Source organism: Brugia malayi (assembly GCF_000002995.4).
Source record: "Brugia malayi strain FR3 genome assembly, contig: Bm_v4_Chr3_scaffold_001, whole genome shotgun sequence".
NCBI lineage: Eukaryota > Metazoa > Nematoda > Chromadorea > Rhabditida > Onchocercidae > Brugia > Brugia malayi.
This window is the reverse complement of record NW_025062477.1, coordinates 10622101-10745327: the sequence shown is the minus strand read 5'-3', so window position 1 is coordinate 10745327 and position 123227 is coordinate 10622101. Positions and strand designations below refer to the sequence as shown.

Here is a 123227-nt window from a genome sequence, read left to right as displayed (position 1 = left end):
TTTCACATGACATTTTTCAATTTCACATGACATTCCCTCTCTCTCTCTCTCTCTTTTTTTTTTATCATCATTGTTTTCCAAACATACATACATAAATCATTATTACCAATCAGATGATGGATAAATAAAGTGATATATGAGAAAATTTTTTTTTAAAAAAGCAGATGAAATTTTAAATGATAACCGGAAATTAGTTAATTATTGCTATTTATAACAAAAAAAAAAATTTTCAATACTCAATCAATTAAGAACAAAAAGAAAAAGCGAAAATTTTTGTTTACATTCTTTAACTTTCGATAAATCGATTCAATGTTATTAAAAAAAACAAAATTTTTGTTGTTCCAAAAATGATTGTAATGGCATGAATGCACTGATAAGAAAAACAATGAAAACGAATAAACATTGAATCACACGTGACGTTTAATTTTCAAACGTATCTTGAATAATTTTATTTTATATGTATGTAGTGTTTTACTATTATAATAATACATTAAAATGAATTATAATTATTGTTATTAATAATAATAATAATATTATTATTATTATTACTGTCTTCATTTTTATTTTTATTTTAGTATTATTAATTATTATTTCTAAGTTTAATGCCATAAAACTCAAAAGGAAATATTTCTTTCTTGAAATTATTAAATTTCATTAAATGTAAATTACTAAAAACATTTATCGATCATACATATAAAGGCGAATTTGATGATAAAATTCAAAAATAGAAGCTATTTAGCAATTATTATGAATCAATTTTTCCTTTTTTCCTTTTTTTTTTTCATATACATTTTGAAAGAGAAAAAAGAAATTGCAGAAAAAGTATTAAAAGAGATAATCTAGGATTTGAATTTTTCAAAAAAAAAAAAAATTCATTTCTTCTCTAATCATTATGTACAAATTAATTATTATGGCTTACATTAGTTAGGTTTAGGCCTAATTTAACTGATTTACTGGAAAAAAAAACAAATAAATTTTAGTACAATTCATTGCTATAATTTTAATTTAACTTGTTATTATTACTATTATTTCTTTCATTGTAAAATCTAAATTAAAATGTATATTTTAATTTAAATGTATATTATGTATTTCAATTCAGATATGTTAATTTATAAAAATAAATTTATCTATTTGTTCCAAATGCATGCAAAAAAATAAGAAGAATAGAAGACATTAAGATGAAAATATGAAAAATTATTGTAATAAATCTATTTTTACATATTATCATAATTAATTATCGATTACATAGAATTCATAATCAGTGCATTTAGTGATAACAATTAATGATATATTTAATCTTAATTAATTAATAATATATATACGATCAAAAAAAAAAAAAAAAAAGAACACATATTATTATCTTATCAAACGCATACAATAATAAATTTTAAATTAACTTTTTGCTTAAATATTATGCATAAAGGATAAAAAAAAATTTTGAAAAAAAATAAAAAAAAAAAACTTATAACTTAAATGTTAATTAAATGATTGAATTGACAAATGACAAAGAGTAAAATGAAATTATAAGACGAATTAAAGTTAAGACCGCCTGCTGCTTAAAATTTTCATTTCTTTTGTCTCTCTCCCTCTCTCTCTCTCTCTTTTCCCCTCCTTTGTTTTCTTTTTTTTTTTTTTTTTTGCTTTTGCTTTTGTTTTTTGTTTTTTAAATCTTTTACTTCTTACTGTAAGCTATTTTCCTTATCAAATAACTTTTTATTTATTGATATATATTTTTATACATGTGTATGCATTACTAATGATAATAATTAATTTTGAAATACAAATATGTTTATGAATATTTGTATGTGTGTGTATGTTGTATGTGTATTTGTGAATGTCGTATGTATGTATGTGTGTTTATATGTACGCATAAATCATAGGTTATCGAACTTTTAATCAGCCAAGATAACAAGAATTCCAATCGAACTATTTTATTTATTTCAAATTCCACACTGATAACAATAACATTCACTAAGCAAATAAACGTAAACAATTTAGCAATGATAATAATAATAATTAATAATGATAATAATAATAATAAATAATATTTGTTAAGGAAATAAAATATACAATTCTGTAATGGTAATAACAACGATAATAATAGCATTTACCCAACAAATAAACATGCACAATTGAATATTTTACTATTGTTATGCTAATAATATTTGCCAGACAAATAAGCATTGCTAATAAAATGAATTAAATACAATTTCAACTGATACTATGTGCCCTTTTTTTTTTTCAATCTTTTTCTGAGTACTTTTCATTGAAACAATTATAAAATCCTTTCTTCTTCAATTGTTACTTTTAAATCAAATATTTTGCTCGCATTTGATAATATTATAATTTAGCTTAAAATTTAATAATTTTGAAAGATTTCAAATAATCCTATGTGAATATTTAACAATGTCATTTAAATTTTCACTTTTTTTTGTTAAAAAAGTTTATCAAAAAATAAACAAAAAATAGCAATTAATTATTATATTTTAATTAATATATAAATAAGTAAATTATTCAATTATACAATATATCTTTTATTAATAATATTCAAAAAAAGGAAATTGTCAAGAAGTAAAATATTATTATATAATTTAGTAATATTACAATTAAACATTTTCCCTTTCCCTTATTTTTCCCCATAAATATTTCAAAATTTATTAAATTTATGTTTATCTAAAAGTATTAATCATTCATTTATATGTATATATCACATATCATTACACTCTATTTGTCATAGTACAAAGTGAGCAATGAATCATACACAAATGTAAGTATTATCTCTATGCAATTTCAGATGAACCCAATGACCATTGTCCAACGGTCATTGCCATATTCATATATTAATGATGACCATTATTATTATTATTATTATCATTGTCATTATTATTATCACTATTTTTATTATTTACTCTTATTATTATCATTATTTTTATTTACTATTACTGTTATTATTATTATTATTATTTATCATTATTATTTACTATTATTATTATTTATTATTATTATTACTTATTATAATTATTTACTATTATTATTATTATTACTTATTATTATTTATTATTATATTTACTATTATTATTATTTTTTATTATTATTGTTATTATTATCAATTATTATTATTACTTACTATTATTATTATTTTATTATTATTAATTATTATTATTATTATTATTACTACTATTTATTATTATTACGGCAAATATTATTATTTATTATTATTATAATTATTATTATTGTGATTATTATGATGATGACGAATGATACTATCACATAACAGTCAGAAGGAATGCATTAAATGATAGCTATCAGTTTTATCGATTAATTTAATGTCATTTATAACATTTTTCTCCTCTCTTTCTTATCACTCTCGAAAAATATTATCAATAAACATTTTGATTACGGTATTACAGGTATATAAATACATACCTGTAAATTATCTAACAGTTTATCTATGTACATCAATCAATTCATCTCATTGATTGCATCACCTAATATTGCATTAATAATTAATTTAAATACTAAAATATTGTTCGATCTATTTCAGATCAATCAATACTGTTCATATATATATCTTAGATTATCACTTATCTATTAAATCTCTCCGTCTTTTCACCTCCCTTCACATCCTAATTATCTATCATCCTTTCTTTATTTCTTTTTCCCTCCCTCTCTCTTCCTCTCCCTCTTTCATGTTGTAACGTATGTGTATGTGTGTGTGTGTATGCATGTATGTGTGTATGTGTATGTGTATGTGTGTCGGTAACTCTGTATGTTTGTACATTAATAATTCTTTCCTTCCCTTCCCTATTCCCTATCTTATACGTTTTTTTTCTTTTTTTTTTCACAATCATCAAACATTTTATGCATTCCTGGTGTTCCTTTATAGCTTGCTTTTAAATATTAGACGTGACATGACGTGACTTACGTGACCTGTATGTAGATATGTATATATGTATTTTTCTACAAAAAAAAAAAAAAGTCTAATTGTTGTGATACAATAATTTTTTCATACGTTTTGCGCGCGGTAAAAATGAAAATAAATAAACCAAAAATTAAATTAGCTTTTAAAATTGATGAAAAATTTTCAAATAATTTTTCTATTTGCTTTTTTTTTTTAAAAAAAAAATTTTTAAAAACTTTAACTGTTTTTTTTTCCTTTTGATACTATAAAAGAATAATAAATATTCATAATCTATTTTTTATAAGTTATCAATTAAAAATTATTGCATTAGCTAATTTATAGAAATATTTGCTCCGATTGAATTGATAATGCAATTTAATTTAATTTCATCAATCTTTTTCTTTTCTTCTTTATCATTATTCTTTCTATATACTTTCTCATTTCTTCTTTTTTTTCTTCTTTTATCATTTACACATTTATCAATTTTCCCTCTCTCTCTCTCTCTCTCCTTCTCTCTCCCTCTCTCTCTTTTTTTATTCATTTTATTTGCTCAATATATCTGTCATGTGTTTGATTTATTTCACTAATATATAAATATATAAAAAAAAAAAAGGTGCGATACGATTTTATGATAATATTAAATGTTATTTAAAGCTTAACGAAATCTTTTCAAAAAATTATGCTTACTTCTTCTTTTTTTCTTTTTCTTTCTCTCTCCCTCTCTCTCTCTCTCTCTCTCCCCTAACTCTTTCTATATTTAGAAATATATTTAAATATATTTGTATAATAATAATAAGGAAAGATTTTTTCTTTTTTCTTCATTATTACTATTTATTTTAATAATAATTATTAAAATAATACATTTATTAAATTTGAAACGAAATTATTTTAATTCAATAATTTGAAATGAAATTATTTTAATTCAATATATAATATTAATTATGGAAAATGAAATGAAAGAATAATTTTGTATATGAAATGATTTTATTATTGTTATCATTTCCGGTAATCAAATAAGATATAAAGAAAGAGAGAGAGAGTGAAAAAAAAAAAGAAAGGGAATATGACATTATTTTTGTTACTTCCCTTTTTTTTTTTTTGGTAAATGAATGTATTTCATGGAATACGTAATGTATATGCATTGAACACGTGTATACACGTACGTCATTTTCCTGTTAGTTTAATAATAGAAGGGAAAAAAAAAGAAAACTATATATTTTAACCAATTTATTTAACTATTTTCTATAGTGTGATGCTATCATTTTGGCAATTTATAATTATTGCTATGCTTTTTACTCTACAATCCTCTCTCTCTCTCTCTCTCTCTCTCTCTTTTTATTTGTTATAAAACGGAAAAAAAAAAAAAAAAAAGGATTGAATGCTGAATTTTTAAAAGATTTTTTTTTTTCCTTCCATTTATAAAGAACTAATGATGTCACAGCAATTTTATAGAGGTATGAATAAGATCTTAACGAGAATCAAAAAAAAAAAAGAAAGTATTTTTAGACAAAAATAAAACGATAAAGATTTAATATAATTGAAGAGATTAATTGTTGAATGAAATATGAATTGGATTTAAAAGATGAAAAATGATAGAAATTGATTGAATTCTAGATGAATTTTTCATTTTTCAATTATTAACAATGAAATGAGAATGTGAGAATTAGAAAATCATATGGAAAGAATTTTTAGTATTTCAGAAAAAAAATTTTTTTTTTGATGTAAAATCTCCACTCTTTTATCAGTGATTGTAATAATAGGGGTTGATAATAATAATAATAATAATAATAATAATAATAATAATAATAATAATAATAATAATAATAATAATAATAATAACAGTAATAAACTAATAATTAATAACAATACTAATTATAATAGAACGATAATTAATTTATAATTGGTAACAGTAATGATAATTAACAACTAATAATGATAAAGAAATAAAATGAATGATTTAAATAGAAACGAATCGATCATTATTTGAATAATTTCAATAAAAAGTAATTTTAAAAAAAAATGGTAATTTCAAAAGAAAAAAGAAAAATAAAATGAATGATTCAAAAGAAAAAAATATGATATTAATAAATATGGTAGAAAAATTTATCAATCAGTTTATATTATTATTTTTTTTTTTTTATTTAATTTTTATTTTTTTAATAAATAAAAATGAAAAAATAATATTATTTCTTCAATCCTTTATTCTTTTCATTACTCTAATGAACCACAAAAATGCATGTATGCAATGATTATATTGTATCATGTTTATATTCTTATTTATTGTATCATGTTTATTATTACTATTAGTAGGATCAATTATCATTCCCAAATGCAATATGATATTATATTTACAACATATTGCATGCATGCACGCACCCATACTTACATGCATGCAGTATGTCAATATGAACATGCAATCATCGTCACATAACGAGATGCATTTATTGCATTTGTGTCCCATTATGCTACACCAAGAGTTTAGCAAAAAGAAAAATGAACGAACGGTTGGCATTTCTCCCAGGCGGCGTAGAAGCAAATTTTCTGCAATGCGTCATACATTCAGCAATGCATTAGTGCACGAGTTTTCATCCATTCCCGTTTTATGATTGCGTTGCGTTGCGTTGCGCTGCGTGTTGGGTCTCTGCCAACACTCTCACGTCCCCCACTCTTACACGCTTCTCCACTCTCTCTCTCTGCCCGTCTCTCTCTCTTTATCATCAGCCTTCTTCACTTTCTTCTCACGTACATACACACATACACACACACACACACATACATACATACACACACATACATACATACACACACATACACACACACACACATACATACAGATATATACGGATGTGATGATAGAACGCGGGTATGATGCATATGCGAACATTTAAAGTGTTATGCTACTACTTACTGAATCTGATTTGGTCACTTTATTGCTCTATGTTGTATGTATGTATGTAATGCATGTATGTACCTGAATGCATATACTGTGAGTGTATGTGTGTGTGTGTATGTTAGGCGGGTAGAAATGAGGGTAAAGTTCAAATGATATCTCATGATGAGTCTTATGGCTAAATGCGGAAGTGTTATAGTAACTGGATTTATTGTCGGAATATTGGTGATAGCCGGTATAAGTCGAATGCGATGAATAGCTATTATTATTAGTTATTATTATCCATTATTATTATTTATTATTATCATTATTATTATTTACTAATATTATTATCATTATTATTGTTTTTCTTTATTATTGCTAATTCTTATTTTAACTTTTATCATTATTAATTTCATTTATATTTTTACAGTTGTACCTTCTGTTTACTGTTTCGTTGCCGGAATTTTATCGTACAGATGTTTAAGGATTAATTGGTTGAATTTATTAGCCACAACGCTGTAGGCTTTTTTTTTATGGTAAATAAAAAATAAGAAAAAAAAAGCAAAGAAAGTGATAAAGAATTTTATCAAAAAAATGATAACGATAAGTGTTTTTTATCATTAGAAAAAAAAAAGGGAAGAAATGAAAATAAGTATATTATATTAGATGTAAATAAATAAATAAATAAGTATATATATGTAATTTTTTTGATTAATATTTTCAAGTTAATTGAACGAAATATATATTGATAATATGTATAAATATATCAGCTGATATGATATAAATTATAGATTAATTGAAATTAACCATTAAGTGCGAAAAAAAAAAAAAGAAAGAGAAAAAGAAGTGCTAAATTGCGATGAAACTATAGATATGGCAGCTTTTCAAGGACAACTTTTGATACCTTTTCTCTTTTCTCTTTCCTCCCTCTCTCTCTCTCTTTTTTTTTTTTAGAAAAATGAATTTAATTGTATGGAAGAGAAAATGACGTTATAACAACATCATTCATTCGTTCATACGTTGAATTATAAATGTAATAATACATTTCAACACTTCCAATAAATACTTGGTGAAGTGAAAATTATTGAACAAAAAAAAAAAAGTAAAATAAAAAATGAAAAAGTGGTAATATGTTATTCGTCTTTTTTTAACTCTTTCTCTCTCTCTCTCTTTTCCTCTTTCTATTTCGTTTTACAAATGATAGAAAATTAAATTTTTAGTTTATTTCATATTGATATATAAATATATTTCTCCATTAGTTAAACTATAATTGAATAAATTGTTAATATCAATAATCGATCATTTTTTTTTTTCTTTCATTTTGTGTAGGCGAAATTTAATTATAGTTTCTTGCAATTTATCAAGTTGATACTATCATAAATTCATTTATTTGAAAATTAAAATTACTTTTCTATTTTGATGAATTTATTCGTGTGAAATATTTAGCCATGAGATTAATATTGCAAAGGTTTTTTCCCTCTCTCTCTCTCTCTCCCTCTCTCCTATGTATCATTTCTTTCTTTAAATTTCAGCATTATTGAATCTAATTTCATTTTCTTTCTCTCTCTCTCTCTCTTCTTTTCCTCTTCATTTTCCATCTACTACTGTTTTCAATGAGTTTGAAATGTTCCCCTCAATAAAAAAAAAAAAATGAATGCTTTTCTCGGCGTATTGTTAATTCGATAAAAGCAATTTTTTTTTTTTTTTTTCTTCATCAAATTTAAGAAAAGTGCAAGAAGTTTTGAAAAATTTGTATGTTTATTTCAAATTTTACGTGAAAAAAAAAAGAAAAACACCGGTAATTAAGCAATTTTTTCTTTTTTTTTGAAATACTTTAATCTTTTTTTTTTTTTTTTTTTTTGACATGGCCTTCATTTCTGTATTGTTTTCCTTTCTTTTTTTTTCTCTCTCTCTCTTTCCTCCTTTTTATCTCATCAAATTTGAGATTGTAAGAAATGAAAACGAAACAAATGGATTCTGAACTCTTTTTAAATTAAACTATAGTTTTAATTTTAAATTTTGTGATAATTTAAAGTTTAAAATTAAAATGTAACATGTATTTCTGTCAAATTCGCAACAATTTAAAGCGACAATTTAAAGAATAAAAATTTGGAAATCACTTTTAAACTACTTATTAATTTTGAATGTCTATATTTTAAAATATGAGGCTTTTTTTTCTTCTCATTTGTAACCCTGGTTAATTTTTTAAATTGGTTAATTTGTAAAAATTTCTGTCAAGTTTGTATATTAGTATACAGTGTTAAATATTAAGAAATGGTTCATTATGCATTTTATTTGTTTGATTATAGACTAAATTATAATTATAATTGGATATCATCCTTAGAAGTCATTGAAATTTATTTTAATTCTTCACCCTTTTCTTTTTTTATCCTTCTAAACATTAACACTTACAATTAATTTAAGATATATTTGTTCAACTATTTCAAATTTTATAATATCATATGTCATATTTCATTTTATCAATTTCTATTATTAACATTCATAAATTATATCATTTTTCTAGCATTTGCATATTTTTTGTTTTAATTAGATACTTGTTAATCAATTAATAGATTAATAGACTAAATAAAAAGTAAACATTCCTTTTTTTTTTTTTTTTTTTTTGTTTATTTTAAATTGTATAATGATTTTTTTTTGTAATCAACATTTACAAATGTTTAGTATGTAATTTTTCAGCTGAGCTAAAATTTTTATAATATACATCTCTCTCTCTCTCCCTCTTTCTCTCTCTCATTTCATTTTATTTATTTCTATTAATAATTCTTATAATTATAAACATAATTATTTTTGTTAGTGAAATGACAGAATGTGTTCAATAGCAAAATACTGGTAGCATTGAATAGAAATCGACTATAATCGAATATTTAAACTTGAATTAATCTCTTTCTTTCTTTTCTGTCTCTCTCTCTCTCTCTTTCTCTCTTTTTTTTTCTTTGAAATTAACAATGGAAAAAAATCACACTATCGATGAATGAATGAGTCATCATCATTTTGTATTCGAATGCTTTTGTATATAAATATTCATTACTTATATATGAATTAGTCATTTCTCATTGTATTCGATAGTTATTAATATTATTATCAATGTTATTGTTATTATTGTTACTGTTATTATTGTTCTCATTATTAGTTCGATAATTATTATTATTATTGTCTCTAATAGTTATTATTATTATTGTTATTATCATTATTATTATTATTATCTCCAATAGTTATTATTATTTTATTATCATTATTATTATTGTCTGTAATAGTTATTATTATTATTGTTATTATCATTATTATTATTATTATTATCTCCAATAGTTATTATTATTTTATTATCATTATTATTATTGTCTGTAATAGTTATTATTATTATTGTTATTATCATTATTATTATTATTATCTCCAATAGTTATTATTATTTTATTATCATTATTATTATTGTCTGTAATAGTTATTATTATTATTGTTATTATCATTATTATTATTATTATCTCCAATAGTTATTATTATTTTATTATCATTATTATTATTGTCTGTAATAGTTATTATTATTATTGTTATTATCATTATTATTATTATTGTCTCTAATAGTTATTATTATTGTTATTATCATTATGATCATGATATACTTCATATATCTTTTCATTCTTATTAAATCTCAAAACTGGAAATATAAGTAATGTTGTAGGACAAAAAAAAAAAAAAAGAAGAGAAATAGAGAAAGATAAAGGCTATGAATTTGATTTTTATAATTGCTGATAGATCGAATAATATTATGCTAACAGAAAAGAAAAGAAAATTTAGTTTTAATTACATTCTTTTTTTTTTTTTTGTTATTTGTTTATTACTATTAGGTACTATTATTAATTAGTTCTACTGAAGAAATTGATAAAAATTTTGAAGTTTTTTAATGATACTTTTTATTGTCTTTCTTTTTTATTTAAATATATTTCATGTATAAAATTATAATCTGTAAATCAGTTTTTTAGTAGCATATATCTCATATAGATAATTGGCAACTGATACCTGTACCTATATTTATTATATATGTTTTAGTAATATTTACAGTAATAATTTATAATTATTCATATATGAATATTATACTTGTAGAATATTATATTAATTTAATGTATAATATAAAGACTATAAATTATATACGATATGTTTAGAAAAAAAAAAGAAAAGAAAAAGAATGTATGAAAAAAAAAATACAATATGAAAATAATGTTTATTTAAATTTTCTTTTTTCCTTTTTTTTTTCTCCCTTTCTCCCTCTCTCTCTCCCTCACCTTCCTTTTCCCTCTCTCTCTCCCTCTCTTTTACTCTCGTTTACATTATGTTATTATATTATTTTCCTATTAAGATTAGTAGGAAAGAACGGAAGAAAAAGTGTAAATTGTGAGTATATTTTTATGTGATTAGTTGAATTTGCTTGCCTAGTAGTGTTGGCCGTTTCTTTCATCCTTTTTTTTTTTCTTTTTCTCCTTCCTTTCTCTCTCTCTCTCTCTTTCTCTCCTTCTTTTTTGTTACTCATTATTAATTTTCAAATAGCTTTTTCTTTGAGTCATAATCTTTCGATTTTATTTTAGTTTCAATTTTTAACAACGGTAGTTGAGTGCAAAATGCGCCATGTTCAACATGGCATCATCATCATCGTCCATTTACTACTCACAACAATCTATGTTATAGTATGCATATGTATATATTATATATATGTTTTGTGTATCTATTTGTATGTGTGTGTATGTGTGTGTGTGTATGTGTGTGTGTGTGTGTGTGTGTGTGTATGTGTATGTATGTATGTGTCATTGGACTGTCCTCTTCACTTATATTTCATCAGGGTTTAGTGGTGGTTGTATTGACAGGGGTATACATATATACATAATGTACAACATGCCTACAAATTTTTTCGTCCTTTTCTCGAAAAACGATGCCACTCATCGATTTAATCTATCAGCAATCAGTCTTAACCATTGAAGCCAATGACAGTCGGTATACTACTACAAAATGTGTCTGTCCTTGTCACCAATCTTCTTGCATTCCTCTAATCATTTCACATTTTAATTCTTTTCTGATTAAATTTTAGTATCTTTTTAGAATAGTACATTTTTTTTTTTTTTTCTTTTCTGTAAATACTTATATATTGTTGCTGTTTGTTGTTGATGGTGATGATATTGTTTGGTGAATGGTGGTGATGGTGGTAGTGCTGGTAATGATAATGACAGTAGTGATGATGATGATTGTGAAGATGACGATAATGATAATGGTGTTGATGGTGGTCATGTGATGATAGCGATAGTAACAAATCAGATGATGATGACGATAATGTTAATTGTAATGATGTTATCGGTAGTAACAGACCAATAATGGTGATGATGATGATGATGATAATGATGACGATATTGTTAATGATAATGATGTTATCGAATAATGATGCTGCTGATGATGATGACGATACTGTTAACAATAATGATGCTATCGATAGTAATAGATCAGTGATGATGATGATGTGTTAGTTGGCTGTTTGGTGTTAGTTATGCTACTTGGATGGATAAGAATTGACAGCTGTAGAGGATGTGACATTATGTCCTATCATTGTCACCTTACACACACATACACACACACACACACATCATTCATTCTTTCAACATTTGTTTGCACATGTTTCGGAAAACTCGGGAAATGTTGCAGATGAAAGAAAGGATGAGACATTACGATAAAATGATTATAAAATGAATGACAATAGTAAAAGAAGAAGTAAGTAAATAAGAGAGAGAGAGAAAAAAAAAAGGAGGAAAAGAGAAGAATAAAAGTTGTAGGAAATGGATGTGAAATCGAGAGATGATTTAGGAAAAAGTGAGGTATTACAAACTGTATGGTTAGTTATAGGATTTGTTTGTCAAAGCTTGTAACAAATCATTGACATACCTTTGTCATTGTCACTGCTGCAAACATTTCTTTTCTTTTCTTTTTTGACTATTGTTTATTGATAATGATGACGAAATAATTAACATAATGATAATAATAATGATAATGACAATAATAATAACAGTGATAATAATAAAGACAGTTATGATAATGTTGACTTATTGGTGAATATTTATTTGATGAATATGGATGATAAGATGATGATAATAATTTTTGTTTTCTCTTTTACATTTTTATCATTCATCATTATTATTTTAGTTATGTATAACAAATATTTTGTTTACCCAATAATCTTTCATAAATGAGTAATATTTACCTAAGTTTTTTATTATTCCTATTATTTACTTAAATTTTTTTTTCCTATTCCAAGAAAAAAAAAAAAACAACGATCATTTCCTCAAGTTTATAAAAAAAGAAAGTTATACTAACAGCATTTATTCATCAGTCTTCATATTTTAATGATTTCTAATCCAATATTGCTAGTGTATTAATGAGATAGTTTGATAAGAATTGATAATAATTATAAAAAGGAGATTTTTCTTTTTTTTTTTTTTTGATAAGAATTGATAATCATTGTAGTAGGGAGAAAAAGAAATTTTTTTTTTTCTTTGCTTTTTATATTTCACATTGTTTTAGGTGTAATTTTTATTGTGATTATCATAGATAACTCAAATACATCTGATCACTTATGAGATACAAAATGATTTAGTTTTAATTTAACAATTTACAAAAAAGGGAAAATTAGAATAGAATATATTATTATCGTATTCATAAGTACATTTTACGAATGATACATTCAAGTTTTTATCGTACATACGTCATTTTCAATTGTATGCAATAAATTTATGTTAGAAATTTAGGTCAGTTATTTGTTTCATTCCATCAAGATGTTTTAAAGTTTTTTTTTTTCCCGGGATAATTCTTTCTTTTTTGTCTTATTTAAAAGATACGATAATATTTCTTGCATATTATTCCTTGAATATATTTTTCTGATTTTAAAATTGTCTAAATACTTATTTTAGAATATGATCAAGAATTCATTATTGTTTCATATTCAACTAAATAAAATTTTATCGAAAATTTTTAGCCGTAAAAGTTAAAACAACTAATTCGTTTTTTTTTTTTTTTTTTTTTTGAATTTGATAATATATTACAAATAGTTCAGAATAATATTAACAATCTATGCATACGACATACATATTTGCTTTACATACTTGACTTTCTTCTTTTTGAATTTTCTTTTTTTCTTTTTTTTTGTTTTTTGTTGTTAACGTTTATTGATCAGTTTTTTTCTTATATAATAAAAGAATAATTGATTTTTTTTTTTTTTTTTTTTTTTTTTTTTGCTGCTGATTGATTGCATTTTTGTGCGAAATGTTTAAGAAATTTTTAGGAATGTACAAAAATTTGAGGGAACATTTCGAAATGATTAAGATAGACAATAATAAATAATAATAATAAATAAATAAAGCAATTTATAGAAAATAACTCTGCTAACTAGAGAGTGTAAATTCATTGCAAAAATATTTACTTAAATTTCAGTTGTAATAATTAACACAAATGAGCATTCGTTTGCTCCAAAAAATTTTTGGTTTGAAAAATTTCGGAAACTTTATGAATTAGTAATGTGTTAGATATTTCACTTTTAATGTATGTAATATTTTCAAATAAACATGAGAAAAAGAAATTGTCCATATTTACCGTTCAAATATCACTAACCGATTAGTTTGATCAAAGACTGTAAAAGTGTAAAAATGAATTAACAAAAAAAGAAAAAAATGTTTTAGGAATATCTGTTATTTACATCTGGTACTCTATTACTAAATGATGCAAATAATAGGACAGTTTTAATTCGATTTATAATTTTTTTTTGTCCTTTTTTTTTTGTTGGAATATTTGATATTATTGAAGATAAATTGTTAACTCATTCTATTATTTTATGATATTATCTAATTGGAATGATAAATTTCAGACCAAGAATTAAATTATAGAGGAAAACGAATATACAAAGTGAACGTAACAAAGAGGCGTGTAAACAGTCGGGGCATCTTATTTATTATTTACATCAAAAGCTGAATAAATCTACTGTGTTGTTTGTCAAAAAGAAGAAAGACAAGTCTCATTTTGAGGCTTCTAGGTTTGTCATTGTTTTTTTTTTTTTTCATTTTATTATTAGGATTTTTAGGATAGCTAATTAGTATTAAGTGTTATGATTTTATTAAAATTATTTGATGATCAATTAAGAATTTAATATGCTCTTACTGAAAATTTTGTTATCTGTAAAACTATTGAAAACAAAAAAAAAAAAAAAAAAGAAAGAAAAGAAAACAGAATAGGTTATGTTAATAATTTACCTAAATGATAAATATTACTAGCAAGTAAGTACATATGTACCAATTTACATCGAAAATAAAATTATTGATTGCACTTGTAGTCACAATGTTTAGATTATTTTTCATTAAGAGAAATCAAAGTCTAATATTTATTTTGTGTCAAGTTAGTTTCTACCTAATTCTCATTTATGATTGAGTCTCGTAAACTATGAATTATAATTCTATGAAAAAATGAAAAATAAACTATGAAAAAAAATAAAAAAAAAAAAAAAAAAAACTATGAAACTATAAGGTGTGAAAATAATATAAATTTTAAACAAATGAAATAAAAAGTTTCGTAGCTAAATTAAAATTTTCAAACATTGAAAATATTTGGGTAGCTGACAGGATTATGAGCTGATTTGCATAAACCAGTATTTATGATAATCTATTTTAGTGGGTCGCTGCTTCTCAATGTTGATGATGTATGGAAGCCACAAATATCGATGGTCCCTTTTAACAACGAACCATCCTTACCTTATTCAGCAGCTGGTATGGATGTTACAAATTTTGAAAGGTTTTTTTTTTTTTTTTTTTAATATGATTTGAAATTTATTTTGTGATAATTAATAAATAAAATTTACCATTGGTTACCTCTCAGTGTTGTTATAATAATACTTAATATAAAGATAGTCATAAAGAATTTGAATAATTCAATTGATCAATTATTTCTCAGCTGTAAACCAGTTGTTCTTTACATGTTTACATTTTTATCATTTTCAAAGTTTGTACAAAAAAAAAAAAAAAAATGGGACTGGTTCCCTCTAAATATCATCTCAGGTTATGTTCTTTTTTTTTTTTCCCCCATTGGAAATCAGCATTTAATTGTAATATAATTGCAATTGAACTTAGCAATTATTCGTTTTTTTTTTTTTCAAAATCATAATTAATGAAGGAAAAAAATTTTAGAGAAGAATTGGTTCAACAGTATATTCCAAAGTCAAAATTGTCAAAGTGTGAACATGGCTACTCGTTCTCTTTTATAATATTTGCCATTCTTTTGCAACTCGAAATTATATTTATACCCCTTGAAGCAACATTCTTAGATAAAGGTAAGTTATAAATCATTTCTAGTATAATTATAACTTCTCATTTTATTAATGATTATTTGTTAGTTCAAAATTCAGAGAAAATACATGGATGATGAGATTCCCTTTTTGGAAAAAATTTTTCATCTTTTTTTATTTTAACTTAATTTGTTTATCTTATTACACTTGTAAGCTTATATGCTAAGTTTCATTTGTTTAACAAATTGATTAATATTCGATATTTATTGTAGGTAAAATTGGTTATTCACCAAAAGTTGATAATATTCAACATTATATGTGGAAGAAAAGCAATGATGTGTTAATTAGGACCAAGCAAAAGAGAAGCAGCGACTACAGAAGTAACAGTAATAGTATAGCTAGTATCAGTATTTTAAATACTACATTATTAGGAAATGAAATCATATTCGATAAGTGGAAAAACACAGAGAGGTATATTTATCTCTTTTTTTTGTTTTGTTTTAAGTTTTACTATAAATATTATTTAATATTTAGAAATCATCTCTTAATTTTATATTTTTTAATGATGGCAATTGCTCTGATTTGAACTATTTGAAAAAGAATTATAGTAGAATTTATCATTCACTTCTTCTATTCAACCATTAAATTGATTGGTCTATATGTCGGGCTTTTTTTTTTCAACTACACTTAAAATTTAATTACTCCTCTTTCTTCTTACTACTATTAATTTTACTTTTGCTTAATTAATGATTTAAAAAATCATTTAATAGAAAATAAGTTTAGTTTGTGTGAGGAATAGTTTATTTTTCGGATGAGAAAAGTGAATATTTCATTTTTGTAAAAGTCAGATAGATTCTTTTGAAAAGATGGATGGTTTATTAAGGAGAGATTATGTATGGAATTTTTATTTGTCCTCAATGATTATTTGTCCTTAATCTTCTGCTTAGTTTCCATTAAATGATATTTTAAATCATTGGTGCACTTTTGGAATTCAGTTCTTCTTCTTATTATTATTATAAGTTACTTATCATTTCGAGGTATTCAGAATCTATATTGATTCGAAAAAGTCGAATATTTCATTGTGATATGAACTTTTTTTTTTCCTTTTATATTTCAGTATAGAAAAGTAGTTCTTTTCAAATAAATTCGGAAATTCATTCGTTTGCAGATTAGTTTCAAATTATAAATTTAATAATTTTAGAATTATTGATGAATTCACTATTTTTTATCATTTTATGTTATCATTATCTCTGCAAAATGTTAAAACATTTCTGTTAAAAAAAAAAAAAAAAAAAAAAAAAAAAGAATTTAAAACATTTCCATACAATTAAGATAGCAACTTAATTCTAAAAAAAAATTTTTAATTTATGAATGAATTAATTTTTGTAGCACATCAAACGATCAACCTCAACAATACTATAGCGGACAATTTGTACTCTTTACATTTATTATTATTCATAACAGTGTGACCAAATTATTTACGACAGAATCGGCTCAAATATATGTAATCGAATTACAACCACAAGACGAATTAACTGTAACATGTCGAGCTAGTTTACTTGGATTAGGTGAAGATATGGATGTGATATGGTGGAAAGATAACGAATTTATCACTACAACTAATTCATCGGTTTTAATATTGAATAGCCAAAATTTAGTGAGTAGCAGTTTCTTGAATTTAGTAGCATTATTATGTGTATTCTCATTTCTTTAATATAAAACAAAGTTTAAATTTGTTTTTTCTGTTTTTAGCAATAAATGGTAAAATTTTAGATAAAAGAACATTCGTTGAAAAAAATTCATTCATACTTTCTACTATATAAAAACAAACTACAAAGCTTTTTGTAAAACGATATCGTTTTGCAGAAATTTTTCACTGCTTATTTATATTAAATTTTTTTTTTTTTTAAGTATATGTATATATAATTTTCATTTTTTGCAGGGATTATATCGATGTGTAGCTGATGTTGCAATAGTATCAACTGATCTTCTAGATAGTTATCTTTTAAATAATCGAATAAAACGTTCAGCTGAAATGCCTCCAGGGAAGGTGCTAAGTAATGCGCTCATTGTGAAGCGTGCCATACCAATTCATTTTACTCTTCATCCAAAAAAGTAATTTTTTTTTTGATTGCGTTATTAACTTTTTTTTTTTTTTTTTTTAGAAAAAGTATTTATTTATCAGTATTTATTTGAAAATTACGAAAATTACATATTTATTTGGAAAAAAAGTATTATCAGTATTTATTTGAAAATTATGATGAATTTTGTTTATTTAACATAATTATCTTTATCAGAATAAAGTATAACGTATAATTAATTGAATATTGTGATTATATTTCCTTAATGATAATGTGTTAATTTTCGTCAAAAGATGCAAACTTTTTACCTGTTGACAATAGATTAATAATAATAACAATAGTGTTAATATTCTGTGAACAGTAAAATATAGATGGAAATAGAGAATTGGCTACTGTCAATTTTAATCATTTAATTTGCTTATGAAATTAATAATATTATTATTTAGTGCTAAAACGATGATAATCGAATTCACTTTAACTTCTTTTTTTAGCTTAACAGTATCAAATGGTTCGGTTTTCCGATTGGAATGTGCAACAAGTGGTTCATTTCCTGAACAAATTATTTGGTATCAAAATGATACGCAAATTTTAGTTGAGGCAAATAAAGATAATAATATTCATATGTGAGTAATTGATGTATTCTTTTTTTTTTTTTTTTTTGATGAATTTAAAACTACCTTTTCATCAATTTTATTAGCTTTATTTATTAGTCTTATCATCCGTTTTTTGATACATTATGTTAATTTAGCTCGAAAACATACCAAGAATGAATTTTAAACAGTGAAACAGTGAAATTCTTTGCGGCTGTTAATCTTCAATGTTTGAATTTAATTTCTTTTATGTCTTCTTTAGAGTATTTTATTCATTTCAAAATTGATTTTTATAGATATACCACTGATCATCAATCCGTATTGCATTCAATAGGAGTAGATCTGAATGATAGCGGCCAATATCGTTGTCGTAGTGGAAGTATATTTAGTGATAGAGCAGTCATAACTGTTATTTTTGGCGACGGTTTGTATCACTCTGTTTATTCATTTCTGATTGATAATCATTTTTACTCTAATCGTAATAAGTTGTTGTAGAATGATAAATTAGTTTTGCTTGCATTTGTCCTTGATAAATTTTTTAACTTTTTTTTTCCTAATTTTATAAAGAAGAAGAGGTAAGGAGGAAAAGGAAGAGGAAGAATACGAGGACAATGATTGATCGGACTTTCCTTGATTTTCTGATTTTAAATTTTTTTAGAAAATTTACTAATTTACTAGAAATTTACTAGAAAAACTAAAATTTACTAGAAAATTTACTATTAAAGGGAGTGACGTTTCATAATAGTGGAATAGACATATAGAAAAAATTTTATTCTAAATATTCAAGTATCTTTTATATTATAAGTCTAAAAAATGCGACACTCAAATACTTTCGATTCTTTCAGATAAGCATGCAACTGAAAGTTCAGTGATGTTAACCGACCTTCCGTCAGAATTGTTAGTTCCTATTGGTGAAAGTGTTATATTGGAATGTCTTTTGGATGATCCACATTCAACTTCATCGTGGCATGTTGTAAATGAATATGGACAACCTATTCGAAGTATGTTCTCTATTTGATTTTCACTATATTTGAAGAACTAAAAATTAATAGTAAAAATTTTATGAAATGGTTAGTTTAGTCGAAGCTAACTTTTTAGTAAGAAACGAGAAAATCGATGTTTGATTCTTATTAAGTTCATTCTAAGCAAGTCCAATAAGTGAAATATGCTATTCATTAAAATATTATTGCATCAATTTGGTGGATAATCTTTGTTGCGCTAATAGTGCAATGTTATTGTTTGCAATAATAATAGTTCTGTTTAAAAAGTTCCACGAGAATTTAAAGAATTTCTCTTTTTTTTTTTTATTTAAAGAATTTTTTTTTTTTTAATTCTGTTTGTATGTATGTATAAAGCCGTTAAAATAATTCAAATTTTTGTATCATAGATGCTAAATATTTTGAATTTCATTTTTGTTTAACTGAATCATTGAAAAAGGACGTTTTATTTAAATTTCAATGTTGAAAAGAGTAAAAAAAAGGGATGAAAAGGGGGTAATGTAACATTTGTAGATTTGGGAATGTCTCATGATTGGCATATTTATTTATAGTTTCTTTTTTTTTTTTCATTTTGTTGATTTTATTGCAGAATATCAAAAGGATGATGTGAAAACACGTAGTGCAATGGTAATTCATTCAGCCAATACTCAAGATAATGGCAGGTATACTTGTGTTACCGTTGGGAAAACAGTTCGACAAACAATTTCAACATTTATCACAGTTCAAGGTTATTTGATAAATGCGCATAAATTTTTTCATCATTAAAACAACTAAAATGAACGCGTTATATCTTTACTCTATACAAATACACAAATGTACAAAATATAACATAGACAACATTATCATTATAATATATTAAATTATAATAAATTCAGAATAAATTATTTATATAGCAATCAAACATTTCAATCATAACTGTAAAATAAATCGATGACCTAATTTGAAATTTAATTTTGTGCTGTAGTTTTTTATAAAAAAAAGAAAAAAAAAGAAAATTGTTTTTGTTGGAATGTAGAATTGGATGTTAATTGCATAAAATTTAGTGGCACCAATTTTGATGACCAAACGTACGGTGCAAAGGATCACAGGTATGCTTGGGATGACAGTTCGACTTCGTTGTTCGGGATCTGTTGAACCACATGATACATCATTTCAAATAAATTGGTACAAAGATGGCAAAAAAGTAGTACCATTTGGAAGAGCAAAGGTTATTTTTGAATTTTTCAAGTGCATTTTATGGCCGTTTGATATGATATGATTTTTTGAATGATTAACTGAGTAAATTATATGCTATTTTAAAAGTTGCTAAGCATAAAATAATTCCATTGTAATTACGATAAAAAAACATTTTATTCTTCGTTCTTTATTCTTCACTGTTTTTCATATTTTAACGATGTTAGAATATTTGTATATTTCTGCAGTATTCATTTAAAAATGAAATTGCAAAATTTTTTTTTTTTTTAAATAAAGCAAAAATTAGTAAATTGAGATAATACAATATGGATACTGTTTCTTGTTTGTAAAATTTACTGACGAAATTTGGAATTCATTGTCAGAAAAATTGCTGCAAACTTATTGGAATCAATTACTGCATTAGATAATTATATTAAATTTTATTATATTTTTAGTGTTAGTTGATAATTATTGAGAAAAGAAATGAAAGAAAAATTACAAAATTATCAATTTTCATAAATGATGAAGTTATTTTGAGCTTTTTTTTTTTTCTTATCGATAATGTCAACTTTTCCTCATAATTCACCACAATTTACAATTACTACCTCTTGTGAAGTTTTACCATCTTCTGAGCCAACAGCTTCAATCTTCTTTACTACCTCCATTCCTTCGATTACTTTCCCAAATACTACATGTTTACCATCTAACCAATCTGTTTTATTGGTACAGAGAAAAAATTGTGAACCGTTTGTATTTGGACCTGCATTTGCCATTGATAGAATTCCTGGTCCAGTATGCTTCTCAATGAAATTTTCATCTGGAAATGTTTCACCATATATTGATTCACCACCAGTTCCATCACCATTCGTAAAATCACCTCCTTGACACATGAATTCTGGAATAACTCGATGAAATTTGCAATTTTTATAATGAAGTGGCTTTCCAAGTTTACCCATTCCTTTTTCACCTGTACATAAGCATCGAAAATTTTCAGCTGTTTTTGGTACTATATCATCAAATAGTTCCATTATAATACGTCCTGATGCATTTCCATTAATGATAATATCAAAGAAAACATGTGATCGTCCTTCATGTTTTTTCATTTTTTTATTTTCATCTTTTTCTATTTGCTTTGCAACTTTAATATTATCATTTTCTGCAGCTTTCATTGATCTCTTCTCATTATTATCAGCTCTCTTATCTAATTCTTTATCCTTTTCTGCATGAATTACTTTCTTCTGCATACACATTCTTTTTTTCAATTCTTGAGGAACAGATGTAATAATTTTACACAATTGGTAATTGTGTAAAATTGAAACGATAGAAGTAATTGAGTAGTTGCTATTTGATTAACAAATGATAGCATTATAAATGAGAGCATCTTTTTTATACTTTTTGATTAAATTTATGTAAATTAAATAAAGGCTTCTTTATACCTTTTATGTAAATAATCAAATTTGATTTAATTTTATAATTTATTAAAAGTAATCTTATACATCACATACAATTTATAAATGAAAAAAAAAAAAAAACGGCCATCTTATATGAACTGATTTAGTTTTCCTATCAATAACTCTGTTATAGCCTGTATCAATTTTCACATTGTTGAATAAATCTTTTTCAACTATACTATCTTATCATATCAGTAGATAATCTAAAAGATAAATAGAAAAAAAGATTCGTGGGAGCAACAAATAAAAAAACAGGTTATATTCTATTTGTCTAAGTTATTTATTTCAATACTATAATGAGATATTTAGAAAAAAAATAGTATTCAGCCTTATGTCTTTCTTATGAAAACTCTGAAATTTAGAAAAGATATAAAGATGCTTCAAGAAGAATTATATGTCATATATTTCAATTATCATTTGTATGTAGTAATCATTTATAATGGAATATTATTTTACTTTAATTACAGTAGAAGAAAAGTCATGAATATTTCCTATATATTCAGGAAAAAGTCATGAATTAAAGAGATGAAAATTAATCATATCGTCATTAAATTAATTAATGTTTATTCAGTTACTACCTGTGGAAGGTTTCGTATCAGAAATTGCTGTCAATGAAATGGGTATAAGTATGGTTAGATTTACCAAAGATTTGCTCTTTTCAAGTGTGCAGCAAACTGATCAGGTAATTTTATTTAATTCATTACTTCTATCTGATTGGCATTGTTTTTATCATTTATCATTTATTATTACTCCATATTTCTTATAAGGAAATAATTTTAGGGATTATATCAGTGCATTGCAAGTAATGCTATTGGTGAACGAAGTACATTCATCGGTTTGATAGTTGAAGCTGAAATTGATTCAGTGATAACAAATCTTGAAGTTACCGTTGATCATACGAAGTAGAATTTTTGTTATTGCTATTTTTTCTTATTCAATGTTTTTATTATCATTTTTACACATATTTATATTTCATTTTTAATCATCAAAGTTGTCTTCCAAGCAGATATTCGATTAAAAACAGATAAAATATACAGCAAGATTTAGCGGACATAAGCAAAACACTGCGATCAATTAATTATAATCATTTAGTTTAAAAAAACAGATAATTCAATATTCGCAATCAATCAATAAGCGATAATAATGATGCTTTGTTTGATATATGTGATAATAAATGGTGTTTTAATAAGATTTTATGTTATTGTTTTAGATTAAGATTTTTATTGATTGCAACATAATAGTTAATCGTTTATTTCAACAAGAAATTTGTTATTTTAGTGCACAATTTAACTTAAAATGGCATTTGCCACAAACAATGGATTATCTGGAAGCTGATCATACGATATTTCTATTGAATTATTATTTATCAGATGGTGAGTTTTTTTTTTTTTTTAATTTGAAAAAATCTCATATAAAAGATGCATTAATAAGTTAATCTTTTGTTTGGTAGTTATTCTGAAAATATTCCTGTATTTTGATGTCTAATAAGATTTCAACTGTTTATCATCTTGCATTTATTTCAATTCATCAGTATCATATATTATCACATTTTAGAATAAATGTAATGTTTAACTTTAGGAGTTACCGTTCATATAGATAATAAATTTTCATAAATTGAATGAAATTATTAATTTTTAAGGTGGTAGTGCAAATAATGTACCATTGCGTAATGTCCATTGTACACCTGATAATTGGTGTATTGCTAAATGTTGTTCATCGAATTACATATTTTTACCTCGACAGAATTACACTTTTCAAATGTCACTTTTTAAAACAAATGCAGTTGGAAAAATTACACCGCTTTCAGAACATGTGACAGCTTTATCATGGGATGGAGGTGCATTTTATTAAAATTAAAGAAATTTTTTTTTTGTGAATTTTCTTTAGACATTTTCAATTAAAAATATTTGAGATGTTTTTTTTTTTTTTTTTTTATACAAAATAGAGAAAGATCATCAGTGTACTAATAATTTTTTCATTTAATCATCCATATTTATGTAATGTTTAAAAGCAAGCACTAATAGAGTATTGAGAAGTTGAAGGCTTAGTCATAATAATCTTTCTCTATTTTATAAAAAAAAAAAAAAAAATATTTCAAATATTTTTAATTGAAAATATTCAAAGATAATTCACAATTATGCCTGTTTTCAAACTATTTATGATGATTTTCCAATTACTTTTAAAATTGACTGTGCATAATTGCAAAAATTATAGAATTTTCATGAAGAATCTATGAGATAAGATTATTTATATTAAATCTATAATATAAACAGTTTACTTTTAGTATCAAAGAAGGCTATGGAGCTTACATTTAGTAGATTAAGTGAAGAGACATTGGAAATTTCATGGCAGCATCCATCGATTGATATAACAAATGGCTTTATACAAAAGTAACTAATACACTTTCGTTGAATTTAAAAATTCCATAATATTTTTTTTTTTTTTCTTTTTAATTATTGTTGAAAAAATTTTTTAACATTCATAAAAGTTTCTTTTTGAGATTGGAAATTCATAAAGCATATAATAGCATCATTTAATGAAGGTAATCACATATGAGCTTTATGGTAGAAGTTGTAGATTTATATACTTTCGATAGATATGTATAAATTTTAGATATGTGGTCGAATATTACAAAGATTCTGAAGCACTGCATGAAGTAAAAAGGAAGAATATTTTGCCCAACTCAACAGTTTGCCTTTTAAATGGTATTTGATTTTGAATGTCAATTTTGTGTGTCTTTAAGATTTTTAACATTTTGCATTAATAAGAAATGAATGAATTTGATAAGCTTTAGACGAATGTCGAGATGAAAGCCGAAATTACCTTACTATGATACAAATTCTCAGTTGATCTATCTGAAGCCAACCAGAGTCAGAGTTAGAGTTAGACAGAAAAAAATCCAATTGAGAAATAGAATATTAATTTATCTTTCAAAATTCAGCAATTTCTTCTGCTCAAATTAACATCTTAATATTAAGATAATACCTGTCTATACTAAAAAATGATAATAGTTTTATCATAAATTCAATTAAGAATTTACATTTATGATATTTAATATGTTAATTCATAAATAAGAGAAAAATGTCATTTGAATTCTTTCATTTTAAACGAAGAATAAAGAAGAATTTATTATAGGTATAAAATCAGAAATGGTATATCGTTTTCGAGTTATTCCAGTAACGCGCCGTGGTCTACCATCTGATGTGTACTTAAAATCAAATTCAAATTTCACTTTTATTGGCCATATGGTGGAGCCTGTAAACAAAAATTTTCATTCCGATATTGAGTCTTTACCTATTGATATCGAACAGGTTATAACCGTATTTATATTCTCATCTGGCTAATTCGATTCAATTTTGACTTATATTCGAGATTTTTTTTTCCAAATTTAAGAAAAATAAAAAAGTATCTCTTTTATGTGATGATATTCTATTCTTTTTTAAAAACTTTCTTGTACCCTAAATTAGTGGAGACGATCTCGCATTCTTTTTTCTCATCTTTTTTTTTTTTTTAAATCAATTATTTCTTTCTCATTATTATCTTTTTTTTTTTTTTTTCAGGTTGACACATCAATCGTCATTCACTGGGATGTAGCACATAAAATTTCAAATTTCACTTCACAAGATACAAAAAATCAAGCAGTTCTTATCCGTTATGCTCGTTCTGATGTAATACCGTTAAGAGAAAAAGCAGAAGAAGGATTATTCATCAATGGCGCTATGAATTTAACTGAAAATTTTGATACAGTAAACATTTTCATCTTTCTCCTTCCTTTTTTCCTTTCCTACTTATTGTGCAAATTACTGCTTAATTAAAATTCTTTTCAGTAAAGTTTAACTCGAGAGTGAAAAAAGAAATGTGCATGTATAGAAATAGCATAGTAAATACTCAGTGATGGATTTTTATTATGATGAATGATTGCCCTGAGAAACGAATAGCTAATAGAAATTAGGAAATTCTTTTTAATAGCAATAGAAAATAAAATTCTTTTTTGTTCTTCAAAGGTATTAATTTTTGGGCAAAACTATATAAAATTAAGAGCTATATATTTTCTAGTGCAATGCTTTAATTACATTTTGCAGTTTAATTAATATTACAGTGGATTTCATTTGATTGCATTAAAATTGCTTTCCCAGATACTCTATGCTATTTGTAATGTTTTTTTTTGAATTCATAGTTAAATTTTTAAATAATACCAATGAATTGTTAACAGTTTCAGTCACGAACATATCAATTTTGTAGTCGTCTATATGATGGTCTTTTTTATGGTCCTGATTTTTGTCGCATATATCGTTTATCATCAACAGTGTTTGTTGATATATTTAATAGTCGTTCGGGTACTAGTGGTCTACCGAGAGCAGTATTATGCCATCATCGTAAGTTTAATGATAATGTTGATAACGGTAGAGTTATTTACTACATAATCTTCAATGCAAAATTATGCTAATATCTTAAGTAATATAATATATTAATAAATTTATTGTTTGAAGCATATCCAATTCCTGAATGATATATACACTTCAAAATATGAATTTAATTAAAATAATGTTAATTTTCAAAAGAAGGAAAAGAAAGATGCCGTTGTGAGCCATCATACGAATTCGGTGATGCAATGCGTGTAACATGGGATTGGCCAGTAGACGATCATAGTGCTGATGAATTCGTTGTGCATTATACGTTGAGTGATAGTATTTTATCTGAAGATGACAGATTAGTTATTACGTAAGTTCATTCTTATTTTTTTATTCAAATAAGTAAAAACTAGACGATAAAATTTATATTATGATTTTATTGATAAAAGCATAATAGAGATAGTTTTATAGATTCAAAGCTGCTTTAAATTGCATTTATAATTTTAAAAGTTATTTGATGATTAGTAAGAAATGTTTGTTTAATGAAACATAATAAAAAAAAAAAGTTTACAATATTACAGGGATGAAGCGTTCGCAGATTTACCAAGTCTTCGATCGAATACAACATATCGAATAATGATAGAACCTAGGAATAAAATGGGTGGTGTTGAAGGTTCTTGGTTCAACTGTACTACTCCTATTCGTAAGTTATTTTGATATCAATTTAAATTAGTCATAAAGATTAATGATAAATTAAAAGATTTTAAAAAAAATTTTTTTTTTTTTTTTTTTTTTTTTGGGCAAAGTATTTGCTATTCATAGCATATTGCAGTAGGACAAATTCCTGCACCATCAGGATTATTGTATGAGGAATTGAATGCAACAGCTGTCCGAGTATCTTGGAATCCAATTCATCCAAATCCACGTTGGAGTACACCTGTGGGTTACGTGATACAGGTCCAGTCATCATCAACTTCTGTGGCATCTGTAAAAGATATCATTGGTATCTATTTGTTTCTTTTTCTAACTTTATCATGTACTGATATTATTATTGTATTGATTTTGTGATTGCATGAAATATATGTCTTAATTATTATATAAGTTAGATGAGTGAACGGGTAGATATAGTAGGTAATGCTAAATTTTTTTTTTTTTTTATTAATAAACATTTTCAGTTGATGGAATCAGTACAACAAGCTGTATTATAACACTACAACCTAATATGTTGTACACATTTCAAGTGGCAGCACGTTCAAGTACCGGTGATTTGGGGCAACGTTCCTCTCCGTATTTGTTTGCACCATCGCAGATCAGTAAACCTGGTAGAATAGATGTTAAAAGACCAAAGATATTGCCAAAATCAAGTCGAGAAGGGATTTTAATTTTGATTGTTTTAATAGTGGGTTTGCTGACATTGTGTTTCGGTGGTATCTGCGCTCATCTAAGGTTTTTTTTTTTTTCTTCTTTAGAGGTTTTTGAAAAAATGAGAAGTACTTTCCTTTAAAATTTTCGCAATACTTAAGTTATTCAATCAGAGTAGGAATTTCCCGACTCACTTATGTCTACATTTCATCGCGTAGTGGAAGTTTTCTTAGTTTAATTTAAGAAACGAAGTTTAAAATAATTAAAACATTGATAATTTTCTGTATTTGTATTAAAATTTGAATCTAATACATACAGTAGAGTAGGTTGTGTTAAGAAATTTTACGATGATTTGAGGAATGTGATAATATACGTAAGATATGTCATCCCTTATGTTAAATGATCCTATATATTTGTAGATTAAAACGGCGCAAACTTGAAATGAATATCAGTACAAATACAGCTAATAGAGGAACAAATACATCACGCACTAATATTACAAATGTAAGGCATTTTTTTTTTCTTTTTTTTATATATGTTAAAGTATTATTATTCCATTATTCCCAGCAAAAAAAAAAAAAAAAAAAATTTTTTCCGGAATTATTCTTAATTTAAGTCAATTTAAGGTTATTATATCATAGTTTAAAATTTGTTTAGTTACATTCTATCAAATGTTTATTTCGTTCTTGTTTAATGTTATTATCGTTACCGTAGCTACCAGAAAAAGTTGTGCATTTTTGACATAATGAATAAAAAATGCCAAAAGACATTTTTAAAAAAGACAATGAAAATATTAATTTGTTCCATATCAAAAATAAAAGGATCCTAAAATATCAAAGTTGATGAAGGAAGAAAACAAGTGCTCATTTATTTGATATATTATAATTGGATTGTTTTATTTCTTGCAGTATGAAATGGAATCATTGATTACACGACGACGAAGTGATTTAGTTGGTAACTCAGCAAGGAGTACCCTGAATGATCCGTTGATGCATAATCAGTTGAATGCGCGAAATAATCTATTAAATGAAGCAGAAGCAGTTTATTTGGATACAAAAGGTGGTGAACAAGGTGCTTTGCCAAGTGGTCAAGATAAATATCTGAAGTAAGGCATTTGGTGGTTTATATGAGAATTTGACATCAAAATTCTGACCTTTTTTCTGGTGAGCATTGCTTTTTTTTTTTATTGGAAATTTGATCTCAGGATCACTGAAAATTTGATGATATTTTGTCATAAACATTAATTTAGTGATAATGCCGCTTATCAAAATTCATATTATAGATCACCAGCTGATAAATTTATTTCTATGATTTTTTTTTTTTTTTTTTGCAATTTGATAGGCTTTTTAACGTCTCTTCTTTTTTGTTCATAAAAAAACTTATTCTTAGATTGTTAAATGATAAGAAGCAGTTGCATCGATTCAAGGAGTGCTTCTTGTTTAATGGTTTATCAGATGAATCAACCGTTAAGGTTTGCCTTCAAATATATTTTTCATGCATGTATTTGCATGCAAATATTATAATTAAATTAATATGCACGCTTCATTAGATGTTGCTAATGAATTTGTGTTTTATTGCCATTCGCCTGTCACCAGAGTTGCGGGGTCAGTCGTTTCTGCAGGTCACGTGGTAGCATTGAAGCATTGTTTACTCTGGAATCTCTTGGATGAAGCTAAACGGTGCACCTTATTATTCTTTACTCCATCTGTGGATTGAAGTTCGGTTGATTAAGGGGTACAGTACTTCCTCGACATCATGAGGACAAGGTTTGCTTAAAGCTAAGTCACGTCATGCTTACTTATTGCTGTTGCTTGATAAAATCAATTGCCGTAGGTTGGTATCTTAGGATAATATAAATGCCATTAAAAAAAAAAAAAAAAGGAGAGAGCCACAAAACAGGTATTATCAACATTGCATGTGTGTTTTTATTTATTTATTTATTTTTTTTTTTTTCAGAGCCAAATATCTTGCAGAAAAAAGGCGAGAAATATAAGCCAACGAAATGAGCCACTTGCAACAATAGTAAAAAGATCAAATTACAAATTGTTAAATTCGAAATGGATGCAAACAGCTTGTGATACTGCTGATCAATGGACTGGAAGTTTACCATCTAAAAAACGAATGTAAGAAAATAGTTATTTCTCTGGTTGTACAATTCATTCCATATTCATCATTCTCTCCTATCATTTTCTTTTTTTAATAGATTCATAGTTTATTTTTATGATCCATGGTCGATTTATTTACTTGTTTTTATTTTTCCAGATTAGGACTAAATTCTGCATCAACAAAGACATGCTACCTAATGGCAGGTCGTATGTCAGTGAGTAATTTTGAGATTGGCATTATGATGCCACGTTTTTTGTCGAAATTAGCTGTTTTATCAGATATTACACGAAGAAGTACAACAAGTAATATGGAATCATTGAATGAAGCAACTTCTTATAGCAGTATTATTTGTCCACGGTCAACTTCGGTACAGTCACTTTATCAGGTATTATTTGCTAAGTTTATCACTTTTTTTTTTTGTTTAGTATTTTATGCAAAAGCATTTCTGATAATCTTTCTGTTAAGTCAACTAAGTTGGTCCATATCTCTATCGAATATAAAAAGTTGTGATCATTAGATGTTGAATTTATTTGAATTATAGAAAGCTTTGTTAGTTATAAAGAATGACGAGTAGATTGATATGCATTTTTCGGACATGTTCTTGAACTTTTATTATTGAATGTTCATTTTCACAGTTTGTTTGAAACTTTAGCAGAATGGTTTTATCAAACGAAAAAATGATAGTGTAAAGACAAGTGTTCCTGTCACAACTAATAATTGTATGAATTATCCATGCAATACTCCTTCCAGTCAATCATTGTAAGCATAAATTTTTCAATTTTCAAATAAATGGATATATTAGCATCTTTATAATGAGTCTAAATTATGAATATCGTAAATAATTTTTTACTAGCAGAAGTTATTGTTTAAAACTAATTTTATTTATCATCCAGATTTTATGCCAATTATATAATTCTAGTAAGTGTAGGTAAATGAGAAGAAATGAATGGGATTTTTTACGTTTATTTACTTTTAATTCATTTTATGTATTATTTTTGCGTATAAAAAATTTTTCAGAACTTGGTACGATGCTGGATCAGTTGAAAATGATGGCATTATACGGCTACCTCCTCGTGATGCACCTAAACTATACGGTAATAGCAACAAGGAAACAATGATGTTTTGTTGTTCGATGCCGAATCTAACCGATTCCGGAATTGTTTATGATGAAATGCATTTTCCTCGTCCACCTCCTCATTCACCTCCACCGTTGGATAATAAGCATTTGGAAAGATAATCAATGAATCAGTCAATCAATCAATCAATCAATTATCACTCTATCTATACAACACCTCCTCCTGTATTATTATTTATCCTCAGGAATATAATCCCTTAAGCATACTACTTTTCAGGTATCATCAAATTACTGTTTCATTCCTGTAACATTCATTTTATTTATTTATTTTTTGTTTAAATATCATTTTATATTGATATTTATTAATTAGAAACTCAATTTACTATCCAAATAGATGTTTTGATAAGAGAAGATTGAAAAAGGGATCTATCTCTGTGGAATTATTAGGGATTTTTTTTTTTTTTTTTCTATGTCTCTTTTTTTGCTGATGTGAATTTATCCGCTTACTCTGTTGCTCTACCTCAGTGATAGTTTTCATGAAGATTTCAAGTGTCATCAAAAGGTCATACTGCCAATTTATTCCATCAGAGTTTATATTGATACATTCATGTATCAATATATATATATATATATATATATATATATGTATGTGTATGTATGTCTGTCCCTCTGTCAATTTCTTTGTTTTTCTGTCTATATACATATGCAGAACTGTATAATTATGTAATTATATTTGTGTAGTTAGATTTGCTTGATCATGATGATATGATAAAGTAGAGACGATTTGGAAAGCTTTAAAATTTTTGGATAATTTAAAAAAAAAAAAAGAGGACAAATTATACGAATTAAGAAATTAAGATCTCTTTTTCCCTCTCTCTCTCCCTCCCTCACTCCCTCCCTTTCTCTCTTACAAGAAAGAAAAAAGCGAAAGAAAGAGAAAGAGAAAAGAGCAGATCATAATAAAAGAAATATAAATATAAATATTGATGAGAGGAAATTTCAAATAAATGATAAAAGAAATTATTGTGCTAAAATTATATGCTATTAGTTTTATTAGTTCAAAAAATTTTTTATAATTTTAAATTTATTCCTTCTTTTTTTTTTCGAATAATTTAATTTGTGCATGCATAGTTGTTAATCATAGCTTCCTCATTATTTGATTTCATTACATGCACTGTATTATCATTAATAGCTATTGCAAATTGTTAGATTATTTTAAAAAAAAGAATTTTTTTTTTTTTTTAAATCTTTTCAATCTGCCTCATTTACTGAATCTGATCCTTTTATTCCTTTATGTATATTTCTGGCCATCACTCAGCAACAAAACTTTTTTCTAGCTCTCTCAAGCAAACACTTTCATTTTTATTTTTAATATTTTTTCTTTTCAATTTTATTTCTATCTTTATGATAACTACTACTTTGGATATATTTTAAATGTATAGCATGATATTTCATTATCATACATGTATATCTAATTTTAAATTTAAATTCATGATAATCTTTTATCACAATCATCATGTTGTATATATGTATAATGTATATTTTCATTCTATCTCCTTGCTAAATCTGATCCTTTTATTCCTTCTTTTATTTTTATCTAACAAAATTAATGTTCCTTTTTTTTTTTGCCATTATTTTATCCAACAAATTAATCATTAATTACAGATCACTTTGAAATGAAAAAAAAAAAAAAAAAAAGCATTACTAAAGGGCATTTCTTGATCTGATCAGATGAAATGCTAAAGGTTTGGCTTTTTTTTTTTTCTTGTCAAGAAGTTAATTTTAAATTTCAGTAGTTTGTTTAATGATAAAGGTTGGATTTTTTCAAAAAATAAGTGAACTATTATACTTAATTTTTATGTTATTACTGTTAAAATTTGATTTGTCTCTTTCTGTATTATACGCTTTCTTATTGATCATCCACTTAACTAAATATATATATATTTGTTATACATTTAACATTTTGAAGATTTAAAATTAGGAAATAATGTGATAGGATAATAATGTATGCATCGTTTTCTAAGCAAGTAAGAAAGTTGAGGAGAGCATAGGAAATTTTTATTTCACTTTTTTGTTTCTTGTTTTACAACTCCGTTTTTTTTTTTTCTCTGTAATTTAAAAGTTTTAAATTGTTATAAATGTTCCATAAAAATTTTGCATACTTAAATTAAATTGATTTGACGTTTGTTATTTTAGAGACTTTCAAGCGATGTATTTGTTATTTCCGATTTAAGATTTTTAAGTTATTTCCTATGATACCTCTTTTATATCTTTTACAAAAAAAAAAAAAAAAGAAAGAAAAAGTGAAAAAAAAAAGTTTCCATAAAACTTTACTTAGTATACAATTATGAAAGATTTATTTATTTCATAAAATTAAATTTGGTTTTTTAAAATCTGAATTATGCTAACAATTTTAGTACTGTTGGTACCATAAATTATTGTTTGGTCAGTGTACACATGTTTTATCTCATACTTCTCATTCCATCAGAATTTTTCTACTTCAACAGATGATTAAAAATTTTTGAAAAAAAAAAAAAAAAAAAATGAAAGATGGGACGAAGAAGAGATTATATATACATATAGATGAAATGAAGTCTGATGTTATATTTTTCTTTTTTTTTTTTTCAAAATATTTTATCTATTAAATTTATCATTATTCTCTAAACTGTAAATTGCTTATTTTGCTTATCATTGATTATCGCATACAGATAATATATAAATGTGATTAATAGGGATTACTTTTTGATACTTTTTTTTTTTTAGATTTATTTATTTAGAAATCAGTCTCATTTTATAATGAAAATTTAAAAAAAAAAAAGAGGAAAAAAAGCGATAAATTATCGTTTGTTTATATACTCATTTAAATATTATCTTCAAGACAAAAATTTTCTAGTATGTATATTAATAATTGTTATCTTTTATAAAAATCTTGGATAATTTTTAAATTATCATTTTTTTTTTTTTTTTGAGATAATTGAAATTTAATATATTCTGGTATTGCAATTATTCACGATATTTAACATACATGTATCTATTTGTTGCTTTTCTCTCTCTCTCTCCCCTCTCCCTCTCTCTCTCTCTCTTTGTATTATAGTTTTATATGTATATATACATATAATAATTTATTTATAATATGCATGTATACATATTATGTATTATAATTTTTGTTTTTGCTTTTGTTTTGTTTGATTTTGCTCCAAATAAAATTACACCTCAATTTAATGGATAAAAAAAAAAAAAAGAAAGAAAGAAATGGTTTAGTTTTTATAAGAGTAATTATAGACAAATATTTTTATAGATAAATTAATTTTGAGAAAATTTGCTTTGAACTATTCTAACTTACTCATTTGCATTAGTTATGATTGGATTAAAAATTTGTGGAAGTTATGTTCACTTGTAATAATGATAATGATAATAACAATAATAATAATAATAAATAGTTAATAAATAATAATAATTAAAAGTGGCATATTTAATTTTCAAAGGAATAAAATTTGAAAAAGAAAAGATGCAATATAATTATCATGTCATATCATATAACAACGTTTATGTGTATGGGTGATGTGAGGATTAGTTGTCAAAGAATTAGATGATAATTTCATTGATATATGCATAGAGAAGTACTGATTATATCATGTGAATTGCTGATAAGATTAAGTGATAGTTAGATGTAAGAGTGATAGGAAATATGAAAGTTAATTTATGAAGAAGAAATTCTTTTTATTAGTTGAAATAATTTAATAACCAAAGAAGTATCTCAATATTTATGCCATATGCCTTTTAATTGTTTATTTTGATTTTGTCAATAAACAAATCAACACCACTTCTATTTATTTATTTATTACATTCATTGTGATGATTTAATGATATCAGTTAAAAACTAATAATTGATATCATTTCTTGGCAGTCTGACAGTGCCTCTTTCACTGATATTATTGAATTTGTTATCAATTGATATAATTGATACTAACAGTGAAGAGAATGGTTAGTATATTTATTGGTTGATAGAGTAAATTGGGAGAATTTTGCAGAAGAAATTGTATTAAATTTACCAATTTCATGTTAATACATTCAATGATAATTGATGATATATGAGAATTTTATATTTTTTTTTTTTTGAATGAAATTAAAATAATGGAATGAATGAATGAATGAAAATCATTCAAAATATTTTTCAAAATATGAATTAATAAATTATCCATAAATTCTTTGAATAGTTCATCATCAATTGTTGTAATCAATTTCGTAGCATACCTCTCATTCGTAATCTGAAATATTTCTCAAATTCTATATATTTCATTCTAAATTAAGTCATAAAAAAATTTTTCTAAATAATTTAAATCATATGTTGGGAAGTTTTTTCTTGTTTTTTTTTTTTTGTTTTTTTCACATACGGTTTACATAACTTTGACTGAAGTATTTACTGAGTTAAGCTAATTAATTGTTTTAAAAAAAATGATATAGAAAGTAGAGGAAATATTTCATAGAAATTTTTAAAAACTATCAAAGATATAATATTATTTCTGTAAGGATAGAATAATTTTTTAAAATTTTTTAACTTTTTCCTTTTTTTTTTTTTTGAGCAGTGAAATTTCATCATTTTAATTTACAATCTTTTATTGCACCTAAGGTGCTACCATATATAAAAACGTATAAAAAAAACAAAAGGAAGCATATGCTTACTAATAATAACACACACATACACACAACACTATGACAACAAACTAACAGTTTTGCAAAATAATAAAAATAAAAAAGAAAAGAAAAGAAAAAAGTGGAAAATAAAAATATTGTAGAAACAATTACTAAAAAGAGATGCTTAAATTTGATGAGGCAATTCAAGCAATGAAATAGTAAAAGTTTGAAATTAAGGTAAAGAAAAAATTAATAAATTTAAATATACCAAAATACTATTATAATAATAAACATTAAAAGAAACAATTATCACCACGATACACAAATAAATTTACTGTGTGCAATATAAAACATTTAAATGTTAAGAAAAAGATAGGTAAAAAAAAAAGTTGGATGAAAAAAAAAAAGAGAAGGAAGAAAGAAAAAGTAGAATTATACCATAAATGAAGTAATGATAATATAAACTACCACGAAAAATAAAAAAAAAAAAAAAGAAGGAATATAGAGGTATAATTTAAAAATTTATAACGAATCATAAATATGATTGCTTCATCAATAACAGCTTATTTATCAAATTATCAGTAAATACTAGACGATATCAGTTAAATACTAGAAGTGTATGTCTAAAATAGTTATTAAAAAATAATAATAAAATACTAAACTACAATGAAAAATTGATTTATTCATTTTTCAATTTAAGACAAAAAAAAAAAACCATTTTCCAAAAGTATCAATCAAATTAAAGCAAATAATGTAAGTTAAAAAAAAATTTTTTTTCTTTGCCTTTTGTTTTAAATTAAAACATATTAGAAAATTTTCTTTTTTTTTAAATTCATAATTAATACTCTCAAATAAAATATATTTTAAAAAGAAAAATTTTCATATATCATAGAAAAAAATCCCGTATATCTAAAAAAAAATATATATATGTACCAACTTAAGCTAAATTTTATGAAGAAAAAAAAAAAATAAAATGAAAGAATATTAATGTTAAATTCCGCCTCCTGAGCGTAACACTGACACTGGCATTGGTTCAAATTCATCCAAATATCGTGCTAAACGATTTTGTGCTATTTGTCCACCTTTCAAACCACTATATAACTGAAATAATTATAAACTGCATTGAAAAGAAAACAAAAAATAGGAAAATAATTTATCTAACAAAAATCAATTTTATTCTCATTAAACTAATTTTTATTTATGATCGTTAACTTGCTATATTATTGATAATTACTAAAATAATAATTAGCATATATGTTAAAATGCATTAAATGATTATTGAATTTGAAATGAATAAATAAGCATTAAAAAAAAAATGGAAAAAAGTAAAATATATTGGATAATTCAAATGATTGAGCTAAAATTTTTACATAATAATAATAATTGATCAAAAAAAAAAAAAAACGAGCTTACTTGGAAAAATTCATTAAGATCAATCTCTCCATTTTTATTCAAGTCAACTTCATTGAGTAATTCATGAAGTAAACTTTCATCTATTTTACTATCATGTTTCTATAAAAAAAGAAAAAAGAAAAGCTAAACTGAGTCATAACAAATGAAAAGAATTTTAGAAAATTTGCAATAACTTAAAGTTGATAATATTTTCTTAACTTATCTATTTTTTTTAAAAAAAAAAATTCATTTGCATAATTAAATTTGTTTAAAAATACTAGCATTTTATCAAACAATAGCATATAATAAATTAGAAATGTAAATTAGAGTATAAAATTATTACTTGAAAATGACGTCTAAGATCATTTAATGTTATATGTCCTTTATTTTCCTTATCTAACGTTCGGAAGCGTTCACGTGCTGCTTGCATTTCTTCTGCTGTTAAACTTAATGGTACCGTAGAAAGTGAATGTTCACGAGCATTTTGACCCATTTCAACCTCAATAAATTCTCGAGCCATATTCAATTGATTCTGAAACAGAGTACTACGTGAAATATACAGGCAGATAATTATTTTATGATACTGTTAAAAATTTAATAAATTTAACAATTAATTCGTTTAATGCATTTATCAAATTTCCAATAACACATAATCTGTCAAATATATCAAATGTAATCGATTAATTTTATATGTAATAAGTAATAATTGTAGTAAGAATTTCATATCAAAGAAGAAAAAAAAAAGTTTAATAAATTATTCGTTTAATGATCGTTTAAATGATATGATATTATCTATTACAAAAAAGTTGGCAAAGTTTTTTTTTTTTTTTTTTTTGTTATTATCCAAGAAATTTGAAATATATATATTTCAATATATTTAATATATAACATGATTTATTACTTGTCAATGCTAAATTAAACTTTTCAAAAAATTTAAAAATTTCAAAAAAATTAAAAAGAAAAAAAATATTATCAAAAAAAAAAATATATATATGTACCTTTTTCTCTGCTGCTGACCAATTTAATTCTTTACCCATTATATCAACCACTTTATCAAGTACTTCATATGCTGCATATGTATTTAGAAATGCTAAACGTAAACGACGTGCAATTACATCAATAGCAGTACATGCATATTCTTTCACGGCATATTCCACCTGTAATGCTATCTTTTTTTTTTTTTTAAGAAATCCAAAATAATAGCTAACTAATAAATAAAATTGACTTAAATAAAATTCAAATAAATAATAATAAATAAAATCAAATAAAATTGACTTAATAATAGCTAATAATATGAGAAAGCTCACGGACAACAATATTCTTAAAATAATTCTATAACAACAAAAAAAAAAAGTAATAAATAACTAATAATTGAAAGGATAAATGTTGTACAAAGAAGTTTTTAAACAATAAAACCTCAGCTTCAATATAAGGAAATTCTGAATGCAATCGATGTCCAATAATTGGCCATCGTTTTCCGGTAATTTTTGACATTCTAGCAACTGCAAATGCTTTATCACCATATGTTGAAGCTAAATGTCGTGCAACCTGAAATTTACTTTCAAAATAATCAATCAAATTAATTATATAACATAATAAAAAAAAATTTTTTCATACTTTATCTTTTCTAAACAATTAAATACTACAGTAAAACTAAAAAAAAAAAAAATTAGCAAAAATTTTCTTTGAAAAAAAAAAAAAAAAAATATACATCTTCATCGACACCATAATCCTGCACAAGACGAATATGTAATAATGGATCCCAGTTATGTGCTCCCTCAAGTAATAATCCAGCTGTAACACATTTTCGTATTGGTTGTAAATTTGCAACTTCAATCACTTTATCCACTGTTTCTTCAGCCATATGCCTATATGTTGTCCATTTTCCGCCTAAAATGCAAAAAAAAGAGGAAGGAAAGATGAATTAAAATTTAAAAATTAATCTATCAAAGAATTATTAATAAAAATGATGCTAAATTTCATTTTCAAATTTCAACAATAGTATGCAATTATTTATCAAGATAAATAATGATGAAAAATTTCAAACCTGCAATTGTTACTAATCCACTTTTTGAAACTTCAATGACATGATTACGTGCCAATGATTTTGTATCTTTTTTATTAGGATCTCTTACTAATGGCCTTAAACCTGACCATGCACTCATTACATCACCTCTGCGAACTGAAAATACACTTACTTTCAGCAGTTAAAATTTGCGAAATATCTAAAAAAAAGTAAAACTAAAAAAAATCTAAAAAATCTAAAAAAAAAAAAAAAAAAAAAGAAATCTAAAAAGTAAAACTTAATTAAAATAAAATTTTGAAAAATTATTACCTGTAACATCACTTGAAAGATAATTTCTTATTTCTCGAAGAATAAATTCAATGTCAACATCATTTGGTGATGGATGAAAAGTAAGCGATACTGGTGCATCTGTTGTTCCGGCTACAGTCATACGTTGCCATGGAAGGAAGAATATTACACGGCCATCACTTGTCGAAGGATCAAGTAATCCTGTTGATGATGGACTAAAATTTTGATTAATAATATTTCATTTAAATTATTAAGTAAAAATTATATATTATATTTAATTTTTAACTATATAATTATATATTACCTATAGTATATAATTTAAAAAAAACGTTGAAAGTAATAATGATGGTACCAATAGATGGAATCAGCGAATGATGGAGAAAAAAGTACTTGATGAAATTATTGAAAATAATAAATTTTGCTCAGATGACTTTAGATAATTAATTTATAATGATTTTAAAGCCAATTAACCTGTAATATCCAGGAAGTACAATATGAACACCAGCTGATGGTTGACATATTGGTGTAGTATCTGGATCGGCCATCAAACGAATTGAATCAGTAAATGGACCGGTAGCATTTACTACAGCTTTAGCTTCAACATCCCATTCTTCACCAGTTAACTAAAAATGAAATTGATTTAAATTTTCTTTTTTATCTCTTTTATTTTTTAAATTTGTCTGTATCAATTTTTTCACCAAATGCAATAATTATAAGACATCTTCACATACCATAAATTGTGCAAATTGAAAAAAAAAAAAAAAAAAAGAAAGAAAAAGAAAAAATCCAAGAAATGATTTTTCTTTTATGTATTTATTTAGTACTAATATTTTTATCGGTTAATTTAAATTCATATTCGAGTTAAACATTTCGCCTTATATTAATTGGACAATGCCGATTAAATAAATATGCAAAACTTTAACTTACAGTATCAGTAACGTGAGCACCGCATACTATACCTTCTGTATTTTTTAGTAATTTGCTAACTTTAACATGATTTACGGCTTTTGCACCATGACGTATTGCGGATAAAATTATTGCGATATTCATTCGAGAATCATTATGTTGACCTGAAATGATAAAAATTGATAGTTTAATTGAAAATTTTATCAGCTAATTGAACTATCGATTTCTTTTCTTCCTGCGGATAACAACAATAAAAAGGAATAAGCAAAAAGGTAAAAAAGCTTACCTAAAGCAAAAACATATATCCTAAGTGATAAATAAAAATGAACTACTATATTATTTAGTCACATATGTAATTGTAAAAAATTATTATAAACATTTTATACTTGCTAATTCTACAACAGAATACTAAATATATTTGAATTTAAATTCAAATATATGAATTGAATTTAATTTCAAAAAAAAAAAAAGGAAAATTTTTTAAAATTAAATATTCAACCAACTAACCATCATAATACATCAAAGCACCAACTAATGATTCTTTTTTTAACATCGGAAAAAGTTCCAGTGCTTGTGTCTTATTTATATAATAAGATTTTTTTAACACTCGCCCACCAGAAACAATATCGTACGCTTTTATACCTAACCAATAGTATGGTACTTGCCATAGCCTAAAAATATATATAATAGATGTAAATTATAAAATAGATGCAAAATCATATGATTTTATAATGTCATGATTTAGCTAACTGTAAGCAAAAATAAATTTAAACAATCTGCAATTCATAAACTTTTTAATAAACTGTAAACAAATATATATAGTATAAGAGTCATATATGATACAGCTCTTCGATACATACATCAGAATGATCGATAAAGTAATTGATATATGATACTTTTAAGTAATGATATTTGTAAGCCTAAGTAAGATGTGTACTAGAATGAAATTTAGACTTTATTAATTACTACAAATTTTTGGTTAATTTTATTAAAATACTTCCTTTTTTTTTTCCTTAAATTCTTCACTCTTACAAACAGAATAAATGAGTAAACTAACAAAATGCATTTAAAATTCAACTATATATACATATATATAATATTTTTATTTCATTCTTTTTTCTTTCATTATGTTAACCTAACTAACTTTATAAAAAAACTTATTAATTAGATAAAATAAGTTAAAATGATAAAATGAAATGCTAAAATGATAAAATTATGGAAAAATTACTTATATATAGGTAACATAATTGGTAATGGATATGATAGATGTGGCGCACAATGAATGAGATTAGCACGCTCGAATAAAGCTTCTTTAACCATTCGATATTGTTCAATATCTAAACCAAATATTGCCGCTTGAAGATAACGCACACCGCCATGTATCAATTTTGTACTTCGTGAACTTGTACCACTCGAAAAATCATCCAATTCAACTAAGGCTGTTTTAAGACCTGTAATTTTTTAATATAATAAAAAAAAAATCTAAGAATTAAAATTAATTTTAAATAACATTTCATTTTCATCGAAGCAAAAAAAAAAACTCAATCATTTGAAAATAAATTTAAAACGTATGTGATAATATCAATTAATTTATCTAGAAAATTTTTTTTTTCTAAAATTAAAAAAAAAAACTAATTAAAACTAAAAACTTATAGATAAAATTTATTCATTTTTATTCTCAAATAATAACTCTAACTGTTTACATATTATCATTTAAATTATATTCATCGTAATGTATATTAAAAATTGATAAATAAAGTAAATAATGATGAATATTTAAAATTTAAGAATAAAATAAACTAATATATTAAGTAATCTAGCTCACCTCTTAACTTCCTTGGAATTTCCCATTATTCTATCCAAAAAAAAAAAAAAAAAAAAAAAGAAAAAGAAAAATGATAACAAAATGGATTACATAACATCGTTTTTCGAAAGTTAACATTTAAATATAAACTTAGTAAAAGTTTTCAAACATTTAAATTTAAACGTCTTTTCTTCTTGAAAAAAAAAAAAAAAACTCCAATAAATTAGTTTTATTTTTTAAAATCTATTTACCTACAAACTGATTTATTTATTCATACCTCGAGTTTGTGCATCCAAAGCAACACCGGCACCAGTAGCACCACCACCAATTACTAAGACATCGAATTTATCACTTTTAAGTGACTAAACAAATAAAATTTTGATTTTTTTTTTTTTCATTTGTAAATATAATATTTTTTAAAAAATTCAATAAAAAAAATAGCTGAGTCACAAATTTGAAACATTTGCTACTATAATTATATATGCAACATTAACAATAAGTAGTACCATATAAAAGTGTAAGAAAAAAAAAAAAAAAATTGAACGACTTTTGACAATAATAAAATTTATGTTTTATTTCAGAAAAGAAAAAAAAAAAAAAAAACTCCACTACATTTTTGGCTTATTTTGATGTGTTAATGACTAAAACTTACGCTAATTAAATCTTTTCGTGTAGGCAATTGCCCAGAAATTCGTTTGTTAAGTTGGCCGTGAATATCACTATTATCTGCCTACAATGAATATTACCATTAAAATAGAAATAAATAAAATTAAATTTGAAAAATTAAAAACATTTTAAAAACTATTAGATTAAATAAGCATATAATGTCATTATTGAATGGTTAATTTTTATTATTATTATTATTATTATTATATGATTAATTCAAATTTTAATGAATAAAAAAATTTAATCATTTAAAAAAAAAAATTGGTTGAATGGAAAAATGAAAAAATTAATTTTTTTTTTTTTTTATAGAAATTAAATTTTTAACAAATTGTCAAAAATAGGTGTCTTTTCTTTCGCCTTTTTTAAAATAATTTACCAAAACTGTACGAAAACGTGTTGAACCATTTAAATCAATTTTTAATAGTGAAAATGCTGCGGTAATTGCTACACCACTACCACCAATAATTAGCAAACGTCGTAGATTAGTAGAAGAAAATATTTTATTATACCATGATACCATTACGTTATTCTAATAATGGAACAATTATAATTGCTCCAAATCTGAAAAAAAATAAAAAATAGTAATTTAAAAATTAAAATTTCTTTTTGAAATAAATTTTGCATAAATATTTAAGAAAAAAAAAAAAAAAGGAAAAAGATTAGATAATATCATAAATAGACTTCTAGCTATAATATGAATAGGATGAGTTCATAAAAAATTATTTAATTATAATTTGAAAAATTTTAATTTGTGTGATATTAAATAATTTTCAATTTTAATTTATCATAACATTTCAATTTTTTCCAAAAATATTACAAATTTCAATGATAAAAGTTAATTTAATAAGTGTTTTTTTTTTTTGTTTACAAAATGAGTAAATTCCGAATATCTAACAATATAATATTGTAAAAAAAAAATCACAAATCGTATGTAATAATAATTTCAATTGTTTGTAAATATAAATTTCAGAAAAAAAAAACTAATTACAAAATATCAAAAAAAAAAAAATCACAAATTACACACTCATAAATAATTTTTGAGAAAAACTAAAATGTAATTTTAGAATAATAATTGAAAATTTAATAATTTAATTATTACATATATAATTTAACAGAATGAAAATTTTCATACATATTTTTTTTTTTTCAATTCCAAACTAATACATTTATAAATGATTCATTCATTGCAAATATGAATCATTTAAAAATTATAAGCATTCAATTAATTATTATGTCAGTATTTAAACATTGTTAAAATTAAAATTAAAATTAAAATCAAAAAAAAAAAAAGTATAAAGTTTCTAGCATTATTTATTGAACATACAATTTTCGTAATTGTTTATCGATTATAAAACTACTGATTAAAATCAAAAATCAAAAAAAAATTAGATATTAACAATCAATGCAGAAGTAGAAAAGAAAGAAAGAATAGAGAATGAAAGAAGAGGAAAGAAGAAAGAAAAATAAATGAAGGAAGAGAAAACTTATCAATCAAAATTGAAAAATTTTCTCTGTTCTTTTTTTTTCAATAATTATTGTTAATTAGTAGTTTAATTATGATTATTTAATTATTATCATAGTTTAATTATTATTTTAGTTTAGGAATTACAGTTTTATTATTAATATTATTTGTTAATTTTCACACAATTAAAATAGTAATTAATATTTCATTATGTTATGAATTATTGTTATATTTTATGATCGAATTTATACTATGAAAGGTAAATGATAGTAATTTGTTCATTATTTATTATTTGCTTTGTAATTTTTAATCTTTTAAAAACATTTGGAATTAAAAAAAAAACCGAAAATTAAAATAATCAATTAATGAAAGAATTAATTTAATAAAAATTATGCTTCTTGAAAAGCTGAAATTAGAAAATAGTGGCATATTAAAAGAAAAAAAAAAAAGAATTTAAAACATATGTGATTTCAAAATAATAAAAATATTAAAAAAAAAAAATGAAGTGCTGGAAAAAAAAAAGAAAACCAAAATATTGAAAAAACGAAAATATTTTTTGAAAAGGAAAAAAAAGAAAACACTAAAATATTTCCAAAATAAATAAAAAAATGTAAACAATAACAAAATATTTTGAAAATTTACGTAATAAAGGCAGCTAAAATTACACATTTTGGAAAATAAAGGAAAAAAACAAAACAAAAAATAAAAAATAAAATTGGAAAGTAAAAAAAAAAAAATTGTTGAAAAAATTGTAGTAAATATAAGGTAATAAAAACATAAAAATCACGAAATAGTGCAGAGATAATTAATTTTACTCTAAGCAATAAAATATTGAAATTGCATAGAATATTGGAAAAAAAAAATATACGGAGAGGGAGAGAGGGAGAGAGAGAGAGAGAGAGGGACAGAGAGAGAATCAATTTAACAATAAAGCAGTTTTAATAATATTGCCATAAACTACGAAATTTGCCGAGGAGTAAAAAAAATGAAAAATACAATTTATCAGTTATTTTATTAGTTAATTAATTGAAGTGAAAAATGTTAAACATTTCGTGTTGCTCATATTTCTTTATATCACTACCTTTCCCTCCTAAAGCATAATGCTATCTCTTTACTATTATCGTCTTTCCCTTCTAAACTAATGCAAGGCTAAGGAACATCTTGCGAAGTCTTTCTCGTCTAAAAAAAAAAAAAAAAAGAAAAAAAAACGATAAAATGGGATAGAATAAATTTGAAGTGATAGAAACCATACATCAAAGTGATGTAAACATCATACAAGCAGAGAGATACACTTCAAAATATTTTGATTCTCACATACTAATTGCATAAGCTTATGTGCATTATGCGCTCACACGTAGATGCCTGTACGTAAATGCGAAAGTTTACGCATACACATTTACAGCTGCATACACACACACACACACATAGACACACACATACATACACACACACATAGACACACACATACATACACACATACACACACACACACATAGACACAGACACGCACGAATACACAGAAACAGCCAGAAATCGTATATGCAACGTTATGCAAGCAGACACACCCAGCACTTAGGACTTATGCAAGCATAGAGACACACGTACGCATGTTTATGTGCACACGTACGAGTATAAATATTTACACTTACGTTTAATGTAACGAATGAGTGTAATAAGTGTAATTTAATGTAACAAATAAGCGAGAAAGTGGAAGATTTTAAAAACTAGATATTAAATTTGAAAATGAAAAATGAAAATATTAGTTTTAGATGAAAAAAAAAAAAGAAAAAAATTATATTTATTAGAAAGTTAACATTTAATTTAAAAATAAATTATGTCAAATACATATAAATGAAATATAAAAAAAATGAAAAAAATTATATTAATTGTTGACAGTTAATTCAAAATTAAATTATATCAAATACATATATAAATGAATTATAAAATACATATTTAATCAGAAATGATTTAAACTATGAAAAATGTGATAAGGAAGAAATTTCATATCATTGTAATGATAAATGTGATAATTTTCTTTTCAGTAACATTCCAATATGTATGAATTAATTTGAGAGGAATGAAATGTTTGTAAAATTTAATATTAAAATATTGCAGTATTTAATTTAAATTTATCAAATAATATGAAAAAAAATTATCTAATCTATCAAATTATGAATTTTAAAATATTAATATTAATGAATGTATTAGAATAATTGATATTATCATTGATATAATTTATGATTAATAAATGATTTATCATAATTAATTAATTTGAACTATCTTATAATGATAACAATATTATAAAGTATTAACATTCTCAATTCTCAAAATCTAAATGAAATAAAAGAATCGAAAAGAGATGAAAAGAAAAGTTTTTATTGCTAAAACAAAAAAAAAAAACGAAGAAATATTGCTCTCATTTTATATATATATTTGAATGTATTGGAAAAAAAGAGAAAAATTTCAAATTTTTGGTTTAAAATTTATTGATTTTATGTGTATTTAAAATGTTTAAAACTTTTAGGGATTAAAAATTAAATGAAAGAAACAATTTATTTATTTATTTATTTCTAAACACAACCATACCTAAATAAAAGTGATTGAAGTTAATGATTATTTTTTCAAATAAAATTATCATTTATAAGAAAAAAATAAGTGAAAAAAAAATGAATAAAAATAATTTAAATAAATAGTAAGAAAATAATATAAATAAAAAAGTTAAATAATATATAAGAATGTCAATAGATAATGAAATGATTCATAAAAAAAAATAATAATAAATTAAATAAAAGAAGTTAAATAATATAATAAATATTAATAATTAATAAAAAATGATTTTTGTTATATAAAATCACATGAAAATAATAAGAGAAGCAGAAATAATTAATAGATTAATAGTAGTAGATAATGATAATAATAAATAAATAAACAAATAAAAAAATAGGTTAATAAATGGATAAAATAATAATAATATAATACTAATAATAATCATAATAATAATAATAATACAATAATAATAATATAATAACAATGTAATAATGATAATAATGATATAATAATAATAATAATAATATAATAATAATAATAATAATATTATTATTAATATTAATTATTAATTATAATTAATATTATTATTATAATAATAATAATAATAATAATAATAATAATAATAATAATAATAGTGATGATGATTATGATATAGTGATGATAGGATGATGAATCATTTATTTCAAATATACAAAGAAAGGGAAAAAGAAAAGAAAAAAAAAAAGGAAAAGGAAAAGATGAGAAATGTTAATAAAAGATAATGAATATTTGCTTTCATTTATTTGATCGTTGACAAAAAGTATAAATTTTCTCTCTTTTTTCTTCCTTTTTCTTTTTTCAATAAAATGAAAGAATGGTTGAATGATTGATTTATCAAATTTAAACATTGATAGAAATATTCTATGTGATAAATATCAAATATTTCTATCATTTTTTCTTTTTTTTTTTTTCAAATTAATTTTTTGTATTTTTTTTTTTTTTTTTTTTGATAGCTTATTTATCATTTTTTTTCTATTTCATTTCATTTCTTTTTATCATTTGTTGCAAAAGAAAAGCGAAAATTTTGAAAAAGGACAAATTTGATTTGATTTAGAATCGTTATCTATTCATTATCAATGCTATATAATCGATCAATCAATCAATCGATCATTTATTATCAGTGGTAGATGTTATCATTTCCATTTTATTTCTAATTTTAGCAAAGCATACTTTTCTTTTCTTTCATTTGAAAAATGAAAGAGAAAAAAAGAAAGAAATTCTTTTTTCTTTTCTTTTTTCATATTTTAATTTTTTTTGTTTTTGTTTGTTTGTTTTTTTTTATCAAATTGTAAACAATATTTTTTTGTTTTTCTTCTCTTTTTTTGTCTGTGTTTATAATTGCACAATTTTTTTTTTTGACATTTATTGTAACATTGATAATTTAAATCTTTTTTTATGTAAAAAGTGAAGAAAATCTTTGATAAATAATCATTATTTCATTTCATTTCACTTTTTTTTGATTATTATTTGTGAAATGAATCCAAAATTAAAATTTTGTGCAAAATTAAATCGATGGATTAAATATTGGTGCAACTAAAAATGAAATACGAAAAATAATAATCTATTAATTAGACAATAAAGATGAGTAACGAGCTTTATGAAATTTAGTAATTTGTAATTTTAATAGTTAAAACAAACATTTAAATAACTTTTTCCATCTTCTTAAAATATTTTCTAAAAAAATTAAACCACTTTTTCTATACAAACTGGATTGACAATATGTTGTGCAATAAATTTTTAATCTTTTTTTTCTTTTTTTTTTTAAACAAACAAGAAAAAGTGAATATGAAAAATGTAAGTATTTCGATATACTTTTTTTAGTTTAATTTGAATGAATTCGTAATTTTTATGCAATTTATTGTCTCAAATTTTACATATTAATTATATTACTCTTTTGTTTGTATTAATTCTCGATTCACTATAATTATTTTAATAAATTTCATTCATTCAAATAAATGAAATTATTTACAGTCCTATGAATACTCCAACAACAATGACAACAACAACAATAAAACCAACAACAATACCAACAACACTACCAACAACACTACCAACAACACCAACAACACTACCAACAACACTACCAACAACACCAACAACACCACCAACAACACTACCAACAACAACAACAACACCAACAACAATACCAACAACACCAACAACACCACCAATAACAACACCAACAACACCACCAACAACACCACCAACAACAACACCAACAACAATACCAACAACACCAACAACACCAACAACACCACCAACAACACTACCAACAACACCAACAACACCACCAACAACACCAACAACACTACCAACAACAACAACAATGACAACAATGACAACGACTACTACTACTACTCAAGGAAAGATAATTCAGTTAAACTGTAATAATGATAACGAAATATTATCATTTACTCATTCCAGTGATAATTATATCCAATCAGTGAATGATAAGGATGTAAATGAAATTGTTAAAAGTAATGAAAGTCAATTTGTTATACTATCAAGAAATTTACAATTATCAGATGATAGTAGCAATACCAAATCTTATCAATTTACTGATAAAATAAATTCATCACATATTGAACCATTAAATATTAATTCATCATATACAATGGAAAAATTGGATGAAAAACGAGAAAATGAAAGAGTATATGAATATTTGTTACGATTAAATGAAGTAAGAAAGTAAGTTCTTTTTTTTTGTTACTAATTTTAAATTTTGATAATTTTTGTAATAGTTTATTAAATTAATTAAAAGATGTAGAAAAAAGTTTTTTTTTTTAATTTTGAAGAATTTAACTTAATAATCTAAGAATATTTAATTTAAATTGTTGAGTGTTTAATTTATTTTAATACAATGTATTATTTTATAATTAATATTGCTATTATTCATTTCAAAAAAAAAAAAAAAAAAAGGAAAAAAAAATAGAAATATTATTAATAAATGTTATTAGGAAGAAATTACCCTTAAAAAATTTTTGATGTTTTGTCCTTTTTTTTTCTTTATTTCATATAAATTTTAATGATTTATGTTAAAAAATTTGCCAATATTTCATTTGCTCATACATATCTAAAAAGATTGTTAAAATAATTTTAAAAATTTGTTGTAACTTTCCTTTTTCTTCAATTCACTACTTTTAATTATTATTTTCCTTTTTATTAATTTTTCTTTTTTCAATTACTTTAACTAATTTGAAATAACTTTTCAATTACTTTAACTAATTTGAAATAACTTTTCAATTACTTTAACTAATTTGAAATAACTTTTCAATTATTTTAACTAATTTAAAATAACTACAAAAATAATTAATTTCAATATATTATAGTTGGTTGAAAGAATGTCTTCAATTAGATAATATTGCAAATGAAATGGAATTTGAGCATAATTTATCCAACGGTGTATTGCTAGCTCGTCTTGCTCATACATTTGCGCCACATATTGTACCGTTGTCAAAAATTTTTGACATTGATCAGGTTATAATTAATTAATTAACTAATTATATTTATTAAAAAAAAATTATAGAATATATTAACAAAATTATATAATTGATCAATTGATTTATCATTTTTTTTTTCCATTTTCTTTCAAAACAAAAAATCTTTTTATTTCTTTTCTTTTTTTTTTTTTTTTTACTTTTATCAGAATAATTATTTGCATAAAATTTTTATTAGTTCAAAATTTTTGAAATTATTTTAAGAATTATAATTTACAAATTTTTAGAATTATTTCAATACAAATGGACAAATTTGCTGTTATCGTCACACTGATAATATTAGTTTATGGAAAGATGCAATAAGAAGTATTCATTTTCCTGAGGTTTTTATTATGCTAATTATTATTTTTAATTTAAATTATTTTTTGAAAACTTTTTATTTATTCTTTTATTTCAATAAAGATTATAATTTGAGTAACTTAATAAGATTATAATTGAGTTCTTTTTTTTTTTTTTTTTTTTTTTTTGTTAGAATAATTATAATAAATTTATATTGAATCTAAAATGCATTAATAATTTATTAGTTATAATTGATTATCATTTCGAATTAGTAATTATTCCATTTGTTATCTATCTAATTATAGCAATTATTGCTCTTATTATTTTTATTTTTTTTAATTATTTTTTTTTGAAATATATTTTTTTAATTATTACAAATTTTTTAGGTTTTAATTCCGGATACTGTAGATATTTATGAAGGTCGTAATATAAAAACAGTATTTAGCTTATTTGCGCTTGCTAAATATTTACATCGAATGCATCGTGGACCATCTATTCGACGTGAAGAAAACGTTGAATTTTCACGTAAGTTTGTATTATTCGAAATATTGTAACGTTTTTTTTTTTTTTAATATATCAAAATAATTCCAAAATTAGTAAAATATAAAAGTTTTATTAAATATATCAGAGTAATTCCAAAATTAATAAAATGTAAAAGTTTTATTAAATATATCAGAGTAATTCCAAAATTAATAAAATGTAAAACTTTTATTAAATATATCAAAATAATTCCAAAATTAATGTTTTATTACAGTTTTCTAAAATAATGTTAATAAAATTATATTCAAAGGCATAAAATATAAATTAAAAAGAATTTTAATTTATTTATTATCAATCTTAAATTTCATAAAATTTTATTGCTATTAAAACTTGAATAATCATTTTTTACATCTCATTAAACCATCATCTATAATTATCAAATTTTTTAAAAATGACAAACTTTTTTGCAGAATAAATTTTTTCATCAAAGAAAAAAGCGAATAATAATAATGAATTGAAAAATTCAAGTAGTTAATTTGAAATGAAAGCTAAATTTTAGCAATTATTTTTAATGTATTATTCTCAAATCAATGAAAATGAAAGTATCTTATTGAAGTTTTAACATATATTTTAATTAATTTCAATAAATTACTCATTCATACTTTTTTTTCTGATTAAAATTTAAATTAAAATTTTTCTCTTTGCTTCATTCCAGTATTTGTTTTATTTTTATTTTGAATTTTTTTTTTTTTTTGTTTACAGCAATGACGTTAAATGACGTACGTGAACGCTTAAAAAATAGTGATTTATCATTATTTGGTAATATTGATGAAATTTTGGCTACAATACCTGTTAATTTGAATGATACAAATATTGAAGCTATAATGCAATTAAACAATAGCATTAATGATAAGGTAAAAAAAAAAAAAAAAAAGTAGCAAACTTTTTTTTTTTACGTCAAACGTCAAAATGATATTAGCTTTACGTGTCAGAATGGCATTATAGTTTGAAAATGATAAGAGTGATATGAGATAGTTTTAAATTAAATACTGATGATAAGAATTAGCATAATAAACAGTCTTTATTACATTTAATTAATATTAATTCTTGCTTAATTTATATCATATTTAAATTAAAGCATTATTATTATCTTCAAAAATTTCAATTTTTTTTATTAAAATTCATTTTTTTTTTAATTTTTTATTTATTGTAATTTTTTTTAATTATAATTTTTAGATAAATTCTTAAAATTTTTTTTTATTCAAATTAATTATTTCTATTTTAGGTTATCTTATTGAAATGTTTGAAATGTTTTGATACAAATATTTCATATGTAAATGATTTATTTATTGATCGATATCAAGAAGAACTTATAAATCAACGAAAGATATTAGGCATAAATGAATTTTTAAATTGTAAACAAATTCAAGCAGCGATCAACAAAGTTAATTGTATGTTTATTCGATTCTTAAATTATTAAATTTGTTTTACATAACATTTCTTTATATAAATTATCATATATAAATATTGAATTATCAAATTATCAATTCAAATTGTTAAAAACCTTTAAATAAATCAATAGAGAATAGTTTCAAATATCAAAATATAATAAATAAAAAAAAAATAAAAAAAAAAAAAAAAAAAAAAAAAAAAAAAAAAAAAAAAAAAAAAAATTAAAATAAATAAATTATTAAAATTTTAAAAATTCTTTATATAAATTTATCATATATAAATATTAAATTATCAAATTATCAATTCAAATTATTAAAAATCTTTAAATAAATCAATAGAGAATAGTTGCAAAGATATCAAATTATCAAATATATAAATATTAAATTATCAAATTATCATTTTGTATGATTATGATACTTTAAAATTTTTGATTAATTCCTCCTTTATACCTAAATTATAAATGTTAATTTTATATGTAATTTTAAATTTAATTTGTATTATAAGTAATACAGTGTTAGATGATAGTATAAATGATAAGATTTTAACTAAATATTATAATTATATTTAAAATTTTACAATTTTAATTCATAATTGACAATTTATTAATCAAATCTGTAAGTTTCTTTTACTGAACTTTTTTGTTTTCTCATTTTTGAATTTAATTATTCAATTAATATAGGAATAATTCATTTAATTTTATCCCAAAATGTTTTCTTCTTATTTTAACTTTTCTTTTTTTTTTAATGTTTGCCTTTTTTTTCAAAAAAAAAAAACAAATTTTAGTAAATTCTATTTCATAGGTAAGAAAAAATCAAAATTGCAATTAAAATTTCAATGGAAAAAAAATTTAAATTTAAATTTAATTTTAGTCCAAAGCATCAACGACAATTAAAAAAATTAATTCAGACATAATGCAATAATAATATTTAATTTAAATTTATATTTTATCTTATTATATATTATTGAGTTCTATTGAAAGAAAAAAGAAAATAGAAAGTTTAAATTATTTATTTTATCATCCATTTAAATTATTTATTTATTACTAAATCATTTAAGTTTAAATTTTTAATGGCGAATATATTTTTTTTTTCTCGCAGTTTAAATGAAATATAAATTTGATGTTAACATTAAATTTTGTACGGAACGATAAAAAAAGATAATAAATAAAGATAAAAAATTTTTTAATTAAAAAAATAATTCGCTTATCAAATAAAAAAATGTTAGAATGGATAAATTTTATTATTAAAGTGCTAAAATATTTTAAAGTAATAAATTTAATTAAAAATTTTATAAAATCGACAAAACACAACAAATTTGCAATTATTTAAATAAATTAAAATATTTGCTCAAAAAAAAAAAAAAAACACAATAATTTAGTGCTAAATGGTCACTTGTGTATTATTATGTTTTTTTTTTTTCTTTTTTAAATTAAACAATTAAGTAATATATATAGAAAATTTAATTCAATAATTTATTAAATAATTTATTTAAATATTAACTAATTTTTCATATTCTAAAAACGAAAAAATTAATTTAAATATTAGACGAAGAAAAAATGAATTTTTTTTTTTTTTAAAGATATATTTCAAAAAAAAAAAATTTAATTTTTAATTAAAAAAAAATATTTTTCAGTGGAAAAAATACATTTGGCATGTGAAAATAATAATTGCAATGATTTATTAATGATAATTTGTAATTTGGATGATTTTAAAATGGAATATATTTCATTTTATATGTATGCATTGAAAAATTATTCACCGTTGACAATGGCGGAAGTGGACAAGGTCATTCGAAAGGTCAACCAAAATGTAGCAATTGCAATTATTAAATCACAAGATAGTATGTAAATTTTAATTTTTGTTAATTTTTGCCCTCTTATTATTATATAATTTGTTGTGGAAATTCATTACTGAAAATTTGTAATTGAAAATGGAATTAGAATATATAAAACTTAAAAAGAGATTTGTATTATTAATTGAAGAAAAAAATATGTTATTAATTAAAAAAAAAAGAAATTGCAGAAATATTCAAATATTGAAAATATATAAATCAAATGAACGCATTATTAATAATTCGTTTATTTCTTTCTCTCAAATATTTATTTATTTTAAATCTGATAAAATAATATTAAAATATATTAAAATAATTAATTGTATGTATCAAGCTGATATCATTATCATATCACTGTAAGATTTGTTGGACTTATCGAGAAAAAAGAGTTTAATCATATCAATGTATAATTTAATTAAAAATCCTAATCACATACATCAATTAGTATCCTTATCATATCACTGCAATTTTATTAGATTTATCAAAAAAAAAAAAAAGTGCCAGAACAAATTTGATAAATATGAATTGTTTATTTTAATAAATTTAATGCTTCGAAATCTTCAAAAAAAAAATCAATTTCTTTCTTTCGAATGTTTATTTATTTTAAATTCGATAAAATAATATTAAAATATATTAATATAATTAATTGTATGTATCAAACTGATATCTTTATCATATCACTGCAATTTTAGTTAGAATTATCAAAAAAAAAAAAGTGAGAGAACAGATTTGATATTATGATTTATTTATTTATGATAAATTTAATGCTTTAAAATATTTAAAAAAAAATCAATAATAATTTTAAACTGTTTAAAAATTTATCAAATTTTAGCACTTCATTTAAATTTATTTCTTCTGGATGATAAAAAAGATAAAGCAAAAAAATTATTGCTTACATCATGGAATAGTATTATACAAAATATTTCATTGTCAGAATTTATTGCTCGTTTAACAGAGGAAATTATTATACGAAAGAAAAAATGGGTAATTTTTTTTTTTTTGTAAATTAAAAAAATTTTTAAATTTGAATATGTAAACAAATATTAAAGGAAAAAAAAAGCAAATTACTGTTAAAATATTTTTTTTTTTAAATTAAAAATATCGAAATATTATTATTTTCTTAACTTATTTTTGCTAATTAATTTTTTTTTTTTTTGTAATTTTATTAGGAATCGAATATAAATGAAAGAAATGATGAATATTTACGAGAACGATTTAATGATGGTGAATTATTTATAAATGTTGATAATGAAAAAATAATTTATGATAAGCCGAACAAAATTATTAAATGGATGTTAACAAGAGAGGAAATTGAGGTAATACATCGAGAGTCGAGAATTTCTATCATTTCAATTTCAGTCATTTATAATTTTTTGTCGTTGAGATTATCAAATATAACATAATTGAAGGAAAATCAAATAAGATATTTTTTTTTAAATTTTATCTTAAATTTTAAAATTTGTATTTAAGAAATTTAAAATTAAACCTCGGAATTTAGACTTGCAATAAGATATTTGCACCTTAATTATGTGAAATAATAATAATCTGAAATAATCGAGTTGTAGTAAACTGAAATTTAGGTAAATATTATTACCTAAATTTGTGTTAGATTATTTCTTATTTAAATTAGATCAAATATTTGTATCCATAAGTAATTAAAATAATAAGTGAAATAATTGTCGAAAATTCTTTTTGCTCAAAGAAAGAAATCCAAAAAAAGTTTTGGCTAAATTTATCGATTTGTTGCAGGATATCAGCACAATGATAAATGATAAGGATGACATGGATCAGAAAGATGGAAATGATAATGAAATGAAATTGGAGAAAGCAGCAACCAAAATTCAACAATGGTGGAAAAAACGATTATTCTCGAAAAATTTCGAAGAATTGAGTAATAATAATGATAACAATAATAATAAATAATAATAGCAATAACAATAATGATAACATTAATAGTAATAATATTGATAATAATAATATAATATAATAATAAATATTGGCAATAATAATAATATTAATAAAAAATAACAAATAATATCAATAATAATAAATAATAAGCTAATAAGATTCACCAATGGTCGAGCAGTAAATAAAAATTTAGATGGCATTGATTAAAAAAAATATATAAATGGAAGTAGAAATAAAAATTAAAATTGAAATGTGAAATTAAAACTGATCGAAAAAAGTTCAAATGTAATTATTATAGGATTGAAAATGATAAGACGATGAATCATAAAACGAAATATAATTATGAGTAATACAAAAATTTTAATGTTACATTTAAAAAAAGCGAAAAGAAAAAAAAAAATGTTCGAAATGAAAAGAAATACGGAAAACCGGAAAATAACAAGAGGAAAAATATTTAGCAAAAAAAAAAATTACATTTTTTATTTTTATTTTTTGTTTTTCAATAGAAATATCTGATAAGCCATCTCTTCGAGTAGTACGACAATTTATTTCATTGTTATTGCATACACAAAATGATGAAACAGAAAACGAAGGTAATCATTTTTCTAAAAAAAATTTTTAATATTTAAAATTTAAGTTGTGAAAAAAATTTTTCAAGAAAATTGAAATTTTATCAGTTTATATTCAGAAGAAAATTTTATAAATAAATCTTTTAATATAATTATTAATAAATTGAAACGAATTAAAATTAAAAGTATTAAATTAATAAGTTAAAAAAAAATTAATAATTAATAATAATAGTAATAATTTATAGAATTGAAAAAAAATCGATTATATGCAACAAAATTAATTAATGCAAATGAATATTTGAAAGAGAAAATGATGGATTTGGATGAGAAAATTGTTCAAATATCCGCCAACAAAATTCAATTTCAAGTAAATGTTTCATTAACTTTTCCAAATTACTTTTTAAACTAAAATTTAGAATTAAAAAAAAAATTTATTTGATTTTAATTTTGATAAAAAGTAAACTTTTGAGATATTTGATGAATGTTAAAAAAAATTTTTGAAATTTAAATAAATTATTTTAAAAAAATATTTCATTTTTTTTTTTGCAAATTTTTATTTTTTCAATTAATTATAGGAATTACGAAGTTTATTGAAAAATATTCGTATGGAAGCAAACGATTATATAGCATATGATAAGCCATTATCAGTTAGTGATAAAAATGATATAACGATGAAACTTTATGAAATTATTTTTTTCCATTTACAAACAAAACCGCAATATTTTGTTAAATTGATGGGTAAATATAGCAATAACCCAAATGGTAGGTAGGGTTTAAAATATAATAGGAAGGAATGAAATCAAATTTAATTTTAATTTCTTTTTTTTTTTTTGAAAACTATCAAATGCTAAAAATTTTCAAAAATAAATTTGCATTTAATAATTGAATAATTAAAACAAAGAATTAAGCAAATGTGACAATTTCTTTTTATTTTGTAAATAAATTATAATAAAAAAATTTTCATTCGAAAGATATAAATATTTTAAGAAAAAAAAATTTGAGTTAAAATCGATTTTTTAAAGAATTAGAATAGATTTTATATAAAAATAATTTTTAAATGGTTTAATTTAATTTAAGAAAAAATAATTTTTTTTTTCTTCTTTTTTGTTATATTTAAATTTGTTATAAAAAAATTAAATTTTTAGATTAATTTACATATACATTTTTTTTTTTTTTTTTTTTTTAGAAAGATTAAATAGCTGTTTATTGATAAATAAATATTAAAATAAAGAATTTAAATGAAAATTTAAAAAGATTTAATTTTTTAATATTTATTTTTCAGGATTGTCGGATTTATTTCGAAAATCCGTTTTACCTGTTTACAGTTACGGAATGAGCAATCCTGAAATGTCATTATTAGCTTTATTATTAGCGAAATATTTGCATGAAGAAATAAAACAATTAAATAATCCAATCGATTTCCGGAATAATTCATCCACTGTTATTTTACAAATACTAATGGAGTGGATATTTCATTTTCATTTTTCTAATTTTAAATTTTTATTTAAATTTTTGAATTTTTAGATTATGGTACTTAATTAAAAAGGTAGAAATTTTTTTTTTTTTTTTTTTTTTAGAAATTTAGAAAAAGTAACAACAATATATGCCCAAAAAAATATGTATTTGATATTTAATACAAATTTATTTTTCTACACTACAAATAGTAATAATTAATATCATAAAATTTATTTCATTTTAGTAATTTAATTCAATCAAATTAAATTAAATTCAGTTTTACACTTACAAAAGCAAATTTAAATCGAATAGCATATGTAATAGAAATGAAATAATTCAAAATCATTGCAAAAATAAAATTAGTAAAACATTGAAATTTTTATGTTTAATTATTTAAGCATTATAAAATTTAAAAAAAAAAAAAATGAGTTATTTATATAAATGAAATTAGAAATGTCAAACTTTTTTATAATAATTAAGAATAATTGAATTATCATTTCTTTTTTTCCTTTAATCTTAAATATTATCAAATTTTAATACTAATAAAATGATAGTTTTTTTTTTCTCCTTTTCTAAAAATTATAATTAATCATTTATTTTTCTATAATTAATTAATCAATCATTTGTTAATTATAATTAATCTTTTTTTTTGTGTTTTTTTTAGCATTAAAATTTAAAAAATGAAAATTTTAGATTATATGGTAAAATGGAGCTACAACAGCAACAAATAGCAGAATTAAATCAAAATTTAAATAATATCAATTATTATGAACAATATTTTAATCTTAATCCAATAAATCTTTTCGAATCAATAACTGGCAGTAAAACAACAAATATTAATAAAGCAATGGAAAATGCTATAGTAAACAAAATTTTTAATAATAGTAAACAATTTCTCATTCATTGGGCTATTGCTTATGCTCAAATTATCTTTACAAAAACCTTCAAATATCCGTAAGTATTACAAAAAAAAAAAAATTAAATTAAAATTATTTTTTTTTTTTCATTTTGATTTTTAAACTTTTATTAAATAGTCAAAATTTTTTTGTAAAAAAAAAAAAAAAAAGATGTGTTAATGAAATAATATTAAATTAATAAATGAAAAGAAATATTGATAGAGAATGAAAATATCATATGAAAATTATCATAAGGAATAATTTTTATTAAAATAAATCAAAAATTTTTCTGTAATCAAAATTGGGAAATTAATTTGCAATGAATTATATTTTAAATAAGAAATTTTTAATAAAACCAAAAAGTGAATTTTTTTTTTCCTTCTAATATATTATCAATAATTATAATATAATTATAAATTTTAAAATAATTTTTAGGCAAAAAATAAAGCTTACATTATTAATTAAATTTTTAAAAATTTTTTTAATGTTATAATTATTTTAATTAATTTCATTTTTAGTAATATATTAAATTTATTTTTCTTTTATCACATTTTTTTCGTTTTTTTTTTTTAGTGATATCATACGATATATAGCGATATCAGCAAGAAATAACTTGAAGAAGCATTTTCCAACTCAATCTGATAGTACCATTATTCAGGTTCATTTAATTTTTTAATTTTTAAATTTAATTTTAATATGATAGTGGAAATTGTTGTAGAATAATAAATACTTGGAAAGAAAAAATCGGAATTTCTGATCTTATAATATGAAATTTTGGCTTCATAGTGTGAAGATTCAGAATCTTTGGATTTATTATGTGAAGATTCAATTTTTTTGGCCTTATGATATTGTGATTCAGAATCTTTAATCTTATGGTATAAAGATTCAGAATCTTTAATCTTATGGTATAAAGATTCAGAATCTTTAATCTTATGGTATAAAGATTCAGAATCTTTGGATTTGTTATGTGAAGATTTAATTTTTTGGCCTTATGATATTGTGATTCAGAATCTTTAATCTTATGGTATAAAGATTCAGAATCTTTAATCTTATGGTATAAAGATTCAGAATCTTTGGATTTGTTATGTGAAGATTTAATTTTTTGGCCTCATGATATTGTGATTCAGAATCTTTAATCTTATGGTATGAAGATTCAGAATCTCTAATCTCATGGATGATGATTCAGAATCTTTAATCTTATGGTATGAAGATTCAGAATCTCTAATCTCATGGATGATGATTCAGAATCTTTAATCTTATGATATGAAGATTCAGAATCTTGGATGATTTTATAAATTAAATTGCACTAATGATTTCATCACATTTCACTGACAAAATTTCTGACTGAATAATTATTTTGCAATTATTAGTATCACTAATTCTAATCAACTTTATTAAATTAGGAAGTGATAATTAATTAATTTTAATCGCTTATTACAATCACTAATTAACATTTTTTTTTTTTTTTTTTACAAAAAAAGAAACTAATTCTGTTAATTCATAGATTTGTAGCATTCAATATTTTTAGATAATACTCAAGAGAAAATGAAAAGAAAAAATAAAGTAAATTTAATTTGTCGTTAATTAATGATTGTAACAAGAGTTAGTTTTTTTAAAACTTAAAAAAAAAACAGAGTCTTTGATTCTATGATGTAAAGATTCAAAATGTTTGATTTTATATCAGATAGGATAAATTGATAGAATTATCAGGTAGATAGGATAAATTGATAGAATTATCAGGTAGATAGGATAAATTGATAGAATTATCAGGTAGATAGGATAAATTGATAGAATTATCAGGTAGATAGGATAAATTGATAGAATTATCAGGTAGATAGGATAAATTGATAGAATTATCAGGTAGATAGGATAAATTGATAGAATTATCAGGTAGATAGGATAGGATAAATTGATAGAATTATCAGGTAGATAGGATAAATTGATAGAATTATCAGGTAGATAGGATAAATTGATAGAATTATCAGGTAGATAGGATAAATTGATAGAATTATCAGGTAGATAGGATAAATTGATAGAATTATCAGGTAGATAGGATAAATTGATAGAATTATCAGGTAGAATAGGATAAATTGATAGAATTATCAGGTAGATAGGATAAATTGATAGAATTATCAGGTAGATAGGATAAATTGATAGAATTATCAGGTAGATAGGATAAATTGATAGAATTATCAGGTAGATAGGATAAATTGATAGAATATCAGGTAGATAGGATAAATTGATAGAATTATCAGGTAGATAGGATAAATTGATAGAATTATCAGGTAGATAGGATAGGATAAATTGATAGAATTATCAGGTAGATAGGATAGATATTGATAGAATTATCAGGTAGATAGGATAAATTGATAGAATTATCAGTATAGATAGGATAAATTGATAGAATTATCAGGTAGATAGGATAAATTGATAGAATTATCAGTAGAATAAGGATAAATTGATAGAATTATCAGGTTAGATAGGATAAATTGATAGAATTATCAGGTAGATAGGATAAATTGATAGAATTATCAGGTAGATAGGATAAATTGATAGAATTATCAGGTAGATAGGATAGGATAAATTGATAGAATTATCAGGTAGATAGGATAGGATAAATTGATAGAATTATCAGGTAGATAGGATAGGATAAATTGATAGAAATAAAGGTAAAATTTCAGGTAATTAATGCATGGCTCTACAATGGCTGTTGGATGAAAGTAATTACTGCTAGCGAAAGTTTAAATATGATAAGCGAAATTGGAAAAGTTAATGAATATAAAACTTTAGCAATTCGTAAAGTAATTAGCAAATTTATCGAATATAGTATTTTAAATTTTGGTGTAAGTATTTCATTTCCTTTTTTTTAACATTAAAAAATAAATTCCATTTATCAATTAATTAGTACCAAAAATTCCAGAAATTTTATGACAATAATAAACAATAAAGTCTACTGGTGTAATATTGAATTTGAAATTTTGAAGTAAGCTAAAAAATTTTTATCACAAAATTTCAAAATTAATTCTATTTGACTGGAAAGCTAAAAATAAGCTAACCGTGAAAGTAAGATTTATTGTTTATGAATTTTTTATTTATATTTATCAATAAAACTGATAATATTATTGTAGTTTAGTAGAGCTAATGCTTTCTAATAATTATAGATCGAAAAAAAAAATTTGTTTTTTAATTTTTATATTTAAGTACAAAAAATTATGAATTAATATATAATTTTTCATATTTTGCATTTGAATATAAAGAAATTAATAGAAAAATTAAATTTATATTTTCTATTTGTGTATATGAAATATTATGAATAACAATTTTTGAAGAAATTATTTCTTTTTTAAGTAAACAATTCTTCGTACTATTACCTTTGGATATTAATATCAAATGTTAATATAAAATGTTAAATATCTACAAAATGCTTGAAATAATGATTTTTTTATATAAAATTTAACAAAAATTTTTTTTCCTTTTTTTTTTCAGATTTTTTCTTTTTTTTTTCAGTATAGCACTGAAAAATATTGGTTAAATTCATTGAATGATGCTATCACAAAAATTAATACTATTTCAAAGTAAGCATTTTAAATAATTTATTAATTATTCTGATCAAAAAAAAAAAAAAAAAATGAAAAAAGAAAATCACAAATATTAATTTAGTCTTTGAAAAATGATTAATAATTTAATCTTTATTTTATGGAATATTTTATACAAACAAATTTTAATTTGATTCAATATTAATATCTCTTGCAAATTTTTATAATTAATTTTTAAAATTTAAGTTGTTATAATTTAGTTGCTTAAAAAAGATGATGAATATTAATTAGTCTTCGAAAATTTTTTGTTTTCTTCATCAGTAATTTAATTTTTATTTTATGGAATATTTTATGTAAACAAATTTAATTTAATTAAATACTAATATGTTTTTTGCAAATTGTCACAATTAATATTTAAGATTTAAATTATTATAATTTAAATAATTTTTATATTTATTTGTTTACATTTTAATTCTTTTTTTTTTCTCTCATTATTTTTATTTTAGATTACATTTTATTAAATTTATAATGCAAAATCCACCGTGCAGTATTGATGATGAAAAATGGAAGAAATATGAATCATACAGGCCTATCCTTCATCTAACAATGTGTCAACTACATGTCACCCTTCAAAAGTTTCAAAATGATGTCAACGAGGTTTGTTGTGCAAATATTGACGAAGATATATGCATAAAATGAATATTATTTGAAAATAATTTTAATAAAAAAGTTTGAATTCAAAATAATTTTTCTTTCCTTTTTTTTTTTAACTCTAATTTTATATTACAACAGTAATTAATAATTTAATTAATTCATTGTAACTATTAAATAATTCAATTAATTCATTGTAACTATTAAATAATTTAATTAATTCATTGTTACTATTAAAAAATAATAATAATAATTAATCGTAATCATTAATCAAATATAGTAATAATTTACTATTCTAGCAGTAGAATATATAAAATGAGAATTTAATTGTATGAAAAATTATTTATTACAATTTGTTTATTTGTTTGTTTGTTTATTTGCAATAATATTATCAACAAAATTAATTACAAAAAAAAAAGATAATAATTGATTAATTTATCAGATAATTTCAAAAAATTCACAATTGAGTCAGTTTATTGCTAATGTATTATCATTACCGATTGATAATATAAAACAATATGTGACACTTCATTTGCATCCTTTTACATCAAATGAAACTGATAATTACGATGAAATATTCCGAAGGTTATAAAATTTTTTTTTTTTTTTCATTTTTTATTATCAATAAAATAATTAGTAAGTGATAAATTTAATTCTAGAAAAATTTTTTTACTTTTCATTTTTTTTTTTAAAAAAAAATAATTATTGACGAAATTTTTTTTCAAAAATTAATTATTAATAATTGATTTTTTTTCTCAAATTATTTAATAATTTGATTAAAATTTTATTTCACTTTAACAAAATATTTATCCAATTCTTTAACTCAATTCCTATTTTTTCTCTCTTGTTTTAATTTTTCCCCTTTTTTTTCTACCCAGAACGATGCAATATGTGGAAAATTGCTTGTTAAGTGGTTGCCCGGGTAATAATTTAACACAACTTCTTGCTCATCATACACTTCAGAAAGAAGAGGAAATTTTTCGAAAATTTTTACATCGAAATAATAATAATCAACATATAAAGTAAGTATTGATAATATTATTTTTAAATTTATCTCATAATTTTTGCATTTAATTAATTAATTAATTAATTAGCTGATCAATTAATTGTTTTATTCATTTGCTTATTCTATTATATAATTTTTGTATTTTATATATTTATTTAATTAATAATGAGTGAAATAATCTGATGAAAAAAAAAAATGAGTGAAAAAGATTGTTCACTTATTTACTTATTTATTTACCTATTTATCTATTATTTATTTATTTACATATTTATCTATTATTTATTTACTAATTTGTCTATTACTTATTTATTTGTAGAATTTATTTATTATCAATTAATTAATTTATTATTCATTGACTAACTTATTTATTAATAGGCATTATTACAAAACATACTTTACTGATATTACAGTTTAAGCGTAAAATTTCTTGCAGTGATAAGTAAAGTAAATAATTGATGTATTAGATATTAAGAGGAAAAAAAAACACAAATAATGTCAAAATAATTTAAATTTCATTTTATATTAATATGAACTAATTTTAATTATTATAATAAACTCAAAATTGATACTAATTTAATATAATTCATTAATATTTATCTAATGCAATTATGTTTTATTACAAACGATGCGCTATATAATATAATAATTAATATTCCTATTAATGTATTAATTTAATTAAATGTTTAATTTCTGGGATCAAAATTTGAATACAGTTTTTTTGTTTTCAAGTATTTGATTAAAAATTATTTAAGGCTAACATTGGATGAGACAAAATGCCATATTATTCGTCAGTTGAGCACATTAGAGAAGGCTAAACGAGTAACATCAATAAATAATTATCAAAGTATTGTCACAGCTATCGCTAAGGTTTATTTACAATAATAATTATTATTTTTCCTTTTTTTTTTTTTTTTCTATTTTTTATTTTCATCAAAACTATATTTAATAATTTAAAAAAAAAGAATTGAAGTTATTAAAAAAAAAAATCATAAAATGAATTATTTGATAATCAAAAAAATATATATCAGTTTGAAATGAAAAAGAATAATTTCGTAAATTGATAAAAAAATACATAATTTTATTGTACAAAACAGTTACTATCATTCTTTCTTTCATTTATTTTAATGAAAAATAAAAATATGTTAAATTTATTATAATTAATTAAATAGAAATAGTAATTAAAAAATGCACACATCAAATAATCAATATTATTTAAGTGGAAAAATAAAATTTAGCATACATTTCAGGAAATTAACAAAACGGATGAATATCGTAAAATTCGTCAAATCGATTTGATAACAATGCGTAAATTAGTGTCAGAGCTTGAAAAAACTCAATTGGATTATCAGAAACGTTTGGAACGATATGCAAAATTATTTGAAAAAATTTAAATGATTAAAGATATCATTAAATATTAAATTTCATTTTTAAAGTTTATCAATTCTCTCAAATTGTTACTTTTTCGTTTTATTATAAAAATATTATTGTAGAAATACCAGCCGAAAGTAAATTTACGAAATGCTATATTAAAATTGAAATTAAATTTAACATTTTATTTTTGTTGCGAAATATTTTAAACAGTTTTATTTTTCTTTTTTGTCTAAGTTAACAAGCGAAAAAATGCTAATGTCATATCATAACCTTTTTAGATGAATTGTAATTTGCCATTTTTGGATTGTTTTTTAATTATTCATTGTTATGCTATGATTAATTCAGTTTATTCAAACTGATTTAATTTTAAACTTCTAATATGATACATTTCATGGTATTAATCAGTACCATACATAAAACTCGAAATGAAGATTAATTAAATTATTAATTCACGTTTCATTTCCATATTCTTCCACTTCTTCTGCTAAAAAAAGTATTAAAATTAGGTAAATTATTATTAAATTACTTTCAGATGAAATAAAACCCAAGAAATCTGAAAAATGGTCATATTTAATTTAATTATATTAAGCATGAATAAAAAAGAAAAAAGAGATCCATCTCAACTATAATATATGAAAAATTGTAAAAAAAAAAATGATCAAATTTTTAAAAATGACATAATTGATTCAAACAGGATCACTCATTGGTTATATTCTTTGACTAACTAATCAACCCAATCAATCAATTAATAACTTTAAAAAGAAAAAACGAAAAAAAAAAAAACAAAAATTTCAAATGATACTGGAAAATGAAAGCTTGTTTAATGCTAAATGAAAGTTTGTGTAGAAGTGTATTACTTTGAAATTACTTGTAAACAACATTACTTGTTGTTAACAAGTAATTTCACAGTACACGTATGATTAGGTGAGAATGACATCTAACATTTGATAAATATTAATCAATAAATATTAACAATTAAATTTCTAATTCGCTGCACTTTAATAGTAAAAAAAAGAAAAGAATATATTGCCAAAATCTAAATCATCATAAAAGATTTTTTTTTATAGTAATCAATTCACATTTATTCTGGCTTTAATATTTGAGATATTCCCATCTCCAATTTTTTTTCTTTTATCAAATTTTCAAAAATTTACAAAACTTCTTATGACATATTAGACCTTTTTTTTTCAAATTCCGTTAAGTCGATATCATATTCCTAAAAATCATTCTTATTTTTCGATGCATTTCTATCGTAGTAGTTTGTTTGCTTAGCATATTTGTCATCTTGTTGAAATTTAAAATTTAAATGTAACATTGAAGTGTACCATGTAAAAAGAATACAGCTTTATGTGTTGACATATATAAAAAAAAAAAAAAAAAAAAATTTCACAGTGTCAGTAAATAAGGGTCATTTATACAAAATCAAACTAATTCAATATTGAAGCAAAAATACAGGATTATTTCTTAGCAACTGATGGTAGAGAGAGACAAAAAATAAAAAATAAAAATAAAAAGGTTGACAAAATTGTGTGCACATGCAGTACCACCACTTTATAGAGAAATCGGCGTATGCCTACAATTTGTACATAAAAAAACAAAAAAGCAAAAAAAAAAAGAGAAAGCCAAATAAGAAAAATTCTTTTTTACCCATATTGCCATTTCCCTACTAAAAAAAAAAAAAGAAAAAAAGCTGATAACCTATAATAAAGAAATTATGTGACGTAGAATTTATCCAAATAAATGGATGGACTTTACAATCTTATTATTATTATTCAAATTTGTAGCTCAAATAATAAAAAATTTCTTCATTAAGTGCACTTCTCCATCAATGATCATAAATTGAAATCGACAAAAGTTACTTTTTTCGTTTCCATAAGCAAAAAAAAGAGAGAGAAAAAAACTCACCTCTCCTTATTCTTTCTATTACTCTTTAATCTTAGAATGCAGTGCTATTGCTGAAGAGAGAAAATAATCAAATATATGTTCAGTCAAAATCAAACTACTGCAGAAAAATAAAAAAGTGAAGAAGAATAATTGCAGCTTCTATTATTATCATATCTTTTTGTAAAATGGAAATATTTTACAAATATAATAGTCCACCAAAATTTGAATTTACATAACTCAAGATAAATCCCTTCCTTTTCTTTTTTCTCTCCCTCCCTTTTCATAAAAAAAAGGAAAAAAAGCATCCCTAACCTCGTACGATTATGAAAGAATTATTGACCTACAGAGCATAAACATACACACACACACACACACACACACACACACACACACACACAAGCACAAACACACCCATACAGAGAACGATCAGCCCCACATTTTCCCTTCTCCTCTTAAAACAAAAAAGGAAAAGAAAAACAAACGTTCAGCTGAACCAGTTATCAAATTTCAAAAGAGGTTTGGAAGATTAGGAAATACAGAGAACCAAAAAAGAACCATAAAAAAATTGGATGTAAGATAGCGTGAAGATAAGACAAAAAAAAAAAAAACGTAAAGAAAAGCATAATTTGGAAATATTCTGATCTGATGAAGATGATAAACAGCATTCCTGACATACTTTTTAAACATCCAAAAATAATTCTGCACTTATTCATCGAAAATAGCATTGAAAAACTTTCCAGAAAATCAAGCTAATTATCGTTAAAGAAAAAGAAAATGATTGAGATAGGATGGAAAAGGGAGGACTAGCAATAAAAATGTTTTATAGCTCATTCTTTGCTTTTTCTAATGATGAAATTTTCGAAAAAAGGATGGTAAAAGAGAAGAGAAAAAATTTTGGCTACATAATGGGGAAGTGTGTAGAAGTGTTTCGCCGTCCTTTCAATGAGCAAACCAATATCAAAACACACATCCTAAATCCGTTGGATCTTTTCGGAGACAATCACCGGATTATTCTTACGAATTTCTTCTCTCTCCATTGTTTTGTAATCAAAGGAACAACCATGCGCTGTATCATAACGATGCTCACCGCAGTATAAGCCACCACAACGACAGACGAAACCTACAAAAATATCATCATTTATAATTAATCTCTTATAATTGTAATAATTGTAAAAGATCGATGGTGAATGTTACAGAGCTAGCAACAATTTGATTGCCACATTTTATGATATTATATTTTTGTGAGAACTTTTTCCGTCAATCCACCTTACTTTGACAAAGAACTGACATTCCATTTTGCAAAATGTCCGTCTCAGAGCAAAGTGCAAAGTTCTTCCTCTCTAATTTCCGTTTCTTCTTTTTTTTTTGTCTTTATTTCACCGAATAAAACAATCAATAAACTCAAAATGAACAACCAAAAAAAGAAGAAAAAAATGAACAATATCTATTAGAATCAAATTCTGAAATAATCTGAAAATACCAGTAAGGCCGACACGTTTCTTGCAAACATGACAACGATTGGCTTTCTTCGGAACCGGCTGACCTTCGTTACTCAAAGTTATCGAATCAGGAGCTACTGCAGTATCAAGGCTTGCCACAGAGCTAAAAATGAATAAAATACACATTTAATACTGAACAAATGTACCAATATATATGCAATAACAGAATTATGGCGAGATATGTTATCACACACCACTGAATGTCGTCAGATACTGCTCAGGTGCTCCAGATAGATTTTTTAAATTCAATTTTCAAATCAACCTTTTGCAAAACTTCAAAAATTACTTTCCTCATAAGAAAGACATTTAAGATGAGCCCACGAACAAACAAATAATTCTGAATTGTACCAAAGTTCTGCTACTTTTTCTTCAATTACTAAAACTTATTAATGTGCACCTTTTCAACAACTTCGATGCTTAATACACTAAAACCCAGTGTCTCGTCATCAAATCCGGAAATCGGATGAATTGTCTTCATGAGAACTTTACGCATACTTCTTTAAATATTAACAACCGGGTGGAAATTTCTAATTAATTATTAAGGATTTTAGTCCATTTTATATAAATTTATTTTATCTTAAACAAAGTCCATGCCACTAAAACGCTTCCAACTGAAGGTCTGTTACCTTTGCTAAATGATCTACCTTATTATAAAATTCATGTAAAGAAATGTATGGAAAAGTAATCAAACCTAGATGTAGAAAGGACACCAGAGCAAGTACCCGACGAAGACGCCGTGATACCACCCGCTGCTTCCACAGCCGCTGCTACTGATTCTAGTTGGGCAGTCATATCTTCTGAGGATTTTGCGGCCTGCGAACAGGAAACCTGAAGTAATCCCTTAACCAAAATCCTCAAACTATCAAAACCAATTTATCTAATTCATTCGTGAAATTTCCTTTTTTTTTGCCTTCGGGTTGCTACGATACTGAAAAATTTATGTTAAACCTAAAGAATATTTTTTTGCCAGCGGACAAATCCATAAAAGCGCAGCAGATGATATCAGAGATAATAGAGAGGAATGTCATCCTAAATATAATGAAATCATTTAGGGAAAAAGTTCTGAAGCATAATGTATAAACCTAATTAGCAGACCCTTTTTTTCCATTATTTATGTTTCACATAAATCGTTTTTTTTTTTTTTTTAAAAAAAGGTTTTCTCGGTTTTTTTTAACACTTACCGTCGACTGATTTCATGATCAATTAAATAACTGAATTTTTGGAATCAAATATTTCAATAATTCAACTTTACTTAAACAAATCTTAATTTCCACAGAAGATAGTGAAATGAAGAATGAAATACAATAAAAATTGCGATACTTACCTCCCTAAGCTTTTCGGCAATAATCACCGTTGATGACGTGGCAGCAGTATTATCAGCGTTACACGTTGTGTTGCTAATAGTACTTGATGTAGCTGTAACTGTATTAGCACCCGAATTAACAACAGCTGGTAACGGTGGACTTACACGTGCTGTAGTATCCTGTTTACGTTTCACATAATCTTTGTAACATTTCGAGCATAAGCCTTCGGTAGATGGTGAACCGAAGAAACCACAACCCGCACGGCATAACGTTGTCGTCTGTTGTTGATTTTCCATAGCTCTTCCACTTTACCTATCGACTCACGTATAATTCCTATTTACGTGGAAGCCGATAATTAGCTTGCTCGTTAAAAACTGAAAATAAAACATTTCGATTAATACCCAAGAAAAAAAAAAAACGAACAAAATTGAAGAGATAACAAACAATCAAGTGCACAATATAATTTCTATTTGTGCATACCACAATTATGTCAAAAACAATTAACTACGAATAGTTTTACAAAAAAAAAATACAAAGAGCCTATTTCTTAGTGTCCGTTTGCAATATTCGCATAACAAATGAATGATCCAATATTTGCAATAATATCAATCATACAAATAATGTAAAATTTAACAACTTAATCTCTCTCTCTCTCTCATTTTATCTTTCTCTGATTTCCCTCCCCTCCCGAAAAAAAAGCTAAATCATTCTCTTTTATCTGAAGGAAATAAAATTTTTCTTCCCTTATGTGAAAAGAACAATGACTCATTTACCCGCATTCTCCCTGTATAACAAAACTAAATATACATAAAACGTATGATAAAACGAAGCATTACACACACACACCTACGTAGAATGTTTGTAATTTCCATGCAAACATTTGAAATGCATATGATAAAACTGACATATTATACAATGATAACTGCTCAATATATTGAAGTTAACAAAAAAAAAAAATCAATAGGGTCACAATTACTAGAGTTAATTTCATTGAATTTCATCTCATTACATTTGTAAATACAGGAAAAAATCTTTTCAAGCTATATCATATTATTACGATCAAATCTTCTGATATCGATATGATAAATCTATTACAGTACAAATAATAGTACAATGATAGCGCAAATTAATCTGCCGTGAACGATCAATGATAACGAAAAAAAAGATGCAGCAATGCATCACCGATAAATTGTAAAGTGCTAAACCTGTGGATGCTTTTTAAAGTAAACAAAATTATTTTTCTAATTTCTATTACTGTTCTCATTTGAAACGAAAGAGAAAGTAAATTAATTCTTTGTTGTTCTTGTTTATTGTTTACTGATAAAATAGTAAACATCATCGATCATACATTCGCGCAAACAAACATATGATATGAGTACAGATCAAGCAGCATACATACACACATACAACACAAGCATACGTGTATACAATATATATACCAGCATACATACACATACAGATAAGTATGGATTAAGCAACATACACATACATACATACACAAATATAGACAGGCAAACACACAGTAGAGAAAACAAGTAGAAAAGAAAAGCAAATACCAATAGTAATTACTCGATAATTTGTGATGTTATTATCATCGATCAATTAATTTTACTCATTCTTATCGCGGAATATATCAAAAATAAAGTAAAATATGAGTAACACAATAGAAATTTATTCAATTTAAAATTCTCCTACTAATACCACTTCCTGCTGCTTTACACAGTAATTATAGAAGCTATTCCAAATATTATTTAAAAAAGGACGAAATTTTAACAACTACAGTCATAACTATTTAACACACATATCACATCCCGACAGTTCTCGAAGAATAGCTAAAACCAAATTCAGAAATCAAGAAAAATATTCCTAATCTACATATTACACATATGTATGTATGTATGTACTTATACATACACACACATACTCACATACAAGCACTCACACACATACACACACCCCAATAGTATATAATGAAACCAAATGGGCCTACTACATCTCGCATACATTCTGCCAGCCGACCAACCACCCAATCAACCAACCAACTGGCCAAACAGTAGGCAGACGGGCGGAGACATACATTAACAGACAGACAGACACAGCACAGAAAGAGAAAGAGGGAAAGAGATGGCCAAATAAACAGATCGAAGGAAAGGTCGATAACCGGTTATAGACAGTCGATGGTAGCACCACCCTCTCTACTACCTGAACACCAATGCTCACTCACATACACACACATGCACTCACATACACACACACTACATGCAGTTGCATGCACGTACTTGCTCACAGGTCTGCATGCATGTCATGTTCTGATGTGCATCACATAGGCACACGTACACACATACATAAGGGCCCACTCGTATACGTCATTTGCACGTACACAACTTACGCGAACACACACAGACACACATGCATCCACATAAGCCACATATACACTCATATCTGCACGTACATACACACAAACTTGTATTTGCATGTACACACACGTCTTGCACGTACCTGTAGGTACACCCATACTTGCACGTGCGTACACCTACACACGTACACATACATACACATACACACACACACACACATACATTGATATAAAAACAGGCAAAGTGTGCGGCTAATGCTTGATGACGCATAAAGCAAGCAGTCGACAATTTTACACAATCGATTGGAACCATTCACTGAGAGAAGGAAAAAGATTGCAAGAAGAAATGAATGGGAAAATTGAGGGAGGGGCGGGGAATATTCCGGGAAATATTCCAGACGGGGAAAGAAAAATCTTTTCAACGAAATGTAAAATTAACTAGCAACTCGTCCTGCTGAATTGAAATCATAAAATTCATATTTATACAAATATATTTTAATTTTAAGTAATAATTATTTAGAAAAAAGTAAAAAAAAAAAAGTAAAAAGAGAAAAAAGCAAAAACGAATTATTTAGAAAGAATTTTTCTTCGAAAAATGAAATTAATTCATTTCTTGAAATTTAAATAAAGCAAAAAAAAAAAAATGCAAATTTGTTAATATTCAAATTAGCAATGTAATTTCATATCAAAAAAACACACACACAATGAATTATATAGAATAAATCAATAAGTGATAGAATGATGTATTAGAATAAAATATTTTATGATTGGGATAATAGTTGAGATGATAATATTGATAATAAAGATGATATTGATAACAATAATAATAATGTAATTGTTATAATTATTATTATTGATAATTGGAATTGATAATGGCAATAATAATATGATAATGGACAAAGAAATATATCACATTATATTCACAACAATCTTCACAAATTTATTATTTTAACAACTGAATGCATAGAATAATGATAATGACATTGATAATGATGATGATATTGATAATTAAATTATCATTCCTAAATCAATAAGGCTTCATTTTCTTGCTTACGTATACATTTACGTGTACATGCATATACTGCGTACATTTGTGTGTGTGTGTATGTGTGTGTGTGTGTGTGTGTGTGTGTGTGTGTGTGTGTGTGTGTGTGTGTGTGTGTGTGTGTGTGTGTGTGTGTGTGTGTGTGTGTGTGTGTGTGTGTGCATATATGTATGTGTGTATGTATGATTGATTTCAAAAACGATGAATGAATGATTGATAATAGGAATGATAACTGTCATACGTAATATGACGTCAAGCCCGTATATCACGTAGCAGTCGTATTACATCACAGCTTATTTCAACTTTTTGAAAGTCTTATCATACTTAAAACACACTGAAGAATTTATACGACACACACATACATACATACATACACACACATACACATACACATACATACATACATATACACACATACACATACATTTATATATACACACAAATACACATACGATGATGAAATAGAATTTTGAAACAAAAATGTTTAAAAGAGCGAAGATTAATAAGTAATCCATCTGCTGTTGGTTGGCGATGATGATATCATTATCATTTATCACTATCACTATCACCATCATCATTATTATTATTATTATTATTAGATTGAAATAGTCAGTAATTTTATGAAATCTTACAATATCAGAAAAAAAAATATCAAATTTGCTATTCTGTAATACAAACAATTTAAATGTAAGTTTGAAAACAAACCGCTCACCGTTTATGTGATTGTGAAAATGACACTGTAAAATGAATTGAGTGTAATAAGTAAATACATTTGAAATGAAAAATTTATTTATAAAAAAAAAAAAAAAAATGAAGAAAACGAAAATAAAAAATAAGTTCAAAATAAGAAAAACAAAGTTAACAAACGAACAAATTTGATCAAACTGATTTATTTAATTTTAATTTTTAATTCCGATTATTATTATTATTATTGTTATTAAATGGTAAGAATAAAAATAATAATAATAAAGTTAAGAATTAAATACCAATTAATTACTTAAACTTTTTGTTTAAAATGGAAAGAAAAGCAAAAAAAAAAAAAAAAAGTGTGAAGAAAGCAAAGTAAAACAAATGCTACAACAAATAAATATTTTAATAAATGTTATTTTGGTGATTGTATTATATCAAAGAAATTCTAAAACTTTTTTTTTTCTTGAAATAATGCATGGAAAAATGCTTTTTTTTTTTCTATTCATTTCATCTTATTTTCATTTTCCTTTATTTTTCGTTATTTTTAAACTTTAATGAAAGACTGAAAGATGAAGGAATAATAGCATTCAATTAGGGAATAAAATTAATAAAATTTTAATGATTTAAAAATTATCTTATCACTAGATTATTATCATGATTTTCCTGTTCTGTTTTTGTTTTTTTTTTTTTAAATTTAAATTAACTAATTATTTATTTATGAGTAATAAAAGTTACCTAATTTTAATTTATTTCATTGCTTATTTATTGTTATTTTTATACGAATTTTATTGATAATATTTTTTTATAAATTTTATTTAAATTATTTTAGTAAGCAAAAAAAAAAAAGTAAAATAATAATAGTAATATATCAAATTTCATGTGAAAAAGGAAGAAAAAAAAAAAAGGAAAGAAAAGAAGAGAGAGGGAAAAAAGAAAGAGGAAGCAAAATCTTAAATTTGTCAATCATTTTAATAAAATTATCATCAATGGAATGGAGAGAGAGAGAAAAAATGAGGGGGGAAGAGAAAAAAGGGAAAAAGAGGAAATAGATAATAAATAGGAAGTAGGAAGTAAGAGGAAAATGAATGAATTAAGAGAAATGAATGAAAAAGATTTGATAGATAGTGTAAACAAAACAGGATGATAATGATTAGTGACAATGTGAAAAAAAAAAGAAAGAAAAAGGAAAAATAAAAAAGAAAGTGAAAAGGATGAAGAAGGAAAAAAAAAGAATGGAAAGGAATTGAAAGGAAAGGAAAAAGAAAAGAAAAGGAGGAAATTTTTTATTTTAATATTAGTATTATTAAATATGTCTTTTTTAATATATGTTATTAAGTAAACAGAGAAATATTTTAGTAAATATAACAAAAAAAAAAGAAATAAAAGGAATGAAAAGAAAAAAAAGAGATGAAAAAATTAAATGAGAGAAAAAGAAAATGAGAAAAAAAAAGATTGTGAGAAAAAGGAAATGAATGAAAATAAACTAAAAATAAAATAATATAGAAAGCAAACATATATGTGAGGGAGAGAGAGAGAGAGATGGAAAAAGAAAAAAAAAAAGAAATGCTCAAAGTGTCTTTATAGTAAATAAAAAGAATTTTTTTTAAAAAAAAAGTACAAATTTTTATGTTAGCATTTAATGCATTTTCTCTTTCTCTCTCTCTCTGCCTCTTTCTCTCTCCCTCTCTCTCTCTCTCTTTCGTTTCATTTGAAAATAAAAATTGCGATTTGTTTTTTTGATAAATTGCGATCGATTTGATATCGATTTGGTCTGATCGATGAAGTGATATGAAATGATTAGATGATACATAGGGAGAGGGAGAGAGAGAGAGAGAGAGAGGGAGAGAGAAAGAATCATTTAAACAATTAATGATAAACTGATTAAGTGATAAATAATTATTAAGCAAAAGAAATTATGTGTTAAAATTTTCTTTTCCTTCTTTTTTGTTTCATTTTTTATTTTATTATTTTTCTATTTATTATTTATTTATTTATTTATTTTTGAAATAGAAAAATAAAAAAAAAATGAAATTTATGAATCAATGATTATTATTATTATATCTATGCTTATAAGATTTAAATAACAATTATATTGATTGTTAATTTAATAAAATTTTATATAACAATGCGATTTATAATGATTACAATTTAAAAATGCAAAAAAAAAAAAAAAAAAAAAACGAAAAATAAAAATGAAATAAAAGAAAAAAGGTAAAAAAGAAAATACTAGTTTATATTATATATTATCAGTAATAATTTAAAAATTATTATCCTGAAATTTTTTAAAATTTATTTATTAGTGTTATTTTTTATTTTATTACTTTCTTTAAAACAAAAAAAAAAAAAAAAGAAAAATTAGAATAATTATAATTGGAAAGCATAGCTATTATTGACAATACAACAATGGAAAAGATTAAATTGAACTGAAACTACTTGAAATATATGAAATCTATTTTGAACTATTTCAGTATGAGAGAAATTGAATTTTCATTAAAAAATTGAGTTGTTATTTAAATTTATTCATTGTTTTATAAACAAAAAAAAAATGAGAAAAGGAAAAATTAAAGAGAAAAATGTGATATTCAAACTTTCATTTCTACTCGTATCATTTGATAACATTTTAATTGATTAATACTAATAATTAATATACTTATTACTTCATTACTTGATATTTGATACCTAATCATACTTAGTAATTATTATTGTACTAAACATTATATATAATAATTAGATATTGTATTTGATCCCTGATTACAGTTAATACTTTGATATTATATTATGGCATAATAATATCTTACTTAATACTTGAATACTATTTTGATATCATAGCTAGTACCTGGATATCATATTCAAATGTGATATTACACATGTTAATAAAGTAATACTTGTTAATGAATTAAAAAATTGTGTATTGTACTTGATAACTGATCATAATACTATAATTGAATATTGTACTTGATAACTGATCATAATACTATAATTGAATATTGTACTTGATAACTGATCATAATACTATAATTGAATATTGTACTTGATAACTGATCATAATACTATAATTGAATATTGTACTTGATAACTGATCATAACATCATATATAATACTTTTATACTTGAATAATTCATAATAATAGAAAAATGGAATGTTATTTCTTCCTTTTGCATCGCCTAGCAATCAAAAAAAAAAACTATTTGAAAAATTTTAGGAAAATTGAATTAATTTTGGGGAAATAAACTTTGCAATGAATCATGAGCAGTTTATAATGCAATGACAAGAAAGAAAGTCATTCATCACTTCAACAAATTCTCTCACATTTTTGTTTATTTGTTTATTTATTTATTTATTTGTTTGTTCAATCATTCACTCATTCATTTAGTTATATTCATGAAATTAAAGCATTTTTATTTGTTATAGCAATGAATAAATGAAATTAAATTAAGTGAAATTTTATAAAATGAATTGTTAAATTAATTTTCCCTCAAATTAATTATTATATTAAATTTTGTTGTAGATAAATTCTTATCAATAGAATTATTTATTATATAATATTATAATAAATGAATTATTAAATTTATATAATTTTTATATTTTAAAATTAGGAAAAACAGTAAAGAAAAAGAAAAAAGAAAATATAATAAAAAGAAATACAAAAAAAAAAAAAATTTGAAGTATAACTAATTTACCATTAAATTTTCCCTTTAATGTTTAAAGAAAAAAATAAAATAAAATAAGTCTTTTTTAATATGTCCGATATTTTTCCAATAAATAATCGTAATTTCCGGTAAAGGAAAAAAAAAGTAATTTTTTAAAAGACAAAAGAAATTTTTCTGTGTATATTTGGTTCATTTTTTCTTATTTTAATTATTATAATTAATTTTATAGTTAATCAAAAAAAAAAAAAAAAAAAAAATTCAAAAGGAATAAATGAATGTTAGGAAAATAAAAGGTAAAAAAAAATATGGAAAGAAAAATATTTTAAAAAATGAAAAAGTAATGATAATATAAAATTTTGTACTAATATTTTTTTTTTCTTCTTTAAAATGTAATCCGGTTTTGTTATAATTTAAATTTATATTAATCATTTTTTATTTTTTTTTACCCTTCAAAGTACAGATTAAATTTTCAGATATTATAACTGAGTAATTTTTTTTTTTTTTGTTAATTGTGATATTTGTTAGTACAAAAGAATTATTCCGGTATCCGGAAATGCAGTATTTTTCGCATTTATTTATTTTTTTTATACCGATATTTCATATCATTTAAAAATTAATAAGTATTAAATACATTTATTATTAAATATAATAAATTGCTAAAAATTTTAGAACCAATTAATTTTGAAATATTCCTAAAAATAACAATTAATTATACTAAATTATACAATTATTTATTTTTGTTTTTTTTTTTCCTTCTTCCATAAATTAAATTAAATCAAAAAAATTTTCCATTAGATTTTAAAATTTTACAGTTAGTTGAATTTTTCAAATTGTTCAGTTTATTTCACATAAAAAAAAATTTTTGGTTTTGCAAAGTAAAAAAAAAAAGTGAAAAGAAAAGTGAAGAAGAAAAAAAAAAATGAAAATAAAATAAAATAAAGAAATGTTTCAGCTTTTGATTAATATTATCAAATAAGAAAAGCAAAAGTAATAATAAAAACAAAAATTGGCAAATATATCAAATTTAAAAATGATAAAATAAAAAAAAAAAATAATAAATAAAAAAATTAGTTGATGTAATTGATAACGCCCAATTTAAAAAAAAAAAAAAAAATGAAAACAAAATTATCAAAGAAAAAAAAAGTAAAAACGAAAAAATAAATTATAAAAAATTATTGAAAAATCATTCTTCAAAAAAAGTTTCCCAATTTTTTTTTTTTTTTTCTTAAAAAAAGAATTCGTAAATTGAAATGTTATAATTAATCAAAAAAGCGCAAATATTTAATGAAATATAAAGATAAGTTCAAAAGGTTTATATCTGACTTTTTTGTTTTATTTGCTAATATAAATGAAAGTAATTAATTAAGGGAGCAAAGATCACATTTCGTTATTTTATTATCAAAATTTCCTTTTTATTATTTATTATTAATTATTATTATTGTTATTCCTATTATTATTAATTATTGTTATTATTATTATTTATTATTATTGTTAATCTTATTATTATTGATTATTGTTATTATTTTTATTATCATTATTAATTATTATTGTTCTTATTGTTATTATTATTATTATCATTATTAATTATTATTGTTTTTATTGTTATTATTACTATTATCATTATTAATTATTATTGGTTTTATTGTTATTATTATTACTGTAAGTCATAAATTAGTTATGCTTCTTCAAGTTGTTAGCAAAATTAGTTTGATTTTAATTTTAGGAGATTTTTTTTTATTTTTTATGGTAGCAAAACAGATTAAATGAACGGAAAGGTGAAAATTTTTTAATGTTTTATACCATACTGAAATTTCTGTTTTAGTTTAATGAAATTTTATAATAAAAATTCTTCCGTTGCTATCTCATCTTTTTTTCATCTTTAATAACTGATAACTGATATTTAATCTTGCTCATTTCAATTACTATAAAATATTATTGGAAAAAGCAATTTTTCTATAAAGTAATCTTTCATTTCTTTTTTTAACTTTTTGTGAGATTCACATTTATAAATAAAAAATGATTCTTTTAATATTTATTAAATTGCACTTTATTTTATGTTTATTATCATAACTTGCTCTCGATCATTTTACAGATATTCATTTTTAATATCAATTGTACCGAGATATCACTGAAATTGAGGCAAATTATAGCAATTATACAGTTTGATAAATTAACTGATATATTTATTCTAAATTTATAATCAAATTCATATATTTATTCCAAATTTTTAATCAAATTTGAAAATACTTTAATCTATTCATTTCAAATTTATAATCAAATACGAATGCATTTTAAATTTAAAATCGAATTAATTAGTAATAGAAAATAATGAAGTGAATATGAAATTGATAATTTGTGATTTAATTTCCCATACTGCAATCTTATCATTTACCTCTATTTCGTGGGTAAGCAAAAGAGTGAATTGATGGGTGGGTAGATGAGATTAGCAGTATATCAGTATTTGATTACTTGATTACAGGATAATGGGAGAAAAAAAAAAGAAAGTGGTTGATGATGATTGATGCGACCAGAAAGAAAGAAGTAAATGATAACTATCTAAAGAAGATTGCATGATTAAAGGTTAAAGGTTAAAGGGTTAAAGGGTTAAAGGGTTAAAATGCTAAAATTGCTACAATGTAGTAAATAAAAAGAAAGCTTAAACAATATTGAAAGATTAAAAAAAAAAAATTATTAAAATAAAATAGAATTGAAATATTTGTTTAAAAAAAAAAAAAATGAAATAAGGATTAAAATGAAGTAAAAAGATAAGCAATTAGATATATCAGAAAAAAAAATTTAAAAAAAGAAAAAAAATTTTTTTTTTTCAATAAGTATAAATTTATTAATAATTTTCATTTCATAATTATATAAATAAAAATTATCCATAATTTGCCAAAAATTCCATTCATAATTTTTTATTTAAAAATATTTTGTTTTAATTTAAAAAAAAATTTGATACTAAATTTGATAATTATTTTGAAAATTTAAAATAATAATATAATTTTATTTCATTTTCGTTTCTATTTGCTATTTATTTCAATGCAGAGAAGAAAGGAATTTTGTTTTTTCTTTTTTTTTTTTCAAGACGAAAATAATTTTATTTGAAAAATTAACTTTTCTTATTAAATTTATTAATTTACTTCGTATGATTGCATCGTATTTTTTTTTTTTTTTTTTAATAAAATATTTTTATTACTTAAATAAATGCAAAATGAAGTATTGAAGTAAAATATACGAAACGGATGAAATGATTAATTAAAATTGAGTGATTAATTAATTTATCAGCAAAATAATTATTAACAAAATAATCATTAACATTAAAATAGGCAAATGCTAATGAATAATTGATAATTGAAAGAAAATGAATGATAAAGTAGGATAGAAAAGATAAGTTATGATAAAAGTATATTAGAATGATAAAGTTTATTAAAATGATTTATTATATGCAAATGATATTGATAAACAGGTGATAATTACACTGAATGATAACAGAGGAATAATTTTACTCTCTTTTGCACTTATTTTGATAAGATGATGAATTTAAAATGGGCAAACATAAAAAAATTGTAAAAAAGAAAAAAAGAATTGCAATGAATTTATTAGAATTGATTAACTTAAAAAGAATAATGATAATATATTAGTAAGTAATAATATAAAATAGTAAAAAAAAAAAAAAAAAAACGATAAATGTAATAAAATATTAATCAAAATGAATCGATTTATAGTGATAATGAAATAATATATCAGAAATAATAATACAAAATGATAATATTTTTGAAACAAAAAGTTAAATTTGAAAAGTTTTCTGAAAAGTAAAAATGTTAACGAACAAATGAAACAATTGTTTCTGTCATTTTATGAAAGCAAAAAAAAAAAGTTTTTTGAAATAAAATAAATTAGCTAATATCATATGTTAAATAAATGCTTACGTAAATAATTACAACAAATCTTTTTTACAATTATAAATTTCAAACATTTAAATTTATAAATCGAAAACAAAAATATAAATTATAATTTAATTTTTTTTTTTTATACTAAATTGATTTTAAAAAAAATTTCAAATTTTTAATATTTGTTATAAAAAGCTTTAATTTTTATTTCGTTTTATTGTGAATAATTAATATATTTTTAGAAAAAAAGAAATAGAATAATTAAAATTTTTGAAAAAATATTTTTTTCATTTTTCATTTTTTTGTTGATTTATTATTTTTAATTTTTAGTTTTTTTTGTTGTTGTTGTTTTTTTTTTTATTTTTCTTTGATTTAATTAATAATAAATTATTATATTCTTATCTTTATTTTTTTTTTAAATATCAAATTTATAATATTTGTTATGAAAAGTTTTAATTTTTGTTTTGTTTCATTATGATTAATTAATGTATTTTTAGAAAAAAAAAAAAGAAAAGAAAAGAAAATGACAACGAAATGAAATAATAATAATTTTTGAAAAATTACTTTTTTTTGTTTTGTTTATTGTTTATTGTTTACTTTTTTATTTTCAATTTATTCTTTTACGCCTTTTTTTTTTTTCTTCCCATTGTTTCATTTTTGTTTATTAAAATGTTTTGTGATTAATTTTATGCAATTAAACAAAAAACAAAAGTTGTTTTTAGTGTTGAAATGAAATTGAGAAAAAATAAAATAAATTTTCTTTCTCTTTTTTTTCCACTGAGCTATTATCATCAGACAAAAATATTTTTGCTCTAATTTTTTTCTTTTTTTTTAAAAAAAAAAAAGAACAAAAATACCGCTCCATCATTCAGCGCTAAACCTCAAAGATATCATTTTGTAAAAGTTCAATAAAATGAAATAAATTTTTTCCTTTTTTTTTTTTTTTTTCATACAAATAAATAAAAAAAGACGAAGAAATTAAGGGAAAGATTTTTTAGTAAATTTCATAAAAACTTTTTTCTCTTTTTTTCTTTTAAGAGAAAAAAAGAAAGTAGAAATAACTAAAAAGCTGCAAAAAAAAAAAAAATAGTTAATGAAAATTATTTTTATTATTGTTAATCAAATTTGATTTTTTTATTTTTTCCTTTCTTTCCATTTTTCTTTTAGCATTGATAATTATATTCTGTATGATTAATTAAATTAAAGTTAAATTTTTTTTTGGTATAAGAAAATGTGAAATTAATTTAAATATGATGAATGATAATTTATAATTTATCAGTTCATTTGCATATGATAATGTAGTAATAGCTTATCAATTTAATTTTTTAAAATTATTTTTGCCAATTATTAATTTTAGTAAAAACTAAGTGTAAATACTAATAAAATCATTTATTTTGCAAATAACAATTTGATAAAACATTTGTGTTAACAAATTTGATAAAAAAAAATTAAATCAAATTAATAGACATTAAAAAAAAATAATATAAAAATAAATAAAAAAAAAATAAAAAAATACAAAATAAAAAATATATATAAAAAAAAAAATAAAATAGAAAAAAATAATGTAAAATAAATATTAGAACATAAAATTAATTCAAATTATTAAATATAAAAATGAAAAAAAAAAAGTGTTACACGTGTAATACATACATATACGTGTACACGTAGAACTATAAATAAGCATACATATACGTGTACACGTAGAAGTATAAATAAGCACACGTATACGTGTACACGTAGAAGTATAAATAAGCATACGTATTGGTCAATTTTTTATATTTTTTTTAAACTTATATGAAATTAAAATTTATCAAAATTAAAAAGTGAATGATAAAATAACAAACAATAAATGCTTTTCTTTCATTGTTTCCATTTACCATTTAAAAAAAAAAAAAAAAAATTGAAAAATAAAAATCGAAAAGAATGAAAATTTCTCTTTAACAATCCAATAAATCATATTTGTTTTGATCATTATTATTTCTTTTTTCTTTTTTTTTTTTTTTTAAATGGTGAATAAATAAATAAATAAAATTGAAAATTAAGAATAAAAATGAGAAGTAAGAAATGAAGAGAAAGAGAGAGAGAAAGAGAAAGAAAGAAAAAGAAAAATGAAACAAAATAAATTAAACAATTTAATAAATTTTTCACCGCTTCTAATTTTTCAATTAATTTTATTAAAAAATTTAACAAATATAAATTATTAATAATATTTGTAAACTAGTAAGGATAAAGAGAAGGCAGAAAAGAAAGGGACAGAGTGAGAGAGAGAGAGAGAGAGAGAGGGTAGTAGAAAAAAAGAAGAGAAAAATGTTACGGAAAAATGAAAAATGATAAACATAATGAAAAGATATGAAAACTTTAGTATCATTTTTTAAAACTTTTTCACATCAATCACAAATTGCAAATTTTAAAAGAAAGTTTTTTTTTTTTTTTGACAAATTTTCATTTTAATTTTAGAAATTAAAAAAAAAAAATCATAGCAACAATTTTATTTATCAGATAATTGTGTAAAATTAGTTAAATATATGAAAAAAAAAATGAAAAAAGAAAAAAAAAACTTTATTATTATTTATTAATTACTAATTAATAATTACCAAAACTCCCTGTATCTGTCTTTCTCTCTCTCTCTCTCTGTCTCTCTCTCTCTCTCCCTCTCTTTCTATCATTATTTTATAAAATAAGCAGGTAAAGAAGTCCAACAATAAATTTTGCTAAGATATTTATGCAAGAAAATTTGATGGTATTTCAAATAGTTTTACTAACATTTAAACAAATAATTTAATTATTTTTTTTTCCGTTTCTTTCCTTTTTTTTTTCTCTCTTTTTTCTATTTTTTTTTTTTTTGTTTTCAAAAAATTTTTAGTTTTTCTTTTCTTTAGTTTAAATCAACAAAAAGAAAGACAGAGAAGAAAGTAACAAAGAGAGAGAAAGAGAGAGAGAGAGAGAAGGAAATAAACAAAAACAATATTAGAGGGAAAAATTATAAGAGATAAAATCCCTTTATCATTGCTTTTTTATATTTTTTTTTTTTAAAAAAAATGAAAAAATTAGTTTTATTTTCCTTTTTTTTTTTCTCTTTCCCTTTTCTAAGGTTTTTTATTTTGTTTATTAATTGAATAAACGCTGATTATATAGCTGAAAAGGCTGATGTGCTGAAATCATTGAAATAACTTCCATTTGTATAATAATCAATAAATGTTTATTTATCTATTCAATGGCCAAATTTGGCCTAATGTGCAGCCAATAAGGCTAATAATTACTAGGCCTTATTCTCGAGAATTCATAAATACATTCATTTTGCGTAGTCTAATGAATGATAAAAAGACCTATTTATAATAATAATCGATAAAAATTGGCGGATAAATTATTGGCTAAGAAATGGCAATAACATTTGCATTCGTAATCTCTTTTTGTAGACATTTCCCTTAATCGATATTTGTTCAATAATGATGAGAGGTAGTGCAATTCAAAAGATAACATTTGCGCATATCATGACATTTGCGCCTATCATTATCAGTTAAAAAACGATATAATTGTATTGATGAATTAATTGAAAGAATAGTAATGATTTGTTTCATTGGCACATTATTCAGTGATATCAATTTGATTGTCACATGTTTTATGCTAGTTATTATTTATTAATCAATCAATTTAATCGATCGATCGATCGATCGTCGATCAATCAATCATTTAATTGATCGATCAATCAAATTGCAAATAGCGAAAGCAATTTTTCGTCAAATAATAAAGCAAAATTTAGCTTTCGTTTTTCACTTTTTTTTTTTCTCTTAAAGAGCACAAAATAAAAAGCAAAAAAAGAAAAAAGAATTTCCAAAGTAATATTAGGAAGAAAATTGAAAATAAGAAAATGATTATTGGCTGTAAAAAAAAAAATTATAATAAAAATTTCTGAGAATTTTCTGTGAAAAAAAAAAAAAAAAATTGGAATATTACTTTTATTTTTATTTTTTTGAAAATTTCCTTCGTTTCAAAAAAAAAAGAAAAAAACTACGAATACATATTTTTTTTTAACAGAAATTATCATTCATTTCTGTTTTATTTGCAAAATTTTTTATTTTAAAATTAACGAACAATTTATTAATTACAAAAAATTTTCGATAAATAAAATTACAAAAAAAAAAACTTTTTTTGATAGATCATTTAAATTAGAATCCGTTTTTTTTTTTTATTTTGATAGCTTAAATAAAATTATTTTTATCTTCAATTTTTTTATAATCTATATTCAATTAAAAAAAAAAAAAATTAAATTCAGTAAATTTAATTTACATAATGATTGAAAAAAGAGGGAAAATTTTTAAAAGATTCCTTTATTATATATTAACTAAAAGATATAATAACTCGATTACATAAATTTGCATTTTTTATTTTTTGTTTTATATTTATTGATTTTCAGTTATTAATTTCTTCATGAATTTTTTATCTTTTATATTTACATATGAAAGATAAAAAGAATGGAAGGGAGGAAAAAAAAATTATTGCAATAAAATTTAATCAAATTTATTGTAATAAAATTTAATTGTTTCTAGTTTAATCAATTTCAATAATAATAAAAGTTATTTTTATCAATAATATGAAATGTTAATAGAAAATTTGATTAAAAAAAAAAATGTTATAGTTGAATAATATGAATGGAATAATAATAATAACAACAATAATTTAAAATAACAATTTCAAAATGTCACATACAAAATCAAACTTTTAACAAAAAAAAAAAAAAAAAGAAAAGAAAAGAAAAGAAAAAAAAACGCATAAAAATAAAAGAATGAAGAAATAAAATTATTCAAGAAAGATAATATAAAATATTAATTTTATAAATATTTATAAAATATTTTTTTTATTATTCCTTTTTTTTTTTTTTTTTTGTTTTCTTTAAATTTTATAAATAACAATGAAAATAAAAGAAATAAAAAAATTTTTTTTCCTCTTTTTGCTATTTTCATTATCAACATTTATGGAATGGTTGGTCAGTTAACGAATGGTCAGTCGGTCGATCAATTGATTGGTCGGCGGTCATTGGTCATTTCTAATATTCATTGACCTCATCAATCCCCTTTTTGCTCTTGTCTTCTTCTTCCTCTTCCTCTTCCTCATATTTTCACTTTCCTTTTATTTTATTTTCATCGAATATTTTCTTTGCAAAAGTAAATTGACCCTAGTAAAAGCAATATGTCCCAATAAAAGTGTCCAAATTTCGATCGTAAAATAATATATCTCAAAGCATTTGATTATACCAATTTATTTCATCAAACAATTGAATTTCATTCATATAATTTTGAATTTATATGCATCGTTGTAAAAGAAACGAGCAAAATTAGAATTTTAAATTTGAATAGAATTCATCTAAACAATAAACAAAGAGTATAAAATACAAAAAAAAAAAAAGGGAAAACGAAAACGAAGAAATCAAATTGATAATGAAAGAGAGAAAAAAAAATTTATTTATTTATTAATTTTTTGTTGATAAAATTATACTGATAAAATTATATTGATAAAATTATACTGATAAAATATGAAAATGAAAATTTTGTTTTTTCTGCTATTCTTTAAATTTTGCATAGTATTTATTCAATTTACTAAGTTAAATGATTTTATTGAAATATTGAAGAAAAAAAAAAGCTAAAACTTTTTTGCTCGTTTCTCTTTTTTTTATTTTATTAATTATTAATTATCGTAAGTGTATAAATAAAAAAAATTTTTTATTGTTAAATTGGTTAAAAAAATGAAATTTATAAAATCATTGCAATTAAAGAAAAGAAAACTTTTTGTAAACAATTTGAATTTTGCCAAAAAATAGTCCATTGAGCAGTTAAAATTTATAAATTCATCATAAACAATAAATATTTTCTTTTAGATTATTATTTTTGCAATTATTCAAATTTTCAAAAATTAATTTGTTTTGTTGAGCTAAAAATATGATAAATGATTTCATTCATTTTAGAATAAATTTTTTTAACTTCAATTATTTAAGAAAACAAATATATCAGAATGTTATTAATCTTAAAGAGATATTACTATTATTATTATTGTTATTATTATTATTACTGTTATTATTATTGCTATTAATATGATTAAATAAATCAGAACCAAATGAATTTCTTTTACACAATCAATTTTTAACTTTTTGTTTTTTTTTTTTTTTACCTTCTAAATTTTAATTCTTTTTCATCAACAACTATTAATTTTTTTTTTTTTTTTAAATCCATTCTTTGCATTCATACAACTAATTGTTTCAGCCTTGAAATAATCTGTGATGACAAAATAAAATGCTCAGTGATAATTTTAAAATTGTCATAGAAAAAATTTTTTTTAATTACTGATGAAATTAATTAACAAACTATTGGACTGATTAAACATCACACAAATTTATTCACACTAATTATCAATTAATCATTGCATAAAGTAATGTAACAATGTTAAAATTTTATGATTAAAATTGAATGAGTTTTGTTAGTTTAAAGTTAATTGTCATAGTAAATTCTTATCATTGACATATGATAATGATATGATATGCTTCATATCATTTCTTTAATAAATTTTCTAATGTTTTTCTCGTCATTAACTTTTTGTTTTTTAAGCGATTAAATCAGAAAACAGTGCAGTAGCAAAGATTGTCAAAGTTCTATTAGTCATATCAAATAAAATATAGGTCAAAGGTCAACACAATCGTTAATCACTAACAACTGATATGATTTGTGTATCTTTCTAGTAGTTTTCTACCAAACATAAACTTTCATCTCTTGTGAAATTGTACAAATAGCACAGTAATTTGATGTTTGATTTCTTCTTTTTGCATATGATTATTGATATTATAAAATTTACTTCTTCTCATAAATGTATAAGTAAATTAATTGAAAAAATAAATAGTTTAAAGTTAAAACTAAATATTAAATAATTTCAAGAAGAGAATTAATAATTTATTGTAAACAATTTCAAAATTTAATCAATTATTGAACAATTCAAAAAAAAAAAACAATTAAATTATTTATTTACTTATTTTTATTTATTTATATTTTGTTTATTTAATTAAATGAAATAAAAAAGATAAACAAAATAATTAATTACAATATGTTAATTCCTATCATCGTTAAAATAATTCAACAAAGAAAAAAAAAAAAAAGAAAAAGTTAGATTTAACTAATGCTATTACTACCTATCATTTACATCTGGGAAATAATAAAAAGTAATGATCAATCATATCCGATAAATTCATTTCACTCATCATTCACTAGCAGATGTTTTAGATCTGAGAAAATATTAAATAATGGGAAGATAACGATGTATGTATGTGTGTATGTATGTATGTGTGTGTGTGTGTGTGTGTGTGTACGTATGTGTCTGTCATCTATTTATTTCAATTTATGATTTAAAAAAAAAGAAAAAAATTTTCGAAATTTAATAAATATCTTTTAACTACAATAATAATAATAGCAATAAGACTAACAGTAGTAATAGTAGCAGTAAAATGTTTAAATGTAATAAAATTATTCTATTTGAAAAAAAAAATTTTTTTTTTTCATAATTTTAATTTTATTGAAATGAATTTCAGAAGTTAAACATACACACACTGGTGTAACAAAAAAAAAAAATAAAAAACATATAATTATTAATATTACAAAAGTACACATACATATTATATACTCAATACATAGATACACACATACAAACATACATACATACATACACACACATACATACATACATACACACACATACATACATACATAAAGATATATACATATAATTATTAATATTACAAAAATACATATATTATATACCCAATACGTAGATACACACATACATACAAACATACACACACACACACACACATACATACATAAACATATATACATATACAAACATAAACATAAATGTAAACAAGTTAACAACAAAAATCACTGATATATTAATAGTGTAATTAATACAATTAATAATAATAATAATAATAGTAATAATGACAATAATAATGATAATAATGACAATTATAATAATAATAATAAATAACTGAATATGCTTTCAGAATTAAATAAATGATTCACAATCATTTTTATTTTTAAATTTTAAAAGCACAAAAAGAAACAATTATACATTTTCAATCGTAATATATTAAATGATACTATAAGAATAGAATGAAGTAATTTAGAGAAAAGTTTTTTTTTTTTTTTTCTATTTCGAAAAACATTTATTCAAATTAAATAAATGTAAAATAATTCCAATTAATATTTAACTACAACTGACAATTAAAGTTAAGAATTTAGGTAAATGAAAAGCTAAATAATTGGATGACAAAACGATGACAGAGAAAATTTTGAAAACTTTTTTCATTCTTTTTTTTTTTTTTTGTCTTCCTCTCACTAATGGAATAGTTTTACCTTAATTTATAATGTGTCACTAAAGTTATTACACTGTATGATAATTGATGATGATTTCATGAATATTTAATTTCTTTCTTTTTTTTATAAAAATCACACAAAAAAATAGTTTTGTTAATTTTAAATTAATTAAACATAATTGTTGAATTTTTTTTGAAAAAAAAAAAGATGAAGAAATGAGTGAAAAAAAAATTGTAGTAATTCAAATATAATAATCTTAATTATCATAAATACATACATATATATGTATATATATATTTAATTAAATTAATTTTTTTTTTCGCATTCATTTTGCTACATAAGTATATTAAAATAATTTAGTGTTTTTTTTTAAAATGCAAATCATTAAAATATAAATTAATTTATTCAACCTATAATAAATCACTTTATTTGAGAATTAAAAAAGTGAAAAAAAAAATTGTTTATCATTAAAAATTAGGGAAGAAAAAACAGATAGAAGAATTTGAAATTAAATTTTCAAATATTACAACATATAATTTGCCATTCTTAAAGATTACAAAATTTCACATTTAATCGTTATTTGCTTTTTTTCTTTCATCTTTTTTTTTTTTTCTCTCTCTCTTTATTTTAAATTAAAATTTTTTATAAGAATAGAAAATTGAAAAAGAGATAGACAGAGAGAGAGAGAGAGAGAAAAAAAAAAGAAAAAAACTAGTGTACTACTACTACTACTACTACTGCTACGTTAGTTTATTTTTCTTATTAAAATTTAAAAAAAAAAAAAAAAAAGAATGAAAAAGAAAAGAAAAAAAGGAAAAGGTAAAATATAGATTAAGAAAAGATGAGTGAAAAAATATAATTAAATTTTAAAAATTATTATTTATGAATTTTGTTATATTGAATTTTATTCACAAATTAGATGAAAGTATTAACTGAAATGAAAGTTTAAATGAAATTGCAATTAAAGCAATAAAGCAATGGATGGTAAAATGATTGTGAGGTAGACAATACTATTATTATTACTACAACTACTACTACTGCTACTGCTCTACTACACGTCACATTATCTATCAATTTATTGTAGGAAAGGTAGGGATGGACAAATTTGTATGCAAAATGAATGAAAGGGACCAATTTAATTATATTAATTTAAGATTTGATAAAAAAAATTTTTTTTTTCTGAAAATAGTAAGTGAAAAAAGAGATGAAAAGTAAAAAAAAAAACAAGTAAAAAGTTAAAAGAAAGTAGTAAAAGTCAAAAAAAGTAAAAAGTAAAGTAGTAGTAGTAAGAGAAAAAGATTGATCAAAAAAATCATTTTTTGAAAAAAAAAAAAAAGCAGAAAAAAAAAAGAAAAATTATTATATATCATTAATTAAATTAAATTATTTATTTTAATAATAGCAGAAATTATAGAAAATTTTTTTGAAAAATTGTTACAACAAAAAATTATTCATAATAAATTATTCATTTAAAATTAATAAAATGAATTATTATGTACTTTATTTTTAGTAAAATTTATTACAATTAAACTAATTTATGATAATAATTAATGTGATAAAAGAAATTGCTAATAAAAAATTAAAAAAATTATACAATTGATAATAGAAATTGTTTAATCAATTATAAAAGAAAAAAAAAAAAAGAAGATAAAAAGAACTGAATAAAAGTAGAGATATTATTTGAAAAAAAAAAAAAAAAAAATTTATGCTAATGCTAATTTATAATAAATTAATAAATATTCATTTCCCTGCATTTATTGAATTAAATCATTACTATCACATAAATTTTACTTATCATTTTTATCAAAGAAAAGAAAAAATTTTCGCTGATCATAATTCCATCGATAATCCAAATGTTTGATTATGTAAATTTTTCGTTTTATTTTTAAGATGCAAAAACTTTTTATCTCATTGTACTGAGATAAAAGCAAAGGAAAAAAAAAAAAAGAATACACTGTACCTTTTACTGCTTTTAAAAGAAAAAAAAAAAGAAAAAAGAAAAACAATTATAACAACTACTAGCAAATAAACACACACACACATAAAAAAAAAAATTCCAAAAAAGTTAAATACCCCAAAATAATAAAATTTGTCTAAATATTTTCATCATAAAAAAACAATTTTTTGAAGAAAAAAAAAAAAAAAAAACAGTGTTAATTTTATAAAATCAAGCTCTAACAATTATATATGCAATCAATTAATTAACTATAAATCAGAATAGTAATACTTAAAATAAACAAACAAAAAAAAAACACACGGAAGCAATAAAATTATTTTTTGTATGAGATATATTTATGTTCATTCCTAATTGATGGGAAATATTTTAAAAACTGTAAATGCAAATATTTTACTCACTTATATAAAAATATAATCAGCCAAGAAAAACATATATATATATCTGATCTTTAAACTACTTAAAAATACATAGGCAAATGAAATGAACGAACAGCAAATATTTATGTGTGAGCTAATAAACAATCGTATTGATGCTACTACTATTGTATTACATCCTGAAATAAATAATTAATTTGTAATTTTAGCATTTAATTATTCAAAAGTAGAAAATATCTAACATACATCTTTTCAAATATTCCTAGTAACTTGAAAATGATGTTTAAATAAGATCCCTTAAACTACGACATAGAATTATTTTATTTTATTTTTTTTTTTCACTTATAACAACAATAACACAAAATCGATAAAGCAAGAAAGCCATAACGAGAAAAAAAAAATTAATCAATACAAAGTCTAACTATATACTATACTTTAAAAAAAAAAAAACAAATAATAAATGATAAAAGAAACAAATCACCGGGATTAATACTAATACGTACTGTTTATAATTCATGCAAGCAAATTCTTATATTAATAATAAGCATAAATTTACCGAATAAAAAAAAAAAAAAAAAAACTAAACTGTTAATTTTAAATTTGAAATTAACAAAGAAAAAAAAAATGTAGCAAAATCAGGCATACAAAGATACCGTTTTTCTTTTTTTCTTTTTTAAACAAAACAAAACAAATTATGATGAAATTGATGGTAATAATGTTGCTGAAATGATATATCCAGTATGTGTTGGTTGTATTGCTGGAAATGGTAGTAGTGCTGATGTGAAAATCTTTTCATTGCTGCTCTGATTTGTAAGACATTGTCTTTTTGATGTAACCATCATTTTATCTTCCTTCAATTTAGGCCTTTTTGATACCACTGCTGTTTCATTTCCATTATCTTGCGAATGTCTCTTCTTTGTGACAGGAATGTTTCGCGTATTGAACGATTTCAATGTATCCATATTTATATCGCATACATAAAATTAAACTATATAAAATCTATATAATGTTTAAAATTTGTGTATCAGAATATCAATCCACCTCTTACAACCGGTTATCTGATATAACACTATCACTAACCTGGATAATTCATGACAGCTATAAAAAAAAAAAAAAAAAAAAAAAAACTAGTACAGATGAGATACAATTTTACACTTCTTTCATTTTATAAAAAAATTTAAATCAGTATAAGATGGTTAAAGGATTTTAATGTATCTATATTTATATATTTACATGAAATTTCCTAGTTTCTTTTTTAGCTATCTGATGGGAATATCATAAAATTTTCTATTCTGCTTATAGTGTGATAGTTACAATGGAAACTGAAAAACTAAATTTGAAGATTATAATATATGAAACATTATTGATAGAATTTCAATCATTCCCCTATATTTAATATCACTGAAGTAATAGTAATGTTATGTCTAAAAAAAAATTCGGTCTTTTAAATTTTCATTCAAAAATATTGCAACAGCAATACACAGCAAGTACTTTTCATAAAATATTATGAATCAATCAATTCAAGATAATGCTAAACAAGAAAATCAAGAACTAATCAATATTTATTTAATCTAGCAATAAATGCCTGGTACTAATACTAACCAAAAGAATCTCCTTTAAAAAAAAAAAATGAAAAGTAGCTAACACTGCAATGATAACGAATATCTTTTCATAATCAAAGTAAATCTGTTAAACAAAAACAAAAATAATTACTTTTAACTTTCTTGGCACTAACTCCACCGTACTGATTTGCACAAAACCTTCACATTGAAGAGCATTACATGTTCTTTGTATCTGTAATACAATTCTACTAAGAACTGTATCAAAATTACTAAAAAAAATAAATTCTTCTCATTTACAAAGAATATCTACTGTTAGGTTAATTTGCATAGGAAAAGTGAAATACCTGTTCAATGCAAGGAGAAAAGCTGACCACACGGCCACCATTTATTCGACTTAGCGCATGCTTTGCATGTTTAATTGCAATCCATGGAGCGGGAAGATCCAAAAAGACTGCATCGCATATATTTTCCACGGAAAAACCATCTTTGATAACATTTTGATGGACACATGTAGTAATTTCACCTAATCCATGTTTCTGCAAAAATTTCTTAAACAAAATATAACATTAAATAATAAAAATGATAAAAATTATTTGTTTTTGTAGAATTCTTACGTTTAGCACTGCAGATTAAAAATAATTTTCAGAGAGAGAGACAATGATTTAGAATACTAACCAACATTTCAAGTTCAACCTGTTTGACCCTTGGCTCTTCAACATCATGCGTATATAGATGTCCTGTTGGTGCAATAGCCATTGCTAATGCATGTGAAAGCGAACCACTTCCCGTACCACATTCACAAACTATCTGTATTTTTCTCATAATAATCAACTAATTTTGAAAACCATTTCAAAAAAAAAAAAAAAAAACATCTAAATCTATATATAAAAACTCACCGATCCCGGTTTAATATCTAACAGCATTAGAATTAGTGCAGAATCGGGTGTATAGATAATTTGTGTTCGTCGAAGCAAAGCACGTGTCCACATTTCTGCATTCGGACGTAAGACATAAACATAACCCGCTGTAGCACTAATACGAGACCCATAACTGAAAAGGAAAACAAAAAAAAAAGTGAAAGTTTTTCTCTCTTTTTTGTAAAGATTTAAACTACAAAACACTGAAGATCATTTCTACACCAATTGATAAATGCTAATCAGTATGATAATTTGATATTGAGCAAATAAACAACTTCTAAATATTTCTCAAATTGTTTTGAAGTAATTCATTGATTTATAATTTAATATTTTCAATTTAAATTACCGTTTTCCTATAAGATATTCATGCTTCAAAGCACCATATCTCATTGTAAGAATGAGGCCACGTTTCACTTCTACCGCATAAGATGTTCCGTAATTGACATAAACAATCACAGTATCACCTTCTTCAATTATTTCATTATTGCTTAAAAAGCCAGAACCCGTATTGTTTACAGCAGTAATCTGAAAAAAAAAAAAACAACAATTGCAAGAATATTGCAGAAAACGATCGATAACAAAAAAATTTCCAAAGCATTGTTTGTAATCTTGATATGAAGAAGTTTTTTTTTTTTTTTTTTTTTCACTCATTTCAAGAACTTTTATATTTGAAAATTATTAAAAGAAAAAAGAACTGGCATAAAATCGAAGAAGTGGAACAATTACCACTATTAGTTATTTGAAGAACTTTGATTATTATCATTCTTTAAATACTTGAACTATTATTTCGCAGAAAAGTTAAATAATCTAACTTACTTTGTTGTCCAATTGCTTTCCCAATGGGCAATCAGTTTCATTCACCATTTTCCTATAATGAAATGAATTATGCTTACTTCATCACATTTTAGTTTGAAATTCTGCGATTATTCAAATGTGGCAAAACTGAAACTTACAAAATTGTTTTATTGGAGAAATTTTACGCCTTCTGTTCCTGTCCCACTGTTTAATAATTGAGCACGACGTTGATCAACAAGAACTGCCAATGACTTTAACAATACGTCCTTATCCAAACCGTAAAAAGCTGCAATTAAAATTAACAATTCACAAGAATTTCTTCGCCAAAAGACTAAGAGTAAACTGACTTAAAATCTTGAACGATTAATTCCTGTACTTATCAAATTAATCGAATAACTTCATTGCAGGAGATCACTTTATATAAAATCAAAATTCAATCATCCAGTGCTCAAACTATTTACTCTATTCAGTAGAATACTTTAAATTAAATTTTTACTTCCCAAAATCGTATATATGATGGTTAAAAATTCTCACAGTGTTACATATGATTTTGCAACATGTACTTAAATACCTTGTACATTGCATTATACGAACTCTAATTTAGAAATTTTTTCCTCTCCGTGTAGTGCTATGAAAAATAATAATACTTACGAAATAAAATTGAAAAGATAAATAACCAACTGACATTCTTGTGTAACGTCGTCTCCTTGTGTTATTTCGTACAAAGTACAAGGAGTGTTAAGTAAACTATTACTTACTGCCCACTCGTATATTAGTATAGCCCACTCTTCTGGACGCCTCCAGTAGATATGACAACGATTTTTGGTTTTATCTAACCAATCGATATGTCCTGTAAATTTAATTAATAATTCACACATTCATGAATTTATAAAATTGTGATAAAAATTTTTACTAAAAAATTTTTTCTAAAAACCTTACTAGAATTTTCAAACTATTTAATGTTATTGCGGTAAAATCTTAAACGAAAGAAATGATTCTTAGAAGGTAAAAGAAAACGGTCAAAATTAGTTGTTTCTATTTTTATACTTTTTTTTTTTCTTTTTTGGTAAGGTTTCATTTTGAAAAGATGAAAAACAGAGAAATCTAATGAACGAATAAGATTGTAAACCTACTTTTATGCTCGAGATAATCAAACACTACTCGTACACCGTCCAATGACAATTTCCGATTTAGAGCACTATTAACAAACAATTCCGAATTTGATATATCTGTTAAGTCCACTGTATAAATTTTATGAAATTGGCAGTAATCGACAACTAACCGACTCCAAGCTTCTAACTGCTTTTCACGAGTTATTAAGGTAGTTTGTAAGCTAAAATTAAAAAAGTATAATAGAAACAGGAGAAGGGTTACTGAAATCCATTTATATCCTAATAATAATAATAATAATAATTAATAATAATCATTTTGAAATTTATTTACTTAACATTGGAGACATAAATACACTTATGCTTGTTATAAAAAAAAACAAGTATTACAGAAAAGTCTGAAATTCAATTCTTGATATTAAAGATAGAAGCATGAGATTTTAACTGAGGATAATCCTATACTAATAATCATGATGCAAAAATATTGACGATAATGTAAGAAATTAATAAGCTCAAAAAAAAAAAAATTTCTTTCATTAACAAAAAAAATTTTCACCACTATAAAGTAAACACTCTTCACTGCACCAAAAAAAAAAAAAAAAAATTCTCTCCACTACTATTTTAAAAGAAAATCTCAAAAATGAATCATTTCTGAATTATACTTTCCCCGACAATGTTTTTTTTTTTTTTTTTTTTTTTTTTTCACTCGTTTTTCGCCGAATAACTCACGTGAAAAATGGTGGAAATTCATACTGCCATGGCCATTTAAATGACATTTTATCTTTTCAATGCCATCGAATTTCTCTATACGATAATTATACCATCACAGAAAATGAATTTCATACTGAAATATATTTATCAATATTTAATCAAATTTAAACATATATATGACGAAAACTATAGTAATGTCGTAAGTATATTTTATATGATTTCTATGCATGTTATATGATAAAAAATGATTTATTTCTATATAAGATACAAAAAAATTTCAAAATAAATGAGGTGCAGACCAAAAGAAAAAAAAAAAGAAACAAATAAGAGAAATAATCCAAAATAATTTCACCTAAAACAGAAATTATTCATTACTGATACAATTTAGAAACAAATCTAACTTCTGATCATATATAAATGAGTGAAATTGGATAAAACTTTAAGATTTGAAATTTAATCACATATGGCATAGTTTAAAAAAGAAAAAAAAACGGAAGAAATCGTAATAATTGACTGAGAAATGATAATCTTTGAACAACAACTACAAAAATTAAGCAATAGAACAACAGTATATTATTCTATTCAATAATTAACAATAAAGTTTTTAATCAATCAAAAAAAGTAAAAAAAAAAAAAAAAAAAAAAAAAAAAACTTCAAAGAAATTTCAATCTAAATCTTTTCATTAATATAAAAACAACAAGTATAAGTTTATAGTAATAATAATAACTGTTGTAAAATAACTTTTTAATGACTAATCTAAAGTAGCTTTTAATAAAGAAAGGAAAGAAAACGAAAGTGGAAGTGAAGAAAAAAGATAAAACATTTAATACAACCATAAGCTTATCAACCCTACAGGAATAACGCTGCAGCAGTTGTCTTCATGCATATGTTGCAGCCATCTTGCCCTGATGACACATTGAAGTAATAGTAGTTAGTGTTAAAATTAACTTTTAGGTGTATGAAAGTGGATATGTTTACGTGCTAGAAGGGATGTATATCATTTGACGTGATAAATGATATCACATATCACGTATCACGTTACACGTAACATTACTAATTGTAAAAATTTTTGCAATTCTATTGCGATACTCTTGAAGCATGTACTTTGACTTACTGCCAAAAGTTTACTGTTTAAAGAAAAATCAAAGAAAAACGAAAGAAACTATCAATGAAATGAAAATAAAAAAAATGAGACAAATAGATAAGATAAGAGAAAGTGAAGGAAAACGGAAAAAAAGATAAGAATGGGATGGAAAAATTAAGTTAAGTTATAAATGGAAGTTTAAACAAAAAAAGTGAAATGAAATAGTTGATAATTAGTTGTAATTTTATTGCTTAATGAATAATTTGATAGTTTTTTTTATCACTTTATCTTATTAGTTATTAATAATTTGTTAAAATTAACATATGTCAAATCTAACTTTGTACTGTTTCTTATTTTTTTGTTTTTGTTTGTTTTAATAATATGCTGTTGAATATTTTTTTTGTTTGATTGGATGATCGTACGTTGTGTTTTTTATAATATCAAAGTGTTCAAGTATTGTATTTTTATTTATTTTCTTCGATTCCTTGAATATTTATGTTATATTGCTCTTTTACGTTTTAAACATGTTTTCGTCCCTATTTTCCATTTACACATCTTTAAACGAATATCTGTGAGTGGTGACTACACATACCCCTAATTTACCCATTGTTATTTTTCATTCAAATAGCTATTGCATTCCCTATTCATTAATATGGATGCAAAAAAAAAAAAAAAAAAAAGCTGTTTATTGCTTTATCGATTAGATTTGTTGCATCTTATCCACCAGATGTTTGCTTCTAGAAATTCCATAAATTACAGATTTAATTTAATTTCTGTTACTATTACAGGTTGTGAGTTTAAATAACGGTGTGAAGCAAATGGGTATGTAAAGGGTGGAAATCATTTAAGACATGTCATTATCACGAGGTGTACTCGCCGAATTATGTAGCTATGTTCAAGGTATCACATGTTTTTATTTAATTAAAAAAAAAGATCGAAATAAATGCACTTCTATTCACTTAACTGAAATTGAAATTTTATAATCAAGAATTTTTTGTTTTAAATTTAAATTTTATAATGTGCAGGAATTTTTATATTTCTAGTAGCAGTTACTTTTTGCTGGATATCCATTCTCCTATTACAGTACTTTATTCATGTAATTTTTCACATAAGGAGAGATTAATATGTCCATTAATAAAAAAAAAAAAAGAAAAACATTGGATGAAAAAATATTTGGTTTCTATATATTAATTCTTTTAATTAGTTGAGCCATATTTCTTGTTGTTACAGAGAAATGTAATACCATATTTGGATCAAAATTTTGGGATTGCCGATTGGCGTGTAGCGTAGAATATGGTACAAAAACAGACAAGTTTGAGAATCGAATCTTCGCATTGTCAAAATTTCGTGTTTTTATATTACATGGGAAAACACCGTCTTCGTTGAAAATTGATCGAACTTTCCATATCTTAGCAATACGTATTATTCAAATTGTCAATGATAATGAAGTAATAGTTTGTCATCATTTTTAATCTGTACTAAGCAGCTAATCAGTTATTTAATCAAATTTTGGGACAGGTGATGATCAATCAGTAAAACTTTGAAAAAATCTATTAAATATTCAGACGTTTTGTTACATACCAAGATATTGAATCTAATTATCTAAAGGATGAATGTAAGAATTAAATCGTATTTTAAAATGTCAAGTTTGTTATCGAAATGCTACAAGCCGTTGTTGTTATTAATATTAAAACAGCTGGATTTGTCAGTTAATAAATTGCAAGAGTAATAAGTGTGAAGTAGATAGCAAATATAATAAATATAATAAGCACATATAATAATTGTAAGTATAGTATTAATAACTTTTAGCTATTTTAATCTCTAATACTAACGTTTTGTTTTTCCCAAAATTATTATCTGTTTATTTTTTAATCTTCTTAGGTGTGCTTTGGTCTCGATGAAAGTTTTTTGGGCAAAAGACGCATTTTCATTCGTTTAGAAAATGGTTCCAAAAACATTGCTCTTTCTGTTCTTTCTGCTCTTAAACATTATTTTCCGGATATTATTCAAAATCTAAGGTAAGGAAAGTCAAAAATTTGCCAAAAAACTTGTCTGAATTTACACTCACAAAATAAAAAATAAATTAATTTTTGCTTATCATTACCGATGACATGCTATATATAATGATAGAATTTCTCCTTACATTTTTTTTTTTTTTTTGTATCTAATATTTATAAAATATATGCAGGAATTTGTTGGAATTAATTCCTTCCGATTTATATGACAAATTTTGGTTTTTACCTAGTAGCCGACCATATCTACCATGTCATAATTTCCGTCGATCTTACGCTGCCATTTGTGATTATTACGATCAACCATTTCGTGATGAAGTTGTATGGGTAAGATTCTCCCTTTCATATCTCCACTTTTTTTTGTTCTTTTACATTTATTTCAGATTTAATAGAAAAATGCTTTAAAATTCGGCCGTCTTTTTTTCAGGATGTAGAAAAAATATATGCTACTCATGGAATTCACATTTTAAGATTAGATGACTTCACTCATTTGCTTCCAAGGTATTCAAGTTAAAATTTTTTAAATAATCGTTTTTAATGAACTAAAGCTATGTTTTTGATAAGTTTGCACAATGATTAACTCTGATTTATGAATCAAAAACTCTAAATATCCTGTTTTTTTTTTTTTTTTTCGTTTTTGAAGTTTGTTGCAAAATAATGTGGAAGATTTTGTTAGGTCATCATGTTTTTAGAGATTTGCTATCAATCGTAGCTGTATGTCAGTATTCCTGTTATTTTACGGGCTTATGCATCGATGATGTCAGATTAGGTTCAGATCTTGTTGATATTATCTTATCAGTTGTTCGTAATTCACGTTCTCTGAAAGTTCTTATTCTTCGTAACTGTGCTCTTCCAAAGTAAGTTATCTTTTTGTTACTGTATTTTTTTTTTAATTATATTTTAAAAGGATTCATAATATCCTTACTCCAATAAAGATTGAAGAGTTGCTCCTAAATTATGCAGGTAAAGGACTGCACTGCAGCAGATGCTTTTCAATCACTTTAAAGTAAAGCTAATTTGTAAATCATTAATGCCATGACATTTAATGAAGTATAAATAAATACAAACTTTCAAGTTTTATAAATTTGTTAAAAATTTTAGAGATTTTATTGCTTCATTTTCGAATGCTTTACAAGGTAATGCATCTTCTCTGGAAGAAGTGGATTTTTCCAAGAATGTATTGGATGATAAGAAAGGTTAGAGCTTCATTATCAATGTATTTGATCTTTTTTTTTTTTTTTTCCAAATGAATCCTGTAAAGAACTTTTGAAAAAGAGAGGGATAAGGAAGCATCTTCTTTTTTTTTTTCTAAATTTTATACAGCAAATGCTCAATGCCATAGATTAATGTGTATTTTTACAAATTTATTCTAGGTTTTGTCGCTTTATCATCTTTGCTATCAAAACTGACATCACTACAATCGTTAACACTTTCTGAATGTGCAATGTCAGAGAAAAGTGTTAATCAAGTATGCTGCGGAATTTTGCAAGGGATCAAAGCGAATACAATTCCTGATTGCAAATTTCTGTCTACGCTCGACTTTTCAGGAAACAATTTGAAAGATGTAAGCAGAATATGAAGTGTAAACTAATATGATGAATTAGTCAGAAACTTTTTATCTCCAATAAGTTTTTACAAAATTTTTGTTTATGAAAATTTGTAGCAAGAAAATAAAATAGGACATAGCATTAAAATTGTGGTATCACCATAATCGACGGTAAATGCATATATCTGAAAAAGTGTATATCATGAAATGTAGTAGTTGTAAAATATGCTAGAAAAATCTGTTAAAATTAATTTGCTTAATTTTTCCTTTATTTAATTAATTATTAGCATATATGCAGGATGTCAGTGATTTACTACAGTTGCTATCATTATGTATCAGTCTTCGAGTTTTGAATCTATCTGGTACTGGAATTAATATCGATAAGCTATGGGGTTCGCTCATTTATGGCGGTTTACAATTAGAGATATTGAAGTTCGTTAGTCTTTTTTAATATTATTTGTTATTTCTCAAGCTGCTGTCATTCTTTTTCAGTACTAACAGATGCTAACGGATGATAAATAATTTCCTATCAGAGATATTCTACATTTCGACCTTGTTTAATATCACTACAATCATTCATTCTATATCTTATTTGAAACTTTTTATATTCTTTGTTATTTTACATCATTTAATTCTAGATTAGCGGGTTGTCAAACGGGTCGTCGCAGCAAAGAAAGTGCACAACAAATGAAGGAATATTTTTCTACTGCTGTAGCATTAAAAGAACTTGATTTTTCAAATACTACATTAAATGCGGATATTTTAAAGGTTATAATTTTTCAGTTATTCATGATAGAAGAAGGATAATGAACTAAAATAGTTTATGAATGTGGCAGAGTTTTTTGAAGTTTTGAATTTTTCGAACTCAATATTTTTTTTGAAGTAAATTTATCTTTGGATGGATTTAAAATTATTCCATTTGTTTATGTTATTTTAGGCCTTACTTCTCGGTCTTGCAAGTAATCAGCAGCTAAAACCATTCACGCTATGTCTGAATAATATCTGTGACAGGTAATTGTTGTTAAAATTAAAAGCTTAATATTTTTTTTAGTGTGAAGCTATACTAATATAACTTCTTATATATACTCATCAAATGTTTCTGTTCGTATGATAAAGAATGTAATAGAGTTTTGCATCTAATCTCACTTTCAGAACATAGGTCAAATAAATTATATCATGTTATTACCAATTTTTTAAAGTGATTTATGATCTACTGAATGTTAGTTAGACTCAGTAAAAAGTTCGATTATTCAAGTGATTTTTGCGATGAAAGTTTCGGCAGTTCGGGTTATTTTTCCGTCAGCATTATCAGTGAGTGAGTTCGACCAAAAAAAAAAAATGGTATCTAAACAAATTTGTTTCTTTATTAATCTGAAAAATTATGGGTCATTTTTATAAGATTGCTACAGGAGTTCAATGGCTGTGTTGGAGACGTGCCTTATCGGAGTAGATGTTTGTACACTATCGCTGAAAGATAATAATTTGGATTCAGAATTGTTGCCGATAGTTTTGGCAACTTCACAAATGCATCACCTTACCAAATTGGATTTGAGTGGAGCAAATTTTCCAAATTGTAAACGAGGAGCGAAGAATAGCACAATGGTATCCAATATTCTTTTAGAAATTGTCAAACTTGTTGGTGAGGATGATTCGGTAAGTTTCAACATAATTTTATGTTATGTTATGTAGATGATTCTCGTTTTGAATTTTGTTTTCTTCTTATTAAGGTATGATAGTAATGAATTCATAAGGTAATATAAGAAAGTATAGTCTCAATAATAATTTTGTTTGATTTATTTCATTTTCACATTTGCTTAGAGAAAATGTGATTTATTTGAATAATAAGTGATAACTTGTTCGTTGCATATGTTATTGACACCAAATTTGATGCTGATGGAACGAAATAAGTTAAGTAGGAAATATTGACAAATTATAATGATAACCAGTTATGATATAATTTTCATTGAGGAAAAAGATATCATAAATATGCACTGATAATTTTAATAAATAATGGTTATGAAAGCATTAAAGGAAATTATAATCTGAAAATTCAAATGTTTAATTTAGAGATTAAACGAATTATTGATCGCGGATTGTCGTTTGGGATCACATTTAAGCATACTATTAAATACACTTGGTGTTTCGTCTTCCTTACATTATCTCGACATAAGTGGTAATTTCTCGAATATTTTATTTTAATATTGATATCGTTTAATTTCATACTATTTTAAGGATAATGTGATGGAATCATCTTACTTTAGGTAATGAAATGGGCAATTTTGGCGCTCGTCTTTTAGCGAAAGCATTACAAATTAATACTTCCTTAGAAACTGTCCTTATTGATAAGAATCAGATCACCGGTGATGGATATGTGGATATTGCACATTCGTTAATTCTGTAAGTTTTAAGATGAAATTTGATCAGAAATATTAAATCAGCTGTATCTTTTATCGTAACATGAAAACTGATCGTTTAAATAAGATATTTTCATTTGAAATTATAAGATAATATGCATGTTTTGGAAATCCCTATTGATGATTACAGTGGATTAAGCAATGAATAAATAATTTCAAAGTATTTTCAAAAAAAAAATCTTGTTACATCATTTAATCCACTTTATATTCTTTTTTTTAAATTTTATCTTCAGCAACTCGACACTCATTTCTCTTCCTTTTCCTGTGATTGATGTAGCAGAATCGTTAAATCGAACAGATCGTGGAAAAACGCTAGCAGCACTCACCGAAGTACACTTCATTATATACTAAGAAATATTTTTGTAATATTCATAATATTACTAGGCAGATTTATCCGTTATAAAATTTTTACAGAAAACAGTTACAAATATTTCAGATTGAAGCATGCATAGAGAAAAATCGTGCAGGTCGTAGCCACTCTGAAAAGCAATACATATGTTCGATTATTGCTTCAAAGCAGGTTTGACTATACGATTATATGATTTATTTTTCTATGTTAGCTTCATATTTCAGGTCAATCGATGATTTTATTAGTATTTGTAATTTTTCAGGAAATTGAATTCTGCGATGGTGGAAATTCAAAAATTGGCTTAGAAGAAATGAAGCAATCATTGAATGCAATTGACTTATCCGAACAACAAGATATCGAACTGGAAAAAGTAGCTTATGATGTGATGTCTCGCTTAGATGATGTTCTATTAAGTGATGTTAAGGTTTGCACTTGATCTGAATTTTTTTTTTTTAATATATATTTCATAAATTTCAATACCTCTCAATGAGATGAAATTCATTGTTCTTACAGCAAGCTTTACATCCGATTATGAAAGCAGCTGAAAAGGAAGGCTTAAGTGAACGAGCTTTATCCATAAAATGTAGTTCGCTTAGCCGTACAGCTTTAATGAACAATATCAGTAGCTATTTGTGGTAAGTTTACATTATATTACCACAAATGGAACTAAACTTCAAAATAACTTCAAATTTATATTTTTATTGAAATTTTTATCCACAAAAAAAGTTGTTCTTAGAGATTTTTTGGAATCATATGTTGGAAATAAGCTAAAAAAAAAATATATGCTATGGAAATAAGCTAAAAAAATATATGCTATCTTTTGATCAAACAAATTGGTATGAAACTAATAATTGACAGTCACTTTAACAGTAGATAATTTCTAAAATTAATCGAAAATTGTGTAATTAATTCATAACAAATGAAATAGGAATTGTAGTTTCACTTCAGTCAACATTGTCATATTTGTGTCAAGTGTGTTTTTTTTTTTTTTTTTTTTTTAGTTATTATTATTATTTTAGTAAAACAAAGTGGAAATTGATAAGTGAAACTATACAAGGAATTGTAAATGATTATCGTGTGCAGTGTAATAATAATATAGCGAAAAATGATGTAGGACTGCAGAACGGAAATCATGGTTCATCGAGTGCTACTGCAGCAAATTCTGCAAAATTGGTCACTGTAAGGTAACATGTGATTTTTGCTTAACATATCTAAGACAAATGTGGTTTTTCTTGTTAAAATTTTGTATCAAAATTTTTATATTCAAAGTATGTATGATTAGTGTCATAGTTTGTGTTGTTATTTTAGATCACATCGTCCGAAATCTGTGATTTCGGAATTATCCAACGATGAAATAGGAGAAAAGGTGAATTTAGATGCTCCACCCATGCCTTCTGCTTTGAATCATCCATCAAAATGTCGACCAAGGCCGATGAGAAATTTCAAAAGGATTAAAGTTAGTGTGATCATTATGAATAATCAGTATGCCAGATGTAAGAAATTCGTCATTTAAAATTAAACTGAATCAAACTTAGAGTCTAATTTTTAGCCTCAAATACTCGTGGAAGAATCTCAACAGAGTTATAGTGGAAGTGAAAACGGTGAAAATTTCGCATTGTATGATACTGCAGCAAATGAATCGATAACTTGTTCACCTGGCGAATCAGAGATTGACGCTCATTCTAGCAATTTATCGATCAGTGATGAATGTCGTTCAGGTTCACCAGCTATCATGCGTAGTTGTGTAATGCTACCTCATTCTCAAGAGAATTTCACGGGTACAGGATTTGGTGTAGGCCAACAATCAGCTCCATCTGTATCATCATCAGCTAATGCATCAACATCAACTGCACCACCTATTGTACCAAGACGAAATAAACCAGGTGCATCTCTAGTACCTCCAACATTACCACCCAAGCCCGATCAGACTATTTCAATTCGTCCGGTAAGTTGTACCATAGACAGTGACAATAAATCAGGTCGTAAATCAGTTGCTGATATGGCACGATTATTTTCATCTACTGATGCTCCGTTTAGTCGTCGTTCCTGAATCATTTGTTAAGTAATTTCGTTATTGCTTATCAGTTTTTCTTTTCAAATTACAACTGTAATATTTTTGTTAGTGTACGATAAGTCAGTCGTTTTTGTTGACTTCGTAGCTATCTGATTTTGGATATTTTAAATTTTAGTCATGTAAAATATTTAAAATTTTTAATCATGTAAATATTGCAAATTGGTTGATTGTACGTTTGCATATCATGAATAATTTTGTAAGTTGGCATAGTGAGAGAATGGTGCTCTTTTCAAACACTATTCTTTTTAATAAATTCTTTTGTGTATGTATTTGATGATAAATGCTCGTAGTATAAGCTGATTTTTCTCTCTCTTTTTTTAGTCTTGTTATGTCTATAATAAAACATTTATTTGTGTAATGCTTCTTCTGATCATTCATAATGTTTTATTATATATTGTGCAAAATGAGATCTAAACGGAATCAAATATATCATTTAGAAATTATTGAATTATATAATCTATATAGAATTAGTAAATAAGTTTTATTCATATAAATTTTGCTTATTCAGTTTGATTCTCGATTCAATATTGATCCAATGAGAAGTCCGTTTATTTCCCATATTTTCATATCATCTTCTAATGTAATGAATAGCTAATCTGGAAATATTTATGGTCCTAATTTTTTTTTTTTTGAGAAAAGAAATTAGAATTAGAGATTGATAAGAGCATAGACAACTAAGGTTATTCTAGTGTTTGTTTTTATTACAGCGAGAATAGCAACACAGCAAAATTTGTAATCTGCAAAAAGTAGAAGGAAAGAGTGACAGAATGAAGTGAAAGAGATGTAGTGATAAAGAATTGTTTTCATTTTTTCATTATTGGTCAAATGATTTCAAAACAAATAGGAGAAGAGGAAAATTAATTATTATATAAGAGATAGGAAGGGAGAATAATGGGAAAAAGATTAGGTGAGAGGAGAGGGAGAGAGAGAGAGAGAGAGAGATAGGGTTAATTTGATAAGGAAATTGAATGATGTGATTTGTTCAGTATGTTTATCATCATTATTTGCAATTTATTTTATTTTCTTCTTAGAATAACTGTTAAATGTTGGATACATATGAGGTAAGAACTTTGATCACCGAAGTTATTTGACTTTTTATTTCCAATGAAACAACATTTTTTCATCTTCGGAATTCACACTTGTTTTTTTTTTTTTCCTGATGATTAATGTAGACAATGTGATAAATGTTGTTGACTTTCAAGTTATTGATACAATTTTGTTTTAAAGTTAAAAATTTTTAATTGATATGGACCAGTTTATATTATCTAGTTATCATTTTTATTTCTTCTGAATTTTTGCAAAAAAAGTAATTATGTTGATTGAGTTTCACCATAACTTTGCAAACGAAACGATGACGTAAGAGTTGTTGAATAATAAGAAGAAATAATTGGTAACTATAGTAATAATTGATTGGTAACTAGAAGGAATTGGTAATTAAAATTGGTAAGAAGTTCTATTTTTTTTTTTTCTTTTATGTTGAAATAAATTGGATATTTTTTATTGATTTACTTGTTGATTTATACTGTCACTCCATTTGTTCGCTGTTATTATTTTAACTGTTATCATTAATTATCTTTCTTTTTCTTATTACTATTATTGTTAATTATTTTTATTACATTTTCTATTTTATGCTTATTAAATTTCATCTTGCATATCCCTGTATTAGAGAAATTTAATGTTGCATGATTGAGGTATTATGACATCCTGAAGTATTGAATTATTGTTATAAATAGATTAAGATCATCTATCCATAATTGTTTACGAGTCAGGCTATATTTTAATTTCCATCCTGATATTAATAAAAGAAAGTGATTCATTTTTTTTTTTTTTTTTTGAAAAAAAAAATTCCAAATAAGTTGATGAATTTAGTCATCTGTTTAAATAAATGATAAAAAAGTTTATAATTTTTTTTAGAGAAAAGCAAATAGCAGATGGAAATTTAATACCGTCCTATTTGATGATACTTGATGGTATTTTTGATATTTTATGTTTTGTGTGCATGAAAAATTTCATATGGATTTTTGGATTTAATATTTGTAGAATATTTAGGATATTATTTAAAAAATTGACAAATGTAACAGTGAAATAATAGCTGTGAGATATTTGCTAATTTGAAATTATGACAAATTTTATATTATTTTTGAAATAGTGCCTATTTGAATTTTTTTTCCCCATCTTTCACTGAATTTTTTTTTTTTTGATTTTTTATTTTTTGGGTCCAATTATCCTCCTTATCAAGTGCTATTTTTCATTTCTCTTCTTTGTACCTTTTCCTATTTCACTTTAACTACCATCTATAATATCGTAATGTTTACCACTTTATCAAATAAGCTCATCAATGATTGATGTCTCTTTTTTTTTTTCCTTTTGTTAATTTTGCTATTATTATCATTCTCTTCTTTTTTTTTTTTTTTTTCATCCAAATCACTTTATTTGTCTCATTCTTTTCTTTTTTATTACATTATTTAATAGTTTGATTATATTAGAAATTTCAGTCAAAAAAAGAAAAAAAAAAGTGTTTACATATCGTAAAGTATTTTCTGTAAATAAAGTTTTTGTAATGGCAATTCTGCTGTGATTGAAAAGTTAAATGCTTGCAGAAAAAAAAAAAAAAAATATTTTGATAACAAATATCAACAAAAGGTATATATTTTATTTCTTTCTTTCTTTTTTTCTTTTGAAAAAGATGAAGAAAAGGAGAGAAAATTGGAAATTAAAGGGAACTGATAAACTTATTAGTGATAAACGAGATTTATATTATTTGTGTAGATATATGTAGATAGATGTAAGGCAAATAATTAAATTTCTTACTAAAGGAAAATGATTTCGGAGAGAAAGGGAAGATTGTGAAAATGTAAGTTTAAGTTTAGAAAGAAATGAATTAGTAGTCGTACTTTTAGTAATCAGTATGTTGTTAAATGATGTCAGTAATGAAAAAAAAGGAAAAAAAAAAAAATTGAATGTAAGAATTTTGACTCAATTGATTATTCCATTCATTTTCAGGGATAAATTTCAGGATAAACAGAGTAATAATCATTGTTTGTATTTTTTACAGATTTATTTGCAAGAATGAAGTGAAATTGAGTAATTTTTGATTTGATGCCAGTCAATCATCATTAATTATTTTTGTTTTCATTATCGTAATTAATTAATTAATTAATTAGCTATGACAGTATTGCTACTTCTTTTTTTTCCACCCCGCCCCCCCCCCCCCCTTTTTTTTTTTTTTATTATAATCTACAAAATATAAGCTTATGTTAAATGAATATAGAATAGAAGGAGCAATTGAAACGGAAATAATAAGGATTAAGTTATATATTTTAGTAGCTAACTTTTTATGTGAAAAATTAAGCTCATAAAATATATTTGATTTATTTTGTTATTTTAACATCCTTTCTTTAGTTCTATTTATCTTTAATCTAGGTTTTTTGCTTTTATTATTTATTTTTTTTTAATTTTCAAAAAAAAAAAAGTTAAAACCATCATAAGTTTATCGATTTTTCCTCCTCTTCTTTCACCTTTTTTTCTTCCCCTTCCTTTTCCGATGTAATTTTGATAAAATGAATTCTTTTTTCTTTTTTTTTTTCTTTTTCTATAACTTGTGCATTATAGCAGATATAATTATCCATATTCTTCTCTCTCTCTCTCTCTCCCTCTCTCTCCTCTCCTCTCCTCATTTGCCTTTCTTTTTCAATCTCTCCATCCTTTCACTTTTTTTTTTCAGAATTTCTAGAGATGAGGCAAAAGTTCATTTTATTAGTGTGAAATGAGATAGAAAGGAAGAATGCAAGATGATAGTATATAATTTGCTTTGAAATGAATTGAATAGTTTGTGTGTATGTTAGCTAGTTAGTGTGCAAATAGCTACTTCAGCAATAGCTATTTTTAGTTTTTAGTTTTTTTAACGAGAGCTGACAATGATAGTTAAACTAAACCTCTATTCATTTTCATCTTTTCCATTCATTTGCTTTTTTTTTTTTTTTTTCTTTTTTTCAACTTTAATTTTATTTTTAGATAGATTGGAAATTTATTTGTTATATTTTATATTTTATTAGAGTTATTTACTTCATTACAAATATTAAAGAAACTTTAAAGGAAATATTAGAAATTAGTAAAATTTGATTTAAAAAAAAAGAAAAATTTGTTAACAATTACTGAAACAGCATCCGGTTAGGATATTGCTTTTTTTTAAAAAAAAAACAAAAATAAGAGAGATGAAATGAATTTCCTGAAGGATTAATGATAAAAGTTTAAAAGTGTGTGTTTAGTTGATTAGTGGTTAGAATGAAAAAAATTGCATGGATTATATTTATTTTGAATTATTTAAAATTTAAATCAAATGAAGGAAAAGTTATCTTTCATTTTATGCGCGTTAGTTTCGCTGAAATCATTGTTTGGTTTCATATAACTGATTTCATTTATTACAGGTGAACTGGTTGTTTTTATTGCTCAAGTGATTTTTTTCACATTGAAATCGGAGCAACGAGTTATTCTTGATTATAAATATTAGGCCTACTGCTTAATAGGGGCTGTTATTCATACTAGCATTAAGGGAGTGCGAAGTCGTTACGACCTCGGTCCAGATACGCTGCAGGGTTCGAGCGTGTGTGGACTTTGATTTTGGCTTGGAAGCCCGAAAAAACCTTGAAAATTTCGTCAGAAGAGTACACAGACGGTTCATCACCGCCTTCAAGTCGAATTTCTCAATCGGTTAGTTTATTTTGTTTTCTTTTCAAATCTAAAATTTTATATTGTTAAAATATTGTGTGCTATTTAACTAGCAGATAAATTCATCTTCTGTTTTATTTTTTTAGATTATTCGAGAGCTCTGCATCGCTCTATTATCTGCGGATCCTGTCCCGCGCCCAGGCAGCACTCAGATTAAGCTTGACGTAAACGCAGAGCCTCCGTGGGATCCTGATCCACTTTGCTAACACCGTAAGTGCTATAATTCATTTATGTGTATAAGAGCTCATTAATTTAATAACATAGAGTGATACAAAGATTTACATGATTAAAACATAAATTTTTAATTATCTTTTAGACAAATTTTATAATGTTGCATCATACAAAATTTCTCTTTCAGCATTTCTTGGATTTTACCAAAGTGTTTGTATTTTGCTAAAACACTCGAAAATTTCTTCACTTGATTACGCTTACGGAATAGTTCACCCCTCAGTTTCGGCTCTTCCGCCGGAAAAACCGTGCCACTGGACCGAAGTTGTTAAACGTCGTACATTTTGCGTCCGTTTGTATAGGCCACCCTAATTCGGCTGAACTTTAAAAAGTACATAAATACTGTTTCTTTGTCTTATTTCGTTTTCTGGAAATTTTTTGTAATTCGAATTCTTTTTTTTCTAGACTTTTTAACCTTATGATTTTTCTTATCTTGACGTAACTTTCTTTTTTTTACTTATTCAGTCCCATTTTATCGGATCATGGCACCAGTACCTTCTTTGGATATCTACAATAGTTACAATTGCGACGAAGCTTATCGTTCTGCAGATATAGTTAAGCAGTGCGATTTAAAAACTATCAATGATTTCGACTGTTTTGACTCGATTCGAAAATTGATAATAGCAAATGTCGCTAAGGTATATGAAATGTTTTTCTCATACGACTTTTAGTTTTATTTTCTTCAAAAAGAAAGAGAAAAAGGAGATTGTCAGTTAATCTTCTAAATGGATATACATAATGTGCGGATGATCTTATAAATTTCTGGAAAATTTACTGTCAGTTAATAAAATATCTCAAGATCAAGTGGAAATGAGATGAACTATCATCCTATAATCTGATTTTTGTTAACATTTTGGTAATTCGTTTCTTTTTTTTTTCAACTTGCATTTCTTTACATTTATAATCAACTTAATTACAGGGTGACTGTGATCCATTTTTTGTAATGAACGTGGAACTTGTCGATGATATTCTGGAAAACTGGTTCAAGAAAATGCCGGATATTAAGCCTTACTATGCGTTGCGATGCAATTCAGACAATGTTCTATTGAAATTACTCACTCGAAATACCAACATGGGTTTATGCTGCAGCAATCGATATGAAGTTGAAATGGTTTCTTTTTTCTTATTTCTAAATTTAAAATATTATATGAGAAAATAACAGTTTCAGTATCATCAACGGAATGATTCATCTGAATTTGACAGCTAGCCTATATTAGTAACTTATTTGAAAATTTTTTTATCATATAACATTCTTTTGATGTTCTTGCATGTAAATTTTTCTTTATAAAATTATATGGAAGATAAATATAGTGTTAATCAGTGTTATCTAAGTGAAGGATCAGTGAAAGATTCGTCGAAGATGCTAACATAATATACTGTTATTGCTTTAGGCAATGAAATTTGTCAATGTGGATCGAATTATTTATCGAAATCCACTATGGACACGTGGCAGTATTCGTCATGCTAAAGAATGTGACATTCAAACAGTCATCATTGAAACAGAAGATGATTTGAAACGTTTTGCAATGTATTATCCTGAAGCAGACATAATTTTACGTGTAACAATGGATCGGAAGATAATTAGCGATCCTCTTATGGAGGACAATTTAGATATTGAGAAAGCGATTCATTTGCTTCGCACTGCAAAGAATTCATCAGTGAGAATAAGAGGCATTAGGTATGCAAGTTAATTTATTTTATTTTTTTATTTTATGATTAAAATCAATAATAAAATAAAAGGTCATGAGCATAAGAATTGAATTGGTTAATAGCTAATAAGTCTTTTTTTTTTTCAAAAAGAAGTAGGAATTTAATGAAGTAATAAAATTTAATTTTTATTTTAACTTATCTATACTAATAATTTTCTTGAAATAATATTTGTTTAATTAAAATTGTTTTAGTCTTTCTGTACGCTTAGTTTGTGCAACACCAATGTTATATTCATATGCAATTGCACAGTGTCGACGATTGTTTGATATTGGGCTTGAAGTAGGCCATAAAATGGATATTTTGGATGTAGGTGATGGATTTCCATGTATGACTACTGTCGATGGTTTATCATTTGATCAGATTGCTAAATCACTGAATGTTGCATTAGCACACTTTTTTCCATCAAAATTTTTCAAAGATCTGAAAATAATCGCTGAACCAAGTTATTATTTTGCGGCTTTTCCTTTTTCTCTGATTACACGTGTTATCAACAAACGTTTCATTGATGGAAGTTTTCTTACCAATGACGGTATGTTTGTATGAATGTTTATGGAAATAATATCAAATAATTCATATTTAATTTTGTAGATTTTTGTTTTGATAAAGAAATAATTTAAGCTTTATTTAACATAAATATGTGATGTGTTTCCAAAAATAGAGAGTTCTTTTTTTCTTTCTTCTTTTTTTTTTTTTTTTTAGGAAATATATCAATGGAATTATTACAAAAAAAAAAAAAAAAAAAAAAATGAAAAACAAAAAGAAAACTGTTGTGAAGTGAAATAGAATTGGAATTGTAGTTATCAGTTGCAGAATCAGACGCTGGTGCAGTTGGCTACATTTATCAGATCAACGAAGGATTTTATGGTGCATTTGGTTGTAAACTTTTGACTCATCGTAATCCTACCTGCTCGCCTTTAATTTTTTTCGGTGAAAAAAGGAATACACATGCAGCAATTATTGGTCCTGAATCATGTGATACAGATGTCATCCTGTCGCTAACAAGACTTCCACCTCTGCAGGTCATACACTTATAAATTTTCGCTAAATACTACATAAGCAGAATTCATAATCAGTTTATTCCATCATATTTATGTATTTATTAAAATACAACATCTCGTAATGTTTGATATGGGAAAAAAATTTTTTCTTTTTCTTTTTAACAACAATTATTCATTCATTCAATTTGAAAATATTTTTAGGTGGGTGATTGGCTAATTTGGCATCATATGGGAGCTTATACGATTGGTAACCATGATACAACGGAACAGAATGACTCTCCATTGGTTATTCACTATTATTATAAAGGCGAAAAAATGTAATGAAATATTCAGTTTATAATTTTATCTATTATATGTATGTAGTTTTACTGAAATTTGCAGAAGCTCTTATTAATGATGAAACATGGACGTGATAGTGCATTGAATTTAACATTCTCGAGATTTTTTCTGTTTTAGTAGATATATTTGAAGTATTTTCAGTTTGCTCATTAGCTGAACATTAACTGAATCAAATAGGACAATTTATTGCTCTTTACCTGATATTTGGAATATCGTGATAAGTAGAAATATGTTCAGTCAATAGTTTTTTATTTTTATTATGCGTTCTTGTAACAGTATTGCTATCCATGCTTAAGTAATTCTCACATAAGGTTAGTCTAACAAATTTTAGGACTGTTTTTCCGGATCCAGAAACGCTACCAAATGAAATAAGCTATCCTTCAAGTAACTGTATACGCGATACTTCGGAATCCGTATCTTCCAGTTACATAGATGCTGTTGATGATGTTGCTAAGCAATAGCTTCTTCTGAGTTTGGCATACTTCAGATGGTATGAGCTACTGAGGGGTGAACTTTTTATAATTTGAAAAGATTTGTTATTGAAATGAAACTATCCTTATTACTGCCTATTTTTATCTTTTGAAAATATTTATGAATATCATTAACTGTGAAATTTTCCTAGTCGTTTATGTATTAATTGATGAAATTTATTGGATTTATATGTTTATGGTTTACTAGTTAGTGTACTTGACTAAACTAATTATTATCATTTTTGTTGTGAAATTCATTAAGGGATAAAATGCTATCAGATTTTATTGTAACTTTTTATTTAAATGATTAGCATATCTCGGTGAGTTTTTATATAATCATTTTCTGTAAGAATATATCGTAAATTTTTTCCTTTGAAATGCTCACCTGTACCACATTTTATTCTAGAAATTGCTTAAATATTAAGCTATATCAATTCGTTTATTATGATAAATTACATTGAATTACATTTTATGGTCAAATTAAAACAAACGAATATCTTTCGCATTGTTCCTATCCCTTAACTGTCTTTTTTTTTTTTTTTTTTTTTTTTTTTTACATTTTTGTTAAGGATCATTTTTTTTTTCTCTCTCTCACTCTCTCTCTCTTCGTTGTTGGAATCATTTTTGGTTCATAATTCAGTTTACATACTTAATATTGAAATTATTTTGAGATATATAATTTACTAAAATATAGTTAGATATAAAAATTAAAATGGATATATAATTCATAAAATAATATTGTATTTCTTCGAGGTTTTATTGCAGAACAAATAAATAGTGAATGTTGGTTATGTTTGGATTTCATGTTGCAACATAATAGTTAAATTAAACAAAAGAACATAAAGCATAGCAAATTTACGGATCGTTTTATTCAACATTAAATTATTGGATTAATAAATAAATCTGAATTTTGATGGTTTCTTTTTCAATAATTCAATTTCGAATGTTACAGTGTTTTAAATTTTAATTATCAACCCATGATATGAATGTTTTAAATTTTAATTATCAACCCATGATAAAATTTATGATCCTTAATAATTGGGTAAGATATCGAGTTGAGAGAAAGGAGGAACTAAGATAAATATGTGAAATAAAATAGTTTTTATCTTACATAAATTTATTTGAAACCATCATGAAATAGAGGGAAGTTGTATAGTAATGTATTTTCTTTTTCCCTTTTTAAATATTAAGAAATTAGGTGTAAAAGTATTTCGTGGAAAAAATGATGAAATAACAACTATTTATTAAAGATACAAGAATTCTTATCTCTGTAAGATGTCAAATTTCCTTTTTTTCCTTTGCTTTTTCTAAATATAAAATAGCATTTCTTTTCTTTTTATGCTTTAGTACCGCACTGTCTTCAAATTAATTTAATAGATTTATCCCTAAACTGCGATTTATCATTTAAAAAAAAAAGAACAAACGAGGATAAAAGTTTTGGCTAAAGATAATTTTAAAAAAATATGATCATTTGTAACAGCTTTATACGTAATCAAGTAGACATTTATTACTTTATAACAAACATATAATTAAATTACAATTAAATAACCTACAAATGCAAAGCTAAACATGAAATTATATCATAATTTCAATCTTTTAAAATGTATAAAAATTTTGAAATGTATTTGAAATATATAATTGATATGTTGATGGCATTAACAATGGCAAATTATTATTCGGTCATGTCATTTTCTGAATGTTCGCATGATTTCGCTTCAATATCAGTGCATTTATTATCATTGTCATCATCACTGCTATCTTTGTTCTCATTTGATAACTGCAAAATTTTAAAAAAAAAAAATTAAAAAGTTTTATGGAATCAATAAATTAGATTGATTATTTTTTTTTTGATGGATGTAATTTTTTTTTTTTTCGTTATTTCTTTTTAAAAAGAAGAAAAATGATAAATTTCATTAATTCAAATATTATCCTCACAACAGTAATTCTTTCTGTGCAAATTAGTCCAGAAAAAAAAATAGTAAATAAATCAAAATTCGCAATTGAAACAAACTCAAAACATATGTGATTTAAACAAAATAAACAAGTATGTCATTTTGTAAAAGAACATTTTATCTTAATATTAAATTAATGCCTTATGTTTACATGAATATAATTTAGTTATTAGAATATGTACAAAAAAAAAATTTTTCGTTACAAAGTAATTGACGGATGACTTTTAGTCAATGAACTTGTTTGAAAATAAATTATCTAAAAATTAACTCAAAAATGATTATTATTATTATTTTTTTTTGAAATGAACATACAAATTTGACTGATGCACCAAATGGTCTATTTCCTTGATTACACAGTTCCCGAAAATCGTAATCATCAACAAGAACATCATTTGATATTTCAGCCGTACCGGTGTGACGTTTTAGTGCAAGATCAAGAACTAGTGGAATGGAATTCGAGAGAAGACATAAATAAAGTGGTGGATCCAATGCGAAACACTGCAAAAATGCAAGAAAATAGAATATTTATTGATAGGCTACTTTGTGCAATTAATTATTAAAAAATCTTTCATCAATAATTTTAGCATCCAAATTAAACTTCTTTCTTATTCATTTTGGAGTTTTTCATTTCTATTTGTATTGAAGTAAATCAATAAATAAAAGCAGATTGTAACAATCAAAAAACATTTACTTCAATTGATCACTGATTAAAAAAGAAAAAAAAAATAATTTGCTTCGAACTTAATGAATTAATAATTAATTGATTTATAAGTTTCACAAATGCCTTGTTTTTCAAATAGTAAAAATAAGAAATTATACATCTCTTTTAAATTTAACAAACTTTACTACCGTCATCTTATCGAGATCATCGTCCTTATCAATCATCAATCCTGCACGACAGAATAGTACATTATCAAATTGTTGCAACAAACGGTCAGCGAATATATTAATAGCCATAAGATAATCGTAAATATTATAACATAAAATATTCTAAAAATAATTAATTATTGCACGCATTGTACATATCACTATTACTATTACATGTTGCATGAAGTTATACTGCATGATAATTTGAAAGTATGAAGAGTAATGTATTCTGAAGTACTATTAACGTATTTTGTAAATTGAAAATTCTCTTTTTTAATTTTATTCCTTTTTAATTTCACAACAATTATATATAAAAGAGAGATAACTAAAGATGGCGTATTAAGTCAAGTCTAATTTAAATTTAATAAAATTAATATCAATAAGTTACCTCGACTTCTGCAAAATCCATCGTGTGATTATTGCAAAAAAAACTTTCGTCATAAATACTATATGAAGTCAAATAAGTAAAATGAATTGAGCGCTTATTACAAAATGATGCCAAAAACCAGGGAGCATAAGGCAATGTATACAGTTTGGTTTTCAGTATTACTCGAGTTGGAATGTTGGTTTCAGAATCAATCTTTGCATTAGGATCACAATTAAGCGCTAAAAATTCATCTTTTTTTTTTTCCTTTTTTGAAATTAGTCAAAAAAAAGGGTAAAAAATTTTCTTTAATTCCACGGAAACACACATTTTAAGATGTTTAATTCCATTATGTTACAAGAAATAGCAGATATAGGAGCATTCTACAATATTCTTAAATCTAGAATCGTTTATAAAATCTGTAATATCAATTAGATGGTTAATGTCAATATCAAATTATATAATCAGGATTAAAACCTAATAACTGACCGATAATCAAGTATTTTATGAGAAGAATAAGCAATTAATTAGACATAAAATAGTGACCTTCTGCCGTATTTGGAAGGAAAATGTAAATAATGTGACTTGGAGATATATCAATTATTTCGTTGATATCAATATCACCTGTTGGCTGATTTGCAATGATAATATCTTCTTTCTGCATTGATTCTGGCAGATATCTTTTCTGAAATCACTGCTTACAATAAAAATTATTTCTCATTCATTATAAAGAGAAAAATTTTCACATATAAATTTAAAAAAAATTTCCACATATAAACTAATATATTTCTTTTATATTTTAATAGAAGAAAAATATACTAACCTTATTCTCGATTAATCTACTAAGACGTTTCAAGGCGAAATCAGTACCATAAATAAGAATTTTATGTGTACTAGCACTATTCATTTCATTCTGCTGATTTTCATTTTTATCAATTATTTCACGCATTCCTTAAATGCAAGAGCATAACGATAAGTAAAAATGAAATCGTTTAAAAAGCCGTCTGAGAAATTTTAATAAACTTTTTTTTTAACTATTAAAATGCATAATTTAAACCATCTGATTGCAAAATTTTGGCTTTCCAAAACAATTCAACTTCAGCTTTCGTCGACGGCATTGTCAGTGGTGAAATATTGATTTTATCGCTTGAAATTTCGCCCCTTTTAAGCTGAAATTATTATTATTATTTTACAAACAAAAACGGGCAAATATGTAAATTTATACAAACAGAATAGTGTAATTCGTTGAAACTGCAACTGGCTACTGAATGGTTTACCAATCACAATAAGTTCAAAAGAAATAAAAAAACTTTCCAGCATTGAAATGAAAAACATTTATTCATATTTCCCCATAAAAATTAAAAACTAAACCTTTGGAATAAGTTGGAGAAAATCAGGAGAACAATCACATTCACCTCCAATGTTATAAACTTCACCAATCCGTCCGTGTTCTAACGCAGATCCTATGCCAACCACAGCATCTCGAATGTGTAACAAACCAACAGTTCCACTTTTTCCATTATCATCAACTGCAAAAGTTTAAATTTGTTTAAATGTTCAAATTTTTGGGAGAAATTTAAGGAAAAAAAAAAAACAAAGTTTAAATTTGAGAGAAATTTTTTGACTATAAATAACCATTCATGGCAGAAATGATGATAAATGAAAGTTTTATTAGCTATGAGATTTACTAATTTATGTATTATTTAATATTTCACGATATATTTTATAAGCATTAATATATTTTACCCTGATTTAATTGCAGTAATAAATTATCATCCATTAATCCACCATAGATAACTGCTGATAATCGTACAATAACAGCAGGTAAACGATAACTAGTAAGATAAGAACGAAGCATCATTTCACATGCATTAATTGCTGCTCCTTTAAGTGAACATGGTTTTGTTGCTATTGTCTCCAGTTTTACTGTTTGCTTTCCATAAACCTAAACTTAACATTATTTAACTAAAAATATAGAAAATTTACTTTTTTCTTACTGCCATAAAGTAGAGATTAGAAAACAAAAATAAATGTCAAAAAAAAAAAAAGTTTTATATAAAAATATTTTTTATTTAGTAAAAAATAAATTTTGCATTTTCATATTTTATTATAACTAAGTAATCAGAAATTAGAGATCAACAAATGTTAAATAAATAAAACAATAATACTACATAGAAATGATTTATATGAAATATTACAGAAATTTTTTACTTCAATATAATTGCTTACTTCTTCCGAACTAATAAGAATGAATTTTGTTAAATTCTCATGGCATCGTAAAATTTCCAAAAATTGTGTCATACAGGATAATGTTTTGCGAAAACATCCTGGATGATCATTTTTGGTAGTAATATCATTAACATCATCATTCCAAATGTTGTATAATACATTATTGATCTGTAACAAAAAATAAATTAAAAAAAAAAAAAAAACAAATCATCATAAGTAGCAAAATGTTTCTTTTCTTTTGATTTTTGGCTGAATTATCGAAATTTTAAACTGATAAGAATATTGATTTTTTTTTTTTTTTTTTTGTGAAATACAGCCACTATGAAACTGTTCACAATTATGCATTATCAGTTAAAATTTTTGATAATTTCGCAAGAATAAATTATACTAATTCAATTAAATTTCATAAAAATTTCAAATTTTCGATTAAGATTCAGCAAGTTTTAAAATTGAAGTTTTAAATAATGATATTAATATTTATGTAAAGTCTTTAAAATACTATATCAATCTAAAAATATATATATATCAAATACAATATCAATCAAATTAGATCAGTGAATATTCTTCTTATGTATTATTTAAAAATTTGCAAGTTTTATCAAGATATAATATACTGTCTGATTTGATTAAAAAAAATAATACAGCATTAATTAATTTAAAATTATCCATTTGGATAATTGTTCGAATAATGGATAACTGAAATAAAATAATTAAAATTTTACCATTACTTCTAGTTAGATTATGGATGCAAACAATAAAATAGATTAATAATGATTATTCCGATAAATTTCAATAAATTGATGTAACAATTATCATTTTATATTAGTGCAATAAAAATTACTTTTACCTTATGTTCCTTTAATAGTTTTTTTACCAATTCACTATTACCAGGACTACCAATGGCAATAATGCATTGTTGGCGATAATTTTCAACTTTCTTTAAAATTTCATTTGTACAAGCTGTGTTCGATGATAAATCAAGAATTGTTAGTTTAATATTTGGATATTTCTCCAATAAATATTCCATAATGTGTAAGCCAATATAGCTGAGACCACCAACGATTAAAAAATTTAACTCATCAGCCATTTGAATAATATGCTGGAAGAAAAAACAAAAATGGAGATTAATTATATATGCAATTGATAAAAGCTAAAATTCAAAGAATTTAAAAAATTCTCCAAAAATTTTTTTCACAATTTAATAAAAAATTGAGTTTAAATGGTCATCGTATGTAGATATTGTAATTCAAGGAAAAGATACTGTAATAAATTCAAGTTATTATTGCTATTATTGCTACTGTTATTGTTATTATTATTAATATTATATTATTATTGTCTATTACTATTATTATTGTTGTTCTTGTCGTTGATATTACTATTATTTATTATTATTACTATTACTATTACCATTATTATCATTAATATTAATTGTAATAGTAATTAATAGTAGTAATAGCAGTACTGGTATTCATAGTATCCGACTAAAATCATGAAATAAAGAATTCGGGAAGGAAATAAACGTTAATGAATAATAATAATAATAAATGAATAATAGTAAATATACTTAATTGAATAATATAATAATAATAAAATATATACTTAATTCCTCTATGAATAATAAAATATACTTAATTCAACTCTTCATGTAAAATTTGATTGAAATTTCTTTCAATATCCATTATCAAAATCTAAAATTCATCACATCCAATGCTGAATCAATTATAATTAAAAAAAAAAAAAAAAAAAAGAGAACAGCTATACATAAAATAATTGATAATACATGATAGCAGTAAAAT

General features: G+C 23.6%; 12 protein-coding genes and 1 further gene across 13 annotated transcripts; 7 read left to right on the top strand and 6 right to left on the bottom strand.

Annotated features, from left to right (window-relative positions):
- Window positions 1-15462: 15462 nt before the first annotated feature.
- Bm9120 (Uncharacterized protein) lies at window positions 15463-21016 on the top strand (the record flags this gene model as incomplete). The annotated part of the gene is made up of 10 exons (XM_043080799.1): window positions 15463-15599; window positions 15992-16134; window positions 16362-16560; window positions 17479-17746; window positions 18032-18204; window positions 18662-18793; window positions 19057-19184; window positions 19606-19761; window positions 20348-20485; window positions 20802-21016. The coding sequence occupies 10 exons, from the start codon at window positions 15463-15465 to the stop codon at window positions 21014-21016; spliced, it is 1689 nt and encodes a 562-aa protein (XP_042936733.1).
- A 112-nt stretch (window positions 21017-21128) lies between these two features.
- Bm6689 (cyclophilin-type peptidyl-prolyl cis-trans isomerase-18, Bmcyp-18, putative,cyclophilin 3, putative) lies at window positions 21129-22181 on the bottom strand (the record flags this gene model as incomplete). Its single annotated transcript, XM_001895391.2, has 2 exons — window positions 21129-21173; window positions 21537-22181. The coding sequence occupies 2 exons, from the start codon at window positions 22179-22181 to the stop codon at window positions 21129-21131; spliced, it is 690 nt and encodes a 229-aa protein (XP_001895426.2).
- A 760-nt stretch (window positions 22182-22941) lies between these two features.
- Window positions 22942-31439, top strand: Bm9121 (Uncharacterized protein; the record flags this gene model as incomplete). Its single annotated transcript, XM_043080798.1, has 20 exons — window positions 22942-23064; window positions 23163-23284; window positions 23661-23755; window positions 24022-24219; window positions 24667-24772; window positions 24996-25087; window positions 25518-25693; window positions 25943-26128; window positions 26602-26758; window positions 26948-27104; window positions 27316-27437; window positions 27567-27737; window positions 27910-28180; window positions 28516-28600; window positions 29005-29201; window positions 29486-29567; window positions 30053-30219; window positions 30359-30587; window positions 30855-30961; window positions 31220-31439. 20 exons carry the CDS (start codon window positions 22942-22944, stop codon window positions 31437-31439), a joined length of 3063 nt encoding a protein of 1020 aa, XP_042936732.1.
- A 5463-nt stretch (window positions 31440-36902) lies between these two features.
- Window positions 36903-43514, bottom strand: Bm6013 (Uncharacterized protein; the record flags this gene model as incomplete). The annotated part of the gene is made up of 15 exons (XM_043080797.1): window positions 36903-37013; window positions 37326-37424; window positions 37648-37836; window positions 38303-38461; window positions 38721-38852; window positions 39016-39194; window positions 39352-39486; window positions 39640-39833; window positions 40090-40241; window positions 40546-40688; window positions 41032-41195; window positions 41753-41975; window positions 42606-42690; window positions 42981-43058; window positions 43371-43514. The coding sequence occupies 15 exons, from the start codon at window positions 43512-43514 to the stop codon at window positions 36903-36905; spliced, it is 2187 nt and encodes a 728-aa protein (XP_042936731.1).
- A 5503-nt stretch (window positions 43515-49017) lies between these two features.
- Window positions 49018-65992, top strand: Bma-pes-7 (Uncharacterized protein; the record flags this gene model as incomplete). The annotated part of the gene is made up of 23 exons (XM_043080796.1): window positions 49018-49730; window positions 50372-50519; window positions 50767-50862; window positions 51205-51343; window positions 52061-52212; window positions 52584-52749; window positions 54383-54589; window positions 55413-55564; window positions 55750-55896; window positions 56330-56471; window positions 56995-57081; window positions 57303-57424; window positions 57633-57819; window positions 58340-58520; window positions 59206-59466; window positions 59982-60066; window positions 62090-62251; window positions 62916-62983; window positions 63451-63601; window positions 64038-64180; window positions 64474-64617; window positions 65354-65468; window positions 65849-65992. 23 exons carry the CDS (start codon window positions 49018-49020, stop codon window positions 65990-65992), a joined length of 3912 nt encoding a protein of 1303 aa, XP_042936730.1.
- Window positions 65993-68827: 2835 nt separating this feature from the next.
- Window positions 68828-70955, bottom strand: Bm3516 (AN1-like Zinc finger family protein; the record flags this gene model as incomplete). Its single annotated transcript, XM_001902754.2, has 4 exons — window positions 68828-68976; window positions 69337-69458; window positions 70047-70183; window positions 70680-70955. 4 exons carry the CDS (start codon window positions 70953-70955, stop codon window positions 68828-68830), a joined length of 684 nt encoding a protein of 227 aa, XP_001902789.1.
- A 5304-nt stretch (window positions 70956-76259) lies between these two features.
- On the top strand, window positions 76260-76451 carry Bm15634. The gene has a single exon (XR_006228014.1). The product of XR_006228014.1 is annotated as a pre-microRNA Bm15634 (primary transcript).
- Window positions 76452-94661: 18210 nt separating this feature from the next.
- Bm6113 (GCD14 protein, putative) lies at window positions 94662-96315 on the bottom strand (the record flags this gene model as incomplete). The annotated part of the gene is made up of 6 exons (XM_043080795.1): window positions 94662-94766; window positions 94879-95070; window positions 95210-95341; window positions 95431-95584; window positions 95798-95976; window positions 96268-96315. The coding sequence occupies 6 exons, from the start codon at window positions 96313-96315 to the stop codon at window positions 94662-94664; spliced, it is 810 nt and encodes a 269-aa protein (XP_042936729.1).
- A 98-nt stretch (window positions 96316-96413) lies between these two features.
- On the bottom strand, window positions 96414-98131 carry Bma-vps-25 (GCD14 protein, putative; the record flags this gene model as incomplete). Its single annotated transcript, XM_043080794.1, has 4 exons — window positions 96414-96532; window positions 96932-97096; window positions 97380-97579; window positions 98085-98131. The coding sequence occupies 4 exons, from the start codon at window positions 98129-98131 to the stop codon at window positions 96414-96416; spliced, it is 531 nt and encodes a 176-aa protein (XP_042936728.1).
- A 1871-nt stretch (window positions 98132-100002) lies between these two features.
- Window positions 100003-107522, top strand: Bma-crml-1 (Leucine Rich Repeat family protein; the record flags this gene model as incomplete). The annotated part of the gene is made up of 21 exons (XM_001894436.2): window positions 100003-100051; window positions 100382-100599; window positions 101033-101169; window positions 101340-101490; window positions 101591-101664; window positions 101856-102020; window positions 102265-102359; window positions 102537-102727; window positions 103008-103141; window positions 103348-103477; window positions 103647-103720; window positions 104119-104362; window positions 104777-104882; window positions 104971-105106; window positions 105357-105453; window positions 105560-105643; window positions 105735-105896; window positions 105986-106107; window positions 106492-106656; window positions 106781-106928; window positions 107022-107522. 21 exons carry the CDS (start codon window positions 100003-100005, stop codon window positions 107520-107522), a joined length of 3183 nt encoding a protein of 1060 aa, XP_001894471.2.
- Window positions 107523-111911: 4389 nt separating this feature from the next.
- On the top strand, window positions 111912-112480 carry Bm10272 (Uncharacterized protein; the record flags this gene model as incomplete). The annotated part of the gene is made up of 3 exons (XM_001902714.2): window positions 111912-111973; window positions 112130-112256; window positions 112361-112480. 3 exons carry the CDS (start codon window positions 111912-111914, stop codon window positions 112478-112480), a joined length of 309 nt encoding a protein of 102 aa, XP_001902749.2.
- A 504-nt stretch (window positions 112481-112984) lies between these two features.
- Bm4998 (Pyridoxal-dependent decarboxylase, pyridoxal binding domain containing protein) lies at window positions 112985-116010 on the top strand (the record flags this gene model as incomplete). The annotated part of the gene is made up of 7 exons (XM_001902713.1): window positions 112985-113140; window positions 113422-113613; window positions 113894-114180; window positions 114404-114741; window positions 115023-115231; window positions 115412-115527; window positions 115881-116010. The coding sequence occupies 7 exons, from the start codon at window positions 112985-112987 to the stop codon at window positions 116008-116010; spliced, it is 1428 nt and encodes a 475-aa protein (XP_001902748.1).
- Window positions 116011-117691: 1681 nt separating this feature from the next.
- On the bottom strand, window positions 117692-122518 carry Bm10271 (Uncharacterized protein; the record flags this gene model as incomplete). Its single annotated transcript, XM_043080793.1, has 11 exons — window positions 117692-117796; window positions 118284-118469; window positions 118821-118961; window positions 119227-119444; window positions 119749-119887; window positions 120026-120153; window positions 120260-120371; window positions 120574-120731; window positions 120949-121147; window positions 121432-121599; window positions 122279-122518. 11 exons carry the CDS (start codon window positions 122516-122518, stop codon window positions 117692-117694), a joined length of 1794 nt encoding a protein of 597 aa, XP_042936727.1.
- Window positions 122519-123227: the final 709 nt, after the last annotated feature.